General features: G+C 42.6%; 2 protein-coding genes across 2 annotated transcripts; both read right to left on the bottom strand.

Annotated features, from left to right (window-relative positions):
- Positions 1-6,287: 6,287 nt before the first annotated feature.
- Positions 6,288-15,580, bottom strand: ARPP19 (cAMP regulated phosphoprotein 19). Its single transcript, XM_079954106.1, has 3 exons — positions 15,272-15,580; positions 12,566-12,688; positions 6,288-9,462 (listed from the first exon to the last, which is right to left on the bottom strand). The coding sequence occupies exons 1-3, from the start codon at positions 15,314-15,316 to the stop codon at positions 9,292-9,294; spliced, it is 339 nt and encodes a 112-aa protein (XP_079810232.1). The 5' UTR covers positions 15,317-15,580; the 3' UTR covers positions 6,288-9,291.
- Positions 15,581-19,621: 4,041 nt separating this feature from the next.
- Positions 19,622-67,336, bottom strand: ATOSA (atos homolog A). Its single transcript, XM_079953201.1, has 12 exons — positions 66,686-67,336; positions 38,379-38,563; positions 37,348-37,550; positions 36,304-36,429; positions 34,222-36,067; positions 32,981-33,091; positions 31,120-31,199; positions 29,266-29,374; positions 26,757-26,915; positions 22,849-22,917; positions 22,031-22,230; positions 19,622-20,627 (listed from the first exon to the last, which is right to left on the bottom strand). Exons 1-12 carry the CDS (start codon positions 66,699-66,701, stop codon positions 20,474-20,476), a joined length of 3,258 nt encoding a protein of 1,085 aa, XP_079809327.1. The 5' UTR covers positions 66,702-67,336; the 3' UTR covers positions 19,622-20,473.
- Between the last annotated feature and the right edge of the window lie 54,560 nt (positions 67,337-121,896).

The raw sequence follows: 121,896 nt of genomic DNA, 5'->3' as shown, positions 1-121,896 counted from the left end.
ATATAATCATAACCGTTGCTGCTTCCTCTTAAGAACCCTCTCTGATGACAATCTCCAAATAACTATCAGATCCTGTGTTTCATCAGTACGTTCCATTGCTGTCAATGTGGACTAACTATGGAAGTATATTTTGAATTGATCACTACGTAAGATTACACACTACAGTTGCAATGCATTTCAGGCATGCAGACTAATCCTTTGCATGCTTACTCAAGAGCAAGACCCCGTGAGTTCAGTAGGCTTCCTTCTAGGTAAGTAGTCAAGGGTCAGTAGTAGCTTTACATCCCTTTCAACTCAGCTTAACTTACTCCCAAGTAAACCTGCCTAGGGTCAGGTTGCAAAATGTCCCACTCAGGTCAGACATACTTCTTAGTAAACAGGCTTGATATATAGCCATGTGTTTAAGAGCTCAGGGATAGCACAAAATGTTAAAGAGTGGGGTATAGTGAATATATAGTGGTTGCTTCAAAATGGAGAGGCATTCAAATTCAGCTGCTGTGGGAAATTAAAGGAGCATCCAGCTGCTGTAATTAAGAGGGGGTTTATGTCCAGGAATACAGCATGCTAGCAGTGAGAGTGGCTGTAAAGCATATACCTACTTAGGGAATCGTCAATTCATGTAATTTAGAGAAATGGGGACTTGAGGAGCATCCAGTCGCTGTAAAGGCTCTTATGCTAGATATGTTTAAAATCCAGTCCTAACCACTTATTCGTAAGTAAATTGGGCAGAAAGTGGCACTTGAAGGACCCTCTGCTTCCTATTGGTTTCAGAGGGACTTGTTTCAAGTATGACCAGGGTTGTAGCCATGCAGCTTTATTCCGAAGGAGGAGAAGAAGGATGTTCACCTCATAGGCCTTTGGACCGTATTGATGGAACCTTCTTTGAAATAAATGTTATCATGATTTGTTGATTTAGGTAGTAAAACAACACTCAGGGTGGCACTGTGGTCTCCAAATGCTAAAAGGGGGAGCAGATTACTGGTATATAGGTGAATCATCCAGTTCTTCTAAGTGGAGTTCAACTGCATTTGTAGGAAGCAGGCAGAAGATCTGGAGAGATACAGGTAGAGCACAAAGGCGGCATGGTCTCAGGTTTCCATAGTGAGGAAGTTATAGGATTAAGGCACATCCAGCTATTTTCGGAAGCAGAGAGAGAGGTAGCGGGTATCAAGCCGCTACAAGGAAAATTGACATGTTCTTAAAGGTAAAGGTAAAGGTACCCCTGCCCGTACGGGCCAGTCTTGACAGACTCTGGGGTTGTGCGCCCATCTCACTTAAGAGGCCAGGGGCCAGCGCTGTCCGGAGACACTTCCGGGTCACGTGGCCAGCGTGACATCGCTGCTCCGGCCAGAGCCAGAGCCAGAGCCGCACACGGAAACGCCGTTTACCTTCCCGCTGGTAAGCGGTCCCTATTTATCTACTTGCACCCGGAGGTGCTTTCAAACTGCTAGGTTGGCAGGCGCTGGGACCGAGCAGCGGGAGCGCACCCCGCCGCAGGGATTCGAACTGCCGACCTTTCGATCGGCAAGCCCTAGGCGCTGAGGCTTTAACCCACAGTGCCACCTGCACTATTTAGCAGTTGGGCATCATTTGTTTCATTTCTACCATAGAATTAAAAGTACAATATATTCAGTTCCTAGATGGTCTCTTTTCAGAGCTTCTTAGCTTCAGCAAATTTGGAAGACAGCTGTTTATAGTTTGTTTTGTAACAACTAGCTGGTTAGAGAGAATGTGTGTGCACCACCACCTTTTCTATACAAGCTTATGTATTTATAGAAGTCTGTTCCTTTTAAACAAAATATGAATTTGTATATTCATATAAATTCATATATTTGCATATACCTCCCCCTCCACAACCTGGAAAAGAATTCTGCATACACCCATGTTTATATTTTAACTGTGAGAGTAGGAGTTTCTGCATCGAGTTCCAAAATAACTTGAGCAGTCATGGTTAGTATGCATATTGAGGCCTCAGCCAGCAAAATGTATTGGAGCTGATCTGACCTTGCTCACAAGTTCTCTGACTTGCGTAGGAAGTAGAGAAACAGAAGCAGCTGCATGGAGAACTCTGCACCTTCCTCTTAGCCCTGCTCCTCACTAGAATTTTGGCACAATAAGCCAAATCCTGTTTTTTATTATATGATGCACACAAAGTTCAGGGAGCAGGTCCTATACACCAAGAACAGCCAGCATTTTATTTCTGCATAGTACAAAAATTGCAGCATCCACATCAAGTGTGGTCACTGTATGGTGGATGTTTTTAGCTGCCTCAGCTCTGGGCTTCCTCCTCATTATAGGGATTTATTTTTATGCATGTGGCTTTGTGCATACTGTATAGAACACCCCCATGTGTAGTATGAAGTGGTACAACCCAGGAAGAGGTTTAATATGTTTGTTCCAGAAACTCTAGTCTACTTTCGCAGAGCTCTAAGCATTTTGTATCATCACATACATGTTCTGTGTGATGCAGCAGTACTGATATCCAGTGACATCAAAATGGCTGGAAAGTAGACCAAGCAGCAACAGGGCTCAGTCTGAGTAGGAACTGCCTGGGGGGGAAACTCCTCCGGAAGCAGTTACTACTGTGCAAGAGATGCATCCGATAGAGAAGAGCTCCACCTAACAGCATCAAGGCAACTTATTGTACCTGCAGTTTGTTCCTTGCATTCAATGGAACTGGGGGTTCAGGAACTGTGAGACACTCTCAACTTACCTTCAAGGCAGAGTGCAGAAAGTATATGGATGCATTTTCTTGGTGGCCTTCTCTTAATAACAGAATGACAAGAGTGTTTAAATATTAACTTGCATAGATTTAAGGATTTGCTTTCATGCTGGAACCAATCCCAACCATGTCTGACCTACCCAAGGAGGAGGATGAAGGATGTGTGCCATTTACAGAAAGGGATTTAAAATCATGCCTTTTTTACTTTACACCATGAAATGTGTTGCCCCGCTTTTTTAAAAAAATGTATTTATTATTCAACCTCTTTAATAAAATAGCTTCCATATAGAACGTGCTTGGAAATAATCTGCGTTATTATATAAAACCAGGCTAGAATGTGGTTAATCTTTTCAAAACCTCTCTCCAATCCCCAAACACATTTTCTAGATTTACCTGGAATAATTCTTATCAATTTAGATGTTTTACATGTGTAATATGTCACAAAGGAACCTGGTCTCTTGCCCCATCATTTCTCTAAGCCAGTTTCCAGTTCTGTGGAAATGCACAAAGGTACCATATTCAGAAAGCCTACTTGGGAGAGCTGATAACCTATCTGACTGGCTGTCATTGGCCAGAAAGAGCCAAAGGACATCCAATGGCAGGGGATAGACTGAGCCTTTAAAGGCAGAGGTTCCCAGAGCCCCCTGACCTCAGAACATGGGAAGATACCTCCAAAAAATTTCATAATTTGGCATAATATTTGGACTGTTTGATTATTGAATATGTATAATTTGGGATATTTAATATTGTTTGATTGGATTGTTAAAGTGGAAAATTTAATAAATAGTATTTAAAAAAAACAAAAACCTAAAGGCAGAAGTTCCCTTGCAGCTTTGTTCACTTTCTCACCAGTAGGCATCCAGGCTGGGTCTTCCAGGCTTGATATTCCTCCACTTCAGTCAACTGATAGACTAGAAATACCATACTACAGTGTACAGGCTAGGACTAATCTTGTTTTAGAGCCACAGTGCTCTGGTTTATCTGCTTTATCTGCTTTCCCACTACCTTTGATTTCTAATGAAGTTTCAAAATTGGACAAGTGGCGTCAGTGTGATTGCCACCCTCAGGATTCTGCAAATCCCATGTGCCTAGATTGCTTTTGGTTCCACTATTGGAAGTCTAAGACCAGAGTGGGAAAAGTCAGGAATTTGTCCTATTCTCAGTGATAAGCAGAAGGCTGGAGAGCTGGTTTTATGCTCGGTGAAAATTGCAAGCGATTGGCTGGAGGCACGAGGTAACGTTGGTCTGGGATCTCAAGATTAAACGATTAAGTGCCTATCCTCAGTTTCCCCCTTTACATTTGGGGGGTTGGTGGCAACTTCTACCAAGAAGATTTAGCTGGCAGCACTGCAGGGCTGTAGTGCAGCAGTAGGGCAAGGAACAAGGGTAACAGCTGCCTTCAACTCAACTATAAGATTCTGAAAGACTGTAAGCTTTTGCAGACTACTGACAAAAATAAGTCGTAGCCAGGATGACCAAAAATAACACGCCTAGCATGAGTTGTGGTGGAAAGCAAGGTTAAGGGTACTTTCAGTTTTTACTTCTTGGGATTTTCTCCAAAAATGGCAAATCCATTGGGGGGGGGGGATATATAGACTGGCATTTTGATACCAACATCATGTAGATGCTGCAAGGAGCATAAATTCCACAATAAACACCAATCTGGAAGTACTCTATGATGATATAAATGCTATAAACCCCTCTCAACTTACCTTTTGTATTTGGAGTGCCTCAGGCCTTTTAGAGTTAACAATAAAGCCTCCAAGTCTGATCAGCTCAATCTTCCCATTATAGAAACTTGTTCATATAGCTATATTTAAACAGTGTAGATACAGTGTACATCTATTTATAGAATCAAGCCCAGAACTGTAATACATTTCCTATACCGTGTATAAAAAAACCCAAGAGACTGCTTGCATCAAGTGGCGTTTCACCAGGTGCAATGCATATTATATTTTAGTCAATGTGTAATAAATGCTTGGGGTATGAAATCAATCTAGTCCTGAACTGAGTTTGTAAGTTTATCCAGGTACTTTGAGATATTGATACAAGACGGCTGCCATCACATGGCTATGCTCTGCCCTACGCAAAGCAGCCTTATTCTGTTGTGTCTAGCTATTTTGGTCTTGCTCCCCCAACAAAATACCATATTTTTTGCTCTATAAGACTCACTTTTTCCCTCCTAAAAAAGTAAGGGGAAATGTGTGTGCATCTTATGGAGCGAATGCAGGCTGCGCAGCTATCCCAGAAGCCAGAACAGCAAGAGGGATTGCTGCTTTCACTGCTCAGCGATCCCTCTTGCTGTTCTGACTTCTGAGATTCAGAATATTTTTTTTCTTGTTTTCTTCCTCCAAAAACTAGGTGTGTCTTGTGGTCTGGTGCGTCTTTTAGAGCAAAAAATACGGTATATTGCATCGTGAGAGATCAATCACTCAGTTGGCAGCATGAGTGTGTACAAGACTGTGGGCACTAAGCATCTCATACAGGTGTCTCAGCCTCTGCAATAGCCTCTGCTGGGGAAGGTGTCATTGACCCAGTTTAGAACACAATAAGCCTGCTGGATCAGACCAAAGGCACATCAAGGCCAGCATTCTGTTCTCAGTGGCCAACCAGATGCCTGCGAGCAGGACCCCAAGTACAACAGCACTCTCCTTGTGATTCTCAGCAACTGGTATTCAGAGACATACTGATTCCCAACAGTGGAGGTAGAATAGAGCCATTGTGGCATAAGGTAAGGGCTGGCTGCCATATTTCTTCATAATGATATATCTACTATTCAGGGCTATAACCTGTATTTGGTTGACCAATACAATTTATTAAAGAAATAGGCAATCATTGGGCAGCCCAGCTGGACATGACTCAAACAGCCTTACAAACCTAAGTTCCATTGTAAACAACTGATAGACCGGATGCGTTCAGCATGGCAGAGAAAATGTGCAGTTGCTTTCATGCTCTGAATACAAGTTCCAGGTTCAAACGCCATTGTGCCCAGTAAAAATATAACAGTCACTACCAGTCAAAGTAGACACGACAAGAAAGATAGAACGCAGGTTGGATTATGTTCTTCGATTGTGAGCTGAAGCTGCAGTTTGCAGATGTTTGCATTCTAAGGCAGTCTTGGTGATCGATAAACTTCCAGCCAAGTTGTATGCTAGAGGTTGTTGGGCACCTTGGTTTTTGTATTAGAAAGCACCAAATTGACTAGGTATTAAAGGGCTTCTCCAGCTCCTGCTTTAGACCCTATAATAAGAATCCCATCTGAAGGTTATTACAGTTCAGTTAAAGTTCAGGTTAATTACCACAAACAACACTTACATCTCATAAGCATAGAAACAAGCCTATTATGGAATTAAAGTCAAACAATAAGCTTTAATACTGTTATTAGAAAAATAGGTACTGATGTATATAAAGGTAGTTACAATAAAGTATGTTATATTTTTGTAGCTGAACATACACTACAAAAACAGGCCTAGTCATAGAAGTGCAAAGCAAGTTCTATTGGGACTTTTTAAGCTAAAAGATTAAATGAGTTGTGGAAGTAAACACAGTAAGAGACCAGACAAACTTCTACAGAGCGATGAAAACTAATTAGATGAATTTATTATGCATACTATACAAGGTGGATGTTGGTAAGGAGCAACTGAAATTTTCACCACTTCAGCATCAAAAATGCATTAAGGAATATATCAAACCAAACAGTTCTTTTGTGGCCTCTGCACACACACTCTCCTATGACAATGAATAATGAATGGGTGGGATGGGAGTGAGGGGAAGAACACTTCTGAATCACTTAATTACTCCACTAGTTAACTACTGGGAAGAGTTTGGGGGTTACAACATACTGTCTTCATTATAGACGTACTCGAGCACTACTAATCACTGCATAAAGCTGATCGATTGCTAGACTATAGTGCAGATAGATCTCTGAAAAAGGTCATTTTATCAAATAGTAAAACTCATATTATACAGTATGTACACAAGTTTTACAGCTTTATCTTGTTGGAGTAAGAGTTGAAAGTTAGTAATCCACTTGCTCTTCTATAAAATGATTGTTGATCTAGCTCCTTGTCTCCTTCACAGCATAGATGATCAAACTATCTTCAGTTGAGGTTTATCCAGAGACACAGGTCCAACATCAGACTGAACTGGTTGGTACTGTAGTATAATATTCTTATGGATCACCAGCTTATGTTTTCTTTACAGTCTTTAACATTTTAATTCATTGGTGGACACGGAAAATTTGCACAGTCACAACAATAATATAAAATAGCAAACTGTAACTGGGGGAATGGAATGTTTAGATTTACATGGCTATTTATACCTCCCTATATGTCAAACCAGCTCATCTAACTATGATCTGTGGTGTAGTAGCAACTAGGAAATATTCCAAGTCATTTGCTGTTCAGAACTACTACTTTTAGGCCAGTCACTTTTGAGAAAGCCTAGCTTTTACTTATTTCTACAAAAATAAATTGTGAATGTACATTAGCAGCCTTCAATAAAAAGCCACTTAATGTTACCTTGTTCCTCTTGCATTAAACAGAGGGCTGTTCTCCTCAACTTCACTTCACTAATAACAAGGTATTAACTTCGCTATTAAGTCTGTTTCAGTGAATATATTCATGTTACAGGGAGATGAAATCAAAATTAGATACAACCTATTACTGAATTACTTCCCATAGACAAAAACCGATATGCTAGAGACTTTGCAAGTATTTTCCTCATTTAAGACAGAACAGATAATGGAAAAAACAGCCCTAATCTTCAGTATATCTAAACCTATCACCTAAATATTTTAATATACCCAATTTTTATACGGAAACAAGGTTAAGATTTTTTAAAAAAAATTAAGAGAGAGATGAAGACAATGGGAGTTAGTAGTAATCAGTACCTTTGAAACCAGGCCTCTTGATTAGTATTATAGGTCAGAACCAACATGATTATATTATTAGCTGTATTGTCTCAAATTTGCTTTGTAAAGGGTGGGGGCTTTGCAAAACAAAAAAGGTAAGCTCTTTTGACAACTTTCCCCCTCCCCCAAAAAAAGAATCCTCTTGGAAGAAGCCAGCAGTCTTGTTTCTTTTACAGTGAAGGTGTCAGGCAAAAAGAATATGGAATTCCTTTAGCGCAGACAAAAATACCACTATAGATGTTAACTAGTTTTAACTGTCATTTCTATCCAATATGCAAGACAAATAGGTCAATTCACTGAACCACTCCTGCTGCAGTATTAATAACATACTCTGACAAATAAAGACTTTGAATGTTTATCATGAATCACTACAATATATGTAAAAAAAAAGATTCACTAGCACTTCCCAATCCAAATGTATGGATTACTTAACAACTACTGAATTAGATGTTCTTTTATGTGTCAGAGACCTCTAATAGCATCAAAATATACCCATATTTTCACAATCTAAAATATCCTGCATAGATTTTAAAAGATGCAGAAGTTGTAGTAGCTTTGGAATACCCTAGTTATCTACAAGTTGCTTAATGTGATATACTTGCCTTTAAACTAATTTAGCCCCCTTGAAGTACTTTGCCTTAAGGTATACTAGCTAAAGTGTTTTGTATCTATAGTATATATTTAGACTAATCATTGTAGGTTACTGTTGACACAGAGAAAGGATATACTAGCAAAGCCTTTCTATTATAGTTCTTTAAGTGATTTCCAGATTTTAAACGCAGAAGTCTGTTATTTTCAGTAACATAGTTTGACTCAAATGAGGATTATGACTTTCAAAGGTACAGAATTATTTGTGCTTCCAGTTGGCACATTTTTTTAAAATGTAAAGTTAACAGATATTTGCAAAAGTTGTGCAAAACCATCTTATTTACAGAAATGGCACAAAAGTGAATTCAGTCTATGCACATGCACACTTCATTCACTTCAAAAATGTGTTCTACACTACAGGACCAAAAGGAATACCAGCTTCAACAGGCAGTTGTCGATAAGCACGAGTTTTACAAGAATTACACCAAAATGAGCAAATATTGCCCAAGTAAAAAATCTATTGTTAAAGCTGAAGTAGGTTTAAGGCCATTCAAGTTCAAGAGCAGATACACAAATTAAGTCAGAGCCCCATCTTTTTTTTTTTTTTTTAAATACATGCTTTACCTTCTAGCAACTTGCGGTCTAAAACCTCTAGTTTACAAAACCAAACACAAGAAACACAACAGGTGGTTGTATTCAATAGAAACATACTATGCTGTAACTAAGGTGAACTAAAGAAAGCAGAAACATAAAAAAATTTGTCAAACCTGCTATGTCACTTGCTGGAACCAGCCCTACACTAGCAAATAGGTAATATGTACATTTTTCAAGTAGATTACTTTACATTGCTCTAACAAAACGTGTCCTTTTTTAAAATCAGTGCATTGTTCTCAATTCTTCCATGGACTACACAACTTAATTCTTAACAGGACTCTCTTACAATAGCAGCACAAGCTACCACTACCTGCAAAGCGGTCAGTCAATGACTTAGTGGAAACAAAAAATGTGAGAAGTAACTATTAAGGAAATATTAAGGGAATGAGAAGATTCATGCAGTTCTGCCATCTAGTCAGCCAGCCAGCTTGCTAGCAACAAGAGAGGGTTTCCGCTGTGGAAGGTCCTGTGGAGTGGGAATGTGGTCACCTGTAACTTCGGTCTTATCAGGAGCTGCAGTAGGGAGTTGCTTATTCTTCATCTTTGCTTTAGCCATATTGTAATCCCCAGAATCAAAGTACTTTTGCTGTAAGGCAAGAAAGAATTGGTGAATTGAGTACAACAGAAACACACACTAAATATACTACTTTCCCCAAGAATTGCCTAACTTTGCGACATTCTGGGCTTACTCTAAGAACAGCCTACTGGATCAGGCCATCTAGTGCAGCATCCTGTTTGTTCTCGCAGTGGTCAACAAGATGCCTGTGGGAAACCCTCAAGCAGGTTTTATATAAGTTGAGACAGGAAAACGAAACTTATACCTGATCAAATAGTTATGACCCATCAAATGTAGCCTGTTAGTCCAAGACCAGATATGTAAAGGCTAGGGAAGTTTAAGAATATTGCTTAAAGCATGTTATCTATCTTAATGAACAAGACAGGCGTCTTTATATTGCAGCCATGTGAGTAATTAGCACCTATGAACAAACAGAGCAAAGTCTGAATAAAACTATTTCAGCCTTGCAGAATTATAAATAGAAATAATATTCAAAGAATATTATGGGTTACATTTATTGCTAGCATTTTCTTGCCATCAACAAGTGAAATTATTGTCTATTAGTAAAGGTGTAAAGCATTACAAAATAGGCTTCTCTTAATTGGCACGTCCACACTTTTAAGACAGATTATACTACCGTAGATTCCGGAGTATTAGGCGACTGGGCGTATTAGATGACCCCCCAAATTGGCAGCTGCAATTTGGGGGTTCTTCTTATAAGCCCAGTTGCCTAATACGCTGGGCAGCTCCAAGCCGGGAGAAAACCGCCCGGCGCGGAGCGGAGCCCGCCACCCCTGCTGCTGCTTCAAAGCAGCAGTGAGCAGGCTCCGCGCCAGGCTGCTCTGTCCCGGCACGGAGCAGAGCCCACTGCCGTTGCAGGGGGGGGGAGCGGCTCCGCTCTGCGCCACCCATACCCAGCGTATAAGATGACCCCCGGCTTTTTAACCTCTTTTCCGGGGTTAACAAGCCGTCTTCTACGCTGGAATCTACGGTATTTGTTTAGGAAACCATTTCTTTATATTTCAGACAGTCCTGGTGGTGAAGGGGTTAGTATTGAGATATGACTACAGCAAGTATGTTTCTAGACTACAGGTCCCTGACGATTGGCCATGCTTACTGAGGCTAATGGTAGCTGGAGTCCAGAGGGTCGCAGGCTCCCCATTTCTGAACCAGAGAGATGAAGTTTTGAATTCCTGCTCAGACACTACACTCACTGGAATGTTACATTGCATTTCTTGGTTCTACCATGATTTATTATCTTCTGCTCATTTTAAATTAGATATAATCCAATATATTTTAGAAAACATATTTGGTTTATTTTCTGTTAATTTTTTTTCACACTTTGCTGTTTAATATTTGCTTTCAACCCATTGTGATTAAATATGTTCTTATTTGTATAAACTGGGGAAAAGGAAGTTGGCAATGTTTAATTGCTTACTCAAATGTTTCTATCTATTCCCAGTCTTCATAAAGTTCTATATGGCATATTTTCTTAATTGCAATGTGTTCAGGTACAAAAAATATAAAGTTGAAGAATTATCGCACCGAAAAATATATTCACACCTCAGATGAATACCCCCAGTGAAATCCCCATTTGTCATTACCAGACAGTGGCTTAAACACTAGCTGGCACCAGTGATGGTTATAAAGTTAAAAAACTATTCTGGTGTACGCTATAGTGTATAGGTAAAAGCCACTTCCATAACACTCTGGAGATAGTAGCTATAGTCCCCTTCAGAAATTGGTTACTTGATAAAATCTGGACTCTGCAGTCAACTCTCAATACAATCACGAAATGTTGGAATTAAATTTCAGAACTACTGAGTTACTAGTCAAGGCCTTGACAGTTATTTCAGCTTCACGTGAAAAGATGCATAAAGAGGTCCCTCTCATCTGAAAGGTTATCCTGTAGCAAGTTAAATACAATCTAATCTTAAGGGGTTGTTAGGCTGTGTAGTAAATTTCTTGATGGAAAACAAGAGTACTTGCCAGACCTTTTGAAAAATGCTGTATAATGTTCTAATTTCAGAAAGCCTTTTTAAAAATTCACAGTATTGCTAAGGCATTGTCCACACAATATTAATGTCACTTTTAGTACTGCTGCCATTTGTGGTTTATAAATATTTGCTTTAGACATTTGCTTTATGCCTGTTTTTTTTTTTTTTTTTTTTTTTTTTGCAGAGAGACAGGACAAAAAGTTCATATATAATTTAAATAAATGATCACTAATATCGAGTACGTGAACACTTGAGCATGTATGCTTTCACTGTTCCAGTTTAACAATCCCCACCTTCACAACCAAGTAGGCCACAAAATACTCTGTGTTCCCTAAAGCCTTATTAAGTCTTTAAAACTAAAGGAGAATCTGTACCAATGGACCAATTTTAGTTTTCAAGTTAATGTAACGCAGTGTTTGAAACTAAGCAGGCACCAGTCACATTTCACGATTGGCATCTGGCCTTTTGTGAGCAAGTGGAGATGTCTGGTAGCCACATTTGGCGCCTAACATTTCCATCTGGCTGGCTGGTACTGTTGCGATGCTTGCTGGGCAGCTTGCACTAAAATACATGACTCTTTTGCTGATGCTCTGCCCTGCAAATCAGCTGGCTTGCAACACCAAAACACGCTCCAATGTAAAGAGGCTGTTTGCTGGATGCCTGATCTGCCGCTGCAGGTGTGTGAGGGTTAATGCTGCCTTGCACACCTCACATGTAGAGGGAGAACACAAGGCACTGCCAGGTTTTTATTTTCTTGTGGATCAACAGTTACATTTGCTTTTTATTAAATTGTGTGTTCTTGAAGAAACAAGTAATTCACGCAACGTATTTTCACAGCTCTTTTAAGCAAAGTGTGAAGAATGCCTACTTTTAAAAACACACAGAGATTGGAGGGAAAATGTCAATCTAGAAAGCACCATGCACTGTTTGTGGGCTCTGATATGAAGTGAAGTATGCTTTCACTGAATCACAACTGAAATCGATAGGCCTTTACTGCCCAGAAAGTATGATTGAGGTGTTGGTTTCAAAGCAAACTTCTCATCCATATGAGCAAAACTGGCATCATTGCAAGCAGACAGATTAAAAGGCTTTACTTGCTTAAACATACTAACTACACATGGTTCAAGCTTACTCACTCCTTTCTGGAGCCGCTTTCTCAAGAAATCTGAGCCCCCAGGCTTTTGTCCCAGATGAGGATATCTGGCCTTCAACTTTGCTTCTTCAGCTTTCTCAGGACTAATCACCTTGTCTTCCATTTCCTGAAAACACAAGGAATTAGTATTTCTACTATATCACTTATGCCTTCCTTTGAATCATCTTGCAATTTCACAAAATGCCCATCTTTAAATATTCAACCTTTATTGGCTAATCCCCCCACCAGCAATATATGATGTGATTAGCCCTATCGGTTTTCACATCCAACGTATACCACACTTAATAACTGTTTTCACTAACTGAATAATACCAGGGTTACTGCCCATTTTACAAAAATATGTACACTGCTTTTAAGTTGGGTAAAAATGCACGAACACCTAGAGATTAGGCCTGCATATTTTGTGATCCACCCAGCTGAATAACCCTTCAAAAGATGTATACCCCATTTCTCAGCCAAGAATGGTTCTCAAAGCAGCTTACAGACAATTACAACCACACACAAAGGTTCAGTATTTCAATAATACTTTGCCTCTTCTCTCACTCCAGAGAAAGAGTAAAAGGCACTGCAAGTGGACTCAGAACCCGGCTAATAGCCCTTCCACTGACACGCATGTAGCTCTTTTGCAGCCTACAATAGGTACAATAACCTTGGTCTGCAAACATAGGGGTTGTCAAACAAGCTATAATACAGCTTTGTAGATCACAAGTTATTTGCACCCAGCCTACATTTATTGTCTGCTATTTGAGGAATCAACATGAGCCACAACCTGGGATTCTGTGGCCAGAAACAGAAAAGCATCAGAATATCCATGTGCTGCCCCCTCAGATAACAAACAGATGCTGGACAGTAGTTTTCAATTAAGTTCCAAAGCTTCACTCTGATAATGACCTCCTGTAATATAAATGGCGCTAATATGAACACATGGAATAATAAGGACACAATCCAAACCATGCACGTGTGCTTAGAATCTACTGATTTATTGAGTTAAAGCAGGCTTCCTTAAACTCGGCCCTCCAGATGTTTTGAGACTAAAAATTTTGAGCAAGCCTGGGTTAAAGTATCTTCAAGTTGCATGTGTGAAAATACTGTTTTTATTAAAAGTCAGTAAACAAAATGCAAAAACAGTTAATTGTTTTAGACTTTTAATACATAACTCTTAAAAAGAACCCAGACCAACAAACAACTTTATATCCCATTGTAAGACTTCTTCACTGCAGGCCAGTTCAGAACAAAAAAAATTAGTTACAAGGTCTCCCCCCTCCAATGCACTTTCAGCCCAATCCTACACATATTTCCTCAGAAAATCACACCAAGTTTAATTCTGTCTATTCCCAGGTATGCCCGAGTAGAAATGGCATATTGGCCCTATTTTTTGTTCTTTATAGGCTAAAGCAGTATTTCCCAAACCTGGCAATCCAACTTTTTTTTTTTTGGACTACAACTCTCACCATCCCTAGCTAAGCAGGACCAGTGGTCAGGGATGATGGGAATTGTAGTCCAAAAACAGCTGGAGACCCAAGCTTTGGAACACTGGACTAAAGCATAAAACCGGTCCATTACAGCTTCTTTACTGCACTAAAGCAGCATCAAAGCCTGCCTCTTTCATATATACCAGCGATGGCCAAACTTGGCCCTCCAGCTGTTGTTGGACTACAACTCCCATCATCCCTAGCTAACAGGACCAGTGGTGAGGGGTGATGGGAATTGTAGTTCCAAAACAGCTGGAGGGCCAAGTTTGGCCATCACTGGTATATACGAAAGAGAATGCTGGCAATTAACAAAAAAACACCCATGGCGTGTCTTCCAAGCTGGGCTTGAAGCGAGGCGGGCTAAGGGGGCTCACGAGCCGCGTACGCGGCCTCCACGTTGCGGGGGAGCGAGCGAGCGTGATGAGGGGCCGATGTCGTCACATTCACGCCGCGCTTTCCCCGGCTTGCTGCAAACCAGACAATACGGGCCCAAGGGGGCGCTTGCGCCCTGGGCGGCGGGCACGCCCACCCCGGGCTCCCGCCCTGCAAGCTCGACACCGCGAATGGGGGCAAGGCGACCCGGAGGCCTCGTCAGTCCGCCCTATCTCGCCGGCGTTGGGGAAGCACACCGTCCCCGCGGACCAAGGGAAATAATAAATAAATAAAAATAATAATAATAATAGCAAACGTGAGGGGAAAGTGGCGCCGCCACCACACGCGCTGCGGAACAAAACGCCTCGGCGGCGCCCCTCAGCTTTCGCCCGCCCACCGCAAAGTTTTGTGGCTCCTGCTGCGGCCGTTTCTCCACGAAGGAGGGAAACTCGCCTGCCAGGAGCGGGAAGGGAGGCTCTTGAGGCGACGGCAGGGATACCCACACTCGCATCCGCCACGGAAAGTAGCAGCTCACATACATATACATACACACACACAGAGAGAGAGGCCTTTCCCTAGACTTGGCGCCATATAACGCGCGCGCGCGCGCTCCAGGCGGCTGAGGTGAAGCAAAGCTTCTCTCAGGAACCGTCCCCCTAAGCCCCCGATAAACGAATTTGGGCCCAGAGAGGAAGGCGAGCCGGTGTGTGAGGGGAGACTCCCCTGACTAAACTTTCCCCCTCAGCCAAGTTGCGGCCTAAGCTGCCTCCGCCGGCTCCGGACATGGCGCCTGAGATGCTCTCCTTCCCTCTCGCACCGCCTCAGGCCCGGCAGCAACGCCTCACCTTCTGCTCCTCCGCCGAAGCGGGCTCCGGGCTCTCCGCAGACATGGCTTCCACACAACCGCGGCAGCAACCCACCGGAGGAGAAAGGCCAGGAGCCGCCGATCAGCTGCTGCTGCTGCTGCTGGTGGTGGTACCACAACCGCACGCAAGATGGCCGCCCACGGACGACGGCGAGCCGGCAGGCTCAAATTTCTACTCGCGTTCCGGGTTGCCCCGCTCCCCTGCCGCCCGCTGGAGAGCAAGTGGATGAGGCCGGAGAAGGGCAGGCGCGGGATATGCGGCTCTCTCGCAGGAGGATCACGGCTTGCAGCTTGCGTGCGTCACATTGCGCTCCCCTATGGGATCCCGCTCGTCCGCTGTGGCATTCTGGGAGATGTAGTTTATTGGTGCTTGGGGCTGAGCTTGATGTTCTCAGCAGCTCTCCTCTAGAGTCTAATGTAGACGCAGGTGTCTAATGTAGACGGAGGTGTTGAGAAGAAGGGTACCGTCCTAACCCCAATTACACGGGAGTAAACCCCGTTTACGCAGGTGGCGCTGTGGGTTAAAGCCTCAGCGCCTAGGACTTGCCGATCGAAAGGTCGGCGGTTCGAATCCCTGCGGCGGGGTGCGCTCCCGCTGCTCGGTCCCAGCGCCTGCCAACCTAGCAGTTCGAAAGCACCTCCGGGTGCAAGTAGATAAATAGGGACCGCTTACCAGCGGGAAGGTAAACGGCGTTTCCGTGTGTGGCTCTGGCTCGCCAGAGCAGCGATGTCACGCTGGCCACGTGACCCGGAAGTGTCTCCGGACAGCGCTGGCCCCTGGCCTCTTAAGTGAGATGGGCGCACAACCCCAGAGTCTGTCAAGACTGGCCCGTACGGGCAGGGGTACCTTTACCTTTACCTAAACCCCGTTCTTGGGAGAAAAGCAATGACAAACCTAGACAGCATCTTAAAAAGCAGAGACACCACCTTGCCAACAAAGGTCCGTATAGTTAAAGCTATGCTTTTCCCAGTAGTGATGTATGGAAGTGAGAGCTGGACCATAAAGAAGGCTGATCACCGAAGAATGGATGCTTTTGAATTATGGTGCTGGAGGAGACTCCTGAGAGTCCCATGGACTGCAAGAAGATCATACCTATCCATTCTGAAGGAAATCAGCTCTGAGTGCTCACTGGAAGGACAGATCCTCAAGCAGAGGCTCCAATACTTTGGCCACCTCATGAGAAGAGAAGACTCCCTGGAAAATACCCTGATGTTGGGAAAGATGGAGGGCACAAGGAGAAGGGGACGACAGATGGTTGGACAGTGTTCGCGAAGCTACCAGCATGAGTTTGACCAAACTGCGGGAGGCAGTGGAAGACAGGAGTGCCTGGTGTGCTCTTGTCCATGGAGTCACAAAGAGTCGGACACGACTAAATGATTAAACAACAACAACAAAACTCCATTCAGTTCAGCATAATCCTAACTTGTAGAGTTGGAAGGGACCGCATGAGTCATCTAGTCCAACCCACTGGGATGCAGGGATATTTTTGCCCAACATGGGACTCAAACCCAGGACCCTGAGATTAAGAGTCTCATGCGCTACCGACTGAGCCAGCCCAGTTTGGCTCCATCCATTGGCCAGCAAAGGATGAAAAACAGCAGCAGCCTCAAGGAGTTTGCTTCCCCGCTCCCTGCCTAAAAGAACGCTTGCAATCACTTTGTGGGTGGGAAGTTGGCCTTGCAACACCACTGAACCCTTTGAGAAGAAGTTGTGCCATTTCAAGTGGGGCTCAGAGGACAAAACCTCCGCCATAGTAAAAATAAATCATGCTAGTGCAGGCTGCTGGAATCGCAGCACTTCGTTCCTCCCGCTATTGCTATTCCTATACTGGGAAGGAAGAAAAAACACTGCATGGCTTGTTACTCAGTAAACATACATTCACTTCCACTTGTGGTTTGTTCTAAGAGAAACAAATCATAAGCCCAGTTTCCATGTAATGACAAGCCAGAATATGGCTTGTTTCTTCCCTTGGCAGTAGGGGAGGAATGAAGTGCCTGCAATTGCACATCTGCTTGTCCATATTAAACCATAGTTTAACTGGTTCAATGTGGTGTGTGAACCAGGCCAGTCTCATAAGTAGTCTAGGAGGAGGAAACCAAAAACCCTTCAAAATTAGCGTAACATGAGCATCTAAGAGAGCCCCTTGGTGGTTGTGTTTACAGGGCTGTGGGGAAATTTAATAACTTGTCCAAAAGAGTAACACCCTTTGGTATCAAAGCAGTGCTTCAGTTCTAAATTGAGATGTGTTGATTTTCAGGACTGCTGGTCACACCCCTGACCTAGAACCTCAAATTGCTCTAATTTCAGATATGGGTGTGGTAGCTGCAGTTAACAAAGATGAAAGACACTTAGGCCAGTTGGTACTATTACAGCTTTCATGTGGAGGCAAATTTAAAGTAATGTGCTTAGTGAGCAGTTGCCACATGGTGAGCTGTTTGTATGCAGTAGCTTATGATGCCAGCTTGGTTATTTCTTTGTACGTATTGCAAAACCCCCAAAGGAAGAACCTGTTTATGGTCATAGGCGGCTGCACACAGATTGTTTGCTATGAGTGAAATGCAGCAGTGTCGGTCTGCCAATGGAACAGACACTATTAGCAGAATAGATTCTGCAGCCTTCCACACTCCTCTAATCTGCTCCAGAGGGCTGGGAGACTCTTAGGAGTCAGATTTGGGGGCACAGAGGACAAGAAAGGGAAGTTCTGTTACATGAGCAGAAATCAACTTTCACAATGTTGGATATTGCCCTACGGAGCAACAGTTGGTAAAGGTGTAACAACCTTGAGTTTACCTTTATGTAATTGTTTGTTGAGACCAATGGGGCACTTTCCAATAAATTTAAATGACATTTATACAACACACACAAAAAGCCTTTGCTACTAACTGATGGTTAAATCATTGGCATCAAAATGCCTATCAGCAAGCTGTTTTTCAAACAGTTCATTGAACTCAGAAAGGTTTCAGAGCCATCTTGAATCTGTAGAAAGTATTTGGGTTGAATGATTTACTTGAAGAATTCAGTTTTTTTCTGCATATGACATTTCTGGTTTTTGTTCCTGCCACAGTTCTAGCACCACAGGACTCAAGTTCTTTGGAGGTACTGGCTTATAATCTGTTGCAGTTTCCTTAACCAGCTCCACACTCTGGAATATGTATTTTCTAGAGAATCCTCACAATCCATACAACTCCAACCACAAAATTAAGGGTGATTTCTCACTCCCTTTTCAAAAACATCTCCCCCTCCAAATACTCAGAATCTTAATTTAGTGGAACTGTTGCACACAAGCAATATCCCACAATGCCCTTTATTGTGTTGGAATGTCTGGACCTTTATTTGCCAGTATTAGAAACTGCTTTGCTGGAGTTTCTTGTGGGGGAAGATGGAAGGAGATTCTAGAGTCTTGGAGATTGTGAGGAGTGAATTGTTTAAATTATTTCAAGGTACAATAAAAGGGATGACTTTCCAGAGCAGCTTTGGGGAACCTATGAACTACAGGCCAAGTTAGACCCAGCAGGGATTCATATTTGACCTGCAATGTTGTTTTCCCAAAACCGCACCCAACAAAGAGGAGCCTCAAAATGCTTGCTGTAAGTGCTGGTCAATGGATTGGTGCTTGCAGCAAACCTTACCTGCCAGGGAACAATCAGGAGCATCAAAGTGTGCTCCTGGTTGGTTTCCAGGAAACAATTGTTTGACCAGCACTTACAGCAAGCTTCAGAGAGAGACTGACTGCACTATGGAGTTCCCACAGTGGCACTTATTCTAAGCCCTGCAGGGAAAGGCTTCCTTTGCCCTCGTGGATATCAATCAAGTTGTTCAATGGTGACTACAAATCTCACTTCCTTTTCCTCCATGGTTTGCTTCTCACAGTGGCCAAACAGATGTCTACTCACTGGTTTCCCACGGACATCTGACTGGACTATATGCGCCACTGACCCGATCCAAAAGGCTATTCTTACATTCTTCTGATTTATGTGGGCAAAGGAAAAGGCTTCACCTGAAGTCAGGTGATGTTAGGTGACTGAAGGGTGGGCAATCCCACCCATCAAAGTTGTCCATGGGTGCTGGGAAAGGTCTGGATACAGCCCACCGGCCAGGGCTTTTTTTTTTTTCAGCCAGAACTCACAGGAAGTCAGTTCCAGCACCTTTCAGGTGGGTTCCAGCACCTCTTTTTCTGGAAAAATAGCACTGCCCCTGGCTATCTCCAATCCCCCACCTCTGTTCTAGACTCAGCTAGTGGCCTATAGTGGACAAAAACAAAACCATCTCAAAAGACCATCTCAAAATAACCATCACAAAGACCATCTCAAAATAAAACCAATACAAATGTTGCTGTTTTCACATATATTTAAGATATAAATACTACTTTGTTTTCACAGTACATCTTTTTTTAAAAAAAACACAGTCTGAGAAAGTCAGGTATGGGACAGCAGTGTTATGTAAAATTTTGATACTGATTAGAACAATGTGAAAGGCTTTGATGAGGGGTCTTTTAGGAGGGAAATGGGTGCTATTATAGGTTGGGTCCATGATTTGAATGAGTAGTCCCACAGTTTTGAAGTATGGTTTCATGTGTTATCATGGGGTGGGGGTGGGGAATTAGCAATATGGGGGGGGGGGAGGAACACAACCCATCCTGCCCTACATGCTTGCATAGTATGATAATGCAATGGAAGTTCAAAATCCCATCCTTATTTTAAGCAGCTTACGTATCACTTAAAAACACATCACACAAAGTAAAGACTTCTGTATATATTTCAGATTTCAATAATAATGTCAAAAATACGTAGTATGATTTTACATAGGATTTGTGCTACATTAGAACAGTAAAGACAAACATCACTTAAGTAAAAGAAACATTAAATATTAAATAACCAAAAAATAAAATAAGGTGTAAACACTAAACTAATTTGGGAATCTGCTATTGCAACACGTCCAATGAAGTGGTTTATAACCAGTATAAAAAGATTAGGACTAAGTATGTTCCAGTCTACTTGGAATACACAAAGCTCATTCCAGAAGCATTTTTAAAAACTGGTCCAAGAGCCTAGAAGAGCTTTGACTCTCATTTGACCACCACCTCACTTTCTTCACTTTTAAACAGTTTAGTTTATGCCAATTGTTCATCTTATTCAATAGTAATCTGGTAAGTGAGCAAATACTTTTCATTGTTGCATCTTGCTAACACCGGGGAGAAAACTGAGGGTTTGTTGGAGATTCAGTGTAAGATTTGAGTTCGTATGCAGCGCCACTGTCAACTTCCATGGATTTTCGAGAGAACAGAAGTCTTACATCTCTGTAGAGGTAGATCTTTCCAGACTTAGAACTCTGGAACCTAGGAGAACAGATGTCAGGATTAGTCATTGCTGAATAAAGCACATGTAAGAAATGTCACAGAAGAACGAAGCTTGGAGAAGAAATTTCTTCAATAGTCTAAACTGTTACTTTTTATCTAGTTCAAAAGGAAGTAGGTGTTTTTCCATTTATCCTTATATAACCAGTGCTTGAGGCTTGTACTCTAAGGATCAGACTGAGACATTTTATTTGAAGTAGGAAGAGCAGATGAAACAGTGACTGCAATTTTCAATTATGTTTATGGCACATTATTGAATCAGAACACATTAGTGCATATATTTAGGGTGATGAGCCTATTTGTTTGATATTTTTATAGCCTGTATCTCATTCTTTCAAAGCCAATGAGAAAACAAGATAAATCTTTACTGCAAAACTGAGCATATCTCTCAGATTAACATCCTCTTGGAACATGCCAAGAAAAAGTGTTAAAGGATCTAAGCTAAGTCTGGGCATGAGCTTGTTTAAAAATCTTACAGAAGCTGGCTAGTCTCTAGACAGACAGCTATGGTTTGTGTATCAGCAGAATGTTATCCATCTCACAAGAGAAAATTATAGGTTATGTTTTCAGTCACATAGGCACAAAGTACAAAAGCAACCTGCCAAAACTTACAGGAGTTTTGATGAACACACAAACATGGACATGAAAAAATGAAAAAGCAAACTGACCCTTAGGTTTTAAAGGACTGCTTTTGTTTTTTAAAAGTCTGAATGGCAAGTTTCAGCCCTAGGCAAATGTTTCTGCTGACAACCTCTTGCTAAGGGGCTTTCACAATGGAAGCGCTGACACAACTTTAATTAGGGCCTTCTAAACAGATGCTGCCACAAAGCAGTTTAGAGTTGTATGACTTCATTTGTTTGGGAGAGAATGTGTATGGTTTCAGCAACTAAAACTTGAGTCACTTGTTTCAAATCTATTGTTGGAGCAAAGAATGAAAAACCAATACATGTGGCCCATTTGACTTTTTATCTGCATTAGCAAAAGTACAGTTAACAGGGTCCCTGTGCCTTTTTCCAAAAGATTTTTCAGCACTCATTAAAAAAAACAAGCTGTTGTTTTGATTCAAAGAATTATCTGCACTAAGTAACACATAAGAACATTGGGATATATCCAACATAGCACTAAGTCAAAATCACTTAGTAGTGTATTTCTTCCGCTGGTGACATGCTTTGCACCAGCAGGATGTGGTTGCAAAGAGGATGCCTAAGCAGGTTGCTGTTAACTTTGCCCAATCTGTTGCACAGCAAGTTTCCACTAGCACAGCTGCAGTGCTGGACTCCTCTGCTGCGTAATATCCAACTCCCCGCCCCCAGTCCACTAGTGCAACAGCCCTTGCATTAGCAAAAAGAGAACATTGGATACAGCCCCTTGCTCAGCAGCCTTACCTCAGATGAATGAGGTAGCGTAGTAGTCGTTCTTCAGTATGTCGAATATTTTCTTTATTAATGCTTCTCTTTGTTTCTCGTCTCACAGGGACAGAAAAGGTTCTTTGCCGTAGGAATGTTTGATGATTGGCTGGCATCTCTCGTAAGTCATATATCACCACAAACATCTTCACCACAGTCTTGTTGGGATTAAATAAGGTCTGAAAAGGACAAACAGGTGCTTCAGAATGGCACTATTCTGTCGAACCAACAAACACTTGAAAATTCATGTGTCTTCAGTAACTGCACTTTCATACACAGCAGTTGCTTCTGGAAAGAGGAGACTAAGAACTAATAAGCTTCTCAAGCACCTTCCATAATATACAAAAGTGACTGAGACCACCTCTGCAGTTGCTAGGTAACTGCTGGCTATCTTCTCAAATATGATCTTTCCAAATACTTTCTGCTCTTCTAGCCTGTGGCCTTTGGACAAAGAAAGGAGCTATCTAACAGCTCATATCCAAGAGGTCCAAAGTGATTAGCAGTACAGTGGTACCTCGAGTTACAAACACCTCAGGTTATAAACGCTTCAGGTTACAAACTCCGCTAACCTGGAAGAGTTATCTCGAGTTGAGAACTTTGCCCCAGGATGAGAACGGAAATTGTGTGCCGGCGGCGCAGCAGCAGCAAAAGGCCCCAATAGCGAAAGCATGCCTCTAGGTAAAAACAGTTTCAGGTTAAGAACGGACCTCCGGAACAAATTAAGTTCATAACTAGAGGTACCACTGTATGTTGGAAAGAGAATTGTTAATGTAACTCTTATGTCACAAAGTACATACCACTTGTATCGTTCCTGAAGGAGGTACCCGATAACCCCTTTTACCAAGTGACTCTAAAGCAATTACACCCTGTAAGGAACAAACAAGAAATGGAAAATTACGAATAGGCATCTTAATGTAAGCATCAGTATATCAAAGTGTTTAACTTTCAAAATTATCTGCAATAGAAATTTCAAAAAGTTTTTTCACATGGGTAACACACCAGTTAAGTTAAAGGTAAAGATAAAGGTACCCCTGACAGTTAACTCCAATTGTGAACGACTCTGGGGTTGTGGCACTCATGTTGCTTTACAGGCAGAGGGAGCTGGCATTTGTCCGCTTCCACAGACAGTTTTTCCAGGTCATGTGACCAGCATGACTAAGCCGCTTCTGGCGAAACCAGAGTTGCACACAGAAACACCTTTCCCCTTCCCAATGGAGTGGCATCTATTTCTCTACTTGCACTTTGCAATGCTTTTGAACTGCTAGGTTGGCAGGAGCTGGGACCAAACGATGGGAGCTCACCCCATCACGGGGCCTCGAACTGCCGACCTTCCGATTGACAAGTCCAAGCAGCGCAGTGGTTTAAACTACAGCGCCACCCGCACCCCAAAGTTAAGTTAGGAGTGCACAAAAATGTGGCTTGTAGAGGACAGTTTAGTCTCACTCACTCTGGTACGTAGTTTCCCCTTTAAGCATCTTTTCAGGACGGACAATAGATTATTTCAAGATCTGCATTTAAATTAATCATCAACAGTGAACAGTATTCACATACTCCTAACTCAAGGAGTAAAGAACAGTGTCAATTCCACAGGATAATAATCACAGTGCATTTATTTGCAGGCAGGAAGACAGAACAACCACAATAGCTTCCTTTCCTAACTAAAGTGACTAGGCTATAATGGGGCCCACATAGTCTTTTCAATTCAGTCCAAAGCAGTTCATGTAATGTATATTGGATGTTTTGGCTGCCACAGGAGTGGGAACCAAGAGTACTTTTGGGTACTGTATATGTGTTTTCTTTTTGTGAACGTACGTACCTATTTAGTTAGTCTGGCACACAGGAGACAAGTGAATATAACTTATCAAAACAAGATGTTAATTGGTAGCTTATATAAAGGGCTGCTTCACATATGATACTTTCCCCACAAAAAGAAAAATGTGCAAAACTCTAAAGGAGTTATGTAAAGTTGTAAAGAAAAACAGAAGCCACCAAATGGTGGAGGTTGGTATTGCAGTCTTACTGTATGGCACCCAAAATAGAAAGGAGCCTCATTTGAAAGTTGGGTGAAGCTGCAACATATCCTTAATGATATGTTAACCAACAAATGGGTGCTTGGGACACCTGTGCCTCCTCCCCAGCCACCTTCAACAAGTAAGAAAAGTAAGGGTCTGTTGTTACACTCGGAGCACAAGGGGCACTCAAAGTACAGGGTAAAAGATCTGGTCAGGAAAGGAGACCAAGACCAGGAGTCACTTTCTTCCTTGTGAAGATTTAGAAGCTACCGTATTTTTTGCTCTATAAGACTCACTTTTTCCCTCCTAAAAAGTAAGGGGAAATGTGTGTGCGTCTTCTGGAGCGAATGCAGGCTGTGCAGCTATCCCAGAAGCCAGAACAGCAAGAGGGATCGCTACTTTCACTGCGCAGCGATCCCTCTTGCTGTTCTGGCTTCTGAGATTCAGAATATTTTTTTCCTTGTTTTCCTCCTCCAAAAACTAGGTGCGTCTTATGGTCTGATGCGTCTTATAGGGCGAAAAATACGGTAATTCAAGATGCATCTTGATTTCCCAATGTCTAAATGCCACCTGTAAAGAGCTGCCCTCCCTAGACCAACTAGCAATGGCCTTACTTATATCATGGGGAAGATCTAAAGTGTTATTTATAAATGTTTATATTCCTCCAACTAGCTTAAATATTGACACCGATAGCAAGTGCAAAAGATTTGAAACCTTTATTAAGTTGCTGATTTCGTATTATCCAGGGGCAAAGCTCCTGCTGGTGGGTGATCTAAACGCAAGGCTAGGGCCAGATGACTCCAGTTTAGCAACCAAATACAAGTGCAAAATCGGGTTTCCCAAGACGTCTAGCTCAGAAGCCCACCAGACCCCAAGGCTATCTAAGGACCATTATTCAAACAATGCCAGCACCTGCCTTTTCAAATTTTCGAGGCAGCTAAGTTTACACATTCTAAATGGCCGCACAAGAGGTGAGATCCCTGGGGAATATACATTCCTGTTAGGGTAAAAACTAGCACAATAAACTACATATTGGTCGATAGCGAATTATTAGCAAAAGCTAATTCGGTGCTATAGTTCTGCTGAAGGACAGCAGAACAATAAATATTTTACAACTCCTTTTGGCTGAAATTATGAACAAGCAAGTTCATCCTACCTGGATGAGATCAGTTCTAGGATGTGCCATTTGTAAGCCAAACCAGCTACTGGGCTCTGATTGATTGGCTGACGCTGCAAGGCCAAAATGAACTACAGGAGGCTCTTTGCAGCCACAATCTGATTGGAATATAAATTTACTGCCACCAACGATTGGCTGCAGTCATTAACTACTGACACCTTGCCATTGTGTTCATGTTAAGTGTGCTAAAGTTTTTGTGTTGGTCTGACGCAGTCTAAAGAAAGAAAGAAAGAAAGAAAGAAAGAAAGAAAGAAAGAAAGAAAGAAAGAAAGTCCAGTAGCACCTTATAGACCAACTAAGTTTGTTCTGGTATAAGCTTTCATGTACATGCACACGTATCTGAAGAAATGTGCAAGCACACGAAAGCTTATACTTATACCAGAACAAACTTAGTTGGTCCATACGGTACTACTGGACAATTTATTTTTTTATTTCAACAGCATGCCACCTCACTGACTTCATTCTTGAATTAATCATGGGAAAGGCCACTAGCACATCTACACCCATTGAAGAAGTAGACAGTTTTGCATTTTGTCTACGTTGCCAGTCTCTTGTTAATGCAGATGTTGTTTGTTAACTTGAATAAATACTGTTTAGCCATACCAAGCTGAAGTCCCAGGTTTTCCTGGGTGGAGGCATGAGTCAGAAATCAGTACAAAAGGATACTAACACCTAGAGGCTGAACTCATCCCTGTGTGCTGATAAAAGAATTATAATAATTTCCTACCTTTTAAAAAACTATTTGTAATTTTTATTTTACAAGCAAAAAGCTCTTTAAAATCAAATTATTACATTTATCATATTTAGACTCTCCTTCCCCTCTTTCTGCAGTTCCTTTTGTTTACAATATTTTTACTGCATTTCCAAATCAAATTCATGTATTATGGTTTATCACATATAATCAATAGTTGTTTCATATCACTTCATTTTTTTACATTAATCCTGCTAATGTCTTAATCTGTTAACAATATTTTTGTAAATATTCAAGAAATGATTTCTACTCTAGATTAAAAACTTTGTCACCCCGATTTCTTATTCTTCCAGTAAACTTCGCCGATTCTGGATAATACAATAGTTTCTGTTGCCATAATCATTCCCTATCAAGTGAAATGAGTTAAAACAGGTTCTTATTTTCTGCATAAATGCTGAGATATATAGGGAGTATCAACAGCTGTAATCATGCATTTGCATTTAAGCTGCTGAGATTCCATACAATAATGTATGGAAGTGGTTACTAGGCAAGAGCTAGATTGCAATCTCGTGTTTATTGCAGGAAAACCCAGCTTAGGTGAACACATAGTCTGCCATTAAAAGTTCAAAATGTAAAAGTGTGCACAGGGGACAGCAGGGACTACAGACCTTTGGCAACGAACTGCTACCAAAGCTGTGGTTCTGTGCATGCAACAGTAGTATGCTTTGGATCCAAGGCAACCCAACCATCTTTACAAATGTTTCAGGATTTAGTTCGGACATGTAAATGTATTTCCATAGCTAACTGTAACGTTCAAATGTTTACCATATATGGAGAGGGTGCATTGTCATCAGAAACGCTGTAGAATGAAACTTCAACCGGAAGAGTCATGTGCGTTGGACAAAAGACCCCACTTGCTCCCACTTCAGCTGTGAAGCCATCTACAATGCCCAGGGGATCCAAACGATAGTTCAGAACAGACTCCTGGAAGAATGGAAAAAACTCTGTTGAAAAAAGCTACCTATGAAGTGTACAAACGGATGACAAGGAAGACCCCCGCTATCAGGTCAGATTACTTGCCCATCTAGAACAGTATGGTCTACACCAACAGGCAGCACCTCTGATGGACTTTTTCACATCACCTGCCATTGGACGCTTTTAACTAGGGATGAAGGATTTCAACCTGGGGTCTTCTGCATGCAAACCAAACACTTCACCACTGAGCTGTACAGTGGTACCTCAGGTTACAGACGCTTCAGGTTACAGACTCCTCTAACCCAGAAATAGCACCTCAGGTTAAGAACTTTGCTTCAGGATGAGAACAGAAATTGTGCTCCGGCGGTGTGGTGGCAGCGGGAGGCCCCATTAGCTAAAGTGGTACCTCAGGTTAAGAACAGTTTCAGGTTAAGAACGGACCTCCAGAACAAATTAAGTTCTTAACCCGAGGTACCACTGTAGTCTGTAGTCCCGATGTGGCAAATGTTATCACAAACCTAGTTAACCCCAAGCTGCCACGTGAAGCACACTGACTGGAGTAGAGATTTGAAATGCCTGGTGACTTAAGTCAGTGGGTTTTTTAATTTGCACATATTGGGCCGGATTCCTCTAACCAGCCCTTTCAGTATAAGTCCTGCTCAACGACTTCCGCCTGTGTAATGGGGTTTTCCCCCAGCACCACCATTGGCTCTGGGGGGTTGGCAGACAATATAGTACTGATTCTGTAAAACCCAGAAGAATTGTTCAACTTGGCTTAAAGATACTGAATTTAACAGGGTTTGGCAGAATTTTGGCTATTAAAAATGAGTATTATGCCCCGGGTCTTGTTTTTATTTTTAACCATAACGTTATAGCTGAACCTAATCTTTTTTTGGCAAGAACTTCTGCTTAAATTTATTTGGGCAGATAAAAGATCTTGAGTTACATCACAAACTACCAACAGAAAATATGGAGAGAAATGGCTTTCCCCAAAATAAAATACTATAATAATGTTTCTATGCTTAAGTCACCAGAAAATCTGGTTTATTTATATATGCTTTGGCCTAACACGAAAAAGGGGTCTTAAAATTATTAATGCAAATCCTCTCACACAAGATATATACATCATGGGGGTGGGGATCAAAAGTAAACATAGCCCAGGTCTATAATCTCAAACCACAGTTTACTACAACAAGGAATGCAAAAAAAAAAAAAAAAAAAAAACCACCCCAAAAACCTTTTAGGAGACATGTCAGAATGGGAAGCAAATAGACAAAGCAAATTAGGATAAATGATGAAATAAACTTTAGGCAAATTATACCATCAAGTAATCTATGACATGGGGCGGCAGCAGGCACCCCTTAATTCAATTCTGTAGATGCGGCACAAAATACCATCTTGGGATCTTCAGATGAACAATGGTATACAAATGTAAATAACCACCACCACCAATTAAGAAGATTTTGTACTTTTGAGGAAGCACAAGATTTGAAATTTTAATTTCAGGAAGTGACCTGTCAAAAGGAACCTTAAGACAAATATATAAAATAATTACAGAACTAGAACCAGCTCAGGTATCATTCAAAGTGGAATGCTGATATGCCTAGCAACATATACCCCCCCCCAAATGGACCTGGATCTGGAAAAATGTTTTGAAATTTACACTTTGTATACATTTAAAAGAAAATTCCTATAAAATAATGACTCCAGCTAGGCTAAATAAAAGATATTCATCTGTCTGAGATGCAGAGCCCCTGCCCTGCCCCTCTTCTGGCGCGGTTTTCAGCATGCATGTCAACAGGAGCACCTGTGCTTATTGTATGCAACTTTTGAGATGGCTGTACAAATATTTCTGTACTTATCTATTCATAACATTATATTTATCAATATTTTAAAAAGATCTGCAAAAAAACAACCACCACCACCACCACCCCATTTATCCTTAATTAAAAAGTCTGTACACAGCCATTTGCACCTGGCACCAGAAAATGAAAAGAACAGGCACTAAGTGTGTTGAGAATCACACTGGGCATATCGTAGTGGTGCAGGGGTCAGCAAACTTTTTCAGCAGGGGGCCGGTCCACTGTCCCTCAGACCTTTATGGGGGCCGGACTATATTTTTTTTGGGGGGGGGGGGAGAACGAATTCCTATGCCCCACAAATAACCCAGAGGTGCATTTTAAATAAAAGGATACATTCTACTCATGTAAAAGCATGCTGATTCCCAGACCACCCGCAGGCCGGATTTAGAAGGCGATTAGGCCGGTTCTGGCCCTCAAGCCTTAGTTTGCCTACCCATGTAGTAGCGTATCAATACATCAATTGCAAGAAGTAGAGTATTTTAGGAGCATGTACATACCTCAAAGTTTCCAAGGAGACTAAGACTTGTTACAGGTGGTGCACTGGAACTCAGAAATGGTTTCTCGTGAACATCTGGATCACTCTCTCTCCTTATACACCCTCGCGGGCTATTTAAAAAGTTTTTTAAAAAATAAACCAAGAGTCACTACTTATATCCTCCACAGTTACCATATTTTTCCATGTATAAGACGATCTTTTTTCTGAATTTTTTTGTGATAAATTGAGGGCCGTCTTATAAATAGGTTAATATACTAAGTAAGCGAGGGCTGGTGCTGCGACGGTAGCAGGGAAATGTCTGAGAGGAGGCTGCTTACCCGCTCTTCCTGGCTTAGGAAGAGTATTTGGTGAGTGCCAGTATGCGGTGTATTACGGCACCAGTTCCGTCAGCCAGATCGTCGAAAAGCTGCTCAACAGCTCGGCAAACTTACAAAATAAGCTCAGCAACTGTTGAGGGCTCCCAAAATAGGGGTCGTCTTATACATGGGGTCGTGTGATACATGGAAAAATACGGTATATGCACACAGACATTTTGCATTAAAGCTGCCAAGTTTGAACTACGTATGCCAGGAGTGACCAACATGTGGCTCTCCAGATATTGCTGGACTACAACTCCCATCATCCCTTGCCACAGGCTATGCTAGCTGGGGGCTGGTGGAAACTGTATTTCAACAATACCTAGAGGACTACAGATCAGCCCCCTCCACTGTCTTATGTTTTGAAGTTAAACTAATGTACATTTCAGAATGTATAAACACCAATTAGAGCTACTCTTTAAAATGTCAAGTTTGACACACACTTTTCATAGATTCTGCTTCCACAGATTTGAAAAACTGCTAGTTTGACATCACACAAGCTAACAGTCTAGCATATATCATCTAGGCATCTTTCTGTGCAATCATTGGGAAGTTCCCAAATGTTTGGATTCATCAGCATTCCACAGAAGGCCTGTGTGCATTCAGCAACACAAGTAAGGCACAAACTTGTCTTAGCCTGCCAGTTAAAACCATGACAAGATACCCAGGTCGTATTGTTGAATCTGGGAAATGCACCATTTTTGCCAAGAAATTAAATAGATGTAACTAAGTGACTATACACTAAATGATTGTGATTAAGTTGTATATATATTGTTGAAACCGGGACGCGGGTGGCGCTGTGGGTAAAACCTCAGCGCCTAGGACTTGCCGATCGCATGGTCGGCGGTTTGAATCCCCGCGGCGGGGTGCGCTCCCCTCGTTCGGTCCCAGTGCCTGCCAACCTAGCAGTTCGAAAGCACCCCCAGGTGCAAGTAGATAAATAGGGACCGCTTACCAGCGGGAAGGTAAACGGCGTTCCATGTGCTGCGCTGGCTCACCAGATGCAGCTTGTCACGCTGGCTACGTGACCCGGAAGTGTCTGCGGACAGCGCTGGCTCCCGGCCTATAGAGTGAGATGAGCGCACAACCCTAGAGTCTGTCAAGACTGGCCCATACGGGCAGGGGTACCTTTACCTTTATATTGTTGAAATAAATACATCTGTACCTTTTAGAAGTTTTTTCTAAAAAGAATTTCATGTCTTGCTCAGTTAATCAGGGTTACCTTTTTATTCAGTTGGTTTTTAAACCAGCTAGATTTTAAATCAACTAGAAGGTTGCAGCGCTAGTTACTGTATGCATAAAATTATTATTATTATTATTATTATTAATAAATTTTATTAGCTGAGTCTGAGGAGATCTTGTTGAAGATGCACATTTGTGCTTTCTTCATAATACTCTCTCATGCACACCCACAGTTATAGATTACATTGTAAAAACATACAAATATTATAAACCTTTTTGTAAAAGGTTTTTGGAGGACAAACATTTGGAGGACAAACCTTTTGGAGGACAAACATTTCAATTGTAATAATGATGTATCTAAATCAAAGCATCCCGATCGTGTTTTTCTTTCAGGAACCTCAAAGGAAGGAGATTGGGGAGAAAAACAAACTTAGGTTTTGACCACAAGACCTTAACAGAGCTTGAAATCTTGGTATCAAACATTTTAAAATGTTTTAGGGGCATAATGGAAGCAAATGGATATAATGAAAGCAGAGTGTATCCAGCCTCCCACCATTGGCCAGCTGGTACATTTGTCCCAGGCATTAGAACTGAAAAGGAACTCTGTAACAGGGGTTCCCAACTTGTGCCAATGTGGAGCACCAGTGGTCTGTGAACTTCATTCAGGTTAATGGTTGTAAAACATTCTGCGTCATGTTTGTGAAAATGCAATTAAAAACAATACTGCCTTATAGCACAGTGTGTTACAATCGCTGCAGCAGACAGAAAAATAATTTAAGTGGTCCTCCACCACCTTTATTAATATTCAAGTGGTCCACAGGGGTATGGGTGACGAATCACTACTATATAATCAGTAGCTTGAATAATATTTATTGGCTTGCTTTTTGAGTTAAATCATTTGATATGGCAGATAGCCATCTGTGATGCAGATAGGCTCTCTCAATTTAAATGAATTGCCAACAACGCACGTAAGCAGTACGTGCAAATTCGAACACAAATGTATTTCCACATCAGAGTGCAATCTAAATCTAACATTATGTAGTTAAATCTAAAATTATGTATAGAGTTAAGCTAACAACAGCCCTAAATGTGCAATAGAAAGCTCCAATTTTCTTGACTTTGATCTATTGTAACCGTTTTTTAATATTTTGCTTTTGAATTGTTGTAACCCACCCTGGGACCTCATGGTATAGGTATTATTAATAATGCTGAACAAGAAGTATTATCTGTGTGAAGCTTATCTTTTTGGAGGAGATCCTGTTAAAGCAAAAAAGTAGCATGCAAAAAAAGAGTAAAAGGGAATATCTCCTACATCCAGTGTCTGGGATTACATACACACAATGACCCAATGTTGTGTGCATTTTGTTCAACAAGTTACCATGAAACTGTCACTGACAGTAATTTGTATGGGAGGAAAACGACCCATTCAAGTTTTCTCCTTTCCCAGCAGGCAATCAATGCTATCTAAGCTGATTGCATTGACAATTCATTTTGTGGGAAGATGCTTTTTTTTGGTAGTGCTATCTCTGGATCAGAACTAGGGTCTATGAGTTTCTTCTAAGTCGCTCCTCCCAGACTTTGGAACCCTCTCCCTAGGGAAGTTAAAACAGGCTTCCTTCCTGATGTCCTTTCACCAGAAAGTGAAGACCTTCTTGCTCTAACAGGCTTTTGGGAACTGACCGTTTTAAATGATAGGATGGGTGCCATGCTATCTTTGTTGTGATTGTCTATGTTTTTAATAGGTTATAAATATACAATATATAGATATATAATTGTTTTTTAACAATTTCCCCCCTGTGTGTTTAGCTGTTCTTCTTTTATCTGTAAGCTGTCATGAGTCCCTGTCAGGGAGAAAGGTGGTTTATGAAGCAGCAGCAGCAGTCCATGTGAGCTAAAATTATGCAGTCTAAATTATGATCCTTTTTTGGTCATTTCACCATGCTTTCATTTGCACTCTGAAGCTATAAAAGAGACAACTATAATTGTTATCTCCCACCCACCAACTGAGGCTAGCTTTTTCTAATTTATTGCTTTGTTTCTAAGTACAAATATTTTAATAGGTAAATGCCTTAACAAGGAGTAAAAATAATTTGCAGGCAAAGTATCTAAAATACAGCACCTCCTGTGTTTTTAAAATATTATTATGAAACATAACAAAACTATGTAACGGCAACTTACAGGACTTGAAAGTAGAGGCAATCCAGTTCGAGGATGGAAAGCCTTCGCAGAAGTCCCAACCAAATGGTGAAAATTGTTCCTATGCAACACATGTTTGAGTGGTGCTGTGCGCTGTCCACAGAGGAAAAACAATCAGTTATAAATAGGAAACCTATCAAGTTCAGTTCTCTTGCACATTTTAAATTGTATTTGCACAGGTGATTTCTCAGGGACAATGTCTCATCCTAAGTATACTGAGCTTCCAAAATTCCTAAGGAAGAGACAAGTGGAACTTACTCCATGCTGGTTCTCCATATGTCAGGGCTACAGACATACGGCAAATGTCATATGTCGGGAGCAATGGCAATTCAATGCAGGTAGCATCTACAGTACAACACCAATAGAAATCCCATTAAGGCAGCCATCCCAAACCTTTGGCCCTCCAGATGTTTTGGACTACAATTCCCATCATCCCTGACCACTGGTCATGTTAGCTAGGGATCATGGGAGTTGTAGGCCAAAACATCTGGAGGGCTGCAGGTTGGGGATGCCTGCATTAAGTGATTCTCCAACAGCAAGTTCCTTGCTTTGGGCTAAAGAAGAGCCTATCTCCATGATTCTGATTTAGAACTAAAGAACCAGACTGAAAGCCTAAGAAAGCTCCTTTGCGGATGTGCCTTCAGCAGCTCATTTTAAGATTACAGCTCAGTTCAAACAGCTAAATTGTCAAATTACAGTTCACAGAGCAGCTCACTTACATTCCAATCAAAGTAGATAATGCATGCTGACTTATTTTTTACTTGCACTACAGCACAAACAGGCATTGTTTATTTGTAGAATCAAGCATGCATTATGGAGCATTGATGCTAGGGTAGCCATATCAAAATTAAGGGATACAATGGAATCAAGGTGCTTTCTCTTGGGAATTAAAACAGCTTCTGTTTTATAGCAACATAATGTTTTGGAAAAATAGATAATCTTCTAAATAGAATAAGCCACAGCGGGCAATCAGAGTTTTGGTACATAAGTGCATTATTAGCAAAGATTATAAAGAATCTACAGACATTCAACATCACATGCAAGGGTACAGCTTTTGACTGAAGTACTGTCAACTATAAGGATTTCAGTTGACCCACAAAACATTGAAAGTGTAAACTTCAGCACTTTATAGTGGGGCCAAGTATGACAGAAATTAAATGTATGAGTAGTCGGATACATTTAAAAAAGCAAAAACAAAAACATGCAAGTTAACTAACACCCACCAGCATCTCTGCATTCTTCTTTTGTTCAAACAAAGCCACTGAGCCTTCTTCAACCAGCTTCTTCTGAGAACGTTTTTGAACTTCATAGTCTGTTGGGTCTTCATTCTCATCGTGTTCATTTTTCACTTTGTCTTGTTTATTCTTGCATTTGAAACTTTCATGATCTCTATGTAAATAATTTTCAATACTAGTCAGTTGGGAGCTTTGTTCACAAATATTTGGTTGTTTAGAGTCTTTGTTTAAGCGCTTAAGTTCATTTCTGTGCAAACTATCAGGTGCCTGTGTTACAGTCACTTTTATATTTTCAGGTATTTTGGACTGATCCCACGGTGAATTTGAACAGTCTGGGATGTTGTTTTCGCTAGTGATTGTTTTGTCCTTATGTTTATCTGTGCAAACTACTTCATCAGTGCTACTGAAATCAGAACATTGCTTGGCAATACCTTTCTTTACCACTTGAGATTTATGGGAACAACCAGAAATCACAGATTCTAATTTATCTGCCAGTTCAGATTTATAATCTTCTTTGCTACATGATTGGTTTGTATAGGTTAATGGACTTTTATTTTTTTTATTGACAGGAGACGGCTGAAATGTGTTTTGGACTACTTCATTAGGCTCTGCTAGCAGGAGTTTTCTTCTTGCTTGGGATTTTGGAGATAACTTCATTTCAACATCATATCTAAATGAATTCAAAGGGGTTGCTGGTGTTTTACCTCTTGTTTTTTGGTTGTCTTCCAAGAAAGTCAATTTTGAACTAGAGAAGGAATCTGAAAATATTCCCTTTCCTTTCTTCAGTGGGCCGTCCTCTTCACAGGAAGTGTGAAAGATCTTTGGATTAACTGAACTAATTTCATGAACATTAAACACTGGATGACTAACATGAGACACGGGTGGATCACAGTGAATCAGGTGTTGGGCAATCCTTGCTATGACCTCCTGCCGCTCTTGAAGTAAGGAGCTTATCAGAGGGTTAGTTTCCTCTACAGTTTGGCGAGAGCACTGGTTCAATGGAACATAGGCATCAGACAATGGTGTTTCTGGTATTATTCGAGGTTTTCCAACATTGCTATTTTCTGATGAAGGAAGTTCTGAGTTAGCAGTAGAAGAAGAGAACAATTCTCTTCCTTTCTTCTGCAAGCCCTCCTCTTCGTACGCACAACGTGCAACTTTTGAGTTAACCAAACCTGCATCATTTGTGTTGAATGGCCGCCCTATGGTGGGTGACGTTGCTGGATCACAGTGAATCAGATGTTGGGCAATTCTTGCTATAACTTCATGCCGCTCTTGGAGTAAGCAGCCTATCAAAGGAATAGACTCTCCTAATGTCTGGCGGGAAGAGTAGCCATTATGTACGTGGGAGTCAGCTAAACAAATTGATTTTAACGCTCTCTCTGACGGTTCCTGCGGTAACCTCTTGCTGTCAACAGAAGCCGTGTAGCACTGAACTTTAGACTCCGATGCCCCAAAGTCAGACACAGGCCCAGTTGGTGGGTAAAGTTTCATATTTTTAACAGCTGTACTAAACTCAGGGCCTTTTCTCACACCAAGCAAACCTTCAGTCCTCATTATTCTGCCACAAGCACGCTGTGAGGTGGGCACAGTGCATTGCTCTGCCTTGATGGAATCACAGTGCTGATGTACATTATGATCTTCTATCTCCTTCTCATAAAATCCAAGGTTGGTGTGAATACTGCAGGTCAGGACTGGATAGTTAGATTGTCTAGGCAAAGACTGGACACTGACTTTCAAGGCCACGTTGTGAGAAACGTTGGGAACAGGGAAAAAATGCTCAGTTGGGGTCTGGGAAAATGTCCACTGAAGATCCACATGTGCCGCACTTACTCTGAAAAATTAGAAAACATATGGGATTTTAAATGCCAACCAATTCTTTATACACAATCCAATATAGTTGTGGGGGGGAGGGTTTCTCAGCTCTCAGCAGACATATATTTTCTTTAAATAAAAAACCTCAATTTTATCCCAAACTAGGTCACACAGAAACACAACTGGAAAAATCATTGCTTCTCTCTAATCACCAGATGTCTGCTAAGTGAGAGGTAATGTCTCATTAAGGCCTACCTGTAGAGTATATTACGAGGGACTGCTCCATGTGATACACTCAGCCAAGCACTTAACTGAGAAAAGAACACAAAAGAGCGGACAGCCAACAGGAGGGTCTTCTCTTCAATAAATCGATCACCACTTCTAAAAATACATAAAATATAAACAAACATCTGTTTATTAAAAACACTGTATAGAAAAGAAAGCAAAGCATTAGTTTGGCTTTGATTAGATTATCCAAAAAGAGAGTAAAAATACCCTCCCATACACACTTTTGCTACAATGATTCCCTTCATAAAGGGATTATTTTGCATCTTGCTAGAGCTGCACAAGGAATCAGAATTATTAAAAGCCAATAGCAATGAGTACCTAAATCAAGCCTGCTTTCCAATTTCTACTGTACCTACAAAATATATCATTAAAAACTAAGGTAAGAAATTAAGCACACCCTTTTAGTGTCATCAAGAATAGAGAGCCTTGTGAATTCACTGAAATCTATTCTAATTACTCACAATCCATTAGCACACAAAGCTGGAATGCACTACAGTGGTGCCCCGCAAGATGAACGCCTCGCAAGACGGAAAACCCGCTAGACGAAAGGGTTTTCCGTTTTGGAGGTGCTTCGCAAAACGAATTTCCCTATGGGCTTGCTTTGCAAGACGAAAATGTCTTGCGAGTTCCTGCGGGGTTTTTTCCTCCCCCCCCCTTTTCTAATCCGATAAGCCGCTAAAAGCCGCTAAGCTGCTAATAGCGCTAAGCCGCTAAGCCGCCAATGGGCTTGCTTCGCAAGACGAAAAAACCGCTAGACGAAGAGAATCGTGGAACGGATTCTTTTCGTCTTGCGAGGCACCACTGTATTTGCAAAGTCAATGAGTATGTAAAATTACAGAAAAGTAAAAATCAACTTCCAATTTAATATTTTCCTTGTACAAAAGAAACAATCTGACAAAATGTAACTAATGCCCAAACCAAATAAATGAAAACATACACACTAACCTGTTGTAGACTTAAGATTCTATGCCAACTGCTATGTATTTCCCCAACCCTCATATATAAACTTACTGTCGTGGAACTGGCTCCAAAATCCACCTTTCTAGTAACAATGCATCTTGCTTGATTGCAGGATCATTTAAGTCATTTCCTTCTGTAGTAGACCCTTCATCACTATAACAACAGTCTGGAAGTAGCATAACTTCTATCATGATCGGAATATTGTTCTTCCACAACAACGTAACCTCGGACCTAGTGCGCCTAGCTTGACGACACTTGAAAAAAATATGAGAAAGCAGTATATTAGATTTAAATCTGCTTCTTATGTACAAGACACACTTCTGTAAGATACAAAGTTTATAATGTGTTTTTGAAAAGGTGACACAGCTTAGCAAAGCTCTTCTTGAGCTATTTCCAATTCATCCAGTTTCCACTTCACCCTTGATTAAAGCATGCAAGTTTCTATGGCCAACGGTACCCAAGAGAGTAACATGGCCAGAATCAAACGCTATAGCTTTCTAAATTCAATGACTTGCTTAAGTTTTTAAAAAGTGATTAAACTAGCTCAGATCCAATAAATGATAAGCGCTGAACTCAAAAGCATTAGGAATACAGTCATATTTGCTCAACAACATGGCCATTGTATATCTCCACTGTATATTTGATTTTTGGTACTCTTTCAGTTTCTGATATTCTACGGCCTCTTAACTATTTGAACGTTAGGACATTAGAACAGTTTATTCCCTAATCAAAAGATGCAAATTAGAATGTTCTATTCTAAATTTATCTCCTGCAAGTTGGGGAAGCTACTATACACTGATTCTGCATAGCATGCATCATCTACAAGTCCCACCAGTGGTTTAAACAGATAAATCTTATCAGAACACCAACCAATATTTGACTATTGTGCTTTAAGAAAACTAGGGATTCTAGCATTTTATTGAATGACAAATACTGATAAGATTTAAGCAAAGTGTCATTGTACTATATAGGTGGTCTTTTTAAGGCGTTAAATACAACACACACAGTAATATATACCATTTGCAATTTAATTTATTGGAAGAACAACTTTCAACTGTAGAAGAGTCTATTGATCATTATACCTGGGCCAATTTGTCACTGCATTCATGTTTAGTTGTTACGGGCTGACTTGATTGCGCTGGAGGGCAATGGAAGCCTTCGGTCCTACCCTTCACGGAATATTCTGGTGTTCTACCTTCAGTAATCAGCAAGGCTAAGTTGACGAGGAATTCCTCTGCTTCATATTCAAAGTATTCGTCCAGAGTGTCTAAGAGAGACCAAAACATCCACTTATATAAGAATACCAATATGCACAAAAGTTCAAAATCTATTTCTTTGTTACATACAAACACTTTACTTTGACAAAATTCAATCATATTTTTAATTCTTTTTAAAATTATAGTATACAAACTGCACCATAACACTCTTTTTGCACATCACAAAATCAGAAATTGTATTCTAAATGTCCTTCTAAATTTTGCCACTAGTTCCAACAAAGGCCAAGCAACTTTCTGTATTCCAGTGCTGATTGGCTACACAGAAGCAGCCTTTCCACTGGACTGACAGGGAAGTATACAGGGTCAATGTCAAAAATGAAATTTGTACAGCTGTATGAAATAGTTCCCACAATATCATTTCTGCCATCTAAGTTTTCAGTCTTCTCATGCTTGCATATGCACAACAGTGGCTATCAGAATATTCTGAATAATGCTAAGGTGTGCAGATGGGAACTAATGGGAGGGAAAACTAAGGTGGAGAGAAGTAAAATTCACAAATTAGCCCAAACTCATTGACACTAAACTGAGAGATTGAAAGGAGGGGCATGACAACCAGGTGACAAGTAGGAATGGGCAGAAAAGGAGGAAGGGACACAAAGATATAGAAATGTAGATTTTTTAAAAATCTCATCACCTGGATAGGTCATTTCCTGGTATATACTAAGAGGTTATTATAAATTCTTCTTGGGGACAGACGAGAGCTGCTCATAGACACCAAAGAGAAAACACAAATACCTCTTTAAAAAGATCCCAAAATGGAGAAAGCCAAAATAGGTCAACAAGACCAAACCCAATCAGTTGGTACAAAATGCTGACTAATGAATAAAATTAAAAGGAACATGGCGGGGTGTGGAATAGCATTTTTGAGACTCTGAACAGGAGCACTCAGCACAGCAAATAGTCTGCTGCTCAGCCCCCACTCGTTTACGATGATTTTTATTATGAATGTTTTAAAATCTTTTGTTCCTAAAAATCTTTCAAAGAAGTATAAACTTCAAAAGGTTTCCATGAAGAACTTTTACTGAAACCTGGTATTTCTGATCCCTCAAAAAAAATTACTATATTTTGCTGGATTAAATTGAAGTGGCAAAAAACCCAACCCCTTCTAGCCAGGAACAGCAAAATTTATTTTAGTAACACATGGCAAGTTTGAAAAACAAGCACAATTTTATAACTTGCCTTTGCTTCTTACATTTGAGAGGCATGGAATATGTGACTATGATACTCTTGGATTTTATGTCATCTTACCATTTCATGAGGGAAAGTTTTGCTTTAGAAACCAATCTCACTTTTCTTAATGAACCCCTTCAATGTTAACTTTTTCCTTGTTCAATTCTGCTTTTTGAGCAGAGTGGGTAAAAATAAATGATTTTTTTAAAATAAAAAAATCAGATTTTTTTATTTATGGTAAATTGGATTTTTTAAATTTAAATTGGATTTTTTTAAAATTTAAATCGGATTTTTAAAACAAAATGCTTTGGGAAGAAAAATCTTTCTAAAGAAAGTTTTCTATTTAGGTTACATTATAGTCCAAAGGCTATTCATCAGGAAATAAGGATTTGTTTTAAGTTTTTCATGTGTGCTAAGTTGTGTTTTTTTAAAGTTTAACCACATCAGTTAACAAACATGGATACATATGCTATGTTATTGCTTTAGTTAAATAAATTGTTTAAATTGTTAGTAAGGAAATGATTATTTTTCTCCTTCCAATAAAATACTGCAGAAAAGTTGTCCAAATATAAACAGTTAACTTATTAAACCTCACAATAATTTCATAATTACCGGTATCTGTCTATGTATTTCTAATAGTATAACCAAATCAGTGATGTTCGATATAACTGTAAAAACTACTCTGAAAATTTATTATTCCAAAAATGAAACCATCTGGTTGTAAATATTAAGATTATACCAGTAAGAATGAATCTTTCTGTAAAAAAAAAAATGGCTGAAATCAAGTCTTACTGACCAGTGATTTAAATCAAGTCTTACTGGCTAGCGATTTAAATCATGATTTTAATTGATTTGATTTAAATCAAATCCACCCTGTTTTTGAGTAAAGTTTTATAAATTTAAAGAACTATCAAAGTGCAGCAAGTTACACTGTTTAAAACCTAGGCCCAAGAAATACTACTAAGTTTTACAGAAGCATTAATTCCACAGACTGGAGATTTGTATTTGTATCAGTTTGTTTAAAAATCTGTCTTTTTTCTTCATCAAAAGATTCCAGGGCAGGATACAAAAATGTCAGTGTAATCATGTATAATTGAAACACAACTGAAAAAGCCTGCAAACAACCCATTCCGTCCCACCTCTTTTTGTGATATTTTTGTGATGTTTTCAGGTCACTTCCAGGTTTGGCACAATGTGCGGTCACGCACATATTGAACATAAAGAAATGGGGGGGGGGTGTTTGCCTGTATGTGCATTACAGTATTGTACATATTGTTTTATTGAATAATTACTTTGCAAAATTCGGATAAATTCAAATCTCAAAAGACACCAGTGTTTTGATTTGTGTGTTGGTTTGAGAAGTGAAAATTAGATAGTTTCTCATTAAAATGTAAATAAAATCTAATTTCTTCACCATCCCTAGTTCCATGCTAAGTCTAGGGGGGGGCGGACAGAAAGCATTAGACTAAATAATTAATATTCACTGAGCAAGAATCAGTACATAAGCTTAAAAAATTACTTTTGGATAAGTTTTGAAGAGCTTCCACCCCTATATTACAGAAGAATTTTTTAACAGCAGCTTCGAATAATGGACACGTCTTGTGCCAAGCAAGATTTACAAGGAGCACACAGAATATGCATTGTTATAGCACAAGTCCAGTCTAAACTAGTATAAAGAATTAAAATTCACCAACTCTCAGTAGATAAAACAGCAGCTGGCAGTGCTCTTCATAAATTACACTTACTTGATTCCAGCAGATGCATAATGTAACAAATTCCCTTGTTTTATGCTTCTATCACAGAACTCCCCATTGTGAAAAACTGCAGGCCTCATTTGCATTCTGCTTCAGTGGTACTGTGTCCGAGCATTTTTAAAGATTGCAACGTTTAAAATGTAAGTTTATGTTTCACAATGGTTTAGTTACAGCAAAGAACAAACCCATCTACCACCCACTTTAGCTGAATTACCAAAGGTCAAGCAGAGTAAATAGCAAAAAAAAAACCAACAACCCTATTTCCATTTAACTTATATAAGGAAATGTTTTTTAAAGACTTGCATCTTTAGAAAACATTGAGCAACAAGGAGGAAACCCAAAACAGTAGTTCAGGTTTTAGAAACTCAGGCATTTGAATAGTTACTCAACAACCGAGGTAAGTTTACTGAAACCTATAGCTGAAGGCTGAAACTTTGTTCAAGAGATGTTCTAGAATTTAGTTTCAGGGAAGAGGAAAGTCAGAAAGGAGACCAGAGCAGCAAAAGACTTCAAATTTGCTTGTGCCTGTCTAGTGTTCTGTTTCCTTGGAATAGTCAATGAAGACTGAGGTTTCTTTGGGATATATGGTTTTATTTACACACATATACAACCTGAGCATACAATGGAAGAGCTCACAACATTAACATTTCAACAGATATTGCCTCCCTATTAGGTTTCCAAGAACCCAGGAGCTACAGCTTTGGGCCCCATGCAGATCAAGACAAGCCTTTGCCTATTGTTCTTCATCCTAGGAAGATGTGACACCCAGCTAGGTTAGGTGGGCTAGCTCTTTAAGATGCTAAGGACAGGTACTTAGCTGAGCTGCTAAGGCCATTACCTTAACAAAGGAACTAGTTTGACTGCTTCAGCAGGTTTCCTCTTATAGATTCTTAACTCACAAATACAGGATCAAAGATCTGGAAAGGATCCATGGGTATCATCAAGACTGACCCTATAACTAGTGAAGTTTTTAAACGGACAGGATCTCTGAATGGTAAGCAAGGAATTCATTGGCTGTATGGAAACCCACAACTAGAACATAGGAAGTGGCCTTCCAATTTTTGATCTACCATTTATGTAGAACAAGTTTGGACTGAAGGAATTTAGAAAGGAGCTGGTGCCTCCCCTAGCAACTGTGAGACAAAATGAGACAAAAATATATGTTTTGCCCATTTTTACAACACCATGTAATTCATTAATGTCAAAAGCAAGCAGCTTCCATAACATCAAGGTACAGAAAATAAAATATGCTGGTACAATTGGACAAATCCATTTCCCTTTTGAGTGACTTTGTGGGGGGAAGAGAGAGGGATGAACCAAGTCCACCTGCCCCCCCCAAAACCCTTTGAATTGTGTCTTCATGATTATTTGTGTTCAGGGTAATATTGAGGTGGCTGGGAGACAATGCCATTTTCAATACTGACTGTGCCTACAAAAGTTTTGGGGTGGTCATACTGCTTTGTTTTCAACTGGTGAAATCCTCCAATTTTCCATACCACTGTTGTTTTTTTCTGGGTGTGTGTGTGTCCTGATTCTGTTGCACTACAATGTAAGAGTGGCCCTCCAGATAGCAATAATGCAGGAACATTGAGGACGTATTGCAGAAATAATCAAGTGGAATGATGTATGAACAGCATAGTATAAAACTACCACTAATGCACTAATATTGCATCAATGACATGTTGCAGAATACACCCGTCAAAAAATACCAGTCTGTAGGGGCCCTCATGCAACATAAAAAAATTAAAGCTGCTGTTCAAAATAGGATGATACCCAAAACAAGGAGTTGCTATATACCTCAACAACACATAACATTCTCAGCTAACACCCCGTTGGTTCCCATTACAATAAGTCACGCATTGTCCAAGATACCATGCACACTATAAGATACCGTATTTTTCGCCCCATAGGACGCACCTAGTTTTTTGGGGAGGAAATGAAGGAAAAAAAATTTATTTCAACCTTGGAAGGCACTGGTTGTGAGCTCAGCTTTGGTAAAATACCTATGTTTTGTAATCAGGTCATCAGACATGTTGAGTCCCCGACAGAGTGATCAGCTACAACTAATGAAACTTGAGAAGGTCTATTTTAAATTCTGTAACTTTAGACTATCAGTAAACATACACAAGTTCAAAGTCAGCACAGCTTAAGCTCATATCCCAGGTTAGAGTGTTTTCAGTACAGTATGTTTTACTGGAACTGTATTACAGATCCAGTTTTTAAGCAGGTGGTAAAATATTCCCACAGAAATTTTATCTATTTGATTCTAAGAACAACTTTTACTTTCTTGATTAGGTGAAAGTTATAGTCTTTCCGTGGTCTATATTTAGCTATATATGGCTAAAATGTTAACCCATATATGGTAGAAACTTTAAGCATATCTACTTGACTGTCCCAGGAGTCAATGGAGCTGCCATCAGGTAAACATACTGAGAACAGAATACTAATGTGCATAAACATCAAACTAACAGACCAGGGAGTCCTTTACATAAGTATCATTTAACCAGTGGTCAACGACTCATACATTTCGTGAATGTATACTCAGTGCCTTTTTTTCTAAAAAAAAAAATGTTTAGGGGGTACTCTCATTTTCCTACTCATATTGAAATACTGCCCCACAATGAGGCCAAACTTAGATTCACAAAATGTTTAGGGGTATGCGTACGCCTGCGTCCTCCCAGGAAAAAGCACTGTTTATACTTATTTATAGCATTTGTTTATTGCAACAATTTTACTCCAAAGAGGACACGGTGTGATTTGCAACCCAAAACCCTAAAATCCAGATTGTAAACACACAGACACACAAGAGTACATGAAACAGTATTTAAAAGGAGATAATTGCATGAAATATAGCATTATCTGGAGTCACAGAATGTGCAGGCTGATCTCCCATGGTATATTCGCACAGCTCTGACCTAGTTTCACCCGTTATCCCAGAGAGTTATCCCAGTTGCAAGCCTCTCCTGAGGGGAGGTTATTGTTGCATGTGTATTTTGTAACAGCCTGTACTGTGTATTCTTAGAACATATTTTTTGAGGGCCAGGATTCACAGCTCAAAATATACAACTCCAGCGTTAGTCCCACCCCCACTCCCTTGCAATCAAAACAGTTCAACAGCTGCATGGCTTTTCTAATCAAGTGCTGCATTCTTCCAGCCCTGAATAGGGAAAAGGAAAGGAGACACAGGAACAATGCTGATATAAGATCTAATAAGGAAGCATTAACATGGGGGGGGGGAGGAGGTTCTTTTTCTAATAACTACTCAAGAAGTTTCATATAAAAATTGGATTGAATTAATATTAAGGCAGACAATGGCCTAAGTCTTTTTCTTTTAGGTCTTTTGCTGCCAGTGAGTGCTTTCCTATGACTATCAGGTTGGGCCTAAATGCAAGGCTGTTCTACATTCTTACACATAAGACTCTGAACATAGGAACAGATTTCATGACTACAAATTCAGCTGAGAGTGGGAACCTCTTGTTTTGTGTGTGCTGCTGCTTCGCTCCCCTCCATACTATGCTTGTTTCTCAAGGCTTAATACTGAGGAAAAAAGACAGCATACTGGGGTAAAATTGATTCCAGTGCCTTGTTCCCTAGAAGCCTCTAGCTCAGGTAAGGGAAACATTTCGCCATCTAGATGTTGCTGAACTACAAAGCTGATCATCCCATGCCATTATTCATGCGTGGTGGATGGAACTGATGGGAGCTGCAGTACAGAAGCTCCTGATGTGCATTAGCTTCTTGGGACAAGGGCTTAAAAGAATAGCAGTACCACCAAAGAAGCCACAAAGGATGAGGGCATCAATCCCCTGTGTCTCATCAGTCTGGTTCCTGGGTGAGAGGCAGAAACAACCAAAAGGGGAGGCATGGACCCAGCTTATCGGTAGAAGGTGGAGTGAAGCCATTCATGGACACATACTCAGAATACATAATGGATGATTACGGAACGGGTGCCAGTGTTGGAGGCATTTCTTTTGGGAGGCTCTTTATTCAGGGTTCTGGGTATTCAGGGATGTACCTGGGTAGAGGTAGTAGAAGGGTCAGATTCCCTTTCTTCAGGGGGTAAGGTAGAGTGATCAGTCAGATGTAATTGCATACAAGGCCATCGAAGCACTTCCACAAACCTAGCCAATGCTCTTCCATCCAGAGGACGTGTCATTGTGATACTCAGAGGACTCAATCCCAGAAGCCCCAGTACAACCCGAGCCTCCCCTGCTCCATCAGACAAAAAGCCTGCTAGAGTGGGCTGAAACCTTTTAACTGAAAAGGCACGTGGTTGTTTCTGAAGAGTTTGCAACTGGTCCAACCAACTCAAAACTGCTGCTCTCATATGGGACTCAAACTTAAGTTTGTTGCTAAAGCAACATTTGGTTTCTGCTTTCCTATAGCCTTGTTGCAGTGGAGGTCTGTGGTTGTAGGGCAGGGAGGCCTACAGGTATAGCAACTGGACATAGGTATGGGATGACTACAAACTGTCTCTTCTGCCAGCCCTATCTGTATCTCACAGGTATCTGGGTTGCGGCATCTATGGCAAGGTGATATTGCTTTCAAATGCCAAGCCAATTCACAGCAAGATCTTGCTCATCTGTGACATTCTTATATAGATGAGGGAGCTGATATAGATGGGTGGGCTGGGTGGAGCTGATCTGATTCAGCTTTGCCCACCCAAGTACTTGGTGCAACATCAACCTTGGCTACAGGGGAGGGTGGAGGAAGTTGTTGTGGTCCATAAAATTTCCATATTGCTCACCATAAAACCTCTCCACCCTGTGCCACACCTATCTCAACCTCTGCACATCAAATGCTGGTCTTAACCAACATAGCTTAACATAAATTGCAGGTTTCGGATGATGGACTGAGGGAACCAGATCCTACAGATATCAGAATATTCAAATACAATGAGAGAAGTCAAGCAACGTTACAATTTACTGCACTGCTAGTTGGCAGATACTGGAAGTTTATATTGATCTCTCCCATTTGATGAGATTCTGGCCAATTAGCTGGCTTGACATAATCAGCCCCACTGCCAGCCCTGTATTTCCAACTAAATGTCTGCTTCACATGGTGATAGGGATGAAAAGAAAACTTCTGCGGTAATCTATCCCAAAACCTCTCTTGCAGCCAAAATGGATAGTGGGGTACCATCCTCCTGGATGCATTTAGAGCTGAGAGTATCCCATCCCAAAAGGCGGGGCCACACAGGGCCACATTAGGGCTGCTAGTGCAAAAGATTAGGTGGTACCCATTTTTGACACCTTTGAGTGTCCACCAACACACTGGCCCTGTGGTAAGCTCCAGTTCAAGGAATGCAAAAGCCCTTCTTCAATTGGTTAACTGCACAACCCCCCCCCCCCCGGAGGATAATCATGGAGGGGAAAGAGCCCCAAAGAAATGTATGAAATAAAGCACCGAGAGGCTTCAAATATCACTGTGAAAGGTATATAAAGGATTGCCTCTTTGAACAGAAATAAGACTAGGCAAAACATTTATTTTGACTACGTTGACCTTGTCCCAGAGACAGTTGTGTCCACCTGTCAAGGTCTAACCTTGCTTACACAACTATTCTTTCCACTTTTACCTTTCAATTTCTCAGTATGTTAAGGCTGTAGGATGCAAATAAAATTGCCAGGAATCATAGAGGCTTCAGGGTAGGATTTTGTTTAAGGTCTTGAGTTCTGATTTAGTACCAGTTAATGCTATAGCTCAAGAGCAATCCACATTATCCATGTGGTTTGGGCAGGTATCATGCTTTCTGAAAGTAGCATGTCATCTACATGTAAGAAAATCTTGTGCTCCTCTCATCCAACGTACATCCCCTTGATGCAATGGTTCATACAGATTGCACAAGCCAGTGACTCTAAGCAGAGATTTAAAAATAAGACATGGAAGAAGGAAGTTTTGCCCAGTCTACATCTCTAAAGCAAAGGAAGAGAGCACTCTTTTAATCATCACTCGCAATGTGGGTACCAAACAGTAAAGTTCTACCCAAATTAACATTTCCCAACATAACCCAAAGGCCTTCTATGCACTTGTGTCTGCAAAGGGCCAGTGTACTCTAGTGAATGCTTTCTCTGCATCTGACAAGATGAGTGCTGAAGGGGAATCCTTACATTTATTCAGAGTCACAAATATCATATTATCAACCCCCAGGTTGAGTTTTAGAACTCTCACCTGATTTGGGTGGTTTAGGGTTGCCATCGCCTCCTATAACTTATTCTCCAAATCACTGTAAAATTTTTATCAGCATTAATCAGTGACACTGGCAGACAACTTAAAGTACAATATTTGCCTGGTTTAAGAAAGAGATGAGTGCCTTATATAGGGAGAGGGGTGAGACTTCTGTTCTACAGCTCCATAGTAGGCTGAAAGTAATATTGGTGCTAGTGCTATATGCCTTTTGTACCATTCAACTGGAAACTTCTCCAGACTTGGCTCTTTACCATTTTTCATTTGCTTAATGAAGGGACCTGCAAGAAATATCAACTGGTCTGCATTAAACTGTGGCAGCCCCAGTCACACAAGAAAAGTCAGTTTGCTGACACTATAATTCAAAATAAATTAAATTGAGCACTAATTTCCTTTGGTGAAAAATGTGCCTTATTATATTTATCTTTGATTAGAAGAATGTGGCTTTTGGGGGGCAGGTGAATGCCAATAGCTGGCTGAGATGTCATGTTCTTGCAAGGGATTAGAAATATATTCCATGAGTAAGGTTTTCACCCTCTCACCCACACTTGGCAAGCCCTTTCTTTCTGTTTATAGGGGATAGTGTAGCCACACAAAGACTTTGCTGGCATTCCATTCTACTGCATAGGATATTGTGGTGCCTTTCTACAATCCCTCCTTGGAATTTAAGTGCTAGTGGCAGTTCTGCTGCAAAAGCTTCTTGAAGGAAACCAGATTACCTGTGTATTGACACATTTTAGTCTGGGTTTTGGTTTAAGTATGTGTTATATGGAGGTTTCCTATATTGTTGCTGCTTGCCTTTTGATATCTCCCCTCATGCCATTGGAAACCTTACTGCTTATCTGGAGTTCCTCAATCGGATCAGTTACAGCAGACAAGTTCAATGAAATACAGCTTCCCCACCACTACTACTGATACTCACTTCCTAACCTGGGCCTGGTGTGAACGGAATGGGCACCCTAGAATATGCCTCTTGGCATACATTCAGCAGTTCTCTGTGGAAAGTCTACTCTAAGATTAAGATACAGGAAGTTTGCATATCATTTTCATGAATATATGGAAGCCCAAACCACAGCTGGTAGCTTTTAATTGACTCTTTAATCTGGAATTAACTTCTAATGTAAAAACTGTGACAGCTGCATTAGAAAAGATTTTAAATGTACTTGAAAACACACGACTATGTTTAGAAGCCTTTCTATTTGCCACCTTGAATCTGAGCGCTTCTATTTTCAGACTTAACTAAAAAAAGGCATACTTCAAAAAACCAAAACAGAACGTAACCAAATAATGTTTTCTTTAAAAAATTGATTAAGATTAGATTCTGAAAAGCCCACTCCTGTGGAGCATTGGAGTCTATGTTTGAATAATGGACAATTACAGCACAACCCACATTTTCTGTCTAATCATGACTTGTGGAATATATTAATTCCACTGTCCTGAGGTTGATCTGGAAAAGGCACTGAATCATAATTTTCAGAAATCAGAACAGGCACATCCATGTTTATCAAACTAGGATACTGATATGTTTTCCAGTTCCCCACAAATTACAGGTTATTAGGCAAAGATTCCAGAATCATAATGTGTTAAATTTGCACCCCATAATGCAAAGCTGTTGTACAAGGAATGATAATGAAATTATATTAGTTGAGTTGAAAGGGAGAAAGCCAATAATTGACAACGTTCTTGCTCCTGCTCCCTTTCCCATCCACTATTTTGCATTTTTATTTACTATTATTTATTTCGCTCAATAATTGCTTCGTATAAAACAGCCCAAAGTGATTTAACAAGAAAAACATTTCATCTAATACAGTTACCAACTGGAAAAAAGCCTCTAAATTCCTGTTGAAAAATGGTTTTCAATGAGTGCTGAAAAGACAGGACCGGTCCACCCATGAAAAGGGTGAGGCAGCTGCCTCAGGCAGTGGAAGTCCTAGAGGTGGCACCCCTCTCGCCCCAGTGGGGTACTTCCCATTTATCCTCAAATGGTAAAATGGGATGTGTGGCCCTTGTGAAAGGGTAACAGTGACAGCACCTGCCCGATAGGCAATGGCAAGAAGTTGTAAAGCAGAGTGGTTCAACACACAATCCCAAAGCCTTTTTTGGTAGCCCTTGACAACATTTGACTCGCACCCCTAACACCTGTGCTGCCTGGCTTTGGAAAGATTGAGTGATCTGACAGGGTCCTTGAGTCTTCCTGCCTCCTTCCTAAAGTCTAGTTGGCACTTTCTCAGCTTAGGGAAGGAGGACGGAGAGTTCTAGGACCCTGCCAGAGCCTCATGCCTCCTTCTCAAAGCCCTCACTTAGCCGATTTTGGGAAGGCAGTATGAGGACTGAGAAGGGAATCAAGTTTTGGCCTCGCTTCCCCCCTCCCCCATGCGACAAGGCAGTGTGTGGCCCACAGGTTCCCAGCCAAAGTACTCTTGTGGCCCACTTGGTATGACAAGTTGGACCACCCTGTTCTAAAGGACAGGTGTTACCACACTAAAAGCCCACTTCCTACATCATACAGAACACTTCTCCTGATGAGGGGATATTTGCAGAAGGCCCTCTCTGGCAAAGCACAGTGACTGGGCACAGAAGGGGTGAGACAAAGCTTTTAGATATCCTGGTCCCAAGCTGTAGAGGACTTTGTACACAAATACCAGACCCTTGAACTGTTGGCCATTTGAGGAAGCATCCTTGCATCTCAAAGCTGCTGTTTAGCGGTAGCTGAGCCTTGTACAGTGGTACCTCGGTTTGCAAACTTAATCCGTTTCAGAAGTCCGTTCTTAAACCGAGGCGTGTTTTCCCTAATGAGGCCTCCTGCCGCCGGTACCCCTCCACCGTTCAGCTTCCATTCGTAGACTGAGGTAAAGTTTGCTAACCAGAACACTACTTCCAGTTTTGCGGAGTTCATAAACAGGGCTGTTCTTAAACTGAGGTACCACTGTACTTGAGATTGTATGGCTAGCATTATTCAGTAGACGTACTGTCATGAATCTCAATTTAAATAAATAAACTTTTGATTATAGCTCCCAGGTTCTTGCTAAATGACAATTCACTGTTTTAGGTAACTTTCTAGCTAACGTGCACAATTTTAAAGCTTCCACAACTTATTGAATTAAAATTGGAGTTGCTTAGGGCACATACATGGGGTGGGGAGTTGTTTGCCCAACTCAAATTGCTGCACAATAATTGGTATACAACTATTTTCAGTCCGGTCTTTTTCAAGTACAACTCCAATGACAAGCACATTGGAATCTGCGTTACAAGCAACTTTTGATTGATTTTAATTTTAATACGTTCTCCAGGGACCATGACCATATCTAGTTGCAGGAGGATTTACAGAGTGCCTTGTCAAGGTAATATGATGGCTTGGAGTGGTGGCACAATTTTATGGTGCCTTCTGTATCGTTCCTGGAGGATGGATCTCAGAATGTAGTACCAATGGCCTTTTAGGTTCTAGAAGGATCGTCTTGTTCCATTTGTTATTCTCTCAGCCTTTCATTTAATTATTTAGGTCATCTGGAGTACAGTGTTGCCAGCATGCTCATCACTCCTCCACCCACACTCTTTCTACCTAGTTTCAGGGAAACTGTGGCAGTTCTGAATCCATCTGAGGTCAACTGAGGACTTGATGTGGCCTAACAAATTAACCTTAATCCAAATAAGATGGAAGTACAGATGGTAGGAGGGAGGGCAGATCTGGATAGAGGTACTAAAACAGTTCTAGAGGGGGCGGAACTCCTCCTGAAGGATCAAGGATGCTGAAGGATCAAGAACACTAGGTCTTGACCTTAGTCCCAGACAGACAGGTAGTGTCTGTGTCCAGAAGCACCTTTGCTCAGTTTAAGCTGATGCATCAAGCAGCCTTTTCAAGGGTGTGGGAACCATGATCCTGCCACATTCCCTGATCATATCTAGATTACTAGAATGTGATCTACATTATGCTGCCCTTGAAAAAGAAATGTCCAGAAGCATCAAAATGCAATAGTGATGTTATTGACAAGAGCCTAGCCTTTTGACTGTATCACATCAGTTACATTATCTCCCTCCTCAAATAAGAGATTTCTCAAATATACATCTGTGTTTAGTCTTTTATAGCAACTACCGAGGTAATAATGATCTGTAGGATTCTAAATCTTTTCATACCTTGTGGAAAACTGTAGCGACTCCCACAGTTAACAAACCATAAACTCTTTGAGACAGCATGAAACCTTACTGTTTTTATTTAAAGTTTTCTGGGCACAACCACAACAACTCAATCTGCCCAAGCTGCAAAGATACAACTGAAATCTTGCCGCTTAAGAACATACTATCCTTACCTGGGCAGTGTTTTGAGAATTGCTTTTAGCATACCTGCAAACCAAACACAAGAGGGAAAGAAGAGTATACAGAAACACATGTAGACATATTGTGATATAGAACTTTGGGTTTTTTTGCCCAAAGAAGTCAGTCACAGTTATTGGTGATTCCACTGCCAAGTCTGTTAATGTTGCCCATGCTTCAGATAGAAAGTCCACTTTAAAATATTATTCTGAGTGCCACCTGTACTTTATCACCTCAAGTTTAATCATTGCTTTAGCAACAGCAAAAGTTAAAACACTGCAAAACTGCTCCAGTGAGATAGGGAAATGTCACAAGCCCCAGCCAATCAGCACTGAGCACAGCCTGCTGCTGAAAAACTAGGAGAAACAGTTTCCCCTGAACTTGTTCTGGCAAAGAATTAGGTACACGTCACATGTAGCAAATACACTATCAAGAGTTCAGGAACTCCTCTTTTGTGTACATCTGCACACAGCATTTGCTTGAAAATGCGTAACTGGAAGAATACAAAACCCACACTTCACCATAGTGGTTTTCTTTACAAAGAGGTTATTATGAATAAATGTCTGGCCTCTATTCACTTTTAACACTCATTAGTGTGCTATTCAAGAGACTTGTGCTCGCTACACATTTTTGCCACATTTTCTTCCTACAAAACTCTTGGCATTACAATGATCAGAGAAAAAGAGCCTCATGGGATTTTAAGATTTCATCTTGCAAATCCTTTTGTAGAGGAGTCTGAGAGTCAATGTTAAATCAAGCAGTTGCAACCAAGTTTTCAGGGAATTGCTTTTAGAATTAGTTCCCTTTGGATTTAACAGTACTATAGGAAGTGTATTAAGCATTACAGGTGACTATTTCTGGAACAGGTATGATCTGCCTCAACCCATATCTAAGGGCATGAAAAATGTTCTCATCAATATGAAATAATAGTTCCTAATAAAACTAAATATATACATTGTATAGGAAAGATGCTTGTCATATATAGAAAAGATAATACTATCACCAAATGGACTAGACCAGAAATGGGAAGAACCTGTGGTTTTCCAGGTGTTGTCAGTGCCTGGAGGGGTGACTGCCTGGGAACAAGTACACTGTCTTGGGCTCCATGGCAGAAGGCAGGTTATAGATGTAATAAAAACACAATTCGCAAGTGATGTAGAGTCTAGAAAGCAGCCTAGTTAGCAGAAAAAGAATGTAACTAAAGCAAATGCAGAAACCCTTGGTATTCTCCCGGGGACGCAGGTGGTGCTGTGGGTTAAAGCCTCAGCGCCTAGGACTTGCCGATTGAAAGGTCGGCGGTTCGAATCCCTGCGGCGGGGTGCGCTCCCGCTGCTCGGTCCCAGCGCCTGCCAACCTAGCAGTTCGAAAGCACCTCCGGGTGCAAGTAGATAAATAGGGACCGCTTACCAGCGGGAAGGTAAACGGCATTTCCGTGTGCGGCTCTGGCTCGCCAGAGCAGCGATGTCACACTGGCCACGTGACCCGGAAGTGTCTCCGGACAGCGCTGGCCCCTGGCCTCTTAAGTGAGATGGGCGCACAACCCCAGAGTCTGTCAAGACTGGCCCGTACGGGCAGGGGTACCTTTACCTTTACCTTTAATCATCATGATATTTTACCACTAGAACTATCATATTGCAGCTTATGTAAAAAGAAAAAGATGCATTGGAAAATGGTACCATTTCCTTCCGCGGAGATTTTCCAGAAAAGTTTGGGCAAACATCCACCATGGATGGTTTAGATACAGATGTTCTGCCTCAGAGCAAAGAATGATGTTCATCAGAGACAGAAAGCATGTGTTCTTTCAAATGTTACTGGTCTCCTAACTCATCCCTGACCACTGGCCATGCTGAGTGCGGTTGATGGGACTTAGAAAGCCACAAGTTCCTTGTAACTGGTCTACATATACCTTCCAACTCTGTGAGAATTATATAAAACCTAAATTGTATAATCTATGTGTAAAATGTGAAAAGATACAGATATTACTTTTAGTTTGAATTCATATGTTTTATTGTATTTATATCCTGCATGATTCAATCAATTTCTGGAACTAGCAAGCTCATTTCTTTCAGTTACAATGCATAAGCCTGCATAAAGGCAAGTATAAATTGATTTGCAATGACATTTAGGAGAACTCCCCTGTGAAAGTTTGTGAGAAACAGAGCATATATACATACAGATCACTAAACAAGGGTTTGTTGCCATTCAGTCTGACTATTTTAAGGGATACTATATCATATAATTTACCTTTAAATTGCCTTCTTCAAAAATATATTTATTCTATTTCTAAATAATTTCCCATGAAACATGTACAATGTACTTACATGTTTTATTATATTTATATCCTGCATTTTTGCCATTATAGAATGCAAGGCAATATGTAAGGATTTCCCATTTCAGCACTGACCAGACCTAGACCTAACTTGCTTCTACAAAGGGGTCCATCATGTGCCCTTAGACCACAAGTGTGCATATACTGAGCAATGATCCATAAGGTGGCCATAAAACTGCTATTGTGTTGCTTTCTAATATCTTTAATTGGCTGGTCTGATTCATGGAGAATTTCTTGTAGCTTTTTCTTCTTCATATGAGTCATTCTGAGACTTTATAACTAATTTGAGAAGTGGTAAAAGCTCCCAGAAGTTCCACAACAGAAAGACACACACACACATACATTATTTTTATTTGTTTGTTTATATAAAGGAAATTGTTATAGATACAGATAACCTCAAACAAGACAGCATAACATTATAGAGGAATCCACTATAAAAAAGTGCTAAATCAGGGCTGGCCCAACCATTAGATAACTGCCTCAGGCGGCATACTGGGGGAAAAGAACAAGGAGCAGGAGCAGGAAGTGTTGAAGGACAGAGATGTATATGCAATGTAGCCTACCCTGTATCCCCATCCCATTGGCAGTTTGACCTAAGATTCAACAATCAGTCCCGTTAACTTTTGTACATGAAAAGGAGTCTGCCATCATGTCTTTGACCTCAAGGCAAAATCTCCTGAACCAACACTGGGTGCTTATGGGAACATTATGGCCTGGCCCAGTTATTTGAGCACACTCCAATATGCATCTAGAACTCCTGTGTGAGTGGACTTTGCTTTCTTCTAAGGAAGTCAAATGGTAACTCTGTTCATGCAAAGGAATGGGCATGCAGAGTTGCCCCACTCAGTAAATGGAACAGGAAAACTGCTTCAGGGCAGAACTCTTCGTTATGCACATTGAAGCTTCCAAAATGAACTTCAAGCCTGAGCACATGTCCGCAGTGACCAGGGCTACCCTCTCAAATTTACCATAGTCTTCTATGGAGAAAGAAACTATAATCAGGTGTATGATGCACATGTGGAATCTCCCAACACCTACCCCCCAAAAAACCCTGAGAAATCCATGCTCCTATGCCCCCTTTCTATTGTAGGATGATAACTAGGTTTTGGAACTTATCTATAAATATGCTGGATAGCTTGAAAGAATAGCTACTCTGAAAGAACCTTCAGTCCCCTTTGCTATCCCTAGCTGCAACATTCTTTCGTAGCAAAGCATAAGATTTTCCTAGACATAAAAAAATTAAAAAAATAGAGCCCAGTGAGAACATTCTTCTTCCTTCAGAGGGCATGTTAGATACCACCATGATCACGTAAATCAAATGGTTTTCCCGTTCTAGGCTATCAAGAGATGCTCCAAATACAACTAACATCTGTGTTACCAGGTCACAATTAGACTCTTGTGTTTCTCAAAAACCTCATCTGACTCACAACACCATTGGTGAAAAATGGTGTGGGGGCTTTCAGTGTTTTGTTAATCTGCTTTGCACAGCAGTAGCTTTAAAAAGGTACATACCACCTTGTTTAATTCCAAATTATTACTGCTTTTTTTATTAGTATCATTAAAATTTGCTTCTCAAAACGGCCAAATGGCTGGGTGTTATTTTTATAACCTCCCTTTGGACCAATGCAACCAAATGGCAAGAAATGGATAATGCTGTATTTACTAGCACTAGATATACTAGTAGAATAATGTAATCATTTCCTTGTGTTCTGAAAGAACTTTGACCTATATGAACAAAAAGCACACACAAAAGAAATACATTGTCAGCCAAGTCTTCCATTTTCACTGTGAACAATAAAGCAAGCATTATGCCTGGCTATTAGTGGGTCTTCTATGGCAAGTAATATACATCTCTGATATCCAGTATAAAATGCCATATAACAGGGAGGATATGCCCAAAATTCTGATACTTTTAAAGTTATTCTGAAAACCTTTAGTTGGTTTGAAAAGGTGTATTACTGGAATACTACAGGAAGAGAAAACATGAAGCTATGCAAAATATAAACTTAGTATATGGTAGTATAATTTTCATGGCATTAAAACTGAATGAGCTTCTCGATCAATAATGGAGCTGTTCAATAATCAAACACACACAAACTAAATTTCACTACCTATTACGGGAAGTGGCTTTTTTATGTGAAGTGGTAAGTTCCTCTCTCACATATCATTTCTCCTTTTTCCTTTCCACCTTTGTTCGGAATCAACAATTAAATGATTTTCATTATTGTTTATCACCACAAGTGAGTTCTAAAACTGTCACAAGGAAATTATCCCTGTGTAAGATTTCCATGCAGACAAAAGACAAACTGCAGCTTATAACACCAAGTATACAGAATAGGGAAGAGAAAAGAAGAAAAACAGTCAGGGTTCATAAACAACTTAAGAACATTTAAGAATTACTCCTTTCTTTTTACACACCTTCTCTGTGCAGCCCTTTGTTTCCACTGTAAACCATACTGGAATCGGGCGGAAAAAGTAGTGGCCTTCTGGCAGCAAAATGGGCTACACTGTCAGTATCTCAGGAATCCAGATGTCTGCAGTGGCTAACACAAAAATGTTCAGCTTTGGCTACATATTCAGCCTCTCTGTGCAAGACATTTTTTCCACAAAGAAGGCAGAGTAAGAGTGCACATAGCAACAGAACTCGCAGCTGATTGGACGGAAGGCGTGCTTCAACCCTTCACTGCTCACAAGGTCTACTACAGTTTCCTGTCTGTTTGGCAGTAGTATCATGTTTTCTTTTCTCCTCTTATGAACCCAGCTGTGTTTGGGCAATTTGAGAGCAAAGAAAAGCAGAACAACAAGAAGCAGGACACACTAAATGTGGCACTGAGTGTTGCTATTATTACAGTTCAAATATAAAAAGATAAATGGCATTTTTAGCTCAACATACCCAAAATGTGTACATATGACAAACACAAGACCATTTGTTTTGAATAGTAGTTTTGCTCACAGTATGTTAATAGTTAAAAAGGGGGGGGGGACAACACATACACTGTTGAGAGATGTCAATTGATACTACTATTTCTATTTCTACTCTATTGGAAATTATTTCTACATGTATGTAAAGTTAATAAAGTTTGTTAAAGGCTCTTCACATTCTAAACAGCCAGGATTTTTCCAGAGTCAAAGACTGAGGAACAGAAACATCCCCTCTCAGTGTACAGAAATTTAAAATTTTAAAATCACACAATTTCTTTTACCATGTAATCTGTAAAATTTAGAAAGTTTTCACACAACAGTTGCAGCTTTTAAAGCAGGCATCCCCAACCTGTGGCCCTCCAGATGTTTTGGCCTACAACTCCCATGATCCCTAGCTAACAGGACCAGTGGTTGGGGATGATGTGAATTGTAGTCCAAAACATCTGGAGGGCCAAAGGTTGGGGATGCCTGTTTTAAAGTCACAGGGCCAGATAGCCAGGATGAAGAACAAGCCTCTAAAATCTGGTTGTGGTTGAAAAATCACCTGGAAGGCCTAGGGCTGGAGTAAAGAACCTGTGGCCCTCCAGATGTTGTTGGATTTCTAACTCCTATCATCTCTGATTATTGGTCAAGCTGACTGGAGCCGGGGTTCAAAATTAGCAGGGAGCCAGGCACATTTTGCACCTAAGGATTCTCCATTTGCGAGCACCTCAAAAAGTCTGGGTGTCATTTTTTGCACCTGACACTCAAGGATTACTGAAATGATTGTGCTTTGAAGTCTCAAAGTATATTTTGTTGGAAAATGTTTAGAAGTTTAACAATAAAGAGTAGAGTATTTGAGAAACTCAAGTATGGTACCAATATTTTTATTATAAACACCAAATTAAACGTGTATTAACAATTTTTGCAAAAAATGTGATATTAACAATGTGTCACTTATGTGAATTGTATATTAATTCATGCTTATCAAAAAAATAAAAAGTGTTGCCAACTCTCACACACCCTGTGACAACTAGACATTCTGTTTGGTGCCCACAACCCAGGTCCCAGAAGCCATTTGGCTCCTAGCTTTTCTACCCCAGTTTCTAACACTGGCTGGAGCAGATGAAGAAGAAGAAGAGGAGGAGTTTGGATTTGATATCCCGCTTTATCACTACCCAAAGGAGTCTCAAAGCGGCTAACATTCTCCTTTCCCTTCCTCCCCCGCAACAAACACTCTGTGAGGTGAGTGATGCTGAGAGACTTCAAGAAGTGTGACTGGCCCAAGGTCACCCAGCAGCTGCATATGGAGGAGCAGAGACGCGAACCCGGTTCCCCAGATTACGAATCTGTCGCTCTTAACCACTACACCACACTGGCTCTCATGACAGCTTTCCTTGTGGTACAAGGAAAGAAGGGCCTTTGTGAATCTTTTATGTCCAGGGCATCAGCAGAGCAGATAACAACGGGGGTGGGAGAATAATGCTGAATCACCTTCAAAAACCTCTATCTTGTTAGGATTCGGTTTCAATTTATTGGGCCCCATCCAGCCAACGACTGCACCTAGGTACTGATTTAGCACCTGCACATCCTCACCTAACTCAGTTTGTAGAGAGAAAAAGAGACCTGGGTGTTGTGAGCATACTGATGGCAGTTCACTTCGAACAGCTTCACATGGGTGTTAACACAGCAATGGGGACAGAAGCAACTTTGCAGAACCCCACAACCCAAGAGCCATAAAGTTGAAGAAGTGTCACTCAGTGCTACTCTCCAATAACAACCCCTCATGTAGAACTGCTGCAACACAGTGCCTCCAACTCTCATCCCAATGCATCGCCCCAGGAGGATATCATAGTCAATGCTATTGAACATGGCTGAGATCAAGGATAATCAATAGGGTCACACTTTCTCTCTTCCAGTCAAGGTCACTCATCAGAATGACCAAGGCTGTTTCTGTCCCAACTCTGACCAGAAGCCAAACTGTAACAGATCTAAAAAAAAAAAAATTGCTTCTTCCAAGATTATCTGGAGTTGTACTGCCACAGCATCTCAAATACTTTCTCAAGTAGCAACCAAGCAATAGTTGTTGCAACAGTGCGGCTGGTACACCAGCAACATCCTCACTTTGTCTCTTTGACCCAAAACCAGGTATAGCCCCTCAAACCAGGGCCCATGAAAGGCTTCATGATCACCGTACTCAGGTTGTCGAAGCTGGGTCAGATCAATGATCCAAGTCACTTAGAAAGTTTATGAACAACACCAGTCCTAGGACAGAAACCTGCAGCACCCCACATTACTTTCTGACAAGGTAGTGAGGAACATTTGGTGGCCACTTTTTAAGTTTGGTCAGTCAACTAGTAACATTGTCTAGCCCACACTTTACTAGCTTCTCCAGAAGAATATCATGGAGGACTTTGTCAAAATCTTTACTGAAATCAAGATATGTTACATCTACAACATGCCCCTGATCCACCAATATTACAACTCTAGAAAATAAAATAAATAAATAAATAAATAAATAATAGTCTGGCCTAAATTGTTGAGAAAACCATGCTGGTTCTGAATAATCAAAGCATCCCTTTCCAAGTGTTCGCAGAACAACTGTTTAATTATCTGTTCTAGGACCTTTCTTTGTATCAGTATCCGGCTGACTGGTCGGTAAAGTAAAGGTAAAGGGATCCCTGACCATTAGGTCCAGTCGTGACCGACTCTGGGGTTGCGGCGCTCATCTCACTTTATTGGCCAAGGGAGCTGGCGTATAGCTTCCGGGTCATGTGGCCAGCATGACTAAGCCACTTCTGGCGAACCAGAACAGCACATGGAAACGCCGTTTACCTTCCTGCTGGAGCGGTACCTATTTATCTACTTGCACTTTGACGTGCTTTTGAACTGCTAGGTTGGCAGGAGCAGGGAATGAGCAACGGGAGCTCACCCCGTCATGGGGATTCAAACCGCCGACCTTCTGATCGGCAAGTCCTAGGCTCTGTGGTTTAACCCACAGTGCCACCCGCGTCCCGACTGGTTGGTAGGTCAATATAAAATAATGGCGAATGATCTCTCATTCTAAAAAAAGCCAGAAATATGTTTTAGCAATAATTTTAAAAAATAGATTAAAGAAATAAAATTATAAGTTGGTACCTTAACAGACTGCAGTAGACTTTTGATGATGAGCTGCAAATCACCCCTGTATCATACCTGCTGATGTGAATATCACACTGCAGGATATACTACAATACAGTCAAACCTCATGTTGCATCCGCTTCAGGTTACGTCTTTTCAAGTTGCGTCCTGTGGCAACCCGGAAGTATCTGAATGGTTTTGCCGGGTTTTGCCACTCGCACATGTGCAGAAGCTCTCAATCGTGCTTTGTGCATGCGCAGAAGTGCTAAATTGCACCGCATGCGCAGGCATGGCGCTTCTGGATGCAAACGCTTCAAGTTGCAGACATGCCTCCGGGATGGATTACGTCCCCAACTCAAGGTTCCACTGTACTGTACTCCCAATAGCATGGAAAGTATATTGCAATTCCACTTATAGCTTACAGCACTAGAACCCACGTATCTGGAAGCATCCTGCTTGAAAAAGGACAAACTAAAACTGGTTAAACAGCCTCTTCCTTTAACATGTGAATCAATCTGTGTCAGAGCTAGGGACTAGGTGTTGCTGGACTACAGATCCCAACATCAACCATGTTTACTGGGGCCATTGGGGGTTAGGAGTCAAACAAAAGCTGGAGAGCCACATGCTCCCCAGATCTGGTCTACACAGTGGTCTGAAGAATATTTCAATTCCTAGGCATAAATTTGAAAGCATCTGGGTAACAGAAAATGAGTCACACACATTACACTGTCATGTGAATTATGAGTTTCTTGCCCATTATTGTTTGAAGTATCCAATTCATTACTATTCTAAACTAATTATTTCACCTTATTATTAATTTGTTTTTATAGTTAGCCTTCTTGTTTAATTTTTAATTTGTTTGTTGCTTCCCAAAATCAAGGAAGTCTCAAAGTAAGAACACTAAGGGAAGTCATGGTTTTTTTTTTTTTCATACTATTCACTCTGAAAGTGACAGATCAATATCAAGTCCCATTGCTCCCAGAGGCACTTGTTGTATTTTCATTCAAAGTCCAGTGTGGCACCATAAAAAACTGATTTTCAGAACCGAAATATTAGAGTGGTTTCTGACTAAATCATGCTCAGAATCAATCAAAATGTTTATTCGGCTTTACGCCCATCATGAAACACAACACAACAAAACAAATCAAATAAAACAGCGGACTCATACAAGCCACAAGTAGTATAGCACAGTTTACAACTCACAAGGACAAATATCAGCCATTCATAAGAAAAGTTTAAGATTAGGATTAAAATTAAAAAAAAATTGCACTACACTAAAATCAGTATCTGATGTCGTTATAGAAAATTCTTATAACTATCAATAATCAGCTAACATTCCATTCCGTCTCTTGTACGAGAGGACGGCTGTTAGGAATTTAGCAACCTGTAGGGTAATATAAGGATCCACATCTTGAAGAACCCAGGCAAGCTGTAGGTCTACTGGTTTGTCAGCCATTGGCTGGATTATGGAGTTTAGTATGCTAGCACGGGCTGAACTGTACAAAGGGCAGATAAACATAACAGGATATAGAGATTCAGATGTTTTCATTTCACAAGCACACGTTGAAGGGACTTGGCCCTTAGTGAATCTATGTCTCAGCACATTTGTTGGAAAGACATTAAACCTAGCTCTAATGAAGGCATATCGGTGAGACGCGGCCATAAGCGATGTTAAGTAGGACGGAGTGCGGTAGATAGGGGTTATGCCGAAATTTAACGACGAACAGGCTCCACCACCAGCTACAAAATTTTGGGTCAATCATGCTCAGAGCTGACCCACTGAAAGTGGACAACTTAAGTCCATTGGTTTTTCAATGGGTCTACTCTTGAGTATGGCTTATACCACTCATGCCTTTTTCTACCAACAAAGATGGTTCCATCCAAGGACTACAACCATGAATCCAGAATTGTGACAGGACTACTGCCATAGATCCAGCCAGGCCTCATATAAAGCCATAAAAATTAATCAACTACAAGGATGCACTGCTGAGTAGAAAGAGATAGGTCACAAACTTAACAGCTTAAAACATTAACTGAATAAATTACAGTTGCTATTTCCATTTTTACTTTCAGTACAAGATGAAAGCACATAATTACTACTTTATTATAGTTTGTACTTCACTGTTTAAGATGTTGTCTCCAGTAAATGCTCAATTATATTTTAATCCACATCCTCCATTTTCCACCCAAGATTCTTCTTCATCATCAAGTTTTCACTTAATCTTTGATTACTAATAAAAGGTCAGTAGTACTAACAACTATGCAATTTTGTTTGGCAGCAACAGAGCAGGTGAAAATTAATTAGGAACCGAAACACCAGAAAGTCCTTCATCTACACAAAAAAATCAGAGCAACTTGCAATTCTTTTGTGTCTGTACACTATATACTACAATGGCACATCTGTTTTTCCCATAATTAAGGCTAGATTCCCCACATCATTATCCAAACCACCAGACAATAAGATTGCCATCTGAGCCATCTTTTTCTAGGATTTCCTAATCCTCACATTTCTTATAAAGTAATCCAACAAACATCACAGATCTCTCCCTTATATTTACTTTTCAGGAGTACAAGCCAATAGCAAGAAAAACTGCCAGAACAGCTTCCCTGCTAGAACAGGATGCAGCATCACTACCACTTCATTGCTTCATCCCTGCATTTACCTGCGGCTTCTATAACTAGAAGCACAATTTAGGCAATCTTCAGAACAGCTGCCGCCACCCTCCTAAACAGGAAGTAACATCACCTGGAGCACATATGCCTCTTGTTTATTATTCATCATCCTAAACTGAATTTTGCACCTCTTATCTGCAAAGATGAACACAATCCTATGCATGTTTACTTGGGAGGTAGTCCTGCAATCTTCAAAACAAGCTTACTCCCTGCTAAATCTAGATAGAACTATCAAATATGGCTGTTGGCTATTTACAAAACTCTCAATCTACAATTACAGAGTTTCGGGTTGTATGTGATAAAAGTTAGAGATGATACATCAGTGGGCTGGAGTTGGAAAGTTTCAGTTGTCATAAGATGCTAGCATGGCTCAGTTGGTGGAGCACGAGACTCTTAATCTCAGGGTTGTGGGTTTGAGCCCCATGTTGCATTGCAGGGGGTTGGACTAGATGGCCCTGGGGGTCCCTTCCAACTCTACAATTCCATGATAAGCAGTTTTACTTACAAATTAATGGGACGTATTTCCAAGGAAGAAGCTTTAAGGCTTCCCTGACACATGACAAGAAAAAGCAAGTCCCCACATTTCCACAGTAGGTAAACCATCTATTTCCAGCAACATCTGAAGATGGGTGATAACACTGCCCAGGACTTGTTATAGATATGCATATCCACTTTTCCCCTTCAAATTACTAGATATAGTAAGTAAATTGGAACTAGGTTTTTTGTGGAAAATATTGTTTTTAAGGTGTTTCTTTACAGTTTTTCAGGTGGACCTCACCATGCAGCTTAACAAAAATTACAACAATAAGCATCAATTTTTTTAAAAAAAATATTCTACTTCTCACTCCTCTCAGGGCAAAAGAGTCATTCAGACACCCCTCTGGTGACAGTTGAAGGAGGGAGGGGGCCCTATGGGAGATGAATGGTGACAAATCCCCAAGTTTCTTTCTTCTCCCCTCAGGGCAAAATGAATTAGTCTACAGTCTTATACCCTCATATCTGGAAGTCTCCATGAACTCAATCAGATTTCTGAGTAGAAATGTATATATATGACTGTGATGCTGTCAGTGGTTAAACTCTGACTGATTTAAAAGCAAAACAGAAATGGTGGCAGTTCCCCAAGCCTGGAGACCAAGATCTACTAAACTCAATGATGCTTATAGGATTCAATGGAACACTATTTACTGCATACCTTAAGCTTATATAGTACAAGCAGTTGGGGGGCAGAGCGCTCTCTCTGACCCCTCCCCCTATCTTATAAATATAAGATACCTCATACATTTTGAATATGTTAACTGATGCCCTTTATTTCAGAGTCAAGTTTTTAAACCTACATCAACCCATCTTTTCTGCTACCAAATCAATGAAAATGCTTCTCAGTGTCACTGACAGAGAATTAGTAATAAGTGCCCCCTTTCATCTGAATACAGGAAGTTATCTGATTCACTAGCACATTATTTAAAAGAGTTTCATTCTATTTTTACTTCTAAATGCATGTTTTTCTACCCAAAATTCTAGATCAAACAATCACTTTGAACTTAAGTTCAGCTATTATTACTACTACTACTACTACTAATGAAAGACTAAACTGTTACTGATTAACCAAGAATATCATCTGCAGAAACAGAAACAAAACAGTTCTCCTTTATAGCCAAGTGCAGCACAATTTTCCTCCTATCTGTCCAGTATTAAACAGACTGTACTGCAGCTTAGTTAAATGCTCTGCTCATCCTGTGTCCTTCACTATTAATTTGCAACTAATGGAAGCAGGTGATTTCATGCTTCCCTGTGGTGCAGCTGCTGTTGAGTGGGGGGGGGATCACATGTAAACATTTGCATGATTATGCCTTCACAACTGCATTGGTAGGATGAATTTAGGCCATAGTTTAACCCTTTGTAGATGGTTCACAAAGAGTAACAATTTGTGGACAGTTAAAACTATGTGCATTGGAATTATAGTTCTTATTTGCTTTCAAAACTGCAACTGGCACTTAAAGTTCCAACTTCACCTTGCTGCTGCGAAAAGTAAGGCAATTTAAAGCACATTTTGCTACTGTTACGTGGCCTGATGTGTCTCAGAGACATTATAATTTCAATATATCCAAAGGTCTTTTCTGCAAGAAGCCTTAATTCACCTTTATTTCAACTGCATTACACTGGCTGACTACTCTACAGCTATCTCACCATAAATCGCCACTGTCTCATATCAGATCTATTGTGCCAAAGCTTTCGTAGTGTGAAAGGAGTTACAAATACTGAACTTCTGCTTTATCTCAGTATATTTAGTAATTCCTGCTTTCCCTTTGAGTATTTAGGCTGCAAACCTAAGAGCACTTATTGGGAGTAAGTACCATTGAATACAGTCAGTTTTACTTCAGAGTAAACATGTTTAGAATCATATTGCACACGACACAACTGAAGTCAAATAAGGATTCTGCAAGTAGTTGTCAATACACAATGCTCCTTTGTTTGACCGTATCCCACCAGTTTCTTTTCTTTCAAGATCAAGCAGTTTTAAAACAGCCATGACACATGTACTTCTGTACATTCACTTATTTAATATATTGATCAGAAAATAACATACTTTTTGTAACAAAAAAAGGATACTCAATAAGCAAGCATCTCAAAAAACAAAGCACTTCCCAGGTAAGTGCCTATAGGATCACAGCCTTGATACTTTTACACATCCTCAACCACTTTAATATATAATCTTACATGCCTGAAATGATTCATATAGTAACTGAATGTGTATTTAAAGTTATGGAAGTACAATACAGTATAGCAAAGATATTACTCCCGAGTGCTCATTGCTCCAATGTGAGATATGAAATTTAACCTGCAATCCTGCAGATGCTTGAGACATCGGTAGTACTTACTTCTGAGTATACATGCATAGGATTGCACTGTTCACTAAAAATAATGTTCAGGCTAGTTACAACAGTGAAATACATTATTGCAAACAATATCTAATGATGAATACACAGTTAACATTAGAAGTCAGGACTTGCTTAACTCTAGTGGCGTAAACCATTTTTACAACAGCTACACAAGTTCTGAATCAGTAGAACGATGCTATCTGACCCACTGAATTTAACTACTAGCCACAAACACAATTAAAGGAACTAGAGCAGATTCTACTAGAAGTGGTTAGGAGAATATAAATAGAATGAAAGTTTTAGCTGCTTTGCATGAGTTTCGATGCTGTCCTAACCTGTGTTTATATCATCCATTTATACAGAGATTGAGTTGCTAACAAAATTCCTGATAGCAATCTCTGACAGATTTTTTTTTTTTCATCTTGCAATTGTATGATAATAGCCTAAGCCTAAGCACAACACTGTTCTGACATTTAAAATGATCCTCCCAGGGCAAAGGGTGTTTTTCACAATGAGTTTCTGTCTTCCAGTTCTTGATTGATGAAGTAAACCCAGCTCTTTATTGACAAAGTCAATCCAATAAATTTTCACAACCTCCTTAAAAAAATAACACTACAGACACTAACAATAATTATCAATTTCAGGCATTAATCCTTCCAAAACCCTCACTCTTCCCCCCCCCCAAAAAAAATGGAACCAGTACCCACCTCATCACAATATTATCACCACCCATTTTAAAAAAAACCATTTATCCAGGATAAAAATGTTAAGCATAGGATTTTTTATTGAATCGTTTACCTCGGTCAGGCTTCATTTTCAGTCCAAATCTTTCTTCTTCTTCTTCTTCTTCTTCTTCTTCTTCTTCTTCTTCAAGGAAAAGGGGGGTGGAAGGGCTTATCCGGGCTATTTTCTCTCCCTCTTCTTTGTAGTCTCACTAATGCTGTCTGCAGCTAATTTCTCTCTCTCTTTTTGCTATTGTTACAGGAATAATACAATAAAAATCCCCCCCCCTATCCTTAACAGCTCACAAAAATCTGTAGCAGCTAGGCCTCCTCTTGGCATTTATTGTGGTGGCAGCAGAAGTCTGCTGGGAGGGGGGGGAGAGCTAGACCCGGCCAATGCCTGCCTTCTTCCCTCCCTCCTTCTCTCTCTCTCTGGATCTTGCCAGTGTGTCCTTCTTTAACACGGCGTCTGAACAGGTCTATTTATAACCTGCCTGGGCCAAAGCTCAGACAACAAAAAGTTAAAAACTCCCCCCCCCCCCCGACGCGTATGCAACACACTGGCCCGAATCAAAAGGCTCTGAATCACAGAGCCCCAGGGCAGGGTCAAGCCAGGCTGGAGTCCATTGCGTTTTACCTGTTCTACGGAGCCAGGCAGGAAGGAGGAGGAGGAGGAGGGAGAGGGAGAGAGGGCAGAACTCCCGACCTCCTTCCCCCAAATTCCCTGCTAAATAAAAACAGTCTGACAACAGCCGCCGACGCTCATTGTCATAAAAGGAGGGAGGGCTTTAAAAAAAAGAGGAGGAGGAGGAGGAGGAGGAGGAGACGGCGGGGAAGCCGCGCAGCGCAAGGGTCCACTTTGTTCCTTAAGTCCTCGGATACGCGCAACAGCAAAAAAAGCCTCGCGCTGTTCGTGGTAAATTAAACAGCACCTGGGTTGAGCTCCGCGCAAGGGAAAAAAACAAAACAGCCACCAGCTTCCTCCTCCCTTTTTCCTTGGCTCGGCTCGACCCTCACCTTACACAACCCGGCCGAGAGGGGAAGAGAGGGGGAGGGAGGAGAGAAGAGGAGGGATGGAAGGCGACTTCTTCTTCTTCTTCTTCACCGCCCCATCGCTCAAGTCCCGGGTCAACGGCAACCGCCAGCCCCTTTCGGCGCTCCGGGCCCTCCGAGACACCCGCCTCTCGCGGCGCGAACCCCCGCGGAGACCCCGAGGCGCCCGAAGGTGCCTGACGCGCGCGGCGGCCGCCAATAAAAGGCCCCCGGCTGCCTCCCACTCGGCCCCTCACCTGCCCCGCATGAGCCTGCCTCGCAGTCCCGCCCTCGCGCGCGCACCTCAGCGGGTCAAGGCAGGCTGTCGCAGCAGCAGCAGCAGCAGCAGCAGCAGCCGCATCGCTCCCGCTCTCTCTCTCTCTCTCTCTCTCTCTCTCTCTCTCTCTCCTCCCCACAACCCGCAGAGGGAGGCGAGCGGACACCCGCCGCTGCTGCTGCTGCTGGGCCTCCTCAAGCCCTCACGCAAACAACGCGGCGGCCCGCCTCAGTCCAGTCTCGACGCGCAGGCTCTCCCTCCCCGCCAGCCGGGCTGTTGTTGCTCTTGCGGCGGCTGCCGAGGGTTTTCCATGACTCCGCCGTGCCCTCCTCCGCTGACTAACTCTCCTCCTCCTCCTCCTCCTCCTGACACTTCTCTGCCTCCCAGCCAAGCGGGCCGCCGCCGCCGCCGCCGCCGCCACACGCTCCCCAGTCACGGGCTGAGGCGGCGTCGTGCGAAGCGCGCAAGGGAGGAAGAGTTGGGCAGACAGACCCGCACGCGGGGAAGCTTAACGCGCGAGGAAGAAGCGGGGTGCGGGGAGAGTCGCGAGGGTCTCTGCCCCGCCTCCCATGCCCCGCGCGGCTCTAGGACCCTCCGGGAAGCCGGCCTTAGCCGCCCCTCTCCTCGCCTTCCCAGGCGGGCATCCCTCCCTCCCTCCGTCCGCCCGCTCCCCTCCTTCCTCGCCGTCGCTATCTGGTTTATTTTGCCTTGTCAAAAAAAAAAGCCACACACAAAAAAACACGGCCGACGTCACGTGGCCCGCCCGTGGCCAATCCATTTGCAAGCTGCTCTTGCCTTCCACTTGTTTCTAAGCCTGGCGAGGAACTGCGTTGTTATGGCAACCGAAGCCCAAGTAAAAGTTGGGCCTGTTGAGTAGTGAGAGACCAAAACAAGGCCCTGTATGTTTTTCTTATTTATACAAACGCACGCACGCACGGCCGTATTCCCAGGATCATAGGAGAGAAAAAACTAAATGCCGATGACGGCTTTTCCTTTCCTACTTTTGTGGGTTTTCGCCTGAAGCTGAACAGAAGTTGGGAAAGTTGTAATGCAAACAGTGTTTGCCGGTGCAAAGTTCCTCAGCCTGAGCTCTTAACTTGTTCTTTAACTTCCTTACTCCTACGTGCAAAAATCATCCAGACTTCCCATGCCCTCTTCAGTGTCAGGCTTCATTGGGAAATCTTGACGTGAAAGAAAGTCCTCATTTTACATGCAATCATCTCTTCTCATTCTAGTTCTAAAACCCAAACCTTGGGGGTGCAATTGCATTCTTTTGCTGTACTGCTTATACAGAAGTAAACCTACTGTGCAAATTCTAGAACGTTGTCACTTGCATAATAGTAAACAATGTCCTCAAATTTCAGCTGCTTAGCATTCAGTTTTCTTTCTGTTTATAAAAAGGGTACTGAAAAGGCATGGAGCAAATAAAAGCCAGAAAGTCCATTGATTGTTTTCCATAGAGGTGTCATTGAGTTCCAGCCCGAAAATAACAAAAACTGATGCAAATGTAGGTGATCAGTTTTCTTTTTTGAAAAGCGAAAAAGGACCTGGGCCAAAAAAAACACCCAAAGAAATCATTGTCACTGTGGTGATTTCCCCACCAGTTAGTATTAACATATTGGGTTTTTTTTTTTAATCTCCTGTGGTATTTTTCAAACAAAAACTGATAGCAGTCTGAATTGCCTTTCTGCTTTGGGACATTTTACATCTCCAAGATGCACTGGAATTTAACCTGGAGTAGAAAAATGTCTCAGTTTTTAAAATAATGTTTTGTAGGTTAGATTGGGGTTAATTGCATTTGACATCCTCTGAATAATAGTTTTGTGTTGGTCTCTAAGGTACTACTGGACTTTTTTTATATATTTCTGATTCTATGCATGTTTACGCAGAGGTAAGTCTCACTGACAATTCAATCTTATGCAGCATTTAGCACACATAAACCTATTAAAATAAATTAATTCAAGTTCACCCAACTCTGCATAGGATCTAAAGGAATTAACTGTGCATATATAAATCAAAAACACCTTTCTACATGGCAACATGATTTCCCCATTGATGCTATCGAATCAACAGTACTGCTCAACATCATACAGCAAAAAATTAAAAATCTTGTGTGCCTATAGTTCCAGAAGTGTAGCACTATTAACTAGACGAAATATAAATAATATATACATAAACTGCAATCCTAACCACTGTTACCTAGGAGTAAGACTCATTTTTTTCAATAGGTCTTTCTTATGAGTAGACATTGTTAGGATTGCCCTGATAAATACCGGTATCTGATTCAAAAATCCAAATTCGGATATTAGGCATCACATGTATTTTTTGTGGAGGTGGTTGGGTGGGAGGAAACATACTTGGAGTGTAGTAGCTGCAGTTGTACACTTGGAAACAATTGTATTTCAAAGGGAGATAAGGAGAAGGGTTGGGCTTTATCTCCTGTGGGACCTTTCTTCAAAATGTGGTAAACAATGTACCTGACTATCTAAGCCCCCTTCCCCCCATTAACTCCAATCCAATCTAAAACTACCCAGCTGCATCACTGCCCTCAGGGAATGCACAAATTGCTCTCTCCCTCTCCAAAACTGCCAGCTGCCCTTTGGTGTGCATATGAGAATCTGCCCCCTTCCCTCAGCTTACTTTCTCCAAAGTTTAATAGGTATCTCACTGGAAAAAGAAAAAAAAAGAGCTTTCCAAGTATAAGGAGACAGACTACTAACCACCAGCTCCCATTAATGAAACATCCACTGAGGATCATCCTGGGCTATTTACACACCTAACAAAGAGGGACTGAAGCAGCCCTATTCATCAGTGTACAGTATTGTGTTTCACTTCACCTATTTGCTCCTCATATGCTGTAGCAATTTTGAAATACTGTTACAGGGTTGGAGGGTTACTTTTGATGATGGCTATGAGGCCCCTCCAACCCTGTGGTTTGTTATCTTTAAGATGGGAGTTTGCAATAGAAAGGACCTCTGATTTAATCAAACCAGGCTCTTTGTTAAGTTAATGATGCTCTTCCAGCAGGGCGTAGGCCTCCATCCCTCACCTGACTGGGTGCCAGTCATCTTAGGGGTAGTAGAACAATAGGCCAAGAACTACCCATAGTCTGGGCTGGACCTGGGAAAACACAGAAGTTTGACTTGCTCGCCTTGCTAAATACAAAGCTATGACTTGGGGGACCCCACTAGAAACGTAACAGGGAAGGGGCGTCTCTTAGAGTGTTGATCTTTTGAGTCCTACCATCTTATGCTCAAGTTGTATATGTAAAGGTAAAGGTACCCCCGCCCGTACGGGCCAGTCGTGTCCGACTATAGGGTTGTGCGCCCATCTCACTTAAGAGGCCGGGGGCCAGCGCTGTCCGGAGACACTTCTGGGTCACGTGGCCAGCGTGACGAAGCTGCTCTGGCGAGCCAGCACCAGCACAGCACACGGAAGCGCCGTTTACCTTCCCGCTATAAAGCGGTACCTATTTATCTACTTGCACTTAGGGGTGCTTTCGAACTGCTAGGTGGGCAGGAGCTGGGACCGAAAGAGCTCACCCCGCCGCGGGGATTCGAACCGCCAACCATACGATCGGCAAGTCCTAGGCACTGATTTTTTACCCACAGCGCCACCCGCGTCCCCAAGTTGTATATAAGTTCAAGTAAAACCTTATGTTTTCGAGGTTACCAGCATGAGTCTGACCAAGCTGCGGGGGGCAGTGGAGGACAGGAGTGCCTGGCGTTCTCTGGTCCATGGGGTCACGAAGAGTCGGACACGACTAAACGACTAAACAACAACAACAACAAAACCTTATGTTCTAAAGAAACAGCAGTCTCCAGTGAACTTCAGTCCAAGGAAACCAAACCCTGGGTTAGCCCTGGAGTCTCTCGCCGCCCAGAGATTGAGCTGCATGTTACAACACCTTTCTAAACAATATATCACTATGTAGAAAGAGTTCACAGTACAACCCTTCAGCATCAAAGCACATTGCCAAACACACAAAACTACTATATTTCTCCAGCCTTTCATGCAGTGTTCAGTTACAGTGACTGGAGGTTTTTATATACCTCCTAAATAATTAGAGGTGTGTGACATCATATATGAGCATAACCTTTCTTCATCCCAAAACTCTTTACAGGATGTAGGATGATGGTAAAAGCAGTAATCAGCAAGTGCAAAAAAAAAAAGGAATCTCACTGAGCAACAAGGATTACAGATGTATGAATGTGACTATACTCTCTATGAGTCAGCCACCCTCAGAGGGCTTAATATAAAGAGTGACATCCTTTAGGATAGGGCTGATTAATATTTTTCAGGCTGAGGAATGCATTCCCTTTTGGTTAACCTTCTGGGGACCACATGCCAGTGGTGGGCAAGGCCAGAAGGCAAAAGTGGGCAGGGCAATGAAGTTTCTACACATGTTCACACAGCTCTCTATCCACGCAAACAAGAGTCATCATTAGAATGCAAGGACACATTCCGGCCAGGCAAAAACATTTGGGGTACAAAACAAGGACAATGAAGTCCACCTGCATACAGGACCTTGTTGTATCAGTCATGCAAGACTGCAGTGGGCATCACTTGCAAACGCAGCTCAATAAAGGCATTAAGGAAGCTTGGGGGAATTTGGTCAGATAACTAGCTTTTAAATGCTTTGCTCTCAGGAGTGAATATCAAGGGGGGAAATGGGTGCTTCTGATCCCTTTTGGATTCCATTCAGAAGAGTCAATCCCTTAGTTGACACTTATTCAAGGTCAAAGCAGAGTTCGCTTCTGGAAAATAATAATAGCTGCTTTCCAGAGTTGGCTATCTTCCAATTCCATATAATACAGAGCAGGAAAATGCTCAATAGGCATAGTGGCAATTTTAAAAATATACGGTACTTTAACTGAGTGCAGTCTGCTCTTGCCTTAATTGTTGGCCACACGGATTCTGTAAGAAGAGCTGCTGAGATTCTTGGTGGTAGAGTATAGCTTCCAGGTAGAAATATTCAGCTCAGTTGGTAGGGCATGGGTCTGAGCCCCACATGGGACAAAAAGATTCATGCATTGCAGCGGGTTGGACTAGATGAGTCCCATCATGCCTTCTAGCTCTACAATTCTATGACCCTTCCAATGAGGCTTTCATTAAAGAGTATAGCCAGGTATCTAAATGAGTTTGTTCTATAGCCAGTCACCATCTATACCTAGGACTATGTGTGCCCAAAATCACAATCTTGGTATTAAATTTATAGGTAGGTTTTCCTGTTTACAGTAAGTAGGGGCACCGGCTTGCCCCCCCCCCGTGGGTGCCCAATGTCAGTGCACAATGGGCCACACCATAATGATGTTGCAATGTGACGTGATGCCATCACGTCACATCCTCATGACAGTGCGGTGCACATGCTCCAGTGCCACAGCAGCGACTGGACTGGGGGGGCCCTGCTGAGTTTCCTTCAGTTGATATGAGCGTCTAAAAAAACTTTCCTTATCAGCTAAATGCTACGTCAAGTCAAAACAGCTGCTCTCCCAGTGCCTGTCCTCCAATTAAAATATATGGCTTTCAAGCCCACATAAAAGTAAAGCAGATAAAGCAGATATGCTCCTTGCCAGCATGTTGCAATTAAGATTAATAGCTGACCCAACTGACTTTAAACTTATTCAAAATAAAAACAAATTTAAACAGACTGTGGAGATCAAGAACAAGCAGCCTTACTCGTGGCCCCTGTGAATCTACTAGCACCTTCAGCAGGAGGATATACGTAGATTAGATAAGCAGCATGGAGAAAGGGTTCAACCAATTACATGGCAGCTCTGGTAAATTTCAGATTCCCATGCACCTGCTTTAAAAGGTGCTTGTTTTTTAAGTCAGGAAATGTGAATACAGATCTCCTTTGTGTAATTTGGTCCTGTTTCTCTGAATCATGTCAAGTGGCCAGAATGTGCTCTGTGTTCTCCCCCCCAGACACACACACACACACACACACACACACACACACAAAACTACTGAAATCATTCAAAGGTTCATGATGTTTTGTCAACTTTGATTCATAAGTTACATTGGCCATAACCTAAAATCAAGACTAACATTAAATCGTCATCATCTTTGTAAAAAGAATGCCTGAATCTTTGCTTTTCAGAACTCATTTTCTTCTGGCCACTTATATGTAATTTGTTGAGTGCTCCATTTCAGATTCACTGCACTTGGGCACATTCAAGGAAATGACGTACAATGTTGTAGGTCTAGATTCTTGTGATTCCAAAGGATAATTGCTCCTTCTTAAGTGATGTGGCACTTGGAGTCAGAGTTAGTATATGTCTGCTGGCATGGATAGACAAACTTTGAAAAGGTACAGATAGGTAGCCGTGTTGGTCTGCCATAGTCAAAACAAAATAAAAAAATTCCTTCCAGTAGCACCTTAAAGACCAACTAAGTTAGTTCTTGGTATGAAAGCTCATACCAAGAAAGCTCATACCAAGAACTAACTTAGTTGGTCTTTAAGGTGCTACTGGAAGGAATTTTTTTATTTTGTTTTGAAAAGGTACTTTGAGATGATTTGCCCAAACTTCACCCCCAGCCTCCTCACAGTAGTCTGACTTCCTGGTCAGTGAATCCATTGCAGTTGCTGTTTCATTCCTCTTCTGCTTCTCCTCTGCTCCCACTTCTAGAACATTCATTCATTCATTCATTCATTCATTCATTCATTCATTCATTCTTTAATTACATTTATAGCTCACTTTTCCTCCAAGGAGCTCAAGGCGGTATACATGGTTCTTTCCTCCCTGTTTTTATCCTCTCAACAACCCTGTAAGGTAGGTCAGGCTGAGAGACAGTGTCTGTGACCCAAGGTCACCCAGTGAGCTCCACAGTTGAGTGGGGATCTGAACCCAGGTCTCCCAGGTCCTAGTTCCAACACTCTAAACATTACACCACACTGGCTGTGCACAAGTAAAAGGTAAAAAAAAGGGGGGGGGTAAAGGACCCCTGAGCAGTTCAGTCCAGTCAAAGGCGACTATGGAGTTGCGGCGCTCATCTTGCTTTCAAGCCGAGGGAGCCGGCATTTGAAAGCTGTGCACAAGTAATGTGCAGTATACAAAGCACACACAGAAATAATGTGATCAGACCACAGGTGTTCTTGAAAAAGTACATCTGGTGGTTGGACAAGAAGTAACCATGTGCTTTAAGATTTTGATTGTACCTGAAGAAAAAGAACTTTGATCTATTCCATCCAGGTACAAGGTACAGCATCACACTGCAACGGCCCCAACTCAGCGGGCACAAACCTTGCAATCAAAATAAACACTGGCCTCTCTTTTTTTGTAGCAAGGCAAGGCAGAGAACTGGTAGGGTTTCTGGCCAGTGGGCAAACATTGCATAAGGGAAGCGGGCCTGGAGTAGAAACACCTAAAGGTGAATTTTTCACAACCCTGTCCTACTAACCAAAGTGAATGTGAATCATCTTCTTTAACAATTGAATTTGATGTCTGCAGTGTTTTTCTGCTACCTAGTAACTCCAACTAGTCACTGTCTCGTGGGTTGCCTCTCTAGAACAGAGATAATCATAGAGTTGGAAGGGACCACAGGGTTTACGGTATCTAGTCTAGTCCAATTGCCTGCAAAGCAGGAATCCTTTGCCCAACGTGGGACTCAAACCCACAACCCTGAGATTAAGAGTCTCCTGCTCTACTACTTGAGCCATGCTCCTTAAAAACACTCCTTTCATTCTTCTTTTTGAAAAACCTAGGAAGCACCAGTTTAAGTATTAGACTGTTAGAATGTCTACAACAGGACTGGCTCCAGGGCTGAAGGCTCCCCAGCAGTGGCAGCAATTACACCGGGATCTGTAGGATGTGGCAGCATTTAAACTTCCCAAATTGCCCTGGATCAGGCATAGGCAACCTCAGCCCTCCAGAAGTTTTGGGACTACAATTCCCATCACCCCTGACCACTGGTCCTGTTAGCTAGGGATCATGGGAGTTGTAGTCCCAAAACATCTGGAGGGCCGTCGAGGTTGCCTATACCTGCCCTGGATCAACTCTCTATATCTGAGGTATTAAAAGGTAAAGGTAAAGGTACCCCTGCCCGTACGGGCCAGTCTTGACAGACTCTGGGGTTGTGCGCCCATCTCACTTAAGAGGCCAGGGGCCAGCGCTGTCCGGAGACACTTCCGGGTCACGTGGCCAGCGTGACATCGCTGTTCTGGCGAGCCAGAGCCGCACACGGAAACGCCGTTTACCTTCCCGCTGGTAAGCGGTCCCTATTTATCTACTTGCACCCGGAGGTGCTTTCGAACTGCTAGGTTGGCAGGCGCTGGGACCGAGCAGCGGGAGCGCACCCCGCTGCAGGGATTCGAACCGTCGACCTTTCGATCGGCAAGTCCTAGGCGCTGAGGCTTTAACCCACAGCGCCACCTGCGTCCCTTATCTGAGGTATTACAGGTAATCAAATGGATGTCTCAGAGATCCAGGCACTCACATCGACAGACCCTCCAGGTGTCCCTATTTTCCAGGGACAGTCCCTTATTTACAGAAGCTGTTCCAGTTTCTGTTTTGAATGGATGCCGGGGGCAGATACAGGCTTTAATCTACAATCTTATCATTATGACATCCCATAGTACAGTACACATGCACTGCTGTGCTAGATCTGGCCAAGGTCAATATAGTCTACCAGCCTGGTTCCGGCAATGTCTAACTAGATGCTTCAAGAAGCTGAATACGAAAGTGGATTGCTTTCTCTTGCTGTTTGTCCCAGGCAGCAATTGGTATTCAGAGAGGTGCTACCTCTGGACGTGGATGTTTAATTTAACTTTCCAATAGACACATCCTCCATAAATTTGTTTCAAATCCCACTTTGAAAACAGGGAAGGGAGAAAACTATTCAGATCAGAGTGATGGTATTATATATTGCCGCCAAACACAGCAAAGGCAATCAGAATGCAAAAATAAAAGTCAGTTGCTATCACCCCACAAGAATCACAAATCAATATATTTTAAGGGCAGCAGTACTGTGTTTTAGAGAGGGCAGTCCTCTGAAGGGCTGTCTGGCCCAATTAGTGGGAGAGCCAGTGTGGTGTAGTGGTTAGAGTGCCGGCATAGGACCTAGGACACCTGGGTTCAAATCCCCATTCAGCCACGAAGCTTACTGGCTGACCTTGGACCAGTCACCAATGCTCAACCCAAACAACTTCACAAGGTTGTTGTGAGGATGAAACGGAGAGGCAGAGAACCATGTATGTCACCTTGAGCTCCTTGGAGGAAAGATGGGATACAAATGCAATTTAAAAATTGGTTAAAAATTAAGTAGTGCAAGAAGGGAGAACAGAGACATTGAAGTTGCGCATTTGGGCAGCATACTGAGTAAGCACATTGGTGGCCTGACCACAGTTTCCCCCACTATGGCAAGATGTATTTTATTTCTATTAAAATGATACTGGTTATTTATAAATCTTGCCTTACAAAATAGCATTTGTAAACTGGTATTCCATTTTTTCCGCTTTTTTTTGGGGGGGTGATGCATAAGAGGCCACCTTAAATATATTTAAAGCCAGAATGTTCTTTTGTTGGCTTGTTTTTTGCTTGAGCATCTATATACCATACCACATGTGGAAATTGTGACCAGCTGAGAGTTGTTAAATTGCTTTGCTGTTTTCGCTTGTGCTTATGCTATTATGGAAGACTTTGCCATAAGAAATAAAATTGTATTCATATTGTATACCTGGCCTGTCTGCTCTGTAAGTGAGGCAGCTTATAAACCTGAAATAAGAAAAAATCCTCTAAAATGAATGTTTACCATGTGTATAGCTTTGAGTTGTGTTCCCCAGCACACATTATTATAATTGCTGTTGATTTATTAATTGCCTTGAGGTGACTTATGTATAAGATCATTAAAAACAGTTAAACACACACACACACACACTAAGTAATAAGAACAAATAATAAGTGGACACTCATGGCAAAGACCCCATTTATCCAGCTGGGAAAGCCCATCAAAACAAAAATATATTCAGGTGTAACACCTATTTGTGTTGCACCAAAGGGAACAAACCACGGGCCTTGGAAACCCAGCAATTGCAACAAGACTTGATTAACAACTGTGAGAGTTTCCAGCCCCTCACTATGGATCCCAGGGATCTTCAGAGCCCTAGAGGTTCTCTGGCCTCTAGAAAACACCTGGTAAGCTCTTCCCCCTGGTTGAGTTTAGAGTCCTTCTGATATGTCTATTTAGACAGTCTGGTTTCCCCTATAATCCCTCTCTTATCAAGTGCATCAGCGTTGTCTGACCTACTTCAGCAAACCCATTCCTTCCTTGGCTTGCCCGAGGTGGCTGACCCCAGAATTGTCACCTTCACCATCCTCCCGCCCTGTCCAAAGTCAGCGGGCAAGGCTTGCCTATAGCTTAGCTCTTTACTTTTTTCTTTTTCTGCTGCTACTCCTCCTCCTTCACCCTCGTTCCCTCTCTGCTTTGGACTTACCATTGTCCTCTGGCTGGTTGAGCATCTCTCCTTCTCCAGCAGGGCTGTTGTTCTTCTGGTCTGTTCAGCTCACCTAACCTGCAGCTGATGGTGTGAGGAACTGCAGCACCGGCCACTGGGCCACTTCCTATAGTCCTCCTGGCCTGGAAAGTCAGGTGATACTGGGCGGGGTGAGCAGGGGGCATCAGCACAAAGGCTTTCAGGCTTTCTGATGTCCTCATTTCAGGCAACTTGTTGCTGGGGGATGCCATTATCTGGTTTTCCCATTGTGTACCTGCTATCATCTTTCCGTCTGCCTACCTCCAAGATACCCATCTGCCCTCAGGCCTGCAAGCCTGACTATGCCTTTGTTGTTGAATAGTCACATGCTGCCAAAACAGCAACCCCACCTTGGGGAACACTGTATATATCCAAACACAGAGACTTTAGTGTGGGAATTGCATGTATGGTTATCCATAGTTCAGGGAGTATTGCAACGTCTGTAACCCCACGTACGCCAGTAATTTAAAAGGAGAAAATGAAACAGGCTGCTTTCCTTTGTGATGGGGAGAATGCCCAAATCATAATAATAGATTTTAATAATAAATTTTATTTATACCCCACCCTCCCCAGCGAGAGCCGGGCTTAGGGCGGCTAACACCAGTAAAATTACAGCAAAAACATAATAGGGGGGAAAAACCAATTTAAAATACAGGTTAAAATGCAATTTAAAATGCAACCTCACTTTAAAAGTAACCCATAAATTGGCTATTTATCAAGCAAACAACTAGTTTTGGAGCAGATTTTCTAGGGCCCCTGCAGACTGTAGTGTTGAGCACCTTTCTTCAGTGTTCCAACCAGCCATGCCCTATTCCAGGATACTCCATTCCCTTTCTCTTCCCTCCCTGGTTTCCCATCTCCCCCTCCCTTACAGCCAGCCAACATTTTATGGCCCCTCATGGGGCTAGTTTCGTGGTCCTGCTCCTCCCAAATATTCGTTGTTGTTCTACAAAACTTAGGGTTTTCCCCAGGGCCCAGGCCTACTTATAAGCCCTCAGGTGTGTGGACAGTGCCATTTGTGGTGGCGCTGTGGGTTAAAGCCTCAGCGCCTAGGACTTGCCGATCGAAAGGTCGGCGGTTCAAATCCCTGCGGCGGGGTGCGCTCCCGCTGCTCGGTCCCAGCGCCTGCCAACCTAGCAGTTCGAAAGCACCTCCGGGTGCAAGTAGATAAATAGGGACCGCTTACCAGCGGGAAGGTAAACGGCGTTTCCGTGTGCGGCTCTGGCTCGCCAGAGCAGCGATGTCACGCTGGCCACGTGACCCGGAAGTGTCTCCGGACAGCGCTGGCCCCCGGCCTCTTAAGTGAGATGGGCGCACAACCCCAGAGTCTGTCAAGACTGGCCCGTACGGGCAGGGGTACCTTTACCTTTACTTTAAGGATCCATGCTCAGATAATGAGTTTGCAAGCACAAAGTCCCAGGTTCAATCCCTGACACCTCCAATTAAATGGACCTCTGAGTCTGACATAGACTCCTCTGTGGCTGAATACTTGGAAAGTCATTGTCAGAGTAAATAGTGTTTGGGTAGGTGGACCAACAGTTTGACTCTGTATACGAAAACTTTGTACGCTCATAGGTTTTTTTCTTCTTCAAAATGCTTGCTGCTGCTATGGAACACACTGGTATTTAAAGGACATGAAAAGCCAGTGCTACAAAGATGCATTCTCAAAGGAGAATAAGTGTGTGTCACCAGGGAATTATCTGCTGATCACAGTTCAGTTTTCAACCCCTGGAAATTTTGCAAGCCTATTGGGTGTGTTTGTTCAAATGAGGCAGGTTAATGATCAGACTATTGGGTAAACAGAAAGGGGGTCCATACATATTGGCCTTAGTAACCAGCCAAAATTTGTCACACTCCCTCCCCAGCCTCAAGGCTTCTAGCATCAGCTAAACTTTGGAGGCACTCGGATTACTGCAGGGACTTGCTCCAACTTCTCCTTCCTCCACCAGCTCAGACTTAGGGGGGGGGCACTATTTGCATTCACGTTTGGAAGTGTCTCCAGCACATCCAAGAGCCAAAATAATTCTGGAAACATTTACAGATTGTTCCCTATTGAAGGAGAATTACATGAAGATGATGTACAGATGGTACACAACACCAGTGCAGTTAGGGAAAATGTACAAAACTAGTTCAAATATATGTTGGAAGTGTAAGGAAAAGGAGGGGACATTTTATCATATGTGGTGGGATTGTAAGGTAATTAAAAAATTTTGGGAAATGATATACAACGAATTGAAGAAAATGTTCCATTTAACATATGTTTAAAAACCTGAAGCATTTTTATTAGGTATTGTAGGGAAAGATCTGCCAAAAAAGCAGAAAAACATCTTCATGTATGCGACAACGGCCGCGAGAGTTCTGGTAGCACAAGGATGGAAGACTGAAGAAACACCAACCAAAGAATCATGGCAATAAAAATTGATGGACTATACAGAACTGGCAAAACTGACATACAAGCTACGGGACAAGGATAACTGTGACTTTAAAGATGAATGGGAACCCTTTACAAAGTATTTGAAGATACAACAAAGTGACCTGGACTCCTTGGCTGGTTTTGAATAAACATTCACAAACTTTTTGTTGATAATAATCAGCTAAATAGTTTGAGGATTTATACAACTGTGTAACATGCAGAAAACAGCATTTTTAGAGAAATCAAAGACTGGAACTGAGGGAAGTCGGTGGTGGGGGTGGGTGGGTTCTGTGGGGAATGGGGGGGAAATAAGGATGATATGTTTCTGGATAATATGTTTTGTTTTAATTTTGAATAAAAGTTATTTTTTTAAAAACACACAAAATAATTCTGGAAACAAGGCCTCCTTGCAACTATTTCCTGCTATGCTCACCTTTATTCTTACCAGAGAGCCATTGTGATGAGTGAATTTCTGGACCCTGATTACGATTTTCTTTTTCTATTATTGACATTATTTATATCAGCCTTTGCCAACCTGGTGGCCTCCATCTGCTTTGGACTGCAACTCCTATCAGCCCTAGGGCTAGGCTAGGGCATCCGCTGGGGCTGATGGGAGTTGTAGTCCAAAACAGATGGAGGGCACCAGGTTGACAAAGACTCATTTATATTTTCACTTAGAACAAAAATTTTCTGGGTGACTTAGGTTGCAACATTAAAACAATACCATTACTTTGAAAATGCAATAAAAGGGATCAACGCAATCACATCAATAAAATAAAACATTACTGTATTAATATCATTAGAAATAAAAGCATAAACCTGATCAAATTAAAGAGACAGCACTTTAAAAGGCACATGATCAGGAACTGGGCAGGGGAGGGTCACATAATTAGCTTTGCTAAGAATTTGCTTTGCATACAATTAATTCATTAATCTGATCAAGATTTCCTGCTGCTTCTTTCCAAATCTGTTCACTTTACTAAGAATAGCTTTGTTCTTTGGGGCAGCGGCTGTGAAAAGTTAATTGAAGTGAGAGGTCCTGTTGTGTTAACCACTTTGGAAGGCTGAACAGTAGAAGTTTTCAGGCTGACAAAACTAATATTCTCTGTCTTTAGGCCACTACTGAAAAATCAACACTGTTGTAATAATATTAATATATAGCATTTGAAATATGTACCTCCTCCTCCTCCTCCTCCTCCTCCTCCTCCTTCTTCTGTTTCTTCAGCGATCACTCGCAGCCGAGTAAGAGTGTCTTCCATAAACACGGTTTTAACAATGAGTCCATAAGTGACTGTGGAGGTGTTCTAGATCCACACGTCCTTCCACAATGGGGACATTGGTTTCCAGACAGGAGTTGATCACAGAGAGGGTTTGCCAAGCGTACCTTCCACTTAGCATGTTTCTCCCTTGCGTCCTGAGTTCAAGTGTCTTCAAAGCCCATGACACCTTTGGTAAAGGCTGTTCTCCAATTGGAGCACTCACGGGCCAGTGTTTCCCAATTGTTGGTGTTTATACTACATTTTTTTAGATTTGCCTTGAGACAGTCTTTAAACCTCTTTTGTTGACCACCAGCTTTCCATTTTTAAGTTCGGAATAGAGTAGTTGCTTTGGAAGACAATAAGCAGGCATCCGCACAACATGACCAGTCCAACGAAGTTGATGAATGGTTACGGGGGCAGGGTCGTGAAATATGTACCTAATGTATTCATATTTGCAGTTCCCACACTACCAGAAGAGAGGTCATTATCCTGCCAGTTCATTTGAGACAGTGACCATTTGCTGAGTACTTGGTTGCGAGCCTGGGAGACACAGCACACCAATATTGCCTGTATGATTTTTTAAAATGACTTAAGTTTGGTTCACTTTGCAAGGAGGTTGCTTGAGATCTGATGGAAATTCTGGACACAAAAGTTGCTGAGCTTTCTTTTTAACAAAGTTGTTTGTTTGCTTTTGCCTAAAGTTTGTGAGCTTTTCTTTGCAAAATGAAGTTTTTGAGCTATTTTAAGGAAATTCGCCAAAATCTACACTTCCGATGTGGGTTGCCATACATCTGGATTTTACTGGACATCAAAGCAGGTGGGTTAAAGCCTCAGCGCCTAGGGCTTGCCGATTGAAAGGTCGGCGGTTCGAATCCCTGCGGCGGGGTGCGCTCCCGCTGCTCGGTCCCAGCGCCTGCCAACCTAGCAGTTCGAAAGCACCTCCGGGTGCAAGTAGATAAATAGGGACCGCTTACCAGCGGGAAGGTAAACAGCATTTCCGTGTGCAGCTCTGGCTCGCCAGATGCAGCTTTGTCACGCTGGCCACGTGACCCGGAATTGTCTCCGGACAGCGCTGGCCCCTGGCCTCTTAAGTGAGATGGGCGCACAACCCCAGAGTCTGTCAAGACTGGCCCGTACGGGCAGGGGTACCTTTACCTTTTTTAAGCAATTTCCACCCGTGCGCTGTTTCCAATGGCTGAATCCTAGCTATGTCTGGGAAATTCCGGATGTATGGCAGCCCTAGCTTAGCTATGTCACTCCCTCTCACCTATCTTTTCCTTTTATTCTACCATGTTGTCAGGGACTGGTTGGATGAAGAGCAGCAGTGAGTGGCACCAGTCAAAGAATTCTTCCCAGGGGAAGAAGGCTCAGAGCCTTCTTGGTGGTGGGACACAGAGGAGAGGTCAGAGGGAAAAGAGTGGGACAGCTTGTTTCGTGCTGAAGGGGCAACTTCTCTGACAAACTCTACTTCTTGCTTGCTAACCTGCATCTGACTCCAGCACACATGTGAACCCCTCCATGTAAAGGTCTGAGCTGGTTGCTCCAAGCTCAGTCCACATGGCTTTCTACAAATCATCTTTGTGTACCTGTACAATAATGGGACGCGGGTGGCGCTGTAGGTTAAACCACTGAGCCTAGGGCTTGCCAATTGGAAGGTCAGCAGTTCAAATCCCCACAACAGGGTGAGCTCCCGTTGCTCGGTCCCTGCTCCTGCCCACCTAGCAGTCCAAAAGCACATCAAAGTGCAAGTAGATAAATAGGTACCGCTCTGGCGGGAAGGTAAACTCCATTTCCATGTGCTGCTCTGGTTTGCCAGAAGTGGCTTAGTCATGCTGGCCACATGATCCGGAAGTTGTACGCCGGCTCCCTCGGCCAGTAAAGCGAGATGAGCGCCGCAACTTCAGAGTCGTCCGCGACCGGACCTAACAGTCAGGGGTTCCTTTACCTTTACCTTTACCAATAATTTAGGAACTTTCATCACTTTGGAACTAACCTAAGTTTTGCTGCCTGTGCTTTCTGAATACTGAATACTGTATGGAAAGGCGTATGAATCTGACCTCTGAAGAAATTGCAAGTAAACAATTTTTAACTTCTCAAACGTGTGGTCTTTTTCTATGCTGGAGAAGTGGGAAACTTTGGAAGGAACTTAAAAGGGCACATTTTAAAAGTTTAACAGCCTGTAATTTCATGCTTTACTTTGCTGCATGTTTTCTGATTTTAAATCTCTGCTAGGGTTCTCTCACCAAGGAGTTCTTGCTCCTGGATCTTGGCACGCAGGAAATTCTCCATTTTATACCATTTTTTCCTTTGCCAACCAACACGAGTTCTAGGCCCAGGGAAGTAGACATGGCTAAATTCTTTTGTTGTTGTTTAGTCGTTTAAACTTATCCGACTCTTCATGACCCGATGGACCAGAGCACGCCAGGCACTCCTGTCTTCCACTGCCCCCCGCAGTTTGCTCAAACTCATGTTGGGGCTAAATTTTTACTCCTTTACCATTTTAATTGTCACACGGTGGGGAAACAAGGACTGTAAACACCACAAGCAGCCTCATAAGTACTATTAAAGAAGTAACAGAAACAAATAATAGATATCTGAAACCTTGAAGCAGTATTAACATCATCCTTTACCTGCAAAGAATTCACTTGGACTGGCATGTGTTGACAAATGGATTTATTTGCCATATGCCTTCTTTCCAACTTGTCCAACCTCTCACGGCTTTGGATCAACTCCTTTTAAAAAATGACGCATACACTGTGGTGCATATTCCTCTGCAGGTATTTGGCACGTGAGCTGGCGTGCATAGCTGGGTACGGATGATTCAGATTGGAAAATTGATGCCTAACCTGAATTAAGGATGACATGTAGCTGAAAATTGCAGAAGTAGATAACTTTTCATGCAGACCAGCGGTCAAGTTTGTATAGATTTTTCCTTGCCAAGAAAGTTGGGGGTGGGGAGGTCTTCATCTGTTGGTAGGTGGCTGAAATCTTGGAGGGACCTTTCTTCTGTAAACTCTTAACAAGCACACTTACAATAGGATTCATATTACAGACTCGACATTTTAGACAGATGATGCAGCGAAGTATATAATACAATAGACAGAGAGTTTATAATGCTCAGATACAACAAATCTTGCCCTGAGCTGCTTCCAGAAAAGGTGCTTCTAGAAACTGGTCATGGCAACAGTGGTCAAAACACAGGACAAAGGTGCTGGCTAGGGTTAAATCTTGTTTAGCCTGATTATTTCAGAAGCAAATTAGATGCCCATTTCCCATTTTGATTTTTTTTTTTTAAATAATGGTTCTAAAAATGAGTGCAAACAAAACCATACAACACCAAAGAAAAACAGATTGTAGAGTATCACATCAACGACGGTTGCAGTTTAATAAGTCATATTTCAGAGTCAAATGAGCATCTGTTACATCTCATTAGCTCTTCTGCATATGAGTCCTTGAGAGGAACACATGTGAAAGCAGACATGGGAGTACATGGCTAAGTTTCTCTTCACAAAACTATGGAAGGAAAACCACAACTTTTCAAATTGGGCTTGCTTTCCCAAACCTTGAACCCAGGGATGGAGAACCTATGGCCCTCCAGATGTTGCCGGACTACAACTCCCCAATCCCTGACCACTGGCAATGTTTGTTGGGGCTGATGGGAGTTGTAGTTCAACAATATCTGGAGGACCAAACGTTCTCCACACCTGCTTTAAGCACTCCACCATGTTGTATTATACATTCAAAGCTTGCTATTTCCCATTAATAGTCCACCAAACCTTTCATTGGGAATCTGCCCTTATTGTCCGGTGCCTTGCTATCTCCATATAAGCAAGCACAGGGCTATAAGTCAAGATCTAAGACATAATCCGGAGACTAGGCCCAGTTCAAGGTCAATGGGGAAAGGACTCGGGGAGCAACGAAGCAGAGGGACACAACTCAAAAACTAGAAATATGCATTCTTCCCAGAAACTGGAAAACTTAAGAGGTAGGCCCTGAATACTCTAGCCTTGCTCTTAAGGAGACCCCTACTTTGAACAATTGGGTCACATGACTCTGGGTCTGTAGTTGGGTCTGCCACCAGGGAGTACCCTGGCATGCTTAGAATCTTTCTCATGATTTGGTCCCTGACTTGTGTGTGATTTCAAGTCCCCTCTCCACTTTAGTGTACCCACATTCACGTTAATACCCCAACAGGGCTGATTGTCGCAAGTGTACGTCATCTTGAGCATAAGTGCCAGGGTGCAAAGATACACCCGGCGCCCCCCCCCCAGGTTGCCCAGAATTCTCAACCTTTTTTTAGGGGGGGACCCCAAAGTTGTTGACCTTTTTTAGGGTGGGCCGGCGAGGGGCAAGCGGCAGAGCTGGCCTGGCCAGCTGCCTCAATAACAACAAGGGAGCCTGAGGCGGCGGCAACAGCAGAGCAAGGACAGGCTCGGGGGCCTGGGAGGGGGCAAGCAGAGCCCAGCGCAACAGTCGAGCCCCAGGTGGCGGCGGTGACTGAATGAAACTGGGTGCCTCGTGTGAGCAGTGTGCACTGGGCGGGCCTCTCGACGGCCCGCCAATCCCAGGCACGTAGGAGGTGGAGCCGGCCGACTGCCTCAGCGCCTTGCTCGCCCACAGAAGAGCTGTGGCACTCCAACGAGCTCTGCTCCGCTCGACAGCAGCTGTTGGCTGCTCCCAACCCCCAGACTCTAAATCTCGGCCCCGGACTCTCGGCCTGGCGCCCCTGAGAGCCCGGCGCCCTGCACCCCTAGCACCTATGGGTAAGACGGCCCTGCAAGTGCAGCAGAGTCTGAAAGCCTCAGACTTTAACTAGAAAAGACATTCCCTGTTGTCCTTTCTGCAGGTGGTCAGGGCTAGGCTGGAGCCAAGGATATCTGTTTCTGTGTGCTTATCACTGTATATATTTCTATAGCCTATCCTTCACCAAGCGGACCGAGTGTTTTATGCAGCTCGCTGCAAGAAATATAGCCACATCATACTTATCTCTAAACCAACAATAAAAAACAGCACATTTTGGAGCGATCAAGTCAGCAGCAGCACCGCAATAGGGAATATTTTTCCCTAGATGGGGTTTGCTGCAAGTTGTTGTGACTAGGGAGCAGACCTAACATGTTATCCATCTGATTGATGCTGCTTCGAAAGGAAGATGGTTGCTGTGGCGTCAGTAATCAGGTCGAGGCTGAAGAATCAAGGTCAAGCACTTTGACTGAGGGCGAGGCAAAGTACTGAAGTAATGCAAGATAGCTGAACATACGAACCAGAACTGCAAGAGTGAGGGAATCAGTGAAAGGAACTGCTCTGCTGATCAGGCAAGGACTGAAAGCCAGGTTCCTTGTATTGGTAGAGGCCTTTTATGGGCTGCCTGTAAATATGGTTAATATTGGAAATCTTTGTTCTTTACTAAGCTTCAAGGCTGGGGGTAGTTTACCTGGCTCGGTCTTAAGGCTCTGTTTGTTTGTCTTTAACACTCAGATGAGGTAGAAAATGAGTGCTAAATCTCAGCCCAGCTATACTTGTTTTGCTGGAAGCCTGCTTCTTGCTTTTGGGGGCCATGGTACACAAGAAGCCTTGTTTCTCCAAAAGAGGTCTTCATTTTAACCCACAAGTCAGCATTCTTTTAGTAGCTACAAACTGACAGGTACTCCTCTCCAGCAGTAATGTCACTATGTAGATATGGTTCAGTTTGACAGTGGAATACCTGCTTACCACTGCCACCTCAAGTGTGGCCATTGATTTCATTGGAACTGGAGTATTAGTAATTTATTACATTTATACCCCTCATTTTTTTTCCCCATAGTGTGACTTCCTCCCATAAAAATCATACATTAATCACGTTTTTAATAGGTGAAAAAGTGGACTTTAAAGTTGATTTAAAGGAAACAGTGCTTTATATGTGGGGTGCTTGCCTAAAATCGTATGATCAATTCTAGAGTCAACTACATCTCAAATGTCTCATCTGAGCAATCCTACTCAAGCCATTAATCATCAAACAAACAGCAGTTCTGTTAATCATCTTTTCAAATTAGTGACCCTGGGGGCTGCTTCTCAGAACATTATTTCCTGCACCAAGATAATCTCTGTACAAGACATCATGTGTACAACATAATGTGCAACGTTTAGCATGACATTTTAGTCCACTTCATTTATTTCCTGTATTTCGGAAGTAGGATGTTGTTGGGCTCCACTTCCAATCAGCCCCAGCCAGCTTGGTCATGTTGCTAAGTGCTTAAAAAATTCAACAGGCAAGCACATGGCGCATTTTTTCATAAAATTAACATGTGCAAATTTTCATGCATAGATTCCTCTGGGAAAAGTAAAATGGTGGTGTAATGGTTCTAAGGGGGTTGCTCGTGCGTAAGTTGCCGCCACTCCTGGCTAGGTTGCCTGGTTGAACCCTTTCCCTCTGGACAGCCTTGGACTCGTGGCTGTCTCAGTCGCTGGCAGAATCCGTCAGTGGGCGTTTCTTAAACTTCTTCCAGCAAAGACGTTCTTTGACGCCAAGTCTCCTCCTACTCTCCCTGCGCGGAAGTCTTCTGCGCAGGGAGGGTGTGGGCAGCGGAGGACCCGTGCTCTCCCCACTGGTCTCCGGTGAAGAGTCCAGGAGCCTTCTCTCCGATTCCCTCATCTGCCCCCCTTCTCTCCTGGTGTTACACTGATTTCCTTCCCCAGCAGATGGGCTGCCTCTCTCCCTGCTGGGACCCTCTCCGGCATTGCTCTGGAGCCTTCCCTCCACCTCTGGCTCCGATGGCAGTTCCCTGACAGGTGGATAACTGAGACTACCTGAGCTCTCAGGGTTCTTCCTCAGAGTGAGATGAGCACAGAGAGCCCCTGTGCCACAATGCTGGCAAACACTGGCGAGGAGGAGAAGGAGCAACAGTGGTGATGCAGCATGCAAATTTATTGTGACATTCCTATAGTATTTCAAGGGATTCAAGGAACAAAGCACATATCCAGATATAAGGCAATACTGTATTACAAGGCAGTAATGAGGCTGCTTTAAACCTTCAGTTTATCCATGGAGTTGGCAGATCGGGGTTTGTAAGATGAGCATCAAGGATAGTGCAAATTTATTCTGACTAAGTAGCTGGGTAATTATTTCCTATGTTCTTCCAAAGCCCTTTCATTATGATATTATGCCATTCATTTTTTTATCACGCTCATCCAGATCTGCTAAATGCTGGATTTTGTGCATCCAGCTTTCTTTATCCTTGCATTTGCAATAAAAAAGTTGATGAACTTATAAGAGCAATAAAGCTGGCTTCACATCACACCATAGTCGTGTTAGATACATAGTGTTAGGGAACAATAATAAACACATGCAATCCTGATTTCTTTTAAATTAATATCACATTTCATTGGGCTGAAAGTGTTTATGCTGGAATCGTGCCTTAAACTGTAGACTATTTTTGGAATCCTGTTTGCAGCATTATTCGTACTCAGAAATGATTAGTCATTGCAACTCAGCTTTTCCCAAACCTCTGATAGTTTCTCATTTCTTTCTGAATTATAACTGAAGGCAGTGCTTTTTTTCCTGGGGAAACACAGGGGGTTGCATACCCCTAAACATTTTGTGAATCTAAGTTTGGCCTCATTGAGGGTCAGTATTTCAACAGGAGTAGGAAAAAGAGAGTACCCCTAAAGATTTTTTTAGAAAAAAGTACTTACTGAGGGTATAATTCATTTTTACACCCTAAAAGGTTTACAGGATATTCTGGTGGATTATTGGAAGACTGGCAATAGATTGCCAAGCTCATATGCCTCTCAATGTAACAAGAGGAATAACTCCCCCTCCCCCACAAAATTAGGATATTAGCATCCCTGCTCTGACCTCAGACACAGATTTCTACTTGTATATGCAGGTCACTGAAATGTAAGGGTCATGAATGGAAGTAGCCAACTTCTATTTAGTAAACAAGCAAGCAAACAAAGACATGCAAGGCCCAATCTCTTGCTTAAAATTATTATTGTTGTTGTTGTTGTTATAATTGTATACCACCTGTTAAGTTGTGGGTGAACATATCAGACGACACAGCGATTCTTCAAACAGCTCTTGTTTATTCACAGACTAGGACAGAACTGAACTGAAGGGTTCAGTCAGCCTGCTTATACAGTGGTGCCCCGCAAGACAAAAAACCCGCTAGACGAAAGGGTTTCCCGTTTTTCGAGGCGCTTCGCAAGACGAATTTCTCTATGGGCTTGCTTCGCAAGACGAAAACGTCTTGCGAGTCTTGCAATTTTTTTCGCTCCCCCCCTTTTTCTAAGCCGCTAATAGCAGCTTTGCCGCTAATAGCCGCTAAGCCGCTAATAGCGCTAATCCGCTAAGCCGCTAATAGGGTTGCTTCGCAAGACGAAAAAACTGCAAGACGAAGAGACTCGCGGAACGGATTCTTTTTGTCTTGCGAGGCACCACTGTATAGAGCTCCCGTACAATGTTACTGTAACAACTTTCTAAAACTATTCAATCACTGAATGTCACTTTCGATCCCTTATTTGCATAACTATCTACAGTATCCCCCTGCTGGCCCAGGGTGAGAACTTCAGTACATAACACCACCCTTCATCCATAGATCTCAAGGTGGTTCACAACATAAAAGTACAAGATAAAAACACAATATATAAAATAAAATGAAGAACAAAGAAAAAACACAAACCAGTAACCTCCCCACCCCCTCCTACAAACACATTTAAAAGAGTATTGGATGTAAATCAGCCAAAGGTCCGGTTGAAGAGGAATGTTTTCACTTCTCTGGTGAGAACATTCCACAAACGGAGCCACTGCAGAAAAGGCCCATTCTCGTGTTGCCACCTTCCTGATTTCTTGTAGAGGAGCCATACAAATAAGGGCCTCAGAGGTGATTGCAGGGTCCAGGCAGGTTCATATGGAGAGCGGCAGTCCTTGAGGGATTGTGGTCTAGTTTGGCTTGTGGAAGTAGAGACAGGTGACATCCATAGCATACGTTGTTGTTTTAACGGCTTTCCCCTGAAAACTGTAGTTTGTTAGGGGTCTGATAATTGCAGCTCTGTGAGGGGTGAATTACAATTCCCAGGTTTCTTTGGGGGAAGCCATGTGGATGTAACTAAAGCTGTGAGTCGGCCTGTCTCTATCTACCTGGGACATTTAGAAGACATCTGAAGGCAGCCCTGTTCAGCGAAGTTTTGAATGTGTGACATTTTAATGTATCTTTAATCTTTGTTGGAAGCCGCCCAGAGTGGCTGGGGAAGCCCAGCCAGATGGGCGGGTACAAATAATAATTATTTATTATTATTATTATTATTATTATTATTATTATTATTATTATTACCTTCATGTAGATGTGATACTAAGGATGAGATCGGGACTTGCATACTTATCAAGCACGTTCTGTTGCAGGACCTTTTCCTAGGGTTCTACTGCCTTGTTGCAGCAGTGCCTGCTTGCCTCTATTTATTCTCCTCTTGTAAATAAAGCAAAGATTACAGGGGCAGTGGGTCCCTGGATGCCAGTTGCTGGAAATTGCAAGTGGGTAGTGTTGCAATCAGGTCCTGCTTTGGGGTTTACCATAAGCCACTGTGGGGTTGGCCACTGTGAGAACAGGATGCTGGACTGGGTGGGATATTGCCCTGATTCAGCAGGCTCTGATGTTCCCAGGAAGACGTATCGTGTCCACTTTGCTCTAATCCAAACAGACCCCAGTAGCCCTGAAGATAGAACTCATGACTGCTCAGAAGAGTGGTAAGCAGCTAGTACAGTGGTACCTCGGGTTACATATACTTCAGGTTACATAAACTTCAGGTTACAGACTCCGCTAACCCAGAAATAGTGCTTCAGGTTAAGAACTTTGCTTCAGGATGAGAACAGAAATCGTGCTCCGGCGGTACAGTGGCATCAGGAGGCCCCATTAGCTAAAGTGGTGCTTCAGGTTAAGAACAGTTTCAGATTAAGTACGGACCTCCGGAACGTATTAAGTACTTAACCCGAGGTACCACTGTATTTATTTAAGTAGGTCAGAAGAGTTGCGTTACTGTGAGGTCCACTGTGCTTGACACAAACACACAGTCACCAAGCTTGTTTCAGTTTGTTCTCACAACAACAAAGCCCTTGGCTGACGTCTCTTCCTCCAGTGTGACTCACAATTTAAATTTTTAAATCTGCTTTGAGGTGCTCAGTATAAGCTGCTCACACCCAAAACGGTATCCCCTGGCATCTCCTCCAGAGACAGTATTTGTTTCATGACTTACTCTTCCTCATTGCTTACCCGTATGCCTTTTATAATTTTAGAACTGTAATCTTAAGAATGCATGTAAGTCCAGTTCAGCAGAACTTACTTTCAAGTCAACAAGCGTACACTTAAGATTGGAAATATCCTGAGACGTATCTGCCCCAATAAACTACTCAATCCTTCTACCACTGCCCCAGCTTTTCTTATGTTCTCCTAGTCACACTATAGACCCAACTTTCTCAGCAAAGCCACCACAGCTGTCCAGGAGGTGGCTCACCAGAGAGTGATCCAGGAAAACCTAAAACCCAGAGCTATCCTTGGGCTTCCTGTTTGAGCAAGGGTTTTTCTTGGGCAATATAAGTGTTCTTTGTTCTGTGTTGTGTTTCACCTTTGATTCCTGACTTTGTTCGCAAGCTCTGGGAGCCAGTTTTTGCCCTCTGGCACAAGTCCTGACATCCGACTCCCAGCTTCTGTCTTGATCATGACAGCTGCCTAGAGACTGGCCCTGGCAACCTGTCCATACAGTTGCCACTTGGCTATCCCAGCGGAGTTACAGGCCTACCAGTGACCCTGCATGTCCCTAAGGGCCAAGTTTATTATTATTATTATTATTATTATTATTATTATTATTATTATTATTATTATATTTATACCCTGCCCATCTGGCTGGGTTCCCCAGCCACTCTGTACGTCTTACAGCATGTCAGGGAACTGCCATCGGAGCCAGAGGAGGAGAGGAGGGCTCCAGAGGGATGCCGGAGAGCGTCCCAGGAGGGAGAGAGGCAGCCCATCTTCTGGGGAAGGAAATCAGCCTAGCACCAGTGGAGAAGGGGGGCAGATGGGGGAATTGGCGAGGAGGCTCCATGACTCCTTGCCGAGGACCAGCGGGGAGAGTAGGGGTCCTCCGCTGCCCACACCCTCCCTGCGCAGAAGACTTCCGCGCAGGGAGAGTAGGAGGAGACTAGGCGTCAAAGAGCTTATTTGCTGGAAGAAGTTCAAGAAACGCCCACTGACGGATTCTGCCAGCGATTGAGACAGCCACGGATGGGTGGCTGTCCGGACAGAAAGGGTTCACCCAGGTAACCCAGCCAAGCGTGGTGCCGATTTACGCACGAGCAACCCCTAGAACCATAACACAGCATATATCAAAACATTATAAAACATCAAGCATAAAAAACTTCCTCATACAGGGCTGCTTTCAGATGTCTTCTAAAAGTTATGTAGTTCTTTATCTCCATGACATCTGATGGGAGGGCATTCCACAGGGCAGGCGCCACTACCGAGAAGGCCCTCTGCCTGGTTCTCTAGCTTCTTGCAGTGAGGGAACCAGCAGAAGACCCTCAGCGCTGGACCTCAGTGTCTGGGCTGAACGATGGGGGTGGAGACGCTTCTTCAGGTATACTGGGCTGAGGCCGTTTGGGGTTTTAAAGGTCAGCACCAACAATTTGAATTGTGTCTAGAAAGACACAATTCTGTGCATCTGCAAAAACATGTTTGACACGTTCACATTTAGCATTTTTTCAGAGTACGCTCAAAACATCTTAAATATCCACCTAAAATGCAACACATCAAGTATTCCTTGTGATTGTGGAGCTTGTTCATTGTTAGAATGCTTGGGGAATGATCAGTGGCGTAGCGTGGGGGGTGCAGGGGGGCCCGGCCGCACCGGGCGCAACATCTGGGGGTTAGGGTTAGGGGGCGCAAATCCACGGGTTAGGGGGCGCAAATCCAAGGGTTAGGGGGCACAAATCCACGGGTTAGGGGGCACAAATTACTTGCCTTGCCCCGGGTGCTGACAACCCACGCTACGTCACGGGGAATGATGTGAAATTTGCCTGATTTGCACCTTGAGGAGGAGCTGTGCAGCTTGGAGCATCATTATCCTTCAGATTTCACACTTCTCCAAATTCTGCAGTGCAGTTCTCAGCTAAACTCCCCCCCCCCAACAAAAAGCATTAAGAATTCATATTTCAGAACAGAACATGTTTAGAAATATATCAGTTGAAATAAAATATGTATCTTATGCAGAGCTTTTTTTCAGGGGCTACTCAAGAGTATGCAATACCAGCACCTCTTTTTGTTTTTGTTGTTAAAAAGTGTGGCATTTGTTGTAACAACTTCATGGAGAGTACCGGCACCAATTTTTCTAGAAAAAAGCATTGTACCTATGATAATATACTGTACATATATTTATATACAAATTTGTGCATAGATTCTTTAACAAATTGCAGATTTACATGAAAATGGAATGGAACAGACTTATGAATGAACCTTCACAAAACTGACATGGACTGGAAATAAGCTAATGTGTACTGTATTTTTCCATGTATAAGACAAGGTTTATTTATTATTTTAAAATGTTAAAAATTGGAGGTCGTCTTATGCACGGATAGTGCAGAGGGGGGGTGGGCGATGGTTGGCAGCCGCAAGCAGGAGATATTCAGTGACGATTGGGCGGGTGATTGGTGGCTTTGGAGTGACTGTCATTAATCCCCCCAAAAGAAGCTCAACAACTCTGTGCATTCCCCCCAAAAACAACTCTGGGTAATTCCCCCACCCAAGAAAAGCTTAACAACTGTGGGCAATCTCCCCCCAGTTTCTTAATTTGGAGTCCCCCCCAAAAATAGGGTTCGTCTTATACACGGGGGAGGGTGCTGTACGCGGAAAAATATGGTATGTCCTTAGTTTATTGTAGGTTACAGTAACATAATTATTATTATAACATTACAGGTTCCAAAGTTGAGCCCTAGTGTTGACAACAGTTTTTGAGGCTGAAATGAAGCCCTGGATAATATATTAAGGAAAGTCTGACTAGGGATTATAGGCAGGGAGGGAAAGGGCAGGATATGATTCATCAGACAAGAAAGGAGTTTCATAATTTCATGGACGAGGTTTTCCCATGTTGTAATGATTTCCTATTTGGATGACAACTTTAATTGACAGTTTTTCAGTTTGGATGGACTGCCTCAGATAAGCTGGCACATCCTTCTACAGAAACCATCATAAGGAGATTCCAAACACCCATTTTTGAAACAACATTAATATGCACAAATCCTATATAGCAGTGGTGGCAATTCTTTAGAAAATAAAAACTGTTTCATGATCTACATTATGTTTTATATTTTTCTACACACTTTTCGGCTAGTGTCTGAATGCAGAGCAGTTTATAAATTCTCAGATCAATCAATCCTTATGCTGCATATTCAGGCTGAAACTCTATAGTTCACATTCTCAAGCTTGATCTCTGTACAGTGGTACCTCAGGTTAAGTACTTAATTCGTTCCGGAGGTCCGTACTTAACCTGAAACTGTTCTTAACCTGAAGCACCACTTTAGCTAATGAGGCCTCCTGCTGCTGCCGCGTAGCCAGAGCACGATTTCTGTTCTTATCCTGAAGCAAAGTTCTTAACCTGAAGCACTATTTCTGAGTTAGCGGAGTCTGTAACCTGAAGCATATGTAACCTGAAGCGTATGTAACCTGAGGTACCACTGTACCTGTTTACCAGAGGGCCAGGAGCTATGTTAAAATACAGAATCTCCCTTGACGTATCACCATTAAAACTTGTGTGTATATGGTCATAGTTTTCCATATGAAGTTCGGACGCCAGAGCAGTTGCCTGCCCAGCCACCTGTTTTACAGCAGGGGAAGAGAAAAATCTGATACAGTGGTACCTTGAGTTACAAACGCTTCAGGTTACAGACACTTCAGGTTACAGATGCTTCAGGTTACAGACTCCGCAAACCCAGAATAGTACCTCGGGTTAAGAACTTTTCTTCAGGATGAGAACAGAAATCGCGTGGCGGCAGCGGCAGGAGGCCCCATTAGCTAAAGTGGTGTCTCAGGTTAAGAACAGTTTCAAGTTAAGAACGGACCTCCAGAACGAATTAAGTACGTAACCAGAAGTACCACTGTGTAGCGTTTCAGTGAAGTGAAACCCCCTTGAACCATAGAAATCAATGCAGAAATGCAAGAATTGCACGTACTTCCTGGGGCTGGAAATACAGTGGTGCCTCGCAAGACGAAAAGAATCCATTCTGCGATTCTCTTCGTCTAGCGGTTTTTTCGTCTTGCGAAGCAAGCCCATTGACGGATTAGCGGATTAGCGCTATTAGTGGCTTAGCGGCTTTTAGCAGCTTTTAGCGGCTTATCGGCTAAGCGGATAAGAGGATAAGCGGCTTAGCGGCTTAGAAAAAGGGGGGGAGGGAAAAAAACCCGCAGGAACTCGCAAGACATTTTCGTCTTGCGAAGCAAGCCCATAGGAAATTCGTTTTGCGAAGCACCTCCAAAACGGAAAACCCTTTCGTCTAGCGGGTTTTCCCTCTTGCGAGGCATTCGTCTTGCGGGGCACCACTGTAAGTGTCTACCTCTCAACCCTGCCTTCAAGTTCTAAAATGGAGAAAGAAGCTTCAGAACAGCTTGTTAATGGCCAAGCATGCTGGGGGAGCATGAAATGCTAATTGATGGTTTGCAAAAAGGGGGGGGGGAGAGAATGGATTGCAGGGTCTGGAATTCTGAAGAGAAGCTCTGCACACTGCAACATTTTGTTGCAAGGCCTCACTTTGAACAATGGATGCCATTCTCTTGGGAGCAACAGCATGAGAGGAGCATTTCCTACAAATCCCGTTTGGGGATTTCTCAGAGGCATCTGGCTGGGCACTGAGGGAAATAGGATTAGATCAGGGATTGGGAACCTGGCGCCTGCCAGATGTTGTTGGTCATGGGTAGGCAAACTAAGGTCCATGGGCCAGATGCGGCCCAATCACCTTCTAAATCCGGTCCGTGGATGGTCCGGGAATCAGCATGTTTTTACATGAGTAGAATGTGTCCTTTTATTTAAAATGCATCTCTGGGTTATTTGTGGGGCCTGCCTGGTGTTTTTACATGAGTAGAATGTGTGATTTCATTTAAAATGCATCTCTGGGTTATTTGTGGGGCATAGGAATTTGTTCATTTTTTTTCTTTCCAAAATATAGTCTGGCCCCCCACAAGGTCTGAGGGACAGTGGACCAGCCCCCTGCTGAAAAAGTCTGCTGACCTCTGTTGTTGGTCTACAACTCCATTTGCCCCATGCAACATGGTCAGTGATCAGGGATGATGGGGGCTGTGGTTCAGCATCTGGAGGGCAGCAGGTGCTCCATCCCTGGACTAGATGAATCTATCTGATCTAGCAGGCTCCTCTAACCCTCTCTACCACCTTGTGCCATACCAAGACTGTCTTATTTTATTTGGTCCCTGTGTCTTGAACTATCTTTTTAAAAATAACTTTTATTAAATTTTACAATTTAAAGTCCTCCTTTTTACATTCTTAAGTGTTAAGTTGTGGGTTGACATAGCAGACGACACAGCGATTTCTCCAAAGCAGCTCTTTATTTATAAGCTGGAACAGAACTGAACTGAAGGCCTCAGTCAACCTGCCTATATAGAGCTCCAGTACCTTGTTACTGTAACAACTTTCTAAAACTATCCAATCACTGAACTTCACTTTCGATCCTTCATTTGCATACAAACTATCCAATCACTGAACGTCACTTTCGTTCCTTCATTTGCATCTACAGTTTCCCCCTGCTGGCCCAGGGTGAGAACTTCAGTACATAACATTAAGATATCAATGAACTCCCTTCTTCTCTTTCCATGGTTCATTTTACATATAAATCCCTGCATATTTTACAAAAACTATACCATACAGTATTCCATTATTAGAAAAGGTAAAGGACCCCTGACAGTTAAGTCCAGTCGCGGACGACTCTGGGGTTGTGGCGCTCATCTCGCTTTACAGGCCGAGGGAGCCAGCGTTTGTCAGCTCCGCAGACAGTTTTCCCAGGTCATGTGGCCAGCATGACTAAGCCGCTTCTGGTGCAACGGAACACCGAAACCAGAGCACAGAAACACCATTTACCTTCCCACCAGAGCGGTACCTATTTATCTAGTTGCACTTTTTGGGTGTTTTCAAACTGCTAGGTTGGCAGGGACTGGGACCGAGCAACAGGTGCTCACCCTGTCATGGGGATTCGAACCACCGACCTCCTGATCAGCAAGCCCAAGAGGCTCAGTGGTTTAGACCACAGCGCCACCCGCGTCCCCAATTCCATTATTACCTCCATCAAAACTTATTTACACTGTTGAATTTATCTTAATGCTGCCAGCATTTTCAGCTGTACACAGTTATTTCTCATATATTCAATAAATGTTTTCCAATCTTCTTTAAATGTATGTTCTTCTTGTTCTCTTATTCTATATGTCAAGTCTGCAAGCTGTGCATATTCTGTCAACTTAAGTTGCCACTCTTCTTTGGTTGGGACCTCGCTCGTTTTCCATTTTTGCGCTAACAAAACACAGGCCGCAGTAGTGGCATACGTAAATAACCTTTTTTGACACCTGGGAATTTCAGTCTGAATTATCCCCAATAGAAAGGACTCTGGTTTTTTGGGAGGAAAGTACTTTTAAACATTTTTTTTCAATTCATTATGGATCATTTCCCAATACTCTTTTACCCTTTTACAAGTCCACCACATATGAAAAAATGTTCCTTCTACCTCTTTGCATCTCTGGCCTGTGTCGTGAACTATCTGTGCACCATGTACAACTAACAAACTGTAGTTTAGTAAATTCTGTAATGCATTTATTAAATTGTTTATGGATATGCTACAAGATTATTTATAGAAGAAATGTAAAAGCCTGTATTTCTCTCATTGCTTCTGCTACTACTATCAAGGTGCAACTAAGTGGTCTACTAGAACTGATTATCCACTACAATAAAACAAAGTAAATATGATACAGTCTTAGTGTGTGTGTGTGCGCGCATATACCACATCTTTGCTGCTTTTGTGGATTGTTAACTTCTTATCCTAGGATGGTTACACAACAAATAGGTGGTGTTAAATTACTGGTAGGGGTGTTTTCTTCTGTTACGTAAATACAGCTCACTGGAGTTTCAGACTGAGTAAACAAGGTAAGAAATCTGCTCAGAAGCAACACTGACTAAAGCCCACAGGGATTAAAAATAAATAAATCTTAATGTTACACAAATTGCACAACAAAGGGCTTGCTCACATAAAATACAGAATGACGTAACAGGCAACACAAGGGACAAAGTGGAGCTACAATTAACATGTGGCTTCTGCTAAACATGGCATCCCCGTGTGAAATCTTTTCCTCACTTTTGTAAGATCACTTATCCTGTGTTGCTGTGGCTAAGGATGGAAAGACCTGCCAATTTTTGTTCACTTGGCTTATCATTTTCCCAGTCTCAAATTCAGTTTCCCCCACTTCTGCAGCAATTTGATAGTTGTTGTTGTTTTTAAAAAAAGCAAAGCAAAACAAAATAAATGATCATGAACCGCATTTATTGGTTCTGAGACTACCAGGTATAGGGTGATATAGAAAGTCAATAAATAATAAAATAATAATAATGAAAACTTGCCAGAATTTTAGGGTGCATTTATCCTAATAGCCCCTTTTTTTGTATGCAGTTTTGCCTAACACACACACATTTTTGTAAAACATTTTCCCCCAATATTATGCATCTCTGTATTTTATTTTCACTGATAGATGCATTTACTTAGGTGGAGAACTGTGTTGCAAATTTCAAGGAATGGCTATGTTTTAGGAAAATGCGGATTTGGTAGGTTCAGCTTTGAATGTGAACAGGCACCATGACATTGTGTTTTCCCTGTCTTCATCCCTCATCACTGCCTGATACCAGTGGTGACAGGGTGGGTCTGGGAGACACATTATGTGATGATGCCGCAACAGAGGACTAGTTATTATTATTATTATTCAATTGATTCTCCATGTAAGGGAAGAGACAAAGACAAAAAACTGAGATACAGTTTTTCAGTAGCAGCCCTATCTGGAACCTCCGTAGAGAGAGCATTTCAAAGTTGAGTTGCCACCACAGAAAAGGCCTTGTAGATACACAATGCACTTCATCAACTGATGGCACTCAGAGAAGGATCTCATTTAAAGAATTTAATGCAGGAGCAAGCTTGTATGGTCTGAGGCATTCCTTCAGGTATTTGGGTCCCAGGCCATGTAAGGCTTTAAAGCAGGTCTTGGCAGGGGCGTCGCAAGAGGCGTGCAGGGGGCGTGGTCCGCCCCAGGTGTCAAAATTTTGTGTGTGACAAAATCCCCCCTGAGTGGATCAGCGTGGTGGCGCTCACACCCCTGGCGGGCAGATTTCCGCAATTGTGATTATACAACCTTTAGAAGACATCTGAAGGTAGCGCTGTATAGGGAAGTTTTTAAGTATTTAATAATAATAGTAATAATAATAATAATAATAGTAATAATAATAATAATAATAATAATAATAATAATAATAATAATTTATTATTTAGACCCCACCCATCTTGCTGGGTTTTCCCAGCCACTCTGGAAGGCTTCCAACCGAATATTAAAAACAATACAGTGGTACCTCGGGTTACAGACGCTTCAGGTTACAGACGTTTCAGGTTACAGACTCCACTCACCCAGAAATAGTACCTCGGGTTAAGAACTTTGCTTCAGGATGAGAACAGAAATCGAACAATGGCAGCGGGAGGCCCCATTAGCTAAAGTGGTACCTCAGGTTAAGAACAGTTTCAGGTTAAGGACGGACCTCTGGAACGAATTAAGTTCTTAACCCGAGGTACCACTGTACAGTGTCAGACATTAAAAACTTCCCTTAACAGGGCTGCCTTCAGTTGTCTTTTAAAACTAAAATAGTTGTTTATTTCCTTGACATCTGCTGGGAGGGCGTTCCACAGGGGAGGCGCCACTACTGAGAAGGCCCTCTGCCTGGTTCCCTGTAACCTCACTTCTTGCAGCAAGGGAACATAATGTTTTATTATGTTTTTATATATGTTGGAAGCTGCCCTGAGGGGCTGGGACAACCAAGTCAGATGGGCATGGTAAAATAATAATAATAATAATAATAATAATAATAATAATGGAATGGGACATCCCTATTTTCATCGGAGAATGTTGGAGAGAATGGAAGCTACCTCATTTGCAGTCTGACGACTGTTCCACCTTGCCTAGCACTTTCTGTCCTGAGGAGTTATAGTTCTCCAGGGTCTCAGGATGAGATTTGTTTGGATACAGGTGATGAAATGTAGAACCTGATACATGCACAGCACGTGCCCTTTCCAAGAGGTATGGCCCTGCCCGCAAGAGCACTCAGCACCAATCTTAATAAGAGGTTAGGCATTCTCTTATTTAGATCTCAACATTGTGGTTGAGTGGCAGGAAGGTGTGTTCACTGATGATACAGGAAATAGGAAATGAGACCAAAAAATAATCCATTGCAGGCATGCATGCCATTCTTCTTAATTGTTTTTGTGATCCATCTTTCACGAGGAGCAGAAGGCTTTTGAGCCTCACAACAATGCTATGAAGAAGGATGGACTAAGGCAGACCAGGTGAGATTCATAGCTGACCAGTGATTGGAACCTGGGTTTCCCACATTCTGGTCTAGGAGCCTAGTCACTGCATCACATTTGCTTTCACTAGTAAATGCCAAAGAGAGACAGAGAGCTGCTTAAGGCTGATTACACACACTAGGTAAAGGTAAAGGGACACCTGACTGTTAGGTCCAGTTGCGAACGACTCTGGGGTTGTGGTGCTCATCTTGCTTTACTGGCTGAGGGAGCCGGCGTACAGCTTCCGGGTCATGTGGCCAGCATGACTAAACCGCTTCTGGCGAACCAGAGCAGCGCATGGAAACGCCATTTACCTTCCCGCCAGAGTGGTACCTATTTATCTACTTGCACTTTGACGTGCTTTCAAACTGCTAGGTTGGCAGGAGCAGGGACAGAACAACGGGAGCTCACCCTGTCGTGAGGATTTAAACCACCGACCTTCTGATTGGCAAGTCCTAGGCTCTGTGGTTTAGACTACAGCACCACCCGCATCCCTTGTGTACACACACACTACTGTACCTTTAATAACAATAATTTTATTATTTATATCCCACCCACCTGTCTTGGTTTCCCCAGCCACTCTGGACAGCTTCCAGCAAGATTTTCTTAAATAATTCTGGGCTTGTAGTCTCTACTTTACTGACCCTTGATATGAGATGTATTTGTTATTTATTTATTTGGTGCATTTATAGCTTGCCCTTTGCCAATTCATCCGAGGGTGGGGGTGCATATAATATCAAAGCCATAATCGAAAGCATTTCTAAAGCTAAAATGCAGAACATAAAAACACTAATATAAATCTCCATGGCAGCAAGGAGGGACGAAAACAGTTAAAGGAGTCGTTTCACTTAAACCAGGGATGGGGTGCCTGTGGCAAAAGTTGATGGACTTCAATACCCAGAAGCCTCAGCCAACAACACGGCCAATGCTCAGCAATGGGAGACAAACTTCTGTAGCTTTTGGAGGGCCGCGGTTTCCTCAGCCCTGATTTAAATGAAATGACTCGTCCCTTGCTAAGCATGTTCATTTGGAAATGGTGCCATCGATATCAGTGGGACTCCTTTCTTCCCAGGTCAGTGTAATTAGGTGCAATTTATCATTTATGTGTGGGCAAGTGTTTGTGTACTTGCCTGGTTTCCTCATTGAAACTTGATCCAGTGACATACATTGTCCTCTTCCACCATGAAGTATGCCGTGTTTGCCCTCTGCTGGCAAAACTACACGGTTGCACAGGAAAGATCCTGCCTCACTTCTGAGTTTCTGTTTCTAAATCTTTCCAGAAATTGGTTAGGAAGGCTTCCCATTACAGTGGTACCTTGGGTTAAGTACTTAATTCGTTCCGGAGGTCCGTTCTTAACCTGAAACTGTTCTTAACCTGAAGCATCACTTTAGCTAATGGGGCCTCCTGCTGCTGCCGCACCATTGGAGCACGATTTCTGTTCTCATCCTGAAGCAAAGTTCTTAACCCGAGGTACTATTTCTGGGTTAGCGGAGTCTGTAACCTGAAGCATATGTAACCTGAAGCGTATGTAACCCGAGGTACCACAGTATCACAAACAAGAAATGTTTGCAATTTATTCTCCTGTGTGACCCACATTGCTCATTTTTATTAACATTAACTGTTAATGATATGGTAAAAATAAAACCTCTGTTCTATAGCAACAAATTATCCCATTTTTTGTTTTGTCTAAGCTGGCATTTTGTGCACGTGGGAAGTGCTGCAGATAATATTGCAAGGAGGAGTTACCAGCTGCATACTTCCTAAGATTTCAAAGTGAAATGTGAGGTTGGTATATTCATTTATTCCTTCACTGATTCAAAAGCCATAGGGCATTTGTTTGGGGAAGGGCACTACATCTATAGATAGCCGACACCTATGAACCTGCTCATGGTTTAAGATCAGTTTCCAAGACCCTCCTTGGGTGCCTGCCATTAAGATCCATTAGGGTGCTGGGCACTAGAGGCAGGGCCTTCTGAGTGCTGGCTCCCACCCAACAGATATACAGCTAGTTTCTTCATTTCAGGTTTTATACAAAGTTCTAAAAACTAAACTGTTTTTGTCCTTGGCTGTTTAAAATTATGTATTTATTTATTTATTTATTTCGAAATAAAGAGAGTACAAAAGTAAAAAATCAGGTGTCATACATTAATGTTATATTCATATCAATGGTTACAATTCAGTTTTGCTGCATCTTAGAACTGATGGGAAATGAAGAAAAGAACGTACCTGCCTCTCACAAGAAAAACAGCAGACATTTATATCCATGTGATCTAGGAAACAAAAAGTTCAACATCCAATTTGGGTTAAGTAAAAACTCTAAATAAACAATGACTCTTTCCTTTTCCCTCTGCCCCCAAAACCAATGCATGTATCCAAGAAATACGACTCAGGAATGCAAATGGAAGTTTCATGGTGTGCAATTTTGTGTGGTATGTGAGCAGTGCGGATTTACGTACAGTGGTACCTCGGGTTACATACGCTTCAGGTTACAGACTCTGTTAACCCAGAAATATTACCTTGGGTTAAGAACTTTGCTTCAGGATGAGAACAGAAATCATGCAGCGGCGGCGCAGTGGTGGCGCAGCGGCAGCAGGAAGCCCCATTAGCTAAAGTGGTGCTTCAGGTTAAGAACAGCTTCAAGTTAAGAACAGACCTCCAGAACGAATTAAGTTCTTAACCCGAGGTACCACTGTATAAGCTAAACAAGCTATAGCTTAGGACCCCACTCTCTTTGGGGCCCCCAAAAAATTAAAGGAAAAAAGCCCTGGATGTACATTTCCAAAATCTAAGATAAAAAACAAACAAAATAAAACCTACATACAGCAGCAGTGTTTTGTGTCCTATGATGTAAGCAATGGGCCCCGCCTGCTAGCCTGCTCCCTAAAATATCACATATAAAGGGCCCTGTTACCTTCAGTAGCTTAGGGCCTCATCAAACCTAAATACTGCCCTGTATGTGAGAGATAACAAAGAAAACAAAAATGGGTTGCAAATAAGAAACAGTCAAGCCCTCAGAATTCTAGCATAAAATTCTGCTTAAAAACCTCCAGGGAGATTCCACCACCTTCTTCGGAAATCCATTCCACTGTCAAACAGCTCTGTCTCACTGTCATAACATCTATGCTATGTTTTCGTTATGGATTGGGCTCTCCCTACTGGTTCTCTTTCTGACTCCAGATTTTTGTGGGGCGGCGCTGCCCCTTTTCTTCCAGCCTCTCGCACTGCAGGAGTTTGGACTTGATGACCCTTGCGGTCCCCTTTTCTACAATTCTAAGATTAACAACACAGTTCTAACCATGTCTACTCAGAAGTAAGTCCTATTAGCTTAAGCTTTACCTTTACTCAGAGGTCGTTGTGCTAGGTTTGCAGCCTTCTTGTTGTTGTTGTTGTTTAGTCGTTTAGTCGTGTCCGACTCTTCATGACCCCATGGACCAGAGCACACCAGGCACTCCTGTCTTCCACTGCCTCTCACAGTTTGGTCAGACTCATGTTAGTAGCTTCGAGAACACTATCCAACCATCTCGTCCTCTGTCATCCCCTTCTCCTTGTGCCCTCCATCTTTCCCAACATCAGGGTCTTTTCCAGGGAGTCTTCTCTTCTCATGAGGTGGCCAAAGTATTGGAGCCTCAGCTTCAGGATCTGCCCTTCCAGTGAGCACTCAGGGTTGATTTCCTTCAGAATGAAGAGGTTGGATCTTCCAAGAGTCTCCTCCAGCACCATATTTCAAAAGCATCAATTCTTCGGCGATCAGCCTTCTTTATGGTGCAGCTCTCACTTCCATACATCACTACTGGGAAAACCGTAGCTTTAACTATACAGACCTTTGTTGGCAAGGTGATGTCTCTGCTTTTTAAGATGCTGTCTAGGTTTGTCATTGGTTTTTTCCCAAGAAGCAGGTGTCTTTTAATTTTGTGGCTGCTTGCACCATCTGCAGTGATCATGGAGCCCAAGAAAGTAAAATCTCTCACTGCCTCCATTTCTTCCCCTTCTATTTGCCAGGAGGTGATGGGACCAGTGGCCATGATCTTCGTTTTTTTTTTATGTTGAGCTTCAGACCATATTTTGCGCTCTTCTAGGCATCAGCTAGGGACGCAGGTGGCGCTGTGGGTTAAAGCCTCAGCGCCTAGGGCTTGCCGATCGAAAGGTCGGCGGTTCGAATCCCTGCGGCGGGGTGCGCTCCCGCTGCTCGGTCCCAGCGCCTGCCAACCTAGCAGTTCGAAAGCACCTCCGGGTGCAAGTAGATAAATAGGGACCGCTTACCAGCGGGAAGGTAAACGGCGTTTCCGTGTGCGGCTCTGGCTCTGGCTCTGGCTCTGGCCAGAGCAGCGATGTCACGCTGGCCACGTGACCCGGAAGTGTCTCCGGACAGCGCTGGCCCCTGGCCTCTTAAGTGAGATGGGCGCACAACCCCAGAGTCTGTCAAGACTGGCCCGTACGGGCAGGGGTACCTTTACCTTTACCTTTAGGCATCAGCTATGTTTAAACCACTAGGTGTCAGTATCAACATTTTAGATGCCTTGATAACCAGGCAACTGGGATTTCCCAGGCTCCGGAAGTATGCAGAGCTTTCCTTCCCCCTCTGCAATGATTCACTGAGCTTAGTCAAACAGAGATGTCATGCGGTACTATAAGAATGAGTTTCCTGGGAAACTAGCTTGACGCTTACAGCAAAACTTTCCTCCAAGGTGTGCATAGCAAAATGCCCAAAACTACCAAGCAAATGTTCCAGTGGAAGAGCTTGTCTGGGGACGATAAATTGTGCGAGTTGGTTTGAGAGATTTGCCCGAATTAAATAACAGGAACAGAGACACAATTTATGTGACTCTACTACATTCCGTTTCCTAGCTTTGTTTTCGTGAAAGGCATCCTTTGTTGTATTTGCATCCAGAATTGAAGTTCTTTTTTATTCATGCCTAGTAATCAGGCCAAAAAGTTTAAGAGAACTGCATATCCATATCAAATTGGCAAAAGTTAAAATAAGCATAAACAGCACACAAGCAACAAAAGCTAAAACAGATAAACTGAACAAATGTTTATCTATAATTAGATAAAAGCAAAAATAGTCATAGTGGTCTCCTTTAGGAATTTGGCAAAGAGGAAAAGGATGGGGGCATAACTAGAATGAGTTTGGCTTTGGCGCCACCTACTGGTGACCTCCATTCTTTTTGCCCTACCAGTCCCAATGGACACCAATCCCCACTGTATCCAATGAGCAGCAGTTATTCGTTAAACCTATTCCCTGCTTTCCAGCCAAGAATGGCTCCCAAAGCAGCTGACAATTAAAATCCAAATGTACAATATAATTTGGAATGTATTGGTGTGTGTATGACCCTATCAGTCCCGATGGACACCTGCCACCACCACAACACCCTCCTCACTATGCCACTGGATTTGCTTTCTTCTGTGTTGTTAGAAGACTGTCTCTTTTTCCAACCAGGTCATCACTTCTCTATAGTACATTTACTGAATGTTTCCTACATTAGGACTTTAGAGTGGCATATAGAAATTTAATAAATTCAGCCCAGAAACTGAGGTCCAGCACCAAAGGCCTTCTGGTGGTTCCCTCACTGCAAGAAGTGAAGCTACTGGGAGCCAGGCAGAGGGCCTTTTTGGTGGTGGCACCTGCCCTTTGGAACACACTCCCATCAGATGTCAAGGAGATGGGTAACTAAATAACTTTTTGAAGACATCTGAAGGTGGCCCTGTATAGGGAAGCTTTTTAATGTTTAATGTTTTATTATGTTTTTGTAGATGTTGTAAGCTTCTCAGAGTGACTGGGGCAACCCAGTCAGATGGATAGGGTAGAAAATAGAATAAGAATAATTCTGCTGAGGCAGTGGGGGGAGAGGAATGGAACCAGGGGGTCTCAAGATAAACCGTGGAAAAGTCGGCCAAGCCTGCTTTTGGCTTGCAGATCTTTGTACCGAGAAGTCCTTTTCAGAAAGAAGACACAGAACAGTCCCACCCACAGACCTGCTGCTGAGAGAGAGAAAGGCAATAATCAAAATGATTCAGAAAAAGACTCGGGAAAGGACATGAGCATGAGTCATAGATAGACTCAGGATGACTGTGTTAGCTGAGCTGTTCTCCTAAACCTTCAAAGTCCTGTGATGATTTCAGCGCTGAGTAAAAGAAAACGCTGGTAGTCAAATTTCTGTTGGTGTGAAACTTCTACATTCTGAATTGTATGGTCCTATGGGAAAGCTACACATCCCCCCTTGGTAAAGGCAAGTTTCCATTTTTTAAAAAAAGAATAAAATTTAATTTGTTTTGCTTTAGGCCAAATGACATATTGCATTAACTACATATCTCTTGCTGTATCCAATGTAGTACTAAGCAACCTTCCTGTCACTGCAAGGGTTTAAACTTGAACAATAGGACTCCTCCTGCTGCCCCCTCACATGCCACAACCTCTCCAAATCTGCTCTGGAGGGTTAATAATAATAATAATAATTAATAATAATTTTATTATTTATAGCCTGCCCATCTGCTCTGGGTTTCTCCAGTCACCGTGGGCGGCTTACAGCATATCTAGAAACATAATAAAAACATCAAGCATTAGAAATCTCCTGACAGAGGGCTTGGGAGGAAACCGCCAGAACAGATTTTAGGAGCGCATGAGAGGACAGGGCGAGAAAGGGCATTGATGGGATGGCTCCACAGTGTTACAGTGACTACAAATCTGTGATTTTAAGTGCCGGCAGGGACGTACCTTGGGATGCGGGTGGCGCTGCGGTCTAAACCACTGAGCCTCTTGGGCTTGCCAATCAAAGGTCGGTGGTTCAAATCCCACTGATGAGGTGAGCTCCTGTTGCTTGGTACCTGCTCCTGCCAACCTAGCAGCTCAAAAGCACGCCAAAAAGTGGAAGTAGATAAATAGGTACTGCTCCAGCGGGAAGGTAAACAGTGTTTCTGTGCACTGCTCTGGTTTTGGTGTTCCGTTGCGCCAGAAGCAGCTTAGTCATGCTGGCCACATGACCTGGAAAAACTGTCTGCGGAGCGGACAAACGCCGGCTCCCTTGGCCTGTAAAGCGAGATGAGCGCCGCAACCCCAGAGTCATTTGCAACTGGACTTAACTGTCAGGGGTCTTTAACATTTTTTAATAATGGAATACTGTATGGTATAGTTTTTGTAAAATATGCAGGGATTTCTATGTAAAATGAACCATGTGACTTTTATCATTTCTTTCCTTTATGTTTATTTTGTATTTTATTTTTTGATAAATAAAAAAGAAACCCAATATCTTTAAAGCTATTTTTTATCCATTTACATTTACTGGTAATTAGAATTTTAAGTGAAGAGTGCCTGTGTCCATTCAGATCCATGATTCTAGAATGATCATGGGCTGGTTCCATTCAAAATGGAGAGTTTATGTCTAGCCAATGTGGCGTTATGTGACTAAACCATTCCCAACCCCAACACCCCCTCACAAGCATAAAACCACAACCTCAAGGGTTTAATTGTTAAGGAGGAAGTAACTGGGCTTTGAATAAGATGGGGGAGTGACTATTATGTAGAAGTGGAAATATTTCATTCTGAGCTTATTTTCAAAGGTAGCATCTGAAAAGCTTTTCAGTTAAGAGAAACAGAGCTAGATATGAAATTGGTACTCGAGCCCCATCTGCAGTATAGTGCAGATTTAAAGCAGTATCATGCCACTTCAATCACTCATGGCTTCTCTCAGAGAATCCTGGGAACTGTAGTTTGTTAAGGGTTCAGAGAGTTCTTAGAGGAATCCTATTCCCCTCCCATTCCCAGTAGTGATGTATGGAAGTGAAAGCTGGACCATAAAGAAGGCTGATCGCTGAAGAATTGATGCTTTTGAATTATGGTGCTGGAGGAGACTCTTGAGAGTCCCATGGACTGCAAGAAGATCAAACCTATCCATTCTTAAGGAAATCAGCCCTGAGTGCTCACTGGAAGGATAGATCATGAAGCTGAGGCTCCAATACTCTGGCCACCTCATGAGAAGAGAAGACTCCCTGGAAAAGACCCTGATGTTGGGAAAGATGGAGGGCACAAGGAGAAGGGGACAGCAGAGGACGAGATGGTTGGATATTGTTCTCGAAGCTACCAGCATGAGTTTGACAATACTGCGGGAGGCAGTGGAAGACAGAAGTGCCTGGCGTGCTCTGGTCCATGGGGTCACGAAGAGTCGGAAACGACTAAATGACTAAACAACAATAACAGCAATTCTCCTCCCATAGCTAATTCTCAGAGTTCCCTGGGAAGAGGACTAGGCTCTGGGAGTTTTAAAAGATAAAGGTAAAGGGACCCCTGACTGTTAGGTCCAGTGCAAGACGACTCTGGGGTTGCGGCGCTCATCTCTCTTTATTGGCCAAGGGAGCCGGCATACAGCTTCTGGGTCATGTGGCCAGCATGACGAAGCTGCTTCTGGCAAAACCAGAGCAGCGCATGGAAACGCCGTTTACCTTCCCGCCGGAGTGGTACCTATTTATCTACTTGCACTTTGACGTGCTTTCGAATTGCTAGGTTGGCAGGAACTGGGACCGAGCAATGGGAGCTCACCCCGTCGCGGGGATTCGAACCGCCGACCTTCTGATCGGCAAGCCCTAGGCTCTGTGGTTTAGACCACATATTATGGCCCTCCAGATGTTGCCGAACTACAGCTCACATCATCTCTGGTCATCGGCCATGCTTGCTGGGGCTGAAGTTGTAAATTCAGCGACATCTGGAGGCCCAGTGGTTCCCCACACCTGGGTTAGTGGATTGGACTAGGACTGGAGTAACCATGATTAAAATCCTCACTCAGCCACTACATTCATTTTGTGACCTTCAGCCAGACCTTAGCTTAATCTACCTCACAGGACTGCTGAGACCACAAAAATGGTGGTGAAGAGAAATATGTTCTCTGAGGGAATGCTGGGATAAAAACACGTATACTTAATATAATTATCTTAAATGATATACTTAATATACGTATAATACTCAATCATCCAAGGGTCCTTCACCTTTACCTATAATACATATAACCAGACCATACCTTATTCACACTGCAATCAAAGTAAAAAATCATGTTTATTTTGAAGTAAATCTCGGTGAGTTTAATAGAGCTCCCACCTTTCATAGGAATGCAGTCTTAACTGTCCAATCCTAAAGGTGCTGAATCAGAAGAAAAGTCCCATTAAGCTTATTGAGATTTACTTTCATGGAAGCAGGCTGTCAGGAGCAAGCCAGCAATAAATCACATAGGCTATGGGTGCAACAGCGGAATGTCTAGGTGCACTTTTTTATAACAATAATACAAAGCTGAAAATGAATGAACTGCAGCTAAAATCTTATACAGTCATACCTTGGGTTACAGGCACTTCAGGTTGTGTTTTTTCGGGTTACGGACCGCCAAAACCTGGAAGTACCAGAATGGGTTACTTCTGGGTTTTGGCGGTCACGCATGCGCAGAAGCGCCGAATCGCAACACGCACGTGCACAGACGTGCCGCTGAGGGTTGTGAACGTGCATCCCGCATGGATCACGTTCGCCACCCAAGCGTCCACTGTACAGTGGTGCCCCGCAAGACGAACGCCTCACAAGACGCAAAACCCGCTAGACGAAAGGGTTTTCCATTTTGGAGGCGCTTCGCAAAACGAATTTCCCTATGGGCTTGCTTCGCAAGACGAAAATGTCTTGCGAGTTCCTGCGGGTTTTTTTCCCTTTCCCCCCCCTTTTCCTAAGCTGCTAAGCCGCTTATCAGCTGATCCGCTGATAAGCCGCTTAACAGCTGATCGCTAAAAGCCGCTAAACCGCTAATAGCGCTAATCCGCTAAGCTGTCAATGGGCTTGCTTCGCAAGACGAAAAAAACGCTATACGAAGAGCCTCACGGAACGGATTAATTTCGTCTTGCGAGGCACCACTGTATTCATTTTTCACATGGTCTAGTCCACATCTGAAGATTGCAAAAAACAAAGCCATGCTTCCCCTGCCTGCCCCTCCTAATATTCTTAAGAGGGTCTCTTCTCCAGTCTTCAGAGAGTGGCTGGAAGTGGGGAGGCAGAAAAAGCTCCTCCTTTCCTTCCACTCTGCAGTTTTAAGCTGAAATATTAGACTCAATACTGCACCCAGAGCTCAGAAACTGCTCGCGCTAATGAAATTCCTTGTCGTATAACACGCCTAGAACAATGTGTTATAAGAAAATTTCTCTGTCTCCCTTGCTGGGTTTCTAGAGCCCCGTATAGAGTTCCTCACAAAGGTCTCTATCGGTTGGAGAGAAGAAGCAGAGGCCAACCAGAGTATATGAAAGCAAGGCGGCCAATAAGCCTGATCTTTATTAATAGAAATAAGCTGTTGAAAAAGGTTCCCACTCACCACAAGCAGGAGGGAGGAGAACCCAGAACAAAAGAAAACCATAATTTGTATACCTTTTGATCCACAGGCAGATCTTCCTGCGGCCCACCCAACAAGAATGGCAGTCGTATATCAGAAATACAGTACGTCATAGAAATATCAGTAACATGCTCACAATTACTTGTTGTTGTCTTTTGCAGGATCAAACAGTGGAGAGCACATTCTTAGGAATGTGAAAAGGAAGTACCAAAGGAGCGTCTAAGACTTGGAGTTTTTCTAGCGTAGCAATGTATATAGAATGTTGTAGTTTAATGTTGAATTTTGGATACAATGGAGATGTAAAAGATTTGGATTATTATAAAAGATGCAGGAGGAAATGGTTAACAAAAGGACCCACAAAGGGGAGGGCATCATGCAATGTTGGAGGGGGGCAGAAACACTACTTAACAGCTTATGAATCCATTGAATGGAGTGGACTGACATTGTGAACAGGTGTTATTCATTACAGACACAGTAGATGTCGCTGTGTAGCTGTCAGAGCTCCTTCTCTGCTTCTAAAACGAAAAAACCATTTCTTACCTTTTGCCAGATGCAACCTTATACCCAAGTATCAATTATTATACCTAGTTTCATTTGGCTTAAGATAATTTCTTATAACAAATGGGAGTTTTGAACACTATGCCCGAGATATGTGCTTTCAGGGCCTGCCCTATTCCTGTGACTGTAATTTGTTTTAACTGTTTTTAATACCCAAGTTTAAATTGTTGTAACATGCCCTGAGACCTGCTGGTGAAGGGTGGGTAAGAAATTTTTATTAATTAGAATAATCAGGGCTATATTTCTAGAGAAAGAGATGACGGAACTCACCATGAACGCCTCCTTTGTTCTCTGAGAATGGCAATGGCGCCCACCTGAGAGGTGCCAGAAATTAGTTCCGGTGAGTTCTGGCTGAAAAAAAGCCCTGAGAATAATAATATTAATAAGAATGGTTGGGATTCAACTACAGTGGTACCTCAGGTTACAGATGCTTCAGGTTACAGACGCTTCAGGTTACAGACTCCACTAACCCAGAAATAGTACCTCAGGTTAAGAACTTTGCTTCAGGATGAGAACAGAAATTGTGCAGCAGCAGCACAGCAGCAGCGGGAGGCCCCATTAGCTGAAGTGGTGCTTCAGGTTAAGAACAGTTTCAGGTTAAGAACAGACCTCCAGAACGAATTAAGTTCTTAACCCAAGGTACCGCTGTAATGAGTCCTGTCAGTGGTTGCCCAGTGCAAGAACTTTCATTTGCCTGACAGGTTCCCCCCCATATGTTCCCCTCAAATTGGCCCTGTGGTGGGGTCAAGAGAACTCCTGGAACAGCACACAAGGGTCATTTTACCTGGCAAGCCGAAATGTTCGTGATGATGGAACAATCCTCAAATTCTTCCTCCTCCTTTCCCCAATAATAATCAGTGCTTCCAATCCTTCCTTGGCAAGCAGAGAGCCACTGGAACCGGCCGGGATCTGAAGTTTTCCATCAATAACTCCCTAGTGTAGCCAGGGAGGTTCTTGGTTGAGAGCCATTATTCTGAAGACCCATTTGCAAGTGGTTTGTAAGCCTTAGTTCATGGGTAGGCAAACTAATGCCTTCTCATTCTGGCCCGGGGATCAGCGTGTTTTTACATGAGTAGAATGTGTCCTTTTATTTAAAATGCATCTCTGGGTTATTTGTGGGGCATAGGAATTTGTTCATTTCCCCCCTTCAAAATATAGCCCGGCCCCCCACAAGGCCTGAGGGACAGTGGACAGGCCCCCTGCTGAAAAAGTTTGCTGACCCCTGCACTTAGTTTATAGATGCATGGCAAAGGTCTTAGTAAGGTTATAAAGTTTATGACCACACTAAACTCTTTTTGTTGTGCATCTGCATTCTGCCCTCCAGAATCTCCTGAGGGAAGAATACGGCTACACAATGAGGGACTTAAGTGTGGCTACAAAGTTTATAGCCATCCTGAACTCTTTGTTGTGCACCCAGGCCTTTTCTCAAGAGAGGTTGGAAGACATGGGCCAGAAGCAGGATGGGGGTAGAATTTCAAACTGTGGTGAGAAAGTGGTCTGTGTTGCCTTTAGCCAGCTCCATGCAGCACAACCCCATCCATGTACCCTCAGAAATAAGCCCCATTATGTTAAATTATGTTAAAAAGCAGAGACATCACCTTGCCTTGCCAACAAAAGTCCGTATAGTTAAAGCTATGGTTTTCCCAGTATGATGTATGGAAGTGAGAGCTGGACCATAAAGAAGGCTGATCGCCGAAGAATTGAGGTTTTTGAATTACGGTGCTGGAGGAGACTCTTGAGAGTCCCATGGACTGCAAGAAGATCAAACCTATCCATTCTGAAGGAAATCAGCCCTGAGTGCTCACTGGAAGGTCAGATCCTGAAGCTGAGGCTCCAATACTTTGGCCACTTCATGAGAAGAGAAGACTCCCTGGAAAAGACCCTGATGCTGGGAAAGATGGAGGGCACAAGGAGAAGGGGACGACAGAGGACGAGATGGTTGGATAGTGTTCTCGAAGCTACCAGCATGGGTTTGACCAAATTACCGGAGGCAGTGGAAGACAGGAGTGCCTGGCGTGCTCTGGTCCATGGGGTCACGAAGAGTCGGAAATGACTAAACAACTAAACAACAACAACAACATGTTAAATAGGGCATTCTCGCAACAGCCCTATGAGGTAGGTATGGCTGAGAGGAGACTTTAATCTAAAGCCTTTACGGTAGAGATGTAAGATTGTTCTACAGTGGGCCATGGGAAGACAGGTTTGGAGGGGATCCCAAAAACTGGGGTTCTTTCCTGTGTCTGGAGGATACAGCAGGCTACCAGCTCTGTTTCTGAGTCTCTTCCTTCCTACCTTAGACTCTCCTGCAACCGCAAACATTTACATAGGTGCAGGCTTTGGGTCTGCATTTCTGCAACTTCTGAAACTCTTCTGCTGCTCTGAGGCTCTGGGAGTTGCTTCCTTTCATGGAGGAAGGCATTATGTGTGTTCTTTGAAAAAGAGGAACATCCTCTCCCCCATGTATGAATCAAGCATTTTGTCTGGTTTGGTTTCCATGTCTGAGATATTCTCTTTATCTTGTAGATAAAAGAAGTCTATTGTTTAAACAGGTCATGCAGTTACAAGGACCTTGCTTTCATAACCTCAGACATAATTTTCTGCCTTGTTGTATAACTTTAATTTATTATTCTGCTGTGAACTGACCTACTACACTGGAAAATAAGACTGTAGGATGCTCTCCCACTTCCCTGGCAGCGAGGTGCTCCTGGGACAGGGATGCCTGATTCACAGTGTGATCCCATCTTTGTTCTTACAGATATAAGTCCCACTGAGTTCAATGAGACTGACTCCTTTCTTTGGGTCGCAGCCTGAACAGAGCAATTTTGGCATCTTTACTTGAGGGCAAGGGCTCTTATTCAATAGTGCTTGCTCCCTTTTCTTCTATTCGGGATTGCATTTTTACAATGCAATCCTAACCACGTCTAATCAGACAAATAAGGCCTATCAAATTAAATGGGAATTGCCCCCAGGTAAATGGGGCCAGGATTGCAGCCTCAGTATCATTCAGATTAGAGGAGACTAAACATGCCTTTGCAATGTTACACACAGCACAGAGACTTCAGGGGTGCCAGCACATACCCCGGCTTTGATTTCCTTGGAATTAAGGTCACCAGAGACTGTGGTGTCTTTGGGGTATATGGTTTTACTTACACAGATATGTGAGCTGAGCGTAAGATGAAAGTCTTCATAGAATTAACATGCCAACAAATCTTGCTCCCCCGTTAGGTTTCTAGTGGGGTTCCCAAAGCTAGTTTTGGGTTCAGCACAGAAAGCAAGGTCTTCCCAACTTCAGAGGAGACCATACAAGACGGGCCTCTGGCCTGTTGTTCTCCTTTCATTTGGAATGACCTTGCCTCCTGCTAGGTGAGAGGTGAAGACCTGGAAGTGGAGCAAGTCTAGGTGCTGTATGGTCCCAGCTCCAGAGACTAGACCAGACTCTGCTGGTCCTCAGTGGGACATCACCTCCAGCCAAGAGAGGGGAAGGACGCATCACATGTGTGATGGCCAACTTTTTAGTTATATAAAGAGATGCTTTATTATGAAACCTTTAAGATAATATTTTAGTTTCCTATTAATTATGTTGCTTTGAATGCAGACATATTTGACTTCTTTTGTAACGCTTTATTCTAGATTGTTTTATTTGATCACAGAATCATAGAGTTGGAAGGGACAGCATCTAGTTCAACTCCTTGCAGTGCAGAAATCCTGCCCAAGACTGTCCCTGGGTGGGCTTGAAACACCAACCTTCTGGTTCACAGCCAGACGCACTAACCCATGGTGCCACTGGGGGCTCCTTAAATGATGTCTTAATGTAAACCGTTTAAGATTATTTCTTAAAAATATAAAGCAGTATACAGTGGAACCTCGTGTTACGCACCGCCCCCCTTAGGAACGCTTTGGGTAACGAGCTCCACTAACCCGGAAGTAGATGCTCCTGGTAGCAAACTTTGCCCCGGGATGTGAGTGGAAGTCACGTGCCGGTGGCGCGCCAGCAACAGGAAGTCCCATTAGCGAAAGCGCACCTCATGTTAAGAACGGTTTCAGGTTAAGAACAGACCTCTGGAATGAATTAAGTTCATAACCGGAGGTACCACTATAGAAATGAAAGGAATATGATGACAATGACTAATGCTTAATGGGTTTGGCTACACTGGTTTGACCACTGCAGCAGTTCATTCTGCTACAAGAATCCATTTTATATACATAAAACCACAAGTTTGAATGGGCCCAACAGATATTATCCAGACTAATTAACCCCCATCCTATTTGATTTATTCAAGCTTCCTTTATTCACACAGCTACAAGCACAGCATAAAAGGTAAAGGTAAAGGTACCCCTGCCCGTACGGGCCAGTCTTGACAGACTCTGGGGTTGTGCGCCCATCTCACTTAAGAGGCCAGGGGCCAGCGCTGTCCGGAGACACTTCCGGGTCACGTGGCCAGCGTGACATCGCTGCTCTGGCGAGCCAGAGCCGCACACGGAAACGCCGTTTACCTTCCCGCTGGTAAGCGGTCCCTATTTATCTACTTGCACCCGGAGGTGCTTTCGAACTGCTAGGTTGGCAGGCGCTGGGACCGAGCAGCGGGAGCGCACCCCGCCGCAGGGATTCGAACCGCCGACCTTTCGATCGGCAAGCCCTAGGCGCTGAGGCTTTAACCCACAGCGCCACCTGCGTCCCCGCACAAGCACAGCATAGCTGGATACAAATATTTTTAGAGGGGTCTCTGTGTTAGTCTCTTGCAACAAAAATAACAATGGGTGTTAGCCTTTAAAATGCCACAAAACTCCTGGTTGTTTTTGGAAGCAAAGAGCCACTTGAAGGACTGTTACCCTAAGTCAGACCCTGAGACAGAGTCCTGCACCCACAAGGTGCCTTTAGACTTCTTACAATTCTTTCTCTTTCTCTGAGATTTCAACTGCCCCCAGCCCTGCAGCCACCACTGCTTACTGGTAACTGAAGTTCTCCAAACCTCTGCTGGGGTATCTCATTCAAGAAACAAGACACTTTGAACTGTGAGGAAACCATCACTGACCTGACCATTATCCCCCATTCATTAAACATCCTGGACCATTAACCAGGAATGTGCCTAATAGAGCCATGAGACCTTCAACAATACTCAGTTAGAAAAGAAATACAAAGGAATTAAGTGCCCTTCTTAAGCTCTTTTAACATAAGTACAAAGATGTACTTTTGAAGGAGGAATCCCTCTCCTTCAGAGATGGGGATGGCTTCCTGGGGAGTGGGGAACAATAGCATAATAGGGGGATGGGAAAACTGTGTCTTGCCACGTTGCTGGACTGCAACCTCTGCCACCCCTGTAAAACGGCCATGCTGACTGTTGAGACTGCTGGGAGATGGTATCCAACAACATCTAGAAGCCCAGAAATATTCCCTCTCCATCATGGGCATAAGACATAGTTTTTGGATGGGTTTTTCTTTCCTATGGACCAATGCAGCTGCCTTGGTTGGGGTTTTGTTGCTGCTGTTATTTTGCAAGTGAGAGACTGTTTTTCACCCTTCCCTCGAAGTAGATTCATCCCAGTGCTCCTTCTTAAGAACATGAGAAGAGCCTCTGGATCAGGCCAATCTAGTTCAGCATCCTGCTCTCACAGTGACCAACCAGATGCCTATGGGAAGCGCAAAGGCAGGACCTGAGCGCTTTGTGCAATTCAAGGCAGGAAGCCACTACCTGCAGCGACAAGGAGAGACATTCCTTCTCTGGGTAAAAACAGGGCTAGTACAGACACACCTTAAGTGAATACCGTACATCCTGTGTTACATGCAACACTGGGGTGCTTTGCCTCAAGAAAGCCGCACCCAGGTTTAGTTTATTAGTTTCTGCAATGCATTACTGGGAAGACTGCTTGCCAACTGCCATGATACATTATCCTTCTAAAATATCACTTTTAAATCTTATGGGGGAAACAAAGCATCCTTATGTTTTCCAACTGTACAGTAATTTTTCAAGGAACAATGAAACCTTCCTGGTTCTGCAAGGCAGATGGAAAACAGACCTTTGTGGCAGATGACTGCCATTCATTCATTATATTTATCCTCTGCTTCTTTCAGCCAAGATTAACTCAGCTGAAAATCCACACATATGTACAATATTTTTATGAGTATTTTTTTTTGGGGGGGATAGGTTATATGTCTGAGTCCCCTAATGAAATCAGTGGACATTATTTGCATCCTGGTCATTAACTGGATGGGTCTACTCTAAGTAACACTTTGTTGAGTGCCATCCCTGGTGCCTTTCAGATGTTTAGGACTACAAACTCCTATCAGCAGGAAAGCTGAGACAGAACATCAGCTGAATCAAGTCAGGCTGCTTTATGGTGGTAAGTAACTCTTTTAAATCCTTTGACTGCTAACAGAATAAATATACCGTATTTTTCGCTCTATAACACGCACCCGACCATAACACACACATAGTTTTTAGAGGAGGAAAACAAGAAAAAAAATATTCTAAACAAAACAGCGGATGTATGATTTTTGTGGTTCATGCTTTGGCCACAGACATGTGATCTGACGGTGAGTTTGGGGTAGCCCAATGCAAAAATCCTGAGGATCCATGTGGATCCATGATTTGTAACCACGTTTTTACACCACTGCGGCCCCAGGCAACAGTGGGTGCATGATTTTTTTGGTGCAAGCTGTAGCCATGGACATGCTATGTGATCTGATGGTGAATTTGGGGTGACCCAGTGCAAAAATCCTGAGGATCCATTTGGATCCGTGCTTTGTAACCATGTTTTAAGTGGGGAGGGAAGGAAAAGCACTGAAGGGACAAGGAACACGCGTGGGGTGGGTGGAGAAGGATGCTGTTAATAATGCAGAAGAGGGGTATAAGAGGAGAAGGCTCCTCTCCTCTCCCGCTTTGCTCCTTTAAAGAAGCAGGCTCTCTGTCCCTCTCTCCTCCCCACTCAGCGGCTCTTCTCCCGCTTTGCTGTTTCAAAGCAAGCCACGGAGGAGGGAAGGAAGGGGAACCATGGATCCTCTGCTCACGACTGCAGCAGATCCCCCCGCCATCCGTAGGCATTCGCTCCATAACACGCACAGACATTTCCCCTTACTTTCTAGGAGGAAAAAAGTGAGTGTTATGGTGCAAAAAATACGGTATTTAAAAATTCCTTCCAGTAGCACCTTAGAGACCAACTAAGTTTGTTATTGGTATGAGCTTTCGTGTGTGTGGTATGAGCTTTTCGTGTTTCTAAGGTGCTACTGGAAAGAATTTTTTTTATTTTGTTTTGTCTATGGCAGACCAACACAGCTACCTACCAGTAACTAGAATAAATATACAGATAGGTAGCCGTGTTGGTCTGCCATAGTCAAAACAAAATAAAAAAATTCCTTCCAGTAGCACCCTTCTGTTTTGACGGTCAAACCTTTCAGGGGAGCATTTGCAACCGTTTGGCAACATTTCCGAGTGAATTGCCGAAAGTCTGATTTTTGATGAAATTGTGACCCCGGGGCTTAGGGATTTTTTCAAAAAAATATTTTTCTGCCGGTTAAGTTGTCGAGGGCTGATTTCTTGTCCTGTGATTAAAAGCCTTCTGTTTCGACTTCCAAACATCTCAGGGGAGCATTTGCAAACGTTTGGCACCATTTTTGAGTGAATTTCCGAAAGTCAGATTTTTGATGAAATTGTGACCCCGGGGCTTAGGGATTTTTTCAAAAAAATCTTTTTCTGCCGGTTAAGTTGTCAAGGGCTGATTTCTTGTCCTGTGATTGAAAGCCTTCTGTTTCGACCGCCAAACCTTGCAGGGGAGCAATTGCAACCGTTTGGCACCATTTTTGAGTGAATTACCGAAAGTCAGATTTTTGATGAAATTGTGACCCCGGGGCTTAGGGATTTTTTTCAAAAAAATATTTTTCTGCCGGTTAAGTTGTCGAGGGCTGATTTCTTATCCTGTGATAAAAAGCCTTCTGTTTCGACCGCCATACCTTTCAGGGGAGCATTTTCAACCGTTTGGCACCATTTTTGAGTGAATTGCCGAAAGTCAGATTTTTGATGAAATTGTGACCCCGGGGCTTAGGGATTTTTTCAAAAAAATATTTTTCTGCCAGTTAAGTTGTCGAGGGCTGATTTCTTGTCCTGTGATTAAAAGCCTTCTGTTTCGACCACCAAACCATTCAGGGGAGCAATTGCCACCGTTTGGCACCATTTTTGAGTGAATTGCCGAAAGTCAGATTTTTGATGAAATTGTGACCCCGGGGCTTAGGGATTTTTTCAGAAAAATATTTTTCTGCCGGTTAAGTTGTCGAGGGCTGATTTCTTGTCCTGTGATTAAAAGCTTTCTGTTTCGACCGCCAAACCTTTCAGGGGAGCAATTGCAACCGTTTGGCACCATTTTTGAGTGAATTGCCTAAAGTCAGATTTTTGATGAAATTGTGACCCCGGGGCTTAGGGATTTTTTCAAAAAAATCTTTTTCTGCCGGTTAAGTTGTGGAGGGCTGATTTCTTGTCCTGTGATAAAAAGCCTTCTGTTTCGACCGCCAAACCTTTCAGGGGAGCAATTGCAACCCTTTGTCACCATTTTTGAGTGAATTGCCCAAAGTCAGATTTTTGATGAAATTGTGACCCCGGGGCTTAGGGATTTTTTCAAAAAAATCTTTTTCTGTCGGTTAAGTTGTGGAGGGCTGATTTCTTGTCCTGTGATAAAAAGACTTCTGTTTCGACCGCCAAACCTTTCAGGGCAGCAATTGCAACCGTTTGGCACCATTTTTGAGTGAGTTGCCGAAAGTCAGATTTTTGATGAAATTGTGACCCCGGGGCTTAGGGATTTTTTTAAAAAAATCTTTTTCTGCCGCTTAAGTTGTCCATGGCTGATTTCTTGTCCTGTGATAAAAAGCCTTCTGTTTCGATCGCCAAACCTTTCAGGGGAGCAATTGCAACCCTTTGTCACCATTTTTGAGTGAATTGCCGAAAGTCAGATTTTTGATGAAATTGTGACCCCGGGGCTTAGGGATTTTTTCAAAAAAATCTTTTTCTGTCGGTTAAGTTGTGGAGGGCTGATTTCTTGTCCTGTGATAAAAAGACTTCTGTTTCGACCGCCAAACCTTTCAGGGCAGCAATTGCAACCGTTTGGCACCATTTTTGAGTGAGTTGCCGAAAGTCAGATTTTTGATGAAATTGTGACCCCGGGGCTTAGGGATTTTTTCAAAAAAATCTTTTTCTGCCGGTTAAGTTGTCGAGGGCTGATTCCTTGTCCTGTGATAAAAAGCCTTCTGTTTCAACCGCCAAACGTTTCAGGGGAGCAATTGCAACCGTTTGTCACCATTTTTGAGTGAATTGCCGAAAAACAGATTTTTGATGAAATTGTGACCCC

This window comes from Podarcis cretensis (genome assembly GCF_951804945.1).
Source record: "Podarcis cretensis genome assembly, chromosome: 14".
Lineage (NCBI taxonomy): Eukaryota > Metazoa > Chordata > Lepidosauria > Squamata > Lacertidae > Podarcis > Podarcis cretensis.
Note: the sequence above shows the minus strand (reverse complement) of the source record. Positions and strands in the feature narration are given on the sequence as shown.

Excerpts from the sequence above, each read along its gene's own strand:
- ARPP19 (XM_079954106.1), bottom strand. The coding sequence starts at position 15,316 with ATGTCTGCGGAGAGCCCGGAGCCCGCTTCGGCGGAGGAGCAGAAG. Across the intron at positions 12,689-15,271 it reads CTTCGGCGGAGGAGCAGAAG|GAAATGGAAGACAAGGTGAT; the intron begins GTGAGGCGTTGC and ends TTGTGTTTTCAG. Across the intron at positions 9,463-12,565 it reads GAAAGCGGCTCCAGAAAGGA|CAAAAGTACTTTGATTCTGG; the intron begins GTGAGTAAGCTT and ends CTTGCCTTACAG.
- ATOSA (XM_079953201.1), bottom strand. Across the intron at positions 33,092-34,221 it reads AGAAGAATGCAGAGATGCTG|CGCACAGCACCACTCAAACA; the intron begins GTGGGTGTTAGT and ends CTCTGTGGACAG. Across the intron at positions 22,918-26,756 it reads ATGCACCCTCTCCATATATG|GGTGTAATTGCTTTAGAGTC; the intron begins GTAAACATTTGA and ends TGTTCCTTACAG.